Source organism: Lytechinus pictus, chromosome 3 (genome assembly GCF_037042905.1).
Source record: "Lytechinus pictus isolate F3 Inbred chromosome 3, Lp3.0, whole genome shotgun sequence".
Lineage (NCBI taxonomy): Eukaryota > Metazoa > Echinodermata > Echinoidea > Temnopleuroida > Toxopneustidae > Lytechinus > Lytechinus pictus.
In genome coordinates, this window is record NC_087247.1 from 81631033 (window position 1) to 81775211 (window position 144179).

General features: G+C 35.6%; 2 protein-coding genes across 3 annotated transcripts; both read left to right on the forward strand.

Annotated features, from left to right (window-relative positions):
• Window positions 1-23823: 23823 nt before the first annotated feature.
• LOC129257663 (TBC1 domain family member 22B-like) lies at window positions 23824-60057 on the forward strand. Of its 2 annotated transcripts, XR_010293224.1 has the most exons (12): window positions 23829-24163; window positions 31556-31887; window positions 32884-33090; window positions 35999-36069; window positions 38046-38174; window positions 42529-42594; window positions 44227-44341; window positions 50119-50316; window positions 53013-53140; window positions 54332-54427; window positions 56226-58211; window positions 58402-60057. XR_010293224.1 is itself a non-coding variant. In XM_064097808.1 (11 exons), exons 1-11 carry the CDS (start codon window positions 24036-24038, stop codon window positions 56364-56366), a joined length of 1611 nt encoding a protein of 536 aa, XP_063953878.1. In that variant the 5' UTR covers window positions 23824-24035; the 3' UTR covers window positions 56367-60057. The 2 variants fall into 2 exon arrangements, 1 of the variants encoding a protein (XP_063953878.1); XM_064097808.1 differs by having other exon boundaries at window positions 23824-24163; window positions 56226-60057.
• Window positions 60058-88311: 28254 nt separating this feature from the next.
• LOC129256615 (E3 ubiquitin-protein ligase ARIH2-like) lies at window positions 88312-114796 on the forward strand. The gene is made up of 13 exons (XM_064097809.1): window positions 88312-88649; window positions 90793-90860; window positions 93150-93234; window positions 95586-95736; window positions 98289-98410; window positions 98986-99095; window positions 100964-101081; window positions 102179-102229; window positions 103742-103787; window positions 104689-104816; window positions 111501-111644; window positions 112843-112995; window positions 113336-114796. The coding sequence occupies exons 1-13, from the start codon at window positions 88431-88433 to the stop codon at window positions 113405-113407; spliced, it is 1467 nt and encodes a 488-aa protein (XP_063953879.1). The 5' UTR covers window positions 88312-88430; the 3' UTR covers window positions 113408-114796.
• Window positions 114797-144179: the final 29383 nt, after the last annotated feature.

The window sequence follows — 144179 nt, forward strand, 5'->3', positions numbered from 1 at the left end:
AAAGAAAAGGAAGGGGAGAAAGAAAGAGAAAAGGAAGGGGATGAAGAGGGAAGGAAAGAGAGAGATGATTGATTGATTGATTGATTGATTGATTGATTGATTGATTGATTGATTGATTGATTGATTGATTAATTGATTGAATTGATTGATTGATTGATTGATTGATTGATTGATTGATTGATTGATTGATTGATTGATTGATTGATCATTTTCATAATGTGCTATCCACATACACTTCAAAATTTCCTACACAGTGCTTAAATTCACCCTTTTCATACCGAATATCAAATATTATCCGCTCGCGCTTCACGCTCGCATTATTGATTTTCATGATAAAAAATAAAATGTATTCAGAATGCCCAGATTCTGTCTAACTCTAAAACACGCGCACAAATGTTTATTGAGATATGAAACTTGATCTTTATTCAAAACGTGCTGAAATTATCGATTTTGCGCTCGCATTATTAATGTAGGAAAATACCGAATTACCCATACTTTTTCATGTTTTACAAAACATGCACAGACTGTCCCATTTTTAGATCTGAAATGTCATTTCTTTTTTTGCTCGCACTCGCATTTCGATTGTTTAGTTTTATACGTATACCGTTCATTTGAAAAATTGCTTAGAATGTCATTTTTTTAGGTCGGAAAGTAAAAAAAATTCAGCTCGCGCTTCGCGCTCGCATTATCTAAAAGTTGAAATGTATCGTCTTAATAGCTAACTGCAAATCGTCCTTAACAGGATCCTTTTCGATCAAGCCAGAACCCATATTAAAAAATTCTGCTCGCGCTTAGCGATCGCAGTAATTATCTAGTTACATTACGCATCTCGTTCAGGTTAATTCACAAACATTGCCCAGAATATTCAGTTTTCAGGACAAAATACATAAAATTTTAAAATTTTCAGCTCGCGCTTTACGCTCTCACTATTCAAATAGGGTTCATGAGATTATTACATTTTTTAAAAGTTGTTTTATGCATGACAATAAAGCTAAGAAATGACTGTTAGGACGTACAAATGTTTCATTACCAAGAAAATGGGGAGAAAAGGAAAGGGATAAGTGTGAAATATAGGCCTATAATTTTTCAAACTATGTTATGACAAAATCTACCACAAACTTTGATTTTTGTAATTGAAATGTCAAAATGTTTGCTCGCTCGCAACTTCTTATCAATTTTACGCAATATGCCGTACCAAGCCCCTTCAATTTTTTTGGCTCATTACGCGCCACTGAGACAACCCCTTCAAAGAAACAAACAAAAATTAACTTTGAGCGGCTGATCGGGGAAAATGTGTGAAAAAAAATTTCGGGACTCCCCTATTGGCGGGCCCGGGCCCTGGACTGCCCTTACAGAAAATCCTGGCTACGGCCCTGATGTTCCCCATAAAATAATTTATGGACTTTTTATTGCATAGTTGTTCGCAAACGACGTCACAAATTATAAACTTTGAAAATTCATAACTAATTTATTCTTAAATAGATTTTCATCAAACCTCCCCCGCAGTCAAATTCCTACACCAATATTTTTCTCTCACTTCTCTGCAGTGTAGGGCCCAAACAAAATATTATTATTATTATTATTTATTTGGCTATAAAAAAAACATACAAAAATTGTACGTATGTAAATACAAAGATACAATTTGAAATTGAATAATTAAATATGAAAAGTAGAAATGAAAGCAAAGAAGAAAAGAGTAAGAAAATGGTTTTTCCATGGGCCAGGGCTCGCAAAAGTAAAATTCAATACTATTGCCCAGAGGCATGCGAGCCCTCATAGAAAACCAATGAGAGAATATTGCACATTCCGGTATATAAAATGGGGGGGGGGGTCGCCGTAGTCTCGGACTCGAAGTTGAAATTTAGACCCGGATTTCGGGGAAACAGCGCCTTTATTTAAGATTTATAGATTTAAAAGTCGAATGAAATTAAAAATTTGAAATCTAACCTTGAACAATCATCGTTGATAAACATCAGCCCTGAAGCCATTGCACTTCAAATCAGACTAGGCAAATTAGACGTCACTGTCTATGTTGCTAGAAGATCTATGACGAGTCACCTGAAGCCCCAGCGCATCATCAACGTCACTAGCTAGCTACGCGACCGGCCCAGACTCGGCGCACCCAGGCCAGAAAAATGACCTCGATTATTACGGTGGTTGTCTATGCATTTATTAGTGGTGCAGCGAAATTCAGCAGAAGAAAATAAGAGATAAGAGGTATCCTCGTCATAGACTTAATATTCCAAAATGAGGAAAAATGTCAAAATTATTATTATTTAAGCTAAATATTTTCTTTAAAAATAAAAATAATATTAGTAATATTTATACCCAGAATACCCGCTCTAATATTTGTTCATTAAAAAATATTTGAAATTAACAAATGAAAAAAAATCAACTCGAAAAATTTCCCAAAACCCCACCTTATTTTTTTTAAAAGTGGTCACAAAATTCGAGCGGAGTTGACCTTAGGCTTAGAGCAACACGCTTGTGTGTTGCTGCCCTCTACGTTCGTTGCTCGCTACATACATTCGGCACAAGTGTAGTCTGCTATGCAGACTCTGAATGGCTCGCGAGGTGGGATCTGCTGGTTTGCGAAGCAAACCAGCCTGCAGCCTCAGTAGACATATAGTCCAGGATAGGCCCATATAGTCCAGGATAGGCCCCATAGAAAATTGACCAAACCTTGTTTTTTTATATATACAATATTTTATTATGGTTTCTTGTCAATTCGAGGGTGCTGATTACGAGTCTGGATGATGCCACTCGTGTAACCTTGAGCATTTTCCGCAAATTGGCAAAATCCAATATGGCCGCCAAATTACCCATGAAAATCATAAAATTGTCCGCACATTGGCTGTGAAATGCATGAAATTGTGTGGCAGGAGTGAAACACAATCTTAAAACATAATTTTTGACAAAATATTTATTTTCCTGATATTCAAAATGGCCGCCATAGGCCATTGTATACTTTACTATGTACAATATGAATAGGTAAAACTAATTTTCACAAAAATGAGCACTAAACTGCAATAAATCGCGATGTATGAACGAAGTAATATATGCAAATCATCATTACTAACGAGATATATCATTTATTATGTCATATATGGGAACATTGCTGTATTTTGATATCTAAAATAGCCGCCACTGGCCCAAAGAGTATTATGTACAATGGCAATGGCCGGGCCCAAAAAAAATGACAAGATTGAGCACTAAAATGCATATCATATAGATAAACAAGTGGAATACTGACTAAAACATAATTGTTAATATGCCATTTATGTGATAAATGCTGTATTTTGAAATTCAAAATGGCCGCCATAGCCCCTATATTCATCATGTACAATGCAAATGGATAAACTAATTTTCACACGAGTAAGAAACATAAAATGCATGTAACTGTGATCTACGAGTAAAATATTGTCTGACAACATGTTTTATAGCAAGACATAACATTTATTTTGTCATGCATGAAATAAATAATGTATTATGAAATTCAAAATGGCCCCTATAGGCCCTAACAGTATTATCTACAATGTGAATTGGGACATATTTTGTAAGAATTTGGATTTGCTTGACTATGACATCCATAATTGTAATCCTGTTGTATGAGTAAAACGTTATTTGAAAACGTTTTTTTTTTAAGTTATCGCATTCCTTCTTCAATATAGGTGATAAATACTGTATTTTGACATTCAAAAAAACCTCTACAAGCCCTAACTAAATTATGTAACATGCGAACAGAGAAACTAATTTTCACAAGAGTGAGAATCATAAAATGCATATAACTGTGATGTACGAGTAAAGATATTGTCTTAAACATTATTTCTATCTATATAATCACATATTGGTCGTGGACATGGTGGAGGTAATAAATGCTGTACTTTGAAATCCAAAATGACTGCCATAGGTCCTAAAAGTATTATGTACATTGTAACATGGGACATATCATTTTGACAGAATTCGGCTTTGCTTGACTCTAAATATTGCATATAATTGTGAATTGTGATGTAAGGGTGAATTATTGTCTAAAATAATGGTTTCTAACGAGATATATCATAATGTTGTGTAATTGAGGTGATAAATGCTGCATATTTGAATTATAAATGGCCACCAGAGGCACTTATCCTATAATATACAATTTGGGTGGAGACAAATAATGTTCACAAAAAGGGCATATGGCAGCCATTTTGAATGTTGAAATGCAGTATTTATCACCTAAATTACATAAGATATGATATATTTTGTTATAAATCATGCTTTCAGACAATATTCCACTCATACATCACCATTTGACCAGGCAAAGCCAAATTCCGTTGAAATGGTTTGTTCCCATTCATATTGTGCATAATACCGTAAGGGCCTGTAGCGGCCATTTTGACTTTAAAATAGCGGTATTTACCACCTAACTGGCAGAATAAATGATATATCTTAATAGAAATTATGCTTTCAGACAATATTTTACTCATAGATCAATATTACGTGCATTTATGGTGCTCACTCCTGTGAATATTGGTTTCCCACTTTGCATTGTACATAATACAGTTAATGTCGATGGCGGCCATTTTGAAAGTCAAAATACAGTATTTAACACAAACTTGAAACCTGAATGATATATTTCGTTTGAAAATACGTTTTTAGACAGTATCCAATTAATTTATCACATATATATATGCATTTTAGTGCTCACTCTTGTGATTTCTTTTCTCCCATTTCTCATTGTGCATAATACTTTTAGGGCCTTTGGCAGCCATTTTGAATATCAAAATACAACATTCATCATATACATGGCATATTAATAATATATTTCGTTAACAATTATGTTTTAGTCAGTAATCCACTCGTTTAATCTTCATAATAAGCATTTTTAGTAATCACTGTTGTGAATTTTTGGGCCCCATTGCCATTGTACGCAATACTGTTTGTGCCAGTGGCGGCTATTTTAGATATAAAAATACAGCAATGTTCCCATATATGACATAATAAATGATATATCTCGTTAGTAATGATGATTTGCATATATTACTTCGTTCATACATCGCGATTTATTGCAGTTTAGTGCTCATTTTTGTGAAAATTAGTTTTCCCTATTCATATTGTACATAATAGAGTATACAAAGGCCTATGGCGGCCATTTTGAATATCGGGAAAATAAATATTTTGTCAAAAATTATTTTTTCAGAGAGTATTTCACTCCTGCCACACAATTTAATGCATTTGATAGCCAATGTGCGGACAATTTTATGATTTTCATGGGTAATTTGCATATTTTGGCGGCCATATTGGATTTTGCCAATTTGCGGAAAATGCTCAAGGTTACACGAGTGGCATCATTCAGATTCGAATTGACAAGAAACCATAACAAAATATTGTATATATAAAAAAACAAGGTTGTGGCTCTTTTATCCTGGACTAATAGTCTGCTATGCAGACTCGTTGAATCAGCTGAGGTACACACACGGCAGATGTAGGTCTACATTTGTAGACTAGCACAAGTGCGTGCACCAGCCACGGCTGAGATGGACAGCACGATCGGCACCATCATGATAAATCGGCACACCCCCTAGGGTATGCTACCTTTGCATTTAGGCTCTGTTTCTGGTACAGGTATCCTATATCTCTTTAGATGATTTTTATTTTAGAGATGATATATACTCTAATGTTTCGTAGCACATTTCTTCCAAATACCGCTCTTTATTTCTTTATATACTTGGAGAGAGAGAGGAAACAGAAGGAGATGGTATGGTGAAGCTCAAAATCAAGAGTGATGTGAAAGTTAAAAAGAAAGAGTAGGAACGGAATATGAATATGAATAAAAGACTGAGTAGGAGAATATAAATAAACAATGGTTAATTAGGTACCGTAAACATTATTTTATCAAATGAGAATGCATTAAACTTCAAATGAATGGTCTGAAGTGCAAAGGACTCTTCTTACCTTTTAAGGGGGGGGGGGCATTTTCTGCTCAAAAAATATATCAGCCCCCTATTTTTTTTGGGGGGGGGGTTCAGTTCCTAGTCATAATCCTTTAACTTTTAACTTTTATGAGGTCATTTTCTAAAGACCCCCCCCCCAAAAAAAAAAAAAAAAAAAAAAAAAAAAAAAATCAAAGACACCTGAGGGGCAAAGGTGATTGGTGATTGGTGGTGATTTTTTACCTGATTGCTAAGAAAGCATGAATGCTTGTAAGCAAGCAACCAGAGGACCGACGGCTTAACGTCCTCTCCGAAGGACCTGGTACTGAGGATTAATGCCTTACCAAAGGGCACTAGCGCACCAAGTGGGACTCGAACCCGGGTCACCGGAATACGAATCCCCCGCTCTACCGACTGAGCTATTGCGCCTCCTTACTGAGCTTTTGCGCCTCCTTACTGAGCTATTGCGCCACCTGAGGGGCAAAGGTGTAGGTAGACTGGTTTGAGCATGGGGAGGTAGAACTAAAAGTGGTATGGGGAGGGGTGCACATCTTAGGGAGGTGGAACTAAGGTTTGGAAAATCAGCTGTTGAAAGTAGAAGGGGTACACATTTTGTTTTGCTTGCCAGTGTTGGAACTCCTCTGCCTCAGCGGAAGGTTTCACATTCACCCAGTGTACCTCCAGCCTATGCCCTTGAGGGGATGCATATTTTAAGAGTGTTTATCATGTTTATGTTTCTAATGGCCACCGCCTTTAACCTTTAACCTTCTTTATTTTGATGTCAGATTTTAAGGACCAATCCCGCCCCCTCCCCCCAAAACCTAGAAATATTAATGAAGGTGATTAGTACCCCAACACTCTGGCGTGAACATTTTAATGCAGAGAAGACATTTAGAATTTAAAGGAGAATGAAACCCTTGAAACCAGCTGAATCCATATCAAAGAGAAAAATCAAAGAAACATATTGTTGAAAGTTTGAGGAAGATTGAATGAATAATAAGAAAGTTATGAGCATTTGAATATTGAGATCACTAGTGCCATGTAGATCCTCCCATCGGCAATGCGACCAAGATCTGTGATATCACACACGTACAACTCCCTGATTACTTTAGTACTTATTTCACTTATATTCTCACTTTTATAGAGTCTATCACAAGGTGAGGTGTTCTCTTTATGAGATGACAAGTACAGAGGTTTCACAACATTATATCATTGATGAATCGTTTGTCATATGATTAGAATGAGCAAAAAGAGATGTTTTGGGGTATATTTTCAGTGTCCAAATGGGAGAGTTGTACGTGTGTGACATCACAGATCTTGGTCGCATTGCCAATGGGAGGATCTCCATAGCATTAGTGATCTCGACATTCAAATGCTCATAACTCTTTTATTGCTCATCCTATTTTACTCAAACTTTTGTTGATCTTATTCTTTGATTTTTATGCTTTCACAAAAGCTAACTTGCTCCAAGAGTTTCATTCTCCTTTAATATTCATCTTTACCCCAAGATGAATATTTCTTCCAACTTTTATGAGCACTGACTAAAAACAGGGGAAGTAGTTTGATCCACAATGAGTTCTCCTGCATTTCTGGCAATCATATGTGGCTACCCTGGCAATGCACTCTCTGACAAATGCAAAAAAAAAGGTTCTTGCACATCTTTACCCCAAGGCATATGTGTGAGCCAAATTTTCACGAGAATTGGTTCAAAACTGATGAAGTAGTTCAAATTGCAAGTTTTTTACCTAAATTTTGCCATATGATATGTTGTTACCATGGCAACACAATTTCTGAAACACACACAAAAAGTGCCTTGTACATCTTTACTTCAATACCAATGTGTATGCCAAATTTCATGAGAATTGATTGAAAACTGATGAAGCAGTTTGAATTGTAAGTTTTTTTTCCAAATTTTCACCATATAATGTGTTGTTACCATGGCAACAAGATTTCTGAAAGACACACAAATATGTGCTTTAGACATCTTCACCTCAAGACCAATGTGTGTGCCACATTTCATGAGAATCGGTTAAAAACAGAGGAAGTAGTTCTAACTGCAAGATTTTTAACCTTTTTTGCCATAATACACTGTTACCATGGCAACACCATTTCCAACACATGCAAAAAATGTGTTTTGCACATCTTTACCCCAAGACCAAAATATGTACATACACACCAACATTCAACCCCCTCCACTGCCACCCTTGGGATTGGTTAGCATCTGCATTCAGATATTTGGTGCATTGAGATGCGAGGACAAACAGAAGATCTGTTCAAAAAGGGTCTGAATTCAAGAACTAATCCAATGCAAAATAATGCACTGCTATTGAGTTTTGCACTAGCGCTAGTCTATATATCAGACCAATCTAAACTCATAAATTCTGACATTTTCACCCATTTTTTCTCTGTTCCTGCAGCCAGATTTTTTGGAGCATACCCCATTCTTAATTCTTATACATAAACAAAGGTCTGGAGAAAAAATCACGCTTTTGTCCACCGTGTCCACATAATTTCGCTAACAGACCAGACTATAGTCTATAATCTCCATCGGTGAGAGTGAGCCAGCGCAGTTCAGCAGAACAACCAAAAGAGACTGAAGCTTTAGGTCTATCGATCAACATGATCAAGATCTAAGTTAGATGTAGACTTCACTTATTACTGATTGGAATGTAAGTTTTTGGGAAAATGGTGAAAAGAAATAACATGCTACAGATAGATGTACATGAATAAGTTTGTTTAATACCCATTGGCATTGCTGCCGGTTCTAATAAATAAATGAGTCACGGCCTATGCATATGGGCTGCAGATAAATGCTTAGCAGAACAAGCATTTATCACATAAATGGCATATTAACAATTATGTTTTAGTCAGTATTCCACTTGATTTTTGATTTGATTTATTGTTTTCTTCTGCATCCATAACATTCGTATAATACATTCTTCATAACATAATAAACATAATATGCTAGCATTTTTGGCATGAATCATAAATAAAGAGTATTAAAAAGATAATTTCAGACAAAAATGATTAACTATATGATATTCACAATTTGCAGGAGAAGGATTGTCATCATAAGCAGATTGCTTGAAAAAAATGACAATCCCAAACTTATACTAATTGAATTAATTAATACATTTATAAAGCAGAATGGGCATACATTTTCAAATACGAAACATGAATTCATGCAATATTATAGTATGAAGATGAAGATGATAAAGCTGAGGGTGACGGTGATATGATGATGTTGATGGTGATGATGATGATGATGAAGGCCATGGAGATGATGGTGGTCATGATGAAGATATTGGTAATGACTAAATCGAAGGAGGAATAAATTCACGATAAAAAGGATACGACACAGAAATTTTACTTCAAATATTCTGATAATAACATAGATTTAACGTTTGCCTTAAATGAGTGAAGAGACGAAGATTGTTTTACAGGCTCTGGTAGAGAGTTCCACAAATCTGGACCATGGTGTCTTATGGATCTCTGCGCAATAAGCAATTTAGGGTTGATTAGATGGAAATTTGAAGAGTTACGGGTAGGGTAAGAATGAATAGATGTATTCAGAGTATAAACATTGTGGAATGAAGGTGGGAGCATGTTATTTACGTACTTAAACATAAGTAGTAAACTTTGAAGAGTATTTATGTCAAATACTGTTAGAGTCTTTAGTTTATGGAATAATGGATTTGTGTGTGATAAATATTGGGAATCAGTACAGATTCGAATTGCTTTTTTCTGTAATAAGTATATTGTATTAATTTTAGTTTTTGCACATGTTGCCCAAACTATGTTGCAATATGATATATAAGGCAATATTAATGAATTGTAGAGTATGACAAGAGTTGTATGTGGAATTATGTTTTTCATTTTGTAAAGTATACCAACGTTTCTAGAAATACTAGTAGTTATACAACGTACATGTTCATTCCAATTTAAATTTTCATCTATTGTGACACCTAAAAACTTTGTTTCTCTTTTCCTGTTGAGAGGAGTATTGTCTATGTTTATATTGTAAGGAAATTCGTTATCATGTGAGTGTGTATGCTTGAAATATATAAAGTTTGTTTTATCTATATTGAGTGAAAGCTTATTACACTTAAACCACAAAGATAGTTTTGGTAATTCACGGTTAATTATATCTACTAAAGTTTCTAAGCTATTATGTGAACAAAAAATGTTGGTGTCATCTGCAAATAATACATATGATAATAAAGGTGTTACAGAAGTCAAATCATTGATATATATTAAAAAAAGCAAGGGGCCTAGGATTGATCCTTGTGGAACTCCGCATTGTATTAACTGAAAATCAGAAGGAATATTATTGTGAATTACATATTGTTTTCTATTGGACAAATAACTCTTAAACCAAGATAGTGTAATTCCGCGAATTCCAAAATTTTCAAGTTTTTTAAGTAATATCTGGTGGTCAAGAGTGTCAAAGGCTTTGCTTAAGTCCATGAATACGCCTATTATATGTTCTTTTTTTGCCATTGCATTTGTAATTTTATCGTATATTTGTATTAACGCCTGATCAGTCGAATGTCCTTTCCTGAATCCATATTGGTTAGAATTTAGAAAATGAAAAGTATCTAGAAACTTATAAAGTCTATTGTAAATAATCTTCTCTAATATTTTGGAAATGCTGGGAAGAATAGAAATAGGCCTGTAATTTGTTATCTCATGCGGATTGTCTTTTTTTAAAACAGGATTTACCTTTGCAATTTTTAGGGAATCAGGACATATTCCGGTGCTAATCGACAGATTAAAAATATGACACAAAGGAGAGGCAATATAGTGTATTATCTGCTTAAGAAGGAAAGTACTAATTCTATCAATTCCCTGTGATTTGCTTGATTTGAGATTTTTTGTTATTTCAATTAATTCCTGAACATTTGTTGGGTTAAAGAATAAAGAAGAGTTAATGGGTGTGGGAAGAAATTTTCCAAAATTTTCATCAGTTCTGTCAAGTTTTTTGCCAATGAGGGTCCTAAGTTAACAAAAAAGGAATTAAAGGTATCAGCTACATCTTCTGAATTTATCGCAACCTCATGAGCTGTGAAATTATCTTTGGGTAATATTTTGGGTTTCTTGCCAATCAAATCATTTATAATCTCCCATGTTGCTTTCATGTTTGATTTGACTTTGTAAAGCTTCTCGGAATAAAATAATTTGCGAGAAGCTCGAATTGTATTGGTTAGTCTATTTCTATAAGTTTTGTATTTATTTTTGTTTTGAATAGAAGGGTTCTTCAAAAATGCCTTGTAAAGTTTATTTCGGGTACGTATGGATCTTAAAATTGCTTTAGAAATCCATGGCATTTTTGCCTTCTTTCTTTTGACCAGTGGTATCAGAGGAAAATTTTTCTCGTATAATGTCTGCAATTTATTGTTAAAATTTGTGTATGCAATGTTTGAATTAGACTCATGAAATACATCTAACCATTCTTCAATAGCAAGATCCCTTTTAAACGATTCAATGTTATTTTGAGATTCTTTTCTATACATTGTCGATTTGAGTATATTTTCTTTTGGAATATCATTATCGCAAAATGAAAAAACCGGCAAATGATCCGATATATCAGATATTAACAATCCGCTGGTCATATCTCTGTTTAATATATTTGAAAAAATGTTGTCGATAAGTGTTGATGAATGGCTATCAATTCTAGTCGGTTTATCTATATGGGGATAATAGCCAAATGAATGCATTGTGTGTAGGAATAAATCATGTTCATTATTTTGGGACAACAGGTTGATGTTAAAATCACCCATTAAATATATTTGTTTCTCTTCTTTTCTAATAGTATGAAGGCACGTTTCAAGGTCTTCACAAAATAAATTAACTTTATCATGAGGGGGTCTATAAATCAATCCAATAATTATATTTTTGCTTTTTGGCTTCGTGATTTCTATGAATAAAGTTTCACTCTGTTTTAATGATATTTCTTTCCTTACTTTGAATTGTAAATGTTCACTGATGTAAAATGCTACACCTCCTCCTCTTTGATCTTCCCGGTCACGCCTAATGAGATTATAGTTTTCCAAACTGAATATGTTAGGTGAAGTATTGTGAAGCCATGTTTCCGTGACACCAATAATGGAAAATTTGAAATTGTTTAAAGTGAAAAGTAATGATTCCAATAACTCAAAATTTTTGTTCAAACTACGAGCATTAATATGAAGCAAACTGAATTTATGTTCCATGTCTCTAAATCTAGAAGTAAAATCTTCGGTTGAGTAATAGTTATTATCAGATGATATATTGTTTGTATTGAAAATAGAAAAAATATCCATGTCATTACTCAGGAGGATAATTTGATATTACCAAAAACTTAAGATTATTGGTATGATATGTGATTTGTGTGTAAATTTTCTGTGTCATAACAGCAAGATGGTGGTAGTAATGGTGATGAGATGAAGAGAGGATGAAGTTTAAAAAAACTAATAAAGGATGAATGTGAAATCGAATTTGCTGTTGGTGATTATGATGATGATGATGATGATGAAAATGATGAAAATGATGACAATGATGATGGAGGTGATGATTGGAGAATTGAAATCCTACAACCGGAACCTGATAATGAATATACATAATCGAAATGTAATGAACACTCTTATTTCTGAGTGTCTCAGCCATGATTTGTATGCGAAGGAACCTTTTAAACACGAAGTATCAGTGGCACTGTAATAATAAAGATACAAAATAAAGGTTTCGATCCTATCAAATAAAAATATACATTTATATATATATTGATATAATTGGTCATCGACATCACGAAGTGTCTCAGAGGTCAGAGTCAATACAGACTCAAAAAATAATTTTAATTTGTTAATTTCTAATGAGATGTCAATTGTTGAATATCTCGTAAAATTTCAGTCTTTTATTTTTCTTGATCGATCACTTGTGTTGGTATTCAAAATAAAAAAAGTAAATTCTAAAAGCTAGAAATTAAACACAAGTTTCTCAAAATTGGTTCATGACCTCTGAAAACATAAGGATGGTTCGTGAAAAGGATGATAAATTAGCACATAATGCCATGTACAACCAAAGGGTGGTGCCATAATGGATATACTGCATGCATGCTGGTATAATCACATAATGCATGGTTGCATAGGGCCTATACACATAATGGCTGCATACAGGTTGATTCAGCAAAAGCTGGTGGATGTAAGAAAGGGAAAATTTCACAATGTCCAATAAATTTGCTACTATTGTCAATAAATGTCTGGACGATCAAATGATTATTATAAAACCTGCCCTGACCTGGCAACGGGTAATACATGGACAACGTGATGAGTTTATTCACCGATTAATAACAATGGAACACCCCGTCACGTCACATGGCCACCGAGATAACAAGAAACATGTATAAAGGTACGGTCCAGTAAACCGCAATAGGCACAGTTGATATTATCCGGGGACAAAGCAATGAGGTGTCCCTAAACTCACTCATATAGTGAATTGCAGCAATCAGGAAGTTGATTACATAAAACATTTTTTTTTTTTTGTATTTCCCTTCCCTTTGTTTATCGATTTAGTCTAATTTTTCACTTGAGGCGCCAAAAACAAGATAAAATAAAATGTAACAATTCGAGCCTTCCAATTTAGAGTTCACTTTTTCCGTAAAAGATTGATATCAGCTCACGGTGAATAAACTACATCCGCGTGTGCACCTTCACATTCTAGTTCTACAGCAATAAAAAAAAAAAAAAAAAAACGAGATCCACAAAATACATCCACATGTCTTCATATTAGAGTCTCACAATATGTGATGAAATATGAAGTATACTAATCATGCTAATGGTAGTCACTTCTTTAACAATTTCTGCAGAAATTTCGCATCTCCAGTATGAAAAAACACAGATTCACAGAGAGCTAGATTTAGCGTACACTTTCATAACTAGCTAAATGAATCTCATGATATATTGAAATTGAAATTTAATTGTGGTGTTTACAAAGACAATATAATATATTCAATATTTTCCTTCTAGATAATCTAGAAATTATCGCATTTAACTGAAGCTCTATAAAGACTTACAGGTAGTTGTTTTCCCTCGAACAAAACACAACCACATATTTTCATATTTTGTTGATTAAATCTAATAATGTATATTGAAACATAATTTGTATATTGAGGATAATCTTATATGTTTAATAAAAAATATCTGCAGAAAATGACAAATTTCAAATATTAGTTCCACATAGAATTAGATATGTTTGGATAAAATATTACCTCATATCTTCACATTTGGCAAATGCATCTCACTGTATATATGGTTTGTATACTAATGATAGTTCAATGTTTAACAACTTTTGCGGAAATTGTCGGATCACATATAAATAAAAGATTTAACTGGAGCTAGATATATTTGATACAAAAAATGACATATTTTTTTTTTTTTAGTTATGATTGAAAAAAGTGTCTACAGAGTCGTTACATTCCAAGTAAAAGATTGATAATGAATCGAATGTATTTTAATAAAATGCAACCGCGTGTAAACATTCACATCTATGAGTCTCACGATATATTGTCAAATTATTCAGATTTGGTTGTTTACAAAAATAATTTATTTAATTATTCCTCGAACAAAACACAACCAAATATTTTCAACTTTTGGCTGAATGGATCTGATAATATACAGTGAGATATGATTTATATACTAATGATAATCTTATGCTTTGATGACAATATCTGCAGTAATTGTCACATTTGAAACAGAAGTTCCACATTGAATTAGATGTATTTTAGGATTATATATATTTCACATTTAGTGAAGGATTTATATACCTATAATAGTCTTGTGTTTAACATCTGCATAAATCGTCACTATTTAAGTTAAAGATAGATCCCGACTCGGATTATTTGAGCAAGCTATACAACCGCGTGCAAATTCATATGTAGTTAGATGAAATACACACTGTATCTTCAATTCATTCAAATTGATTTGTTTACAAAATGTTTTTTCTCCATGTTCTTCCATTATACTATCTATATGAATTGTGACATTTATAGTTTTTCTTTTCCCCAAACAACAAAACCACATAAGATCTGCACATCTGGCTGAATGGATATCATAATAAGTGCATAGTAAGGTATGAAGATAATATTATGTTTAGCAATCTCTGTAGAAATTGACAGATTTCAAATAAAAGATTCACATACTAGTACAAGTCCTCACATTTTGGCGAATGCATCTCACAATATATATTTTTTGTTTACTAATCATTGCAGAGATTTTTTTTTTTTATTTACTTTAGGTGAAGGACTTATGAAGATTTGGATGTTGTTGTTTTGGTTTGTTTGGGGGATAAATTACAACCTTTACATTATAGCTGTATGAATATTAAAATGTGTTTCGTTTACTAATCGATTTGGAAACAACGTTTATGTCAAAATATGGATTATACACTACCAGGCCTATAAGAATTTGATATTACAGATATTTGGTAGAGACACTAACACAAGGTTAGCTTCTTTTAAGCAATTCAAACAGCATGCACCTGTGTATAAAGTCTGTAGGCCTATGACCGTGTTGGTGAGCTTTGATCCAACTAAGGAGCTTTGATCCAACTAAGGCGTTTTGATTTTTACATAGGATATGAGTTACTAGAATTTGAAGAACATTCCGGAAAAATTGTTTGTGCTTATCATTATATTATTATTTTAAGACAACTTTGCTCTAGTATTAGGGCAACAAGAATAATCGTGGGTTCTTACTCTTTTATTCTTGGTAACGCTTCCATTCTGTTGATTCTTTTGATTTGGTGTACAGGATAACTTTTGTGCCGGCAACAACTATTTTGGTTGAAAGGTTGTCTTCTTTCCTGAATTTGTACGCTTTTGCAGCCAGAATTCCTCTCTCAGCCTTCAACACTGGGGGTAAGTCGGTGCGAACACTGATTCTTGCTTTGCTGGGTTGCTCATTTCCTGGACGTTGTGGCCTCCTTTCAAATGCAGATAGCAACCGATTCCTTTGGGCCATGTAAACAAACTTGGCGATGATAGGCTCTGGTGCGTTGGTGTTGGTGGCTCTACGAGTTGATGGGAGACGGTGAGCATTGATCAAGGCTACGGACTGTGCTTCCTCGTCACTCAAACCAAGCGAAATAAATACATCACGAAGAACATTCATAACATTTTCATTTTCTTTTCTTTCCAACCCATAAAACAAGAGATTTGATTTCCTTTGATATATTTCGGATAGTAGTAGCTTTTCCTTTAGAGAGTCGATCTCATCTTGTAACTTTTTTTCCAATTGAGGCAGTTTTTCTTTCTCCAGATTCAGCATTCGTACAGAATTATCCTCAGCAGCCGCTTCTAGATCCGATACTTTTTTCTTTATTGAAGACAGGTCTGTGTGAATGATATCAAGTTTAGCACATACCCGACTAGAGAACTCGGAGAATGATTTTTGAAGATCCGCGATCGATGCCTCCATAGCTGGCATGTTGTCGGCATTCATGTGCTTACGTGGCGCCGTTGGGTCTACCTGAAGTGGGCGTTGGCTCGATGCACTAGCACGCGCACTGGTATTGGTATTGCGTTGATGTTGACCGGGTCTGGATTTACTTCTCAGATCGTATCCTTTCTTCATGAGGAGAAAATTCCCCAAAATACGTCAGATGATACACCGAATGTTATATTGATATAATAAACCGGTCTTTACCTCAAATAATGGTTCCTGACGATAAAAGTCATATTATGAAAATTTCATGACTAGAACTCAAAAATGGCGCTCCTACTCCATTCCGCTGCGCATGCGTAGCAACCTTGTTTATCTATCGACGCCTAGCAGAACAAGTACCAGTGCTAGACTCCGGGGGGGGGGGCACTCGACCAAAAAAGTAGTGGGTATGTGCCGCGGGCGAGACAAAAAACGGGGGCCTTGGAGCGGGCTTATTGTAAAAAGGATAAGATGGCAAATATAGCGATCTTCAACGCTTATATATAAGCGTCGAAATTTGTAGCCATCTCCTTGTATTATATTCCCGGGGGGGCCACTTCCATTGACGAGTGGATACCATGCGCGACCACGAGGTCTTGAAAAGCACCCTAAACACGTATTTTCCATATTCTGAAAATGGACCCCTTAACAAGTATTGGCGTGTGAAACCCTACCCTTAACAAGTATTGGAAACATATACTATTGGCAAGTACTCCCAGAACTGAGCCCCTAAACAAGTACAGCAATGTATTTTCCATATTCTGAAAATGCACCCCTTAACAAGTATTGGAAACAAAACGATACTCTTAGCAAGTATCCCTGAAATGAACCCCTAAACAAGTACAGAGATATTTTATTATGTCACGGGTCCGTCGGTCGTCGATCGGTTTTACCTTTAGACACCATTATTTTGGTTTAGTACGGCCCCAGTCCACACCTCGCGCAAATCGGACTCTAAACACGTAGTGTTGGGGCAAAAAGACATCCTTTATATAAAACACTTTGATTTTGTTTTATCATCCCCGCATATTTGACCCTAAACACGTATATTTCCGAGCGAAATAAATACCCTTTTTTCAATATTTTTGTGTTTTTGACACCCTTATCACGTTACGTACGTAACGTACGTGCCCTATCTTGAAAAAGACATCCTTTTACGTGTTTTTTTGGTCGCGCATGGTATCCACTCGTCAATGTAAGTGGCCCCCCCCCCCCGGATTATATTAGTCTATAATATACGACGTGTCAAATTGTAGCGAACTAGTTCGCTATTTCCAGATCTCCTCTATATATATAATATATACGAGGGGGAATTGTAGCGAACTAGTTCGCTATTTTCCAGATCTCCTCTATATACAAACGACGGGAAATCGTAGCGAACTAGTTCGCTATTTTTCGGATCTCTTCTATATATATATACGGTACGACGGGAAATTGTAGCGAACTACATGTAGTTCGCTATTTTTCGGATCTCCTCGATATGTACACGAGGGGGAATTGTAGCGAACTAGTTCGCTATTTTCCAGATCTCCTCTATATACAAACGACTGGAAATTGTAGCGAACTAGTTCGCTATTTTCGAGAGGGAGCTCAGGGGCGGATCCAGCTTTTTATAAAGGGGGGGTTGGGGTGGTATGCGAGGGAGCGTAGCGACCGAGTCCAAGCGAGCGGAGCGAGCGAGGGGGGAGGGTGTGGGAGGGGGGTGTCCCCCCTCCCACAGTAGGGAAACATTTTGAAAATCTGTGTGTGAAAATGGCGTTTTCTTGCATATAATAAATGAAATAAATACATAGAAATAGAATAAAATAAAATTACAAGTTAAAAAAAAAAGATAAGATTTAAAAAAATGGTCCCCGGATTTTTTTTTGGGGGGGGGTTGCAACCCCCCAACCCCCCCTCTAGATCCGCTTCTGGAGCTCCTCTATATACATACGGGAAATTGTAGTTCGCTATTTTTCGGATCTCCTCGATATATATACACGAGGGGGGAAAATAGCGAACTACTTCGCTATTTTTCGGATCTCCTCGATGTATACACGAGGGGGAATTGTAGCGAACTAGTTCGCTATTTTTCAGATCTCCTCGTTATATACACCAGGGGGAATTGTAGCAAACTAGTTCGCTATTTTTCGGATCTCCTCTATGTATATACGAAGGGGCATTGTAGCGAACTAGTTCGCTATTTTTTTTGATCTCCTCTACATATACACGACCGGAAATTGTTGCAAACTAGTTCGCTATTTTTCGGATCTCCTCTATATATACGAAGGGGCATTATAGCGAACTAATTCCACTGAACTAGAAATACGTATCTCTAGTTCAGTGACTAATTCGCTATTTTTCGGATCTCCTCTTCATATACACGACCGGAAATTGTTGCAAACTAGTTCGCTATTTTTCGGATCTCCTCTATATATACGAAGGGGCATTGTAGCGAACTAGTTCGCTATTTTTTTGATCTCCTCTACATATACACGACCGGAAATTGTTGCAAACTAGTTCGCTATTTTTTGATCTCATACTATGCAATGTAGCAAACTGTAGCGAACTAGTTAGCATTTTTTCCAAAGCTTACATTATTGTGAACAGGCGCGTCCCCAAAAAGAAAAAAAGAAGGGAAAAAAGAGAGGAGAAAAGGAATAGGGAAGGGAGGAAAGGGAAGAAAGGTAGCTTTGTGGTTTTTTTTTCTTTTTATTCTTTTTTTTTCTCAAAAGAGAAACTCCTTCACTCTTGCTCTAAATTTATATATGAATTTTGCTTCCGCGCTGCGCGCGGTTAAATGATAATATTGAAGTTCTCCATTGTTTCCCCCACCCTTTCTCTAACCCTGTTTTTCCACCTCAGCTATATGTGTTTCTTGCCAGTTAAAGTTCGAATGTATATATTTAGGGCATGGAATTAGAGTAAGGTTAGGCCGAAGTATATGAAGTTATCTTTTTTTTTTATTGATTGCGGAACTTCTGGACGGGTCGGCCCTGGGCGGGTAAAATCTTTATATCAATTTCTGCCGTCACCTCCATAAAGTCAACCTCTCCTGCTTTTCAGCTCATCACTAAACAACCATAATTTTGGGGCAAACAGGTTCCTAATTTAAAAAGAGGAAGGTATAAAATTCGTGTCGTATTAGATAGAAAAGTACAAAATTTATTATCAAATTCTATTAAACCTCATGTCATTTCCCTGCACATTCATCTCCTGTCCTGTTTTGCACACTCAGTTTGAAATTTTGAATGACACTTAGGGTTCTTTATAATTCAAAATGAAGCGCTTCAGGATAAGTAAAAGAAATTAGGCATCCTTTTTTATATAATTTCAATGAATCACAGAAGTTTCAAATTTTTGCGCACTATTTTCCTTGTAATGAAGTTCAATAATCTTAGAAAATCAATTGAATTAGACCCGATGGGATATTAGAGATATCTGCATTTGATGAAACGTCCGCCCTTTGAAACTTCAGAGGATCATTGCTCTGCGCGGGGAGGAATATCTCCCTCCCGGCATATACACTTCTTCTCCTCTGTTTTGCGAGTTATGCACTGTCGCTAAATTGTTTGTAATCAAATCTGATCTTTCCAAGGGAAGTATTCAATCTATCTTTGAGAATACCCTTTTATCGGGACCCTTTTCATGGCAAAAAAAAAAATTGAAAAAACGCTTTAGCCTCCGCGCTTCGCGCGGGGTTATTATTATTTTAATTTCCTCCATTGTATTCCTTTTTTATGCGTTCGCTCACAATCACTGTTGAACTGAACAAGGTTCATGAAAAAAGGTTAAAAATCACAATATTGTCAACTGAATTGGAGCTGATATAGATACTAGAGACGAGAGAGACGGCTCCTTTTCATTTTAATTTATGAAACACCAAAATCTTCGCGCGGGAGGGGGAAACTCCCCCTCCCTGGACCCAACCCCTAGGGAGCGCGCTTCGCGCGCTCTGTAAGTGTTGGCACGCTTCGCGTGCGATTGCCGCCCCCTCCAAAATGAAATCCTGGCTACGCGGTTGATTGTGAAGGCTTCAAAGTGAAAATCTGCAGGTTTTGGCTGTATATATTGGTGCCATATTGTCAAATTTTAGGGAACTAGTTCGCTATTTTCCAGATCTCCTCTATATACATACGACGGGAAATTGTAGCGAACTAGTTCACTATTTTTCGGATCTCCTCTATATATTATACGAAGGGGCATTGTATTTGTAGCGAACTATAGTTCGCTATTTTTTTGATCTCCTCTACATCTACACGACCGGAAATTGTTGCAAACTAGTTCGCTATTTTTTTGATCTCATACTATGCAATGTGGCGAACTAGTTGGCATTTTTTCCAAAGCTTACATTATTGTGAAGGCTTCAAAGTGAAAATCTGCAGGTTTTGGCTGTATATATTGATGCCATATTGTCAAATTGTAGCGGACTAGTTCGCTATTTTCCAGATCTCCTCTATATATATATAGGGGGAATTGTAGCGAACTAGTTCGCTATTTTCCAGATCTCCTCTATATACATACAACGGGAAACTGTATTTTTCGGATCTCCTCGATCTCCTCTATGTATATATAGGGGGAATTGTAGCGAACTAGTTCGCTATTTTCCAGATCTCCTCTATATACATACGACGGGAAACTGTAGCGAACTAGTTCGCTATTTTTTGGATCTCATGATCATACACCAGGCCAGGGGGAATTGTAGCAAACTAGTTCGCTATTTTTCGGATCTATATATATATAGAAGAGATCCGAAAAATAGCGAACTAGTTCGCTACAATTCCCCCTCGTGTATATAATTTTATATATAGAGGAGATCTGGAAAATAGCGAACTAGTTCGCTACAATATTATTTCCCGTCGTATATATATATATATATATAGAGGAGATCCGAAAAATAGCGAACTAGTTCGCTACAATTCCCCCTCATCATCATCATCATCCGTTTAAGTACAGTCCACCAGGTTGGTGTATTATCGTACTTGTAAATAAAAAAAAATAATAATTAAAAAAAAAAAATATATATATATATATATATATATAAGACATCAGAAATGCGAAACAAATTCACGAGTAATGCACGAGTAAATGCACGAGTAATGCACGAGTAATGCACGAGTAATGCACGAGTAATGCATATATATATATATATATATGCGCAGTCTTAGCGCAATTGGATTTTCTGCACCTCAGCCTTGAAGCTGGCTACTGAAGTGCAGTTAACTGTAATGGCATGGAGAATATTCCACAGTCTAATGGCATCAGGAATAAAAGTTTTCTGATAAGTAACAGTGCGAGCATGTGTACATATAGAGGAGATCTGGAAAATAGCGAACTAGTTCGCTACAATTTCCCGTCGTATATATATATATAGAGGAGATCCGAAAAATAGCGAACTAGTTCGCTACAATTCCCCCTCGTGTATATATAGAGGAGATCTGAAAAATTGCGAACTAGTTCGCTACAGATTGACACGTCGTATAATATAGACTAATACAAGGAGATGGCTACAAATTTCGACGCTTATATATAAGCGTTGAAGATCGCTATATTTGCCATCTATAAAATACCGGTAAAAAGGAGGATCCTCGGAACGGGCTTCGGAACGACAAATGTTTGTGAAAACGGGGGTCCTTGGAACGGGTCGCTTGCGTGTGCATCCCTATGGAATGGGCATACGTGTATATGCAGCTAGCCCTAGCCCATGCAGCGGCACGGGCGCTGGGTGCGCTCGCGCAGAGGCGATGGTCGAACAGCGCTCAGCGGCCGCTTTTCACCAAAATTGCAGCTCATTGTGGCGGATCAATGCGACCGGAACGGCGTACCGAAAAATATGCGAAGCTTTGGAGCGGATTTCTGTCTTCTTTTCTCTCGATAAGAAGAAAATGCTATGCTTCGGAGCGGCTTTCTTAGTTCTTTTTCTTAATAAGATGAAAATGCTATGCCTAGCTGGAACGGAAATTTGAGTGTAAAAATGGGGGTCCCCTCCGCGGCACATACCCACTATGCATTATATACTGAGTGCCCCCCCCCCGGGGGGCTAGACTAGGGGTTGAGATCTAAGCAGACGACGGAGCATAATGTCAGCGAAGAGCTCAGAGAAAATAAGGTGGTTATATTCAATCCCGAAATGCTTTGCGAGTGGTCACAAAATCGTCTCGGCGCAAATCACCTAATACAGCCGTCTGGTGAAATCGCTGATAACAACAATCACCGATTTGGTAATGATTTTAGTTTCCTGAAACTTATATTTGTAAAGTTTTAAATATCAAAGTATGTTTTTCTATGTATGTATATTCCTCAACATATTTTTTAATGTTATCTTTGATATTGTAGCATAATGAGTTATACCTTTAAGATGTATTTCATAGTTTAATCGTAGAGGGCGATATTTTAGTTGTGATATGCTTTGCGATTATTGGCCTTTTTTGGAGAAGTACGTCAGTTCGCTGGGAGCTGCGGTCCCGTGCGGTTGTAAGATGTAAGCTCCGAATAAATCAAGTTGAACGGTATACTGAATATCTCCCAAGTTGCTTCATTTGCATGATCGAGGGTGAGTGAGCGGGTGAGAGAGTGTACCACGTTGCACAATATACTTTTGTGAGCGAACCTGGCATGAACAATAAAATATGCGCGCAGCTCAGCTGCATATGCGCGTATCGAGTTGACCTTCCTAGAGCAACACGCTTGTGTGTTGCTGCCCTCTACGTTCGTTGGTAGCGAGCCTAGCTGTACTGTGCCTGCGCATATATATATATCCAAAGGCCATGGGCATCCTCATCTAAAGGAAGACATTTATTTAGCATCCAACCCAACGTGGCAGAAACAATTAGTTATCAAGGTCTCATTCGATTTGAAGAGACTATGATTCACCGGCTAAGACTTGGAAAATGTAAATTGAATTATTATCAGTATAAATGTAATCAACATGAAAATGGTCTATGTTCACATTGTCAGGTTCCTGAGACAATAGAACATTTTTTACTACATTGTAATAAATATGAAAGAGAAAGAAGAACTATGCAAAGAAGCCTGAAATTAAATACGCCAATATCAGACCTAGCAACATTATTGGGAAGAAATGCAGATTATAAAGTAATCCTGAATTATGTGAAAAAAACAAAGAGATTCGAATAAGAATATTCCACTGATCTCTCTCCATCTCTCCCTCTCGCTTCCTTTTGTTCTGAGGATTATATTTAGTGATGTTAATTCTTATAGACTACTAAAATTGTGTTTCGACATAGCTTCTTATAAAAGTTTGCATACTATGAAGTACAAAAATGCACAATTTAATGGTGGAGGTAACTAATCTTAATTATATTGCACCTCGCTGTATGACAGGTCAGACTAGTCTAACGCCGGCCGAGGACATTGAAGCGGGAATTAAGCAACATGGAAACGACCTGGCGCAGATAATCTACCAGATTGAAGAGCGCCAACTAAACTCCAACACCAACCAACCAAGCTTCGCTAGTACACACATACCGGCGGTACAGTCGCTACACTATTTTCACTCCGATCCGGCCAGCTGAACGCTAGAGACGTCGCGAGAAGCAGATAACAGACACGGCACAGTTACGATAGATATTCTTCCATATTATGATGTTATTCTGATCGACTTAACAGTTCAATCATATGCAATTAGCCATTCAGATTTTGCATTTATGCGTGAAGATCGGTTAATATGGCAGCAACAGGAGGCAAACCTGGTGTAGCGACTGCTGTCAGTGCTGGATACGTGTCAAAATCTGAAGCAGGGCCAGGGAAAAGAACATCTTATTGGAAGACAAACACAAGCAAAGTTCCCGGAAGGTACTTCATTTCACTCAGTGCCGTGTCGATCATGTCGATAAGATTTAGGAGTTAACCTTAGACATGTCAGAGGGAAAACTTCTTTTTTCTAGCTGATTATTTATAATATAATAAATAATGTCACTCTAGTTTAAACTAAAGGCCATGGCCATTAGTTGGTAATGGTATGATGGTGGTCCCCAAGTCTGCGCCCATTCACTTTGCACACGATTCAGGGATTTTGATGAAAAAGGCTGCATTTTGAGGCCGTTACATGAAATGCCATTATTTTTCCACCATTTTCAGTAGAGGCGCACGGCCAATATTGGAGACTGTCTCCAATGTGGGAGATTATCTCCAATATCAGAGACTTTTGTAAAGAATTTGGGTATCCAATTTCACTTTTCAGAGACAGTCTCCAGTTTTGGAGTCCAATTTCCTTTGTTTACATTTGCTGCAAAAGGATTACCTTGGCGGCAAATAAAAATGTGATAAGCAGATTCCTCATGAAAAATTACCCCTTTTCACCGTCTACTTTAAATATTCACCACTTTAAATATTCACCGTCTACTTTTGTTTTGATAAGGATTTTTGTTGTCAATCACACACAAAACAAATGGGCTTCTGACCTCAGTGAGACAAAATTTTGGGTGGAAAAAATCATGCTTTTGTTGGTGTTGTTTCTTTTGTCCTTTTGCAAAGCAAGTCTCCAATGTGGGAGATTGTCTCCCCTATTGGAGAGAGTCTCCCATATTGGCCGTGCGCCTCTACTGATTTTGAGTTGGATTTTTTAATGATTATCTGTCTATGTATTGCATGTGTAAAGTCTGTGTTCGTTGCGCCTCTTTTAGTTTTACTCGTCTAGAATCGCGCAGATATGCGTGTGCGCAGACTTGGGGGAACTTGTCATATATACCCAGTTGTTGTGTGTCCGGACAGGTTGTGTGTCCGGACGATCGATTTTAGAAAGTCATTTCGAAGAATTTACAGGTGAAGTTTCATCAATTTTTAGTACAAACTGTTAGGAAATATTATAGAGAACAAAATAGAAGATGATTACAACTATTGAATTAATATTTTTAGTGTAATCCAAAGACAAAAAAAGAAGGCTTCAAAAATATTAAGTGTCCGGACACCCGACCCCCCATCCTACTGTCTTGGTAGGTCTGTAGTATGGCAAGTTCCCCCAAGTCTGTGCAGTCCCCCTTGTCTGCGCACACGCGTATCTGCGCGATTCTAGTAAAAGAAGATACGCAACGAGCACAAACTTTACATATTGCAATACATAGACAGGTATTCATTAAAAAATCTTACTTAAAATGGTGGAAAAATAATGAGTTTAGGGCACATTTCATGTGACAGCCTCAAAATGCAGCCTTTCTCATCAAAATCCCTGAATCGTGTGCAAAGTGAATGAGTGCGCAGACATGCCACATGGGGTACCAATTTTTTTTTCCTTCTGAAAATGACTGCCCGAGGTTCTTTCAAGAAAATCCTATATTTTCTTTCATTTTTTAATGAGAAATTTGGTACACTTACTCTTTATATTATTAGGAACATTATTAACTGAAAGATTTTGTGAAATAAGAAATTGATGTTAAATCTGAACTCAAATTGTTAGGTGCGCAGACTTGGGGCCCACATCATATATCTTAGTATTCATGGTATTTTAGTATTTATTAAACTGTCTAGGTCTGTACGTGTAAACATGTAAGGACTGTATGATGGGTAGACAGGAATAACCATCGTTTCTGGGGACTTATTTAACAATTTCTGATGTTTTACTAGCATCCCCATTCTCTGACGGTGTGTGTAATTATTTCATCCTATTCAGGCCTAGGGGGGCCTATAGTGTTTTGTCTAGATTTTTAATTTTCTTTTAGGGCTATTGACATCATATTATCTTGAATGATGGCCTACTATTTTTGTTAGACTCTAATCTTCCTTTTGATACTGCGCATATTCCAAGAAAATATATGTTACCAATGATTTATTCCTTATTTTTTAAAATGTATTGCCCGTGAGGAAAAACTGGCCGCCATGTGTTGCTGCCCTCTATGTTTGTTGAGTTAGGCTTTTATGAAGGCTTTCCGATTAGAATTTTTGATATCCTGGCCAATCAATGCGGAACGAATCGCGATATATGGCAACCGGTGAAGACGTCTGTAATTATGATGAGGTCATCCAAGATGACAACTTATGATGACCAGCAATTGGATCAAGGATGACTATGTTTTGATCATCATTTGAAAGAAATTAGTGGTAACTGCGGTCTAAGGTATGATATTTCTGAATTTTATATATTTTCTTGTCAAGTTGGATGTCATTTCTTTTTTATAATGTGATATTTTTATTAAAAAAAATATCTGAAAATCAGGTTTCCGGTGAATGTTAGATCTAACGTTACTGCTAATACGTTGTCATTACGTGGGGCCAACAACTCTTCAGTCTATGTATTGATTAGTGGAGCCAAAGCTGTTTGAGTGGAACAACCAAATACAGAGACTGCAGCTTTTGGTCTATATGATGGGGTGACCATAATATGCGCACATATTAAAAATTATCACGAAGTTGATTTTCAATCAAAAATTTTTCACAGTTCACACAAAATTGATAAAAATCATAAATACCAGACGGAAGGCAAGATCCCAAAGTCAAATTCGCTTGACAGAATTAAAAAGTAGGTCAAAGGTTTCACTGGTAATAGCGATCTCAAAATTCCATGGCGATTGACTAGTGCGCGCTCGGCTGAAAAAGTGTCATTAAAAAGTGTGACCTTAATTTGCGCAAGAACGTTTTGCAAAGCATTAGAAACAAAATCAAGCAGACGAAGGTAAGATAATTATACCAGATGGAGACCTAAAATACCATAAATTTAGTTGGTATCACATTTCACTTTTTACTTATTTGGAGACCTCTGCTTGCAGAGATCTTGATGCTTGTCGAAAACTTTTCTCGGAGTGGACGCAAAAGATAACAAAATTTGCTGATGTTTTGCCAATATTTTCACAAATTGAGTCCTTACCTTCAAGAAAATTACCATAGGCTACTGATTAATTTTGGGTTGCTTATTCTGTTGGTGATATAAGTTTTTCAAAATATAATATAGTCTAGAGATATTTGACCATTCGCAAAATTAGGTAATGCACGAATTAAGCTCACACCACCATATCATATGATTGATGGGAAGACCATAAATTTGCAATTGTGCACACTTAACAAATTATCATGAACATGATGAAGTTGATTATGGTAAGGTGCCCCAACATGTCTGTGCAGAGCCCTTGTCTGTGCACATGCGTATCTGCGCGATTCTAATAAAAGATTGGACGTTCACAGTAAATCTTTTAGCAGGAGAGTGATAGATGATAGCCTACCTGAAAGTATAGTCGTCTTGCCAACAACAGAATCATTTGAGAGGCATGTAGAAGTCTAGATAAATATCGGTGGGATCATCGCTTTGATCTACCATAACTTCCACTCCTCTGCATGCGTACAGTAATAAATTAAACAAGACTAAAGCAACAAATGGAGTGACCGGGAATTACAGGCCACCGCCTTCTTCCTGTATCTGATGATGATGATGAAAAGAAGATATGCAACAACTTCAAACTTTACACCCAAAATATATCTCCATAGGTCCAGACAGATAAATCTATTTATTAAAAAATCTGACCAAAAATGGTGGCAAAAATATTGAATTTTGGGCATTTCATGTGATGGCCTTAAAATGCAGCCTTTCTTATCAAAATCCTTGAATCGTGTGTAAAGTGAATAGGTGCGCAGACAAGGGGCACCATTCTTTTGTTCAAAATGAAAATGACTTTTGGATTGTTTTTTTTTTTCCAAGAATAGATCTATTTCTTTCTATTCAAATTTTCACAAGATTTTTCGCACTCTTAGCCTACTCATAAGAGTATAAGGAACATCATCAACTGAAAACTTTTGTGGAATAACAATGATTTCACGTTTCATCTGAAGTCACACTTTTAGGTGCGTAGATATGGGGCTTCCCTTCATACAAAATATTCTCACAATTCATTAGGGTTGTTATCGTTGAGAAAATTCTTTGTCAATATGTAGCTAAAAATATCTTACCGATATCGATAACTATCGACAAAAGTATATAATACGTTTTCCACGATTTTCCGTTTGAAAAGCCACTTTCTATAGGCCATTCCGTGAATTCCATTAAAATGATGAATTATCAAGTTTTCAAGTAGAGTCATTTCACTGGAATTCCCAGCTACAAAATCAAAACACTGTTACCAATTTCAATATCTGCAAAACATTACTTACATAGTCTTAAATAAGACATTTTGATTTGGAAAGCAACTTCAAAATTCTTTTGTGGACACAAAAACTCTGGTCAGTCGCATTTCGGTCAGTCACATTACAATTTGTCCAGCACCACAAACTTGACCATTGCCTTTTCATATGATGTAAAACTATGACCTTCAGATTATCCAACTAAAAATTTTGCAAAACAAACAATAGTTTTCTGCTTAATTGAAATTTAGTGCAACAAAATATACGCAGATCCATGTATATAATTTTTTGTATGGATTGGATTCTCCTATAAAGAGGTGCGTAAGAAAAAAAAACCCAGGCTAATTATGTAGCTGGATGTAAAGAACTATTAAAAATTAATCAGTCACTTGTTTTCCATGTCATTTTTGTGTACCCCCCCCCCTTGGTAATGCGACTGACCGATTTTGGGGACGTCATGGCATCCACAATATACAGCACACAACCATTCTCTATGTATTGCTTGAAAGCCTCAGTTGTCAAGATAAATTGACAGTATAAACTTGACAGAAAGACTTATCCCTGTAAAACTGACAGCACCAAGTATTAGAAAAGGCATGTAAAAGTGTAATGCGAGTATGCGACTGACCGTGGAATCGCCCAAAAGATTTGCCAAGATTTTTCTTTTTTACAATATCAGATCAGCTTCTGATCACACCTCTTCGCACTTGGAAATAGATTTTAGAAAAAATAAATACTACATGCAGGGGGAGGGGCCTCTGAAAATATGCTTTTTGACTTTTTGACCCCTTTAATCCTGTTCATTCTTTACATTCAAATTCCCTTTGGAAGGATGTTGCAAATTTCCAAACATTTGCAATTATTTTCTGATGTGTAAATATGTTAGGTAATAGAGCCTGGCATGATACTTTCTCCATGGCTTGATTGAGGTCTGCTCACTCCCGATCATTGTAAAAGTACAACTTGACTTCCAGAACAGAATGTTGTGAAAAAAGTGGTGTTTAATTGATTAAAGTAATGATGAGTTTATCACAAGGTGTCTTAGTGTTCCATTGATCAGGCTACATGTACTTCTGTGGTTAGAATTCCTGTCGCCCTTTGATGTATTAAATACAATACATGATCTTTACTTAAGGACGTTCCACAGTTAAAGTGAAATCCATGTCATTTTCACCAAACTTTGCACATAGATACTTTAGAACCTTAATATTCGAAATATGCAAAAATTAACATAGGTCCATGTGCTTGATTTTTTGCTATAGAGCTTCAAAGTTCACCCATATTGATGTTCTTAAGAATTGCGCATTCAAAAGAATTTGACATTTTTAGACCGCCCAAGATTACTAAAATGAGTTTAAACCTATATTACTCAGTCAAAATACATGAAAAAGTCATCAAATTTCGCAAGAGAGTTAATAATTGTATCGTTAGAATGGAGAATCTATTTATAGTGCTATCTGTTTGCAATTTTAAGTTTAACAGCACTGTCAGTTCTTAAAAATGGCGTAAAAGATAACAAAATCCCAATCTAAAAAATGTAAAATTTCAGTAACAAACTACAAACGTACAATAAATGCTGCACTTTATTCAAAATCCATGTCATTTTCACCAACATTTGCAGAGCTGTAGACGAAGGTATACCTAAGCGGTACAAACATTAAAAAATAGGGGTTCATGTGCTTGGTTTTAAACTATCAGCATTTTTATTAGAGCAAATGTGCTTTTTAAAACACCAAAAATGCGCCGAATGCTAAGTATCTATGTGAAGAAAAAATCAAAACCACTCTACCATTTATTCAAACTCGGGGTAATATTCGTGATTCTTGGCAGCACTGCAGAGTAAAGTATTTTGAAATTGTAGAGAATATTTTTTTGAATGGTCCATGGAATAATTTTTATTTTTTAGCTTCATGAAATAACGCATCGGATCTGCAGTTTAAGTGCAGAAGATGAGAAAAATCAGCTCATACCCGCAGCTAATTAATCACCTGTTCATCCATTGTGACGTCAGCGCGCAGAGTGTAAACTATGCGCAGATCATAATGCGCACAAACATAACTGTGGAACGTCCTTAAATTACAGACACCTGACATAAATTGCCTCCCACTTTATAGTACCAGTCAATCGTACATCTACTTCAAAATCCAAACAGGGCGACAGTTTTTGCAATAAAAACTATGTAAGACCCATTTTTTGTTTCATATTGATCTGCTGTACGTGTACATTTTATTTTTTTATCAATTACTGGAGTACATGTACAATGCACACTAAGCCCTTGCTCTGTTACATGTCTTCAAGGTTCTTGCAGGGCTGCACGATATGACATTGATATCATGACATTGAACCCAGGCCTAATTGAAACTTCAGTGAACATATGGTACCGGGACACATTGTTAATGCATTGCAGAAAAAAAAAACCTGCTTTGAAATGCTGTAAAACCTCATACATTTATCCTGTTTTGCCCAAACAACTGATGAGGGTTCCAGGAATCCAGGGGAATGTGGAAATGGAACTTTCTATCATTCTAAAGCAATATTTTATTTCTCTTTCTGTGTAATAAGTCAGACCAATCTAAAAATGATAATATTGATATTATGTATAATATTACTACATGTAGGGATTGTAGGCTACACCGTAGGAACATTTCTTGATAATCATTCATTGGTGACAATATAAAGTTTTTACAGGTGTTAATAATCAAATACTTACATTGTACAGCCTGATAGAACCATTGCAACTCATTGTGGAATAGAATTAAAATATAGAAGCAGCTTGATCATTGGAGCACAGATAATATATATTGATCATTGTCTTGATGTATTGAAGACTGCATTCGTCATTCAATCATTAATATTTAGTTTTCGGATTACTATACTAATAGTGATTATACATTGTAGGTTATATTAAGAGAGCAATAATTAGCAACACAAGACATTTTGTTTGGGATGATGAGCTGATGAGCTCCCTCTCTTATTGCAAACTACACCTTTATGGCCTTAAAGCAGCAATTCTGATCTACATTGTGCTATTCTATTACTCACAAAATCATGTCTATAAATTTGACTTCCTGATTTTTTTCTCCACAGATTCAGTCGGTCGTATTCAATAATATTCTTGAATGTTTTGTCTTCCCTTATCTACAGCATCAAACCTGTACACACTACACACATGTCAACAGATGTAATACAACATCAACCTAAAGGTAGGAGCTCTCCAAACAAATCCAAGAATAAGAAAGACTCGTTTGCTGATTTTGATGACAGTACTTCAGATGCATGGGAAGTGAATGATGATGAACTAATATTAATGACTTCAAGAAAGTTGTCTGTTGAGGTACATGGTACTACAGTCTCAGGATTAGTACATGTTAGATCTCATAGATCAGATAGACATATAGTGGACAATGTAGATGAGAAGACCCAGTCAGGACAGGATAGTAGTAATCCATCAAGTGTGCCTTCATTGCAGAAAACAGGTGTGTACTCTTTGACTCTATTGAGTAGTGTTGTCTTACCAGCAAAATATATAGGGCTTAGGCTATTTGCATGCAGATTTTGCCATTTCCAAAATTGCAATAAATTTTGAATAAACTTGGTACACATTGATTTAGAGAAGTCAGTAGCATGGGGCAGTTTGGGCTGCTGCAACTTGCACCTTGCTTCCACACTGTCTTCCAGCTATTTCTGTTCATGGCAAATAAATGTACAACTAGTATTTCTTTATATAGATACCAACATCACTGTATTAGCTGATGCTTCAGCTGATCCTTGAAGAACTGTTTGGTTCCTCTATTGTAAGTGCACGCTTGGATTACCACTATCAACAATAAGAATGGATGTTGGTGAAACCGCGACATCGTGCATAATGCATAGCGCAATCCTCCATTCATGCAGCTACGTCTATGTTGAAATTCTGTGAGTTTAAACTACCATTATTTGAAACATTTACACAATATATCATGTTTCAATATTCTACATATTCCATAATACAATAGAAAAGAATAGTTGATATTTCTTCTCTCCGAATATAAAACAACATTATCCATGACATTTTGAGCAATCTTCATTGGAATTAAAATAATTAGATTTAGGTTTTTGTCTAAAAGATCAAAACACATGCAAAGACATTTGTTCCCAATAGGCTCTGCTCCAGTTTGTCTAATTCATGCAGGGAATTCCCTTTTTCATGGATCACATGCATCATGCGTGTATATGGGCTGTGGGTAGTCGGAAGTTGTTTCTCAACAACGGCACTTATGATGACAGCACAAATAAAAGTATAACTTATTATATTCCGCATACTAAGTATCTTGCTATAGGATTGGTCAGAAGTCGGTCATGTGATAAAGGGTAGTTTCATCAGATCATGAAATGAAATTTGAAGTCAGTACTGCTAGTACTGCTGCATGCAAGACTGCTAAATGTATTGGACTTGTTTGTATTATATTTCTTTATCCTTGTTGATATGATAGAGAAAACAGAGTCAGATGTGTCATTACCAAACCAGACTAAAGTTGAAGCCAATACAAGTAGTGAATTACAAAGAGATGAACAGTCATCAATGAAAGCACCACGTCCATCCTCACCTATTAGAATATCAACCATCCCATTTTCAAATAAAACAGATGAAAAAGCAGAAAAATTCTGGGTTGTACTCTCTACACCAAACATGGAAATGGGTAAGTACATTGAATAGACAATGTAGAAAAAATGTGTTGATGCTGTGCTAGAATACAAATTTACAGTATATGAGGAGATATGAATGCATCAAATATAGCATATTTTCAGTGAAAATCTGTATAAACTGTATAAACTAGCTATGCTCTTTATTCTCGCTAGTAGACAGCAGCAATAAATGTGTTTCTATTGCGTCGTTGTTCTCTGATACATGTTTGTATGTGTATTCAGGTGTGGTTTTTGTCTCACGTGCATAGCAGGTCAGTATCACTGACAAGATTTAGGTCACATGATCAACGTCAAATGTCAATGAATATAGTATTGTATCATTATATGAATGGTGTTTTTTGTGAATAATTATTTCATAGTAGTTTTTAAAGTCAGCACTGCTGCTATATTGAATCGCATGATGCAGGTGAGACTGCCAGAGGCGTTTCATTTGTTTGCCAAAATGGTCGGTCACTTAGTCACATCATGATTTCATTGGTTGCTGGGTACCTTGATTTGAAAGCAACATTAGTCTTCAATTTGAAAAGTGATTACTTTATTGCTCAAATCAACTTTCAATTTTTTCTCCCAGCATTATCAAGTGCTTGTCTTTGAATTATGCTTGTAATACATTGTAAGGTGTAAGAATTTTACCTGTAGAAAACATGTTTAGGAATTTGAAATTCTTTCCATTTTTTAATTGATATATGTATACTAAGGTTGAAGTCTGTTGATGTTATTGAAGTCCTAACATATTTCAGTTCTGAGCACAAGACTAAGTCATAAGCATCCCTATTCTTCTGATGAAAATAGCCTTTCCTGTTTCTGAAAAACCTGTAATTCCATTTCAAATTTTATTGTCTCACCTGCATAGCAGAGTGAGACTATAGGCGCCGCTTTTCCGACGGCGGTGGCGGAAGTGGCGTCAACACCAAATCTTAACCAAAGGTTAAGTTTTTGTCTCACCTGCATAGCAGAGTGAGACTATAGGCGCCGCTTTTCCGACGGCGGCGGCGGCATCAACACCAAATCTTAACCTGAGGTTAAGTTTTTGAAATGACAGCATAACTTAGAAAGTATATGGACCTAGTTCATGAAACTTGGCCATAAGGTTAATCAAGTATCACTGAACATCCTGTTTGAGTTTCACATCACATGACCAAGGTCAAAGGTCATTTAGGGTCAATGAACTTTGGCCGAATTGGGGGTATCTGTTGAATTACCATCATAACTTTGAAAGTTTATGGATCTGATTCATGAAACTTGGACATAATAGTAATCAAGTATTACTGAACATCCTGTGCAAGTTTCAGGTCACATGATCAAGGTCAAAGGTCATTTAGGGTCAATGAACTTTGGCCAAATTGGGGTATTTGTTGAATTACAGCCATAAATTTGAAAGTGTGTTGGTCTAGTTCATAAAACTTGGACATAATAGTAATCAAGTATCACTGAACATCCTGTGCGAGTTTCAGGTCACATGATCCAGGTCAAAGGTCATGTTAAGGTCAAAGAACTTTGGCCACGTTGGGGGTATTTGTTGAATTGCCATCATATCTCTATAAGTGTATTGGTCTAGTTCATAAAACGTGGAAATAAGAGTAACCAAGTATCACTGAACATCTTGTGCGAGTTATAGTAGTTTTCAAAATCAGCACTGCTGGATATTGAATCGCGTGATGCAGGTGAGACGGCCAGAGGCATTCCACTTGTTTAAATGACAGCATAACTTAGAAAGTATATGGATCTAGTTCATGAAACTTAATCATAAGGTTAATCAAGTATGACTGAACATCCTGCCTGAGTTTCATGTCACATGAACAAGGTCAAAGGTCATTTAGAGTCAATGAACTTAGACCATGTTGGGGAAATCAACATCAAAATCTTAACCTAAGGTTAAGTTTTTGAAATGTCATCATAACTTAGAAAGTATATGGACCTAGTTCATGAAACTTGGACATAAGGTTAATCAAGTATCACTGAACATCCTGCATTAGTTTCACGTCACATGACCAAGGTCAAAAGTCATTCGGGGTCAATGAACTTTGGCCGAATTGGGGGTATCTGTTGAATTACCAACATAACTTTGAAAGTTTATTGATCTGATTCATGGAACTTGGACATAATAGTAATCAAGTATTACTGAACATCCTGTGCAAGTTTCAGGTCACATGATGAAGGTCAAAGGTCATTTAGGGTCAATGAACTTTGGCCAAATTGGGGGTATTTGTTGAATTACCATCATAACTTTGAAAGTATGTTGGTCTAGTTCATAAAACTTGGACATAAGAGTAAACAAGTATCACTGAACATCCTGTGTGCATTTTAGGTCACATGACCAAGGTCAAAGGTCAATGAACTTTGGTCATAATGGGGGTATCTGTTGAATTACCATCATAACTTTGAAGGTTTATGGATCTGACTCGTGAAACTTGGACATAAGAGTTTTCAAGTATCACTGAACATCCTGTGCAAGTTTCAGGTCACATGATCAAGGTCAAAGGTCATGTAAGGTCAATGAACTTTGGTCACGTTGGGGTATTTGTTGAATTACCATCATATCTCTGTAAGTGTATTGGTCTAGTTCATAAAACATGGAAATAAGAGTAACCAAGTATCACTGAACATCTTGTGCGAGTTATAGTAGTTTTGAAAGTCAGCACTGCTTCTATATTGAATCGTGTGATGCAGGTGAGACTGCCAGAGGCATTCCACTTGTTTGAAATGGAAATTCTGTTTTATCATAATAAATGTATAGCGAAAGCATGAATTCCATTTTGCAAAGATATATTCAATGACTTTTCACATGAAAAGCAAAATACCAAAATGGATTTTTCATTTTTATTTTAATACTGGTAAACAGAAAATCACTGACCCTACTGTTCATGCCATTCAAAGCATTTTCAATTTATTTACCAACAGAGACGTTACGAAAGCATAGCTGGGCTGGAATACCTAATACAGTACGTCCCATTGCATGGAAAATCTTGTCAGTAAGTATAACTTTCACTGTTTATGTTAACTCCTGTAGGAACTCGGCAGGACAGTGTTTTGTTGGTAAACCCCAAGCTGGTATATAACCAATTACCTAATAATAATAATAATAATACCAACATGCTTATATAGCGCTTATCACTGCCAAATGCGTCCCTATGCGCTTAATTGGATATCATTACCCTGGCTTTAGCCTCGTAGCCTTTTACAGCGCGATGGCATTTCAGGGAATAAATTCCTGCAAGGTACCCATTTACCTCACCTGGGTCAAGTGCAGCACAATGTGGATGAATTTCTTGCCGAAGGAAATTACGCCATGGCTGGGATTCGAACCCGCGACCCTCTGTTTCAAAGTCCGAAGACTAATCCACTGGGCCACAACGCTCCACATTACCTAGAAAACATTTTACGTGTAGGTTAATCAGTCAGAGTGGCTGACCTTATAGAAGACAGATGTTACTCTCGGGGCCTTTTTATCAAAAGTGGAGACAATGGCAGAGTGAGGATTTGAACTCACAACTTTGCGATTATGAGTTCAATGCTCTAACCACTGGACCACATGATCCTGAAACACTGTGCGTTGTATTGACTTTATCTCTTGCAAGTATATAAATGTCTGCATGAGAATGTGTTACAGATAATCAGTACACATAGTTTGTGCTGAGTAAATGTCCTCCAGAACAGCTGGATTCTCAGTGGAGGTCCTTCTGCCAGCCATTTTGGCCTATTATCCTTGATGTAGCTCTGTGACAGGAAGCAGGCCAGCAGCATCGGGACAAGATGCCACCTCCATCTGCACATTTGGTCAATTAGCTTTATATCTGTTCCATATCCATGCTAAGGATCTTGTAGCACTATCCCATCAAGTTCCATGATAGCTCTTTTCTGTTGGTTATTCACATCCTTCAGTGGAACATATGGAGATATTTAAAGCACATAATCACCGTTGGTGAAGGTGATGGGCAAACTAATACGAGTCACGCTGGATGTAGAGCTCTATCTTTCTGAAGCGAAGCTGAGGTAAGGAGGAAAAGTCATTTAGGGTCAATGAACTTAGATCATGTTGGGGAATCAACATCAAAATCTTAACCAAAGGTTATTTTTTTGAAATGTCATCATAACTTAGAAAGTATATGGACCTAGTTTATAAAACTAGGACGTACATGTAATAGTAATCAATTTAATCAAGTATTATTAAACACCCCGCCTGAGTTTCAGGGTGACATGACCAAGGTCAAAGGTCAATAAACTATGGCCATTAATCTTAACTTTGAAAGTTTATGGATCTGGTTCTTGAAACTTGGACAAGTATTACTGAACATCTTTTGTGAGTTTCAGGTCACATGACCGAGGTCTACGGTCATTTAGGGTCAATGAACTCAGACCATGTTGGGGGAGTCAATATCAAAATCTTAATCTAAGGTTAAGTTTTTGAAATGTCATAACTTTGAAATTATATGGATCCAGTTAATGAAACTTAGATATAAGAATAATCAAGCATCATTGAACATCCCGTGTGAGTTTTTGGTCACATGACCAAGGTCAATGAACTTTGGCTGTGTTGGGGGTCTTTGTTGAATTGCCATTTTAACTTTGAAAGTTTATGGATCTGTTTTTTGAAATGTGGACATAAGGGTAATAAAGTATCACTAGTGGTCTTGCACAAGTCTTTAGTCACAAGATCAAGGTCTAATGTCATTTAGGGTCAATGAACATAGTATTTTATCATCATATGAATGGTATTTTTGTGAATAATTATTCTGGAGCCATTTTCAAAGTCAGCATTGCCGCAGCAGGCGAGACTGCCAGAGGCACTTTACTTGTTTAAAATAAAAGTGTCATAAGTGAATGCGCAGTGAAAGTGAGAGATTAAAACAAATATTAATGTCCCCTGTTTAAAGTTTCATGGATTTTCGCATGTCTATTTGATTGATCTTATGTTTTTTTTTCTGATTCTGTCTTTGTCTCAATGTAGGGCTATCTGCCAGCTAATTTAGAGAGAAGACAAGCAACATTAGACAGGAAACGAGAAGAGTATTTTGGGTTTGTAGATCAGTACTATGAAACAAGAAATGATGCCCAACACAAGAACATGTTCCATCAGGTAAGGTCACCTCATATGATTGCAAAGGTTTTTATTTATGCTTTTAAATAATCATCTTCACAATTTAGATTGGCAAGAGCATAGTTATTGACAAACTCAAAGTCAATAATACTGAATTTTTGTCTCACCTGCATAGCAGAGTGAGACTATAGGCGCCGCTTTTCCGATGGCGACTGCGGCGGCGGTGTCAACACCAAATCTTAACCGAAGGTTAAGTTTTTGAAATGACAGCATAACTTAAGTATATAGACCGAGTTCATGAAACTTGGCCATAAGGTTAAAGGGGAATCCAACCCAATAAAAAATTGTTTTTATAAGGAAAAGAAAAATCAGACAAATTGATAGATGAAAGTTTGAACAATATTGGACAATCAACAAGAAAGTTATGAATTTTTAAAAGTTGTAAATATTGGTAATCACTATACCCATGGAGACTTTAAATTGGCCGCATATGGGATGTCATAGTGATGTAAGGCAAGGACTGCTCTTCCATGTACTCCAATACATATTATGGCTAAAATGTCATTTTTCCCAAAAGTTTTATTTCAAATTATATTTTTCTTTCATGAGGACATAAAACAATATACTACCTGGGTTATATTTAGATTACTGCCCCAGGGGAATGGGTACTTAGGAGAAAACCACAAATCCCTGATAATAAAGTACATGGCCTATGGAAAAGTTGTCCTTGCCCCTTGTCGTAATTTTCTTACCCAGTTGCCAATTTGAAATCTACATAGTATTAGTGATCTCAAGTTTAAAGCAGCTATAACTTTCTTATTGCTTGTCCGATTTCTTTCAAACTTTCACCATTCTGTTTAATTTATTTTTTTTCTTCCCAACACAACATTTTATGGCCAAGGCTGGATTCCCCTTTAAGCAAGTATTACTGAACATCCTGCTTGAGTTTCACATCACATGACCTTGGTCAAAGGTCATTTAGGGTCAATAAACTTTGGCCAAATTGGGGGTATCTGTTGAATTACCATCGTAACTTTAAAGGAAACCAAAACCCAAGAAGAGAAGTAATCTTATTGGAAAGAGTAAAATGAGAGGAACAATTTAAAAACGTTTCATCAAAATCAGTTATGAAATAAGCAAGTTATGGGAGTTTGAAAACTCTTGTTTTACTTTCTGTGGGCGTCCTCAAATTGGCAAACGTGCTTCAAAATGGCTGATTTTGTGGACAACTCTCCATTTGTTTTGTACACAAATTTTCAGATTTTCCTCATTATCTTTCAAATTGCATCTTGCCTCCTTCTGAGCACAACATATGTCATGGGAAAATATAATCCACACCATATATGTCAAGGTCAGGAGGAGATAATGTGAAATATGTAAAGTAAAGGGGAAAATCTGAAAATATGTGTACAAAACGAATGGAGAGTTGTCCACAAAATCAGCCATTTTGAAGCACGTTTGCCAATTTGAGGATCCACATAGTAACAAGACTACAACAAGACTTTTTAATCGTCCATAACTTGCTTATTTCATAACCGAGTTTGATGAAACTTTGTTTAAATTGTTCCTCTCATTTTACTCTTTCCAATAAGATTGCTTCTCTTCTTGGGTTTTGGTTTCCTTTAAGAGTTTATGGATCTGATTAATGAAACTTGAACATAAGAGTAATCAAGTATCATTGAACATCCTGTGCGAGTTTCAGGTCACATGATCAATGTCAAAGGTCATGTAAGGTCAATGAACTTTGGCCAAGTTGGGGGTATTTGTTGAATTACCATCATAACTTTGAAAGTTTATTGGTCTAGTTCATAAAACTTGGACATAAGAGTAATCAAGTATCACTGAAAATCCTATATGAGCTTCAGGTCACATGACAAAGGTCAAGATCATTTAAGGTCAATGAACTTTGACCTTGTTGGGGGTATTTGTCGAATTACCATCATAACTTTGAAAGTTTATGGATCTAATTCATAAAACTTGGACATAAGAGTAATCAAGTATCACTGACAAGTCTTAGGTCATTTGATCAAGGTCAAATATCATTTATGGTCAATGAACGTAGTATTGTATCATTATATGAATGGTGTTTTCTGTGAATAATTATTTCATAGTAGTTTACAAAGTCAGCACTGCTGCTATATTGAATCACATAACGCAGGTGAGACTGCCAGAGGGCTCACTTGTTAGTTTCTTTTTCACAAGATAACGCTGCTTTTCCTTTCATAATTTCTAGTCATAGAACAGACAATCCTCTTCAACGTGTTTCAGTATACAAGGAGTTCAGGGTGAGATTCAAATCAGCAAAGGGAATTAACATTGTTGAAATTTGAGATCATTCAAGCCTCTATACTCTAAAGCCCCTTTTACACATTCAAGGATGCAGCATGGGTCATCACAGATCTCAATCCGTGGTGATCCGGGGTGCCAAATTTATATTTTCCTAGCATTTCTAGAATGAGTATGGACACTAATCGAGTATTTACATGGAAATGTATGGAATAGCGTAGTGTCTACAAGGATAGACAAGGTAGCAACAGGGATCTTGCTTGACAAGCTCCCAGGGGCCAATACAGTATACACAGAGAAGCTGGGTCCTTACACGGACCTTTACGGTGAATACATGTACGTCTTTTTTGCAATATCTGAAGCATACACGTACATGGCCATGAAGACGGACTATTGTTCATGTCCAAATTTCTTTCTCTTATCATAATTATGCCATCTAGGTTGTAGACATTATTTTTGTGTGCATTTTGATATGTGTTGTGAAATTGGCTTCCCATCGGTCGGTGCAAATTATACACTCTATTTGAGGTTCAGGCCATCATGATTTAGAGTTTTTTCTTCTCATTTTTAGCCTTTTTGACACTATTCGAGTTCCGCACCTACCCGTGAAAGACACACTGTTTTCCGTGTTTTTTTTGTTGTTGCGCATGTTGTCCACTCTTTAATGGCAGTGACCACCTCCCCCAGCTGTAATGTACATGGACTGTACACAGATGACCCCGGATAGAAGTCCAGGATGATCTGCGTTGTATCTGTGACAGTGTTAAAGTGGCTTAACCCTAAGAAGAGAGGGGGGTGCTTATTCAGCCCCCATTTAAATTTTTTGCGATATCCGCTGCTCGAAATTTTTTGACTGCGTCGCTCGCTGACTTTTTACTTTCAAGTCTCGCGCAACTTTTGAGACCAAAATTGTGACCCCCGGGTACGCGGTTACGAAATTATGCAACATTTCGTATGTGCATACAGACCCAAAATTACTCAAAAATGTCAATTTGTGTACAAATCCAATGCAAATAGTGTTTTTAGCTAAAATTCATAATTGTATCATTATTTTTCCTTTTACTGCTCAAAATCAATTAATTTTATCTTCTTTATGATCAAAATAAAGTCCTCAATAATTTCCATTGAAAAAACAATAAAAAACAAAAAGTCAAAAAACAAAAAAATACATAAGAAATTTAGAAAACAATAGAATAAATAAGAAAATAAATGTTGATGTTGAAATTTCTGATGTGATGTTGAAATTTTTGAAAAATAGATTTGATCAGATGCCTATCTAGAGTATGTGAAACAAAAATGAGCATTTTAGGGGCATCATTTTATTAATTAGAGCAAACTTATGATTTTATGCATAAATTAGCATAATTAATGAGCAATGAGATTTTTCGCAGAAATCAATATTATAGTTTTGTAGATAATGCCATGGGTAACGCGCGTGCCAATTTTCGTCGCTATCGCGTGATCAATGGCTGAGATCATAAGGGAGGTCTGAATCAGCCCCCCCCCCCCCCCGTCTTCTTAGGCGTTGAAATAGCCCAGTCTATTTAGGGTTAAGCAGTGTAAAGGCGACTGCACACTTTATGATTGGTCTGCAACCCGATTTCAGAATAAAATGTAGTAGAATTTGATGCTTATATTGAGACTTGGAATATCTTACTGTGTAATGTCCTAAATCACCGTACAAATACCTATGTTCAAATCTGTGATTATGCTATCATCCTTCTTAGAATAAAAGCAAATTTAATATCTATTCATAATGAAGTCATAGCAGTCGTACGATTGGCTATGATTTGAGACTAATTTAGCCTTTAATCCAAAATAAATCTTTGAAATCTTTCAAAATGGTTATATTAGTATTCTTTCAATTGATTTTAACCCCAAATAAAATGATATGTTCCATTCACATTTTCAGAAAATGAGCAAAGTGCGATTTTTTTTTCTCCAAAATCGGTTCGCGAACAGTCGTAAGGTGTGCGGTGGCCTTAACGAATATGGTCCTAAACTGTGAGTGGTAGATTTTTGAATAGATAAAATAATTCAATGTGTAGGTATGTATCAATATTTTTACGTACGTACTTTATTCTCTTTTCAAATTTTATCTTTTCAGATTCACATTGACATTCCACGTACCAATCCCTTAATTCCTTTATTCCAAGAACCAGTTGTCCAAGAGGTAATACATTTGTAGCCGCTTAATCTACCAGAAGATTTTCCAACACCATAATGGCTAAACCCAATCTAATTCAGATTATTACTATTATTATTAATTACCATTTACTGTTTGCCCACGCGGTTCGACCAGATTGCTGTTTACTAGGGTCCAGGAGGTGGGAGAGAAATTTTTCGTTGCAAAATTGCTGTCATAACTTTAAAAGTTTATGGATATAGTTTATGAAATGTGGACATAGGTGTAATCAAGTATCACTGACAAGTCTTAAGTGACATGATCAAGGTCAAATATTAGGGTCAGTGAACGTATTGTATCATATGAATGGTGTTTTTTTTTTTAATAATTATTTTATAGTAGTTTTCAGCCATGCTGCTATATCGCTTAATGCAGGTGAGACTGCCAGAGGCTCTCCACTTGTTTAACTTGTTCCCTTGCCCAAAACACTACCTAAAGCACCATTCTGCCCCCCCCCCTCCCACTGAGGCCATTGTGGTGATATCTGCTTACACGGAACTGTGATTCACGTGAAATGGCCTAGGCTTGATTTTCATTTTGTTAATCATTGTCAAGCTTGGAAAGAGTGTGGAGAAACAAGTATTAAATAAAATATGAAATGTGGTCCCACTTTAAATGCTAAAAACTTTGTGAAAGAATTTGTCTGAAATAAACTTTTGTTTACATTCATCTACATCCTGTTGCTATTAAAAAAACGTAAAGGTTATGCTTACCTGAGGGTAAAATGTTAAATTGGGTGGCAAAGTTGTTAGAAAATGTTGAAATTTATCTGTTTCATTTTGTTTTGCTAAAAATGAAAAAGAAATGAATGAGAAATTTACTGCGTGGTCAGTTTGTTTTAGTTTTTTTCATTGACACTGGGGGAAAATGAGCATTTCTACACAGACCGATTCCTGCGAGCTTAAAAAAGTGGTCATTGCTCACTCAAGTGTCAAAATTTTTACTTTCATTTTATAGATGAGACCTAAACCCAAGAATATATGTGAAAAAATAATCCCCATATTGTGTATTTTTCAATTCCCAGGACTTTTTCGAAGTGTAAACTTTTTATCGATACACAATGTATAATGACTTGTTTTACTGAATATTCTCTCATTTCAACATGTTAATTCAAAATGGTAGAGGCTGAGCTTGCATTTACTCAGGGTGAGGTCTATGGTAAATGCATCTTAGAACAATCAGCTAGTCTTCAACAGATTTGGGTTTGTGTAAAACCATTTGGATGTCATGCCATGTATTTCATTGAAATAACCTAATAAAAGTGTTTTGGAATGTTTGCAAGCTACCATCAGGCAGATAATACTTACTATTTCCCTTGATAATGTGAATTATTTGCTAACAAACTAAATTCTGTCTGCCTTTTTACAGGTGAACATGTATTCTATTTAACTGTAATGGGAAGTATTTCCCTTCAAAGATTAATCAATTTGAAATGTTCTAGCTACTGCTCTCTTTGTTTGTGCTTTGATATACATTTGATATCTTCAGTTTATGTGTATGAATTGCAGATATTCTCAATTGATTTCTCCTTGAAGCATTACCTGAATGTTGCCTTTAGCTGATGGAGACAAAGAACCAAATATTGTAATTTTTGAAATATATTGCTTTCTCTATTTACAGATCTTTGAAAGGATATTGTACATCTGGGCCTTAAAGCATCCAGCTAGTGGTTATGTTCAAGGAATTAATGATCTTGTTACTCCATTTTTCGTAGTTTTCCTGTCGCAACACATTGGTAAGTTTTAACCTTAATAATATTACAGATTGAATGTCCTAATTGGTTAAGCAGGCTTTTACACCCATGTTTTATTTGTGACAAGTGAGTGTTTTTTCATAGTGTAAACACAAAGGCCCGAATTCACAAAGGTGTTTTGAAAACCCACGGTTGAGTCCATGGTTTATGCAGATTTCCTGTATGAATTACGCTTAATTTATCTCGTATCGGCCGCGTGTATAAAAAATTCCAATGCTGATGCGCGCTTTTGTGACAGTGCGCCAAATTGATGCCTGTTACCATGGTTAGATACGCTATTTTATTCATAAGTCCACTGTTTGAAGAGTGGACTCACAAAACGCGCATCAGCATTGGACATTTTTTACACACGCGCCCAATACGCGCTAAATTACATGTAAGCGTAATTTATACAGGAAATCTGCATAAACCATGGACTCAACCGTGGGTTTTCAAAACCACCTTTGTGAATTCGGGCCATAGATTTCAAAACGGTGCTAAACAAATATATGCTCGAAAATGGTTCAATATTATAAAGCGACTGGCACTAATCAGAGCTCAGAATGTTGGCACTGTTTTTTCGTTTTAGCTTCCATATCATTTTATGTGCTGTAGCTTTCTGTCATTCTTGTACTGATAAGTGCAACATATTTTTTTTTAGCATACTTTCATTTTTGTCTCACCTGAAAAGCAGAGTAAGACTATTAGTCGATTTGACATTTTCCGAACCTAGAAATGTTCTTTCCGATGAAGTTTTTTTCTTGATTCATGTTCGTATGGGGTCCTAGAACAAATTTAGCTTGGTTGCCCAAACGGCAACTTTGGGCAATTTTGCTAATTTGCATAAATCCAAAATGGCCGCCACATGCCATCTTGAAAACCTAAGTTTTGAACCCCTTGCCCCAAAATGATGAGCAATAACTCATTTTAGGGGTTAAGGGTTGTGTAGAATCCATTTCTATTATTATTTTTGCATTATAAGGTCATCTTCAGGTCAAATCCAAGATGGCCACCAGATGCCATCTTGAAAAATTAAATTTGAACCCCTTGCCCCAGAATAAAAAATAATACCTTTGTTTTGGGGGTTTGGGGTGTGTAGAATCCATTTCTGCTATCTATTTTGCAATATAATGTTATCTTCAAGTCAAATCCAAGATGGCCGCCATATGACGCCATCTTGAAATATTAACTTTTGTACCCTTTGCCCCAGAATCATGAACATTAACTCTATTGGTGAGTCATTTGGTATGTTGCTTCAATTTATGTTGTAATTTTGCATAAAGGATAATCTTCAGATCAAATCCAAGATGGCCGCCAAAAGCCATCTTGAAAAAAACTACTTTCCGATGCCTATGCGTGTGATAGCTAATGTAAAGGGATTTCAGTAAGAATACTCATTTCTTTTATTAATTCTCAAGTTTTAGGTCAAGGTTAAGTCACATCTGAGATGTCAGATTTCGACATTAACTGCTCACCTTAGAATTAATCCTCGGGTTAATCCTTTTAGGTTTTGGCTATGATCCATTTCGTGTGTATTTTTATTTGTTTTAATGTCCATCCATACTTTTGTACTGAATAGGCTTTTGGAGTCTTATTTGAATTCGAAAGTGTTTTCTCCATATTTTTCCTATATCAATGTGTCCAATGATTGGTAGGCATCAGTTTGTTTTAAAAGACGATGTAGCGCTAGGTCTTACATTTTCGAGAGTGGCTGTAGAACTCAGCTCTAGAGTGGCAGTCTGTAGAGCAAATTTGTACAGGTGAAGGAGGATGGCGCTGAGACAGGTATATATAGAAATGCTGCCCTAGCCTTCCTCCTAGGTCTTTGGTCTGCCAATTTAGCATTCCTATTATTTTCTGACATCTTGACCCCTTTACTTATTAGCTCTCCATAGAATGGCGACTATCATTATACATCTTCATAAGTGTTAGTGTCTATGCCGGCAAGTTTTATGTCACGTTTGCAGGTGTCTTTATAACGAAGGTGTGATCTACAAATGGGGTGAGACCAAGCACACAGCTCACCTTATCTTGGCGAATCCCTTCTGTGATTCGCCAAGGTTTCATGCGGCGAACATGCCCCAACCACTTGAGGCGCCTTTGACTATAAGAAGGAGCGAGAATAAGCTGGGGATGCCAGCACGTACGCTGAAGGGCCTCTGTATTTTCACTTTGTCCTGCCATTTAACGTGCATGATACGTCTGAGGCAGCTGATATGGAAGGTGTTTAGCCGCTTTTCTTTGTTGGCGTACGTTTTCCAGGACTTACTTCCGTACAGGAGCTTTGCCATGACTGTGGCAGATTTTCCTATCCTGGTGCTTATCTCCTTGTCCAGTGAAAGGGAGCTAGAGACAGATAGGTGATCCAAGGTATAGGTGAGGAGTCCACCACAACCAGACGAGTGCGTGCTGTTGATAGAGATATCTGGAGGACAGTCAGTACTTGTCTTGAGTCGGATCAGGATTTCTGTTTCACAGGCTGATGGTGATCCAAACTCCTTACATGCACAGGACATGCGGCTGTATGACTAGGTCTTGTACTCCTGCTTCTTGAGAGGCAGGGGCGACATCGTTTCCGTGCAATATCTCACGAATGAGAACCATCCTGACCATTGTTTTGGCAGGAAGTCGGTCGATGTTCAGTTCCCCATTTGCATTGGTACAGATATAGAAGCCCTCTGTCCATTTGCCAAATGCATACTGGGGAAGCTTGGAGAAGGAGATCCCAAAGAGTGTCAGGGCCAGGCGCAGCCTTGCTTCACGCCACTGCTCACAGGAACTGAGGAAAGGTACCAGGTGTTCCAGTGTTGTAGCAAACTGTGCTCATGGAATGATATGACCAGGGAACAGTCTTGGGGGAACATATCTTCTGCAGGAGGCTAAATAGTGCACTCCTGCTGACCAAGTCAATGGCTCTTGTCAGGACAAAAGGTCCAATGATAGTTATAAAGGAAGGTAATAACTTAACTATTTTTCTGAAAATACGGAGAAATCACTTTTTAATTCAATAATAGAAGTCCTTTCACTAGAAAAGTATGATTAGACATAAACAAGAATTAGATCTCCCGAAATAGATCATAACCAAAACCTTGAATAGTTTCATTCTTAAGTGAGCGGTTAATGACGAAATCTATCAACCATCTGACCATCTTAGACATGACTTGACCTCGAACTAAAAATGGAGTGATTAAAAGAAATGAATCATTCTTACTGAAATTCCCTAACATGATCTCCTACACATAATACTAACCTCTTCAGGACAGCGTGTACGCTTTTAGGGAGAGTACTTCAAGGTTCAATAGTCACGGGAAGTAGTTTTTTTTTAATATTGCGTTTAGCGGCCATCTTGGACATGTTAGATTTGATCTGAAGATGATCTAATACTGCAAAATTATTAACCGAAATGGAAATAACATACCAAATAACTCACGGAAATGGGTATTAATCATGATTCTGGGACAAAAGGTTCAGAAGTTTATTTTTCAAAATGGCATCTTCTGGCGGCCATCTTGGATTTGACCTGAAGATGACATTATATTGCAAAATAGATAGCAGAAAGAGATTCTACACACCCCAAAACCCATAAACAGAGGTATAACTCGTCATTCTGGGGCAAGAGGATCAAAAGTCAATTTTTCAGAATGGCATCTGGCGGCCATCTTGGATTTGACCTGAAGATGGCCTTATATTGAAAAAATGAGAATAGAAATCTGTTCTACACACCCCTAAACCCCTAAAATGAGTCATTACTCATCATTTTGGGTCAAGGGGTTCAAAAGTTAGGTTTTCAAGATGTCATCTGGCGGCCATTTTGGATTTATGCAAATTAGCAAAATTGCCCAAACGGCAACTTTGGGCAACCAAGCTGAATTTGTTCTAGGACCCCATAGGAACACGAATCAAGAAAAAAACTTCATCGGAAAGAACATTTCTAGGTTGGTGTATTGAGCATATGGGACTGTCAAATCGACTATATAGGCGTTGCTTGTCTGATTGCTGTAGCAACAGAGGCGTCGTCAACATTAAAATCGTAACCAAGTTAAGTTTTTGAAATGCCATTATAACTTAAAAAGTATATGGACCTATTTCATGAAACTTGGACTCAAGACCTTGAGAGATGGACATCCATTGGTTAGTTAATGAATTCACCAACATGTGAATGTCATTGTAATCTGAATAACATTCTCATCATATTTATCTTTTGTGGTCATATCATGGTCGCTGTCAATAAGGACATGACTTAACAAAAGCATTCTGTGATATTGCACAAATTGTAAGTGCAGAAGATAATAAATCACTTATTTCCTGGAAAATCAGTTGCAATATTTGAGATAGAGGCTGAATAGTGATTGATTGGTTAAAATTTACTATCCCATTTTTTAGGTTTCCTTAATATATTCCAGAGAAACATTACACATAGCTTGCAGTGGACATCTCTCTTTGTTATTAAGGCCATTATTTGTGTGCAGAAGTGTGCAAATAGATTATAGCAAATTTTATATCACAAACATCATCTGCTCTTAATTTTTCTGCTCCAAATCTGAAGCATGTTAATATACTATGATACAGGACATCAGCCAACATGGCCAACAAACACAATAGACTACGAAAAAAGGTTCCTTTGTTAGTGATCAGATATGCCTTGGTAGTCACTATTGTCAAAACACCTGTATGTTCTCATTAAGATGCACATGATCGCCTTGCATGAGTTTCAGGTTATATATCCAAGGTCAAAGGTCAGTTACAGTCAATGAACTTAATATTTCTATTTATATGAAAGGTGTTTTTTGCGAATGATTACTTCATTTTGTTTTCAGAGTCAGCACTGCTGCTATATTGAATCATGTAATGCAGGCATGATTGTCAGAAGCATTCTGATTTTCTTTTTTAAATAATTTCTTTTCAGATTTTTTTTTTCTTATTCTTTTCTTTTATTTTTTTATAGTGTGAAATCCTTTGCCCAAGAACATTCTCATGCTGTTTTTTTTTATAAAGTCAAATGATAAGCTATCATGCAGGAAAATCACTTTTGATTTCTTTACTATGCAAGAGCTTGTAACCCCGACCGGGGTGTCTCGGACTTTGGTGGGGACTTAGCCACCCTTGGCTACTTTTCTTTTTTTTTTTCAGAGGGGAATATCTTGCCTATTGGTTTTTTTTTTTTTTTTTTTTTTTTTGGGGTGGGGGGGTCAGAAGTAATAATCTCATAAAAGAGAAAAAAATAAAGAGTTGTTTATAGAGTAGGTTTATACAGTAGTTGAATATGGGGGTGAAGCTAAGAGAGGCAGATGACTTCTCTGTGATTTTCCATGTTGTGAAAAAAAGGGCAAAGGAAAGGCTGAAATAATGAAATCAGAGCACAAACGGATAAGTATATTTTATGTAACTCTTTGTTTTTCAATATTATTTCAAATTCAGAAAAAATGTTATCTTTTGGTCATCTCGTCCCTATCTCCCCTTTCAAAATCATTTGCACTGCCCCTGAATGGAAGTATTTTCCTTTTGCCTGAGATTTGATCTCTTACATGAGTATGACTTGCATGCAGTTTTAATGAAAAAAAATACACAGTCTGTATAAAGAAGCAGCAAAGTCCGCTTATATATAATTGCATGCAGAACTATGATTAATGTGTACAGGAAAGAGAGATTACATTATTGACCCTTTACCAAAGCCCTTTAATATTGATAGTAATAGAATAATTTCTTTGATATTGATAGTAATGGAATTATTTCTTTAATATTGATAGTAATAGAATTATTTCTTTACCATTTGTTATTAGGTGGAGAGGATATTGAGAAAGTAGAGAAGTACAAGGGCATTAACAAACTGTCAAAACAGATTCTTCGTGAGATCGAGGCTGATAGTTTCTGGTGTATGAGTAAGCTGTTAGATGGTATACAGGATAATTACACCTTTGCTCAACCTGGTATACAGCTCAAAGTTGCACAACTGAAAGAACTTATACAGAGGATAAATGGTAATGATCACTGACATTTTCTAATAAGTACCCGGTGTATTCATATATATATATATGCCTACATCCTACGTAAGGGCGAAGTCTATGAATGGGTTTATTCTGTCACAATGCACATTTCGACGTATAGGCGAATGTAGAGGGCGTTTAGGCGAATTGTGAACAATGAAAAAGACAAAAGAATTTGCCTTTCCGGCGGATCTATATGCTGCTTGCGAATTACAAAGCTATAATTTTACTCTGTCATCTGAACAAATACAAGGAACAGAAACAATGGAGAGAGAGAGAGTTGGAGAGAGGGATACAAGAAAGACAGAGATAGAAAGAGAAAGGAAGATAGAGAGAGGGAGATACCGGTAAATCAGAATTTAGAGCATTATCAAAACAGATGTACATGTACAATTGAAAGGAATTTATCTGCACTTTTTTTAAGAAAAAAATGAATGAAGCAAAAATGTACTAATAATAATGTATAGAACCAGTGGCAATCACATGCTGAATGGTGACTGTTGCAGCTATCCATATTAGACCTTTCATCAATCCAGTACAAGCATATTAGACATCATCATCTTTTTAAGTAGGATCGTGACAATAATACCAAAATATGATGACCAAAAAAAACGTAGAGGGCAGCAACACACGGTAGTGTTGCTAATCTCTCAGATTTTATGACCATTTTCTCTCAGAGCACTTTTGGTAGATTGTAGAGTTGCTTTTTTTTTGTTTCTTCAATTTTACTTTTTTTTATGGATAATAAAACCTCCAAGGAGATATGTTAAATAATATTATTCAAATATTTTTTTTTTAATGTAAGACAAAAGGTAATCTTGATTCTTGTAGTTTCATAGCAATACAAATACATAGACTGATGACATTGTGTTACCGTCTACTTTCATTCTATAATTTTACACAAACTTGTGTTAGCATACATGCAACTATGCAGCCACTGTAACCTACATGTACCTCAGCACCGACCAGGCCGGGGCACCAGCGTGGTCATGCCATGGCGCTTGTACCATGGCTTGTACTCAAGTGGTGGTGCTGGATTGTGTACCGCATTAAAATGTAGTGCAGCGAAATATAGATAAAGAATGTATCAAACTCACGTATCCTTTTTATATTGATATGCAAAGTCATAAAACCTTTGTCGCCACCACGTGATATTTTAGGAAAGATACAGGGATAAATATTTCAGATTTTTAAGCATGATATGTGATGTAAAAATGTTACAAGCAAAAATATTGAAAATTAGGAAATGAAAAAAAAAATGAACTCTACAATCTACTAAAAAAGTGCTCTGAGAGGATTTTGTTGGTCACAAAATGAGCTTGACTAAATTCTCAGACTGGATTGAAAAAACTTAAGACAATAACTAAGTGATGATTTTATTTCTAAAATGTGGTTTGTTATTATTCTGATATTTGCATATTTTTATATTTCTATTATCTGAATCTAGTTTTGTCATAATCTGTTATTTTACCTCTTTTTACTATTACTCCGTGAGTGTATTGTATCGATTCATGGTTTCGTTGGCATGCCTACCAAATTGTGCACGTACTTCAATTGTATGCGCGTATCGAGTGGACCTTCCCAATAGCAACACTGCTGTGTGTTGCTGCCCTCTACATTCGTTGATGACCTTCAAAGTTTAATGAATAATCAAATTATTTAGATATGAGGAATAATAATATAAATTAAATTATTTGATGAATTTGAGCGCTGGATACAATATCTTGTAAATCATGTTCTAGCTGAGTTGTAGCCACTTTTTATGCCTCCACCCACCGTAAGTGGGGGTCATAGGATTTATAGGTTGTTTCTCTGTCTGTCCCGGTTTTGTTCTCACGATAATTGTGAGAACTGTTTGACTGATCTACTTTATATTTGGACTATATACATTTGGTAGTGACAAAGAAGTGAATAGTTTCTTGGATGTGGAGATTAAAGGGTCACAGAGTATATTATTCACCTACAAACAAACTGTTCTTGCGATAACTCAAGAACAATATCAAGTATAAAATGACCTCTCGGACTTTGAACCATTGAACATGTGACCTGATGAACTAATCAGATCACCATCACTCCAATATACAGGACTCAAGTTTGAAGTATGTCTTACGGTTCTTGAGTTATCACGAACAAGGCATTTAAGGTATACAGTGCCCTCTGTTACCACTTACTTAACTTAATTCCAATAAGTTTTATTATCACACCTTTTTTTTTCCTGACACTAAATTTACTAATGCTAGAACTGGAATGCTGTCTATAAAACCTCATCTTTAAATCATATTTGCATAAAGAGTGACATGATCTCATTAGTTAATGATGTCAATGTTATAGATCAATCTCACAGATCCCATGAAAGGCCTCTTCTTATTCTATGAATAATAATATACATTAAATTATTTCCTTTAATGATAATGAAATTAACAATATGATTAGATTGATTATATGATTTTCACAAAATCAGAATGAAGTATGGAATAATGTTTTGATAATGCAATAATGGAGTCATACATTTTGCTTGTATGCAGTGGAGAATACATCTACTTTTAAAATGAATTGAAAGTAATTGTTTCAGTGTTGATGGATACTTTTATATATCCCTCTATGGTGTGTGTGTATTTATATATCAGAAAATAGAAGGAAAGGAAAATGTTTATAAATCAAGTCAATCTCACTCAATATTTCGTCTGCAGCTCCACTACACAAGTATCTCATGGACAACCAGTTAGATTATCTTCAATTTGCCTTCCGTTGGATGAATAATCTACTAATGAGAGAGTTCCCTCTCACATGTACTGTACGACTCTGGGATACATATATGGTGAGTATGAAAGAACACTAGTTAGCTCATGGAAACGCAGGGCTTGGAATCATATGTTGTGGAAGAATTGATGGATCAGCCACATGTTGAGGAGAGAAGATCATGAACCTGTGAAAAGAGCATTCTAGGAATTTTATTTAGTGAATTAGAGCAAAAAAAAAAAAAAAATGATTTCAAGAATAAATTAGCATAATTATTCATATATAATAAAATACATGTATATGAATTTAGTGAAATTTACCTATGCTACGTGTATGCCCTCCAAATGTGTCAATATTTTCGACTGCTGTTAAATTTGCAGCCGTTCAGAAATTCACATAATTCTTGAAGAAAAAAAACCCTTAGGAATAACATCTTATAGAGTACATGTATTTTGAATGAACTTGGCTCATATAGGAGTGACAATGATCTGATTAGATTTTGAGGTCACAAGGTCAAAGATGAAAGATCCGTTGTACATTCATTCTCGTGTTAACTGAAGAACCGTTTTAGGGATCCTCTTCAATCTTGATTCATGTATACATATTGGGGGAACAATTATCTGATTAGATATTGGTTCACAAGTTCATTATAGTCATATACCCGAAATATTTTTATGTGAGAAATAAAGGACAATTTGAGAGATTAATTTCAAAGAAGATGAACAGATTAGATGTTGGGGTCACCAGGTTAAAGGTTACAGAATAATTTTAATATTGTAATATATTCTTGATCTGACATAGCACAGGCATAAACTGCAACTCTTTGCAGTTAAGAATCCATCTAGTTCTTTTCTTTATTTAAAGAGAAATTCCAGTAGTTGCAGTAAACACTGATTTCATGAGAGAGTCTGTAAAACCAGGCTTAATTGTCAGTATATCATCGAGGATCTAGACCTGGTACAGTTACATAAACTGAACTTTGTGAAATCTTGAAATCTACGCTGAAAAATGTTCAGACTGAACTTCCCCAACACAGATAAGCGCACGTGGGACAGTGTATAATTATTGCTTTGAGCGTCGGGCCCGACGCTCTACCCGAATCCTGTGCTTATTTGCTGATTTCATAGCAATTACACAATTTCTTCCAGAATCCTTTGGCACATGCGTTTTATTTATACAAACAGACACTTTGGTGGTCATTTCATTGGATTCTGTACGAACTCATTTTGATATCGTTACCAAAACTAGCATTTACCTTTAATATCTTTAGAGTGAACCAGAAGGCTTTGCAGTATTCCATCTTTATGTGTGTGCTGCTCTTCTGGAAATGTTCTCATCCAGGATTATGAATGAAAAAGATTTCCAGGTAAGATATTGGGCATTAAAGGATAACTCATTGGATATAGCTCCATTGTAAAAATCCCTTATAGCATACTATCCTGAGGGCTGCAGGGAGAGAATTTTGTCAATGATTTTATCTGTCATAAAGCTACTGCAAATTCTTGATTGGCTGAGAGTAATTAAGGCAGTGAAAATCATTGACAAAACAAAACAATACCTAGGATTATAAAGACATTTCCTATTGTCCCTAAGGGAATTGTTTTAGAAAAACATTTAGTCAGTGCAACAAGAATAACCATGGAGAAGGTTTACAGTTCACCATGTGTAATAGGAAGAAGGGAAAGGAAATACAGGCAGAAAAAAATTGAAATGGAAAGACGAGGAAAGATGAAAAGAGGAATTGGAGGTATTCTTTTCTTGAAAGTGAATGAAGTCCTGAAAAGGACTGTAAACTAGATGAGATGAGCTGAATATGACTTGGGTAGTGATGGTTTGAGTAGAAGCAGGCTGAAGTGAAGAGAGTTACTCGACATTTTGGACAGGTTGACTGTCCGTCTTCAGGAGTTAAGGAGGCTAAACGAGCGTGGGGTACTTATGTAGAGAATGCGGACGTCGGCACCACCACCGACATCCCTGCCGCCGACTCGGCCTGCCACCAATTCCTCCGATGTCCGCATTCTCGACATAAGTACCCCGCGCTCGTTTAGCATCCTTCACTCCTGACTGAAGACGGACAGTCAACCTGTCCGAAACGTCAAGTAACCTCTCTTCACTTCAGCCTGCTACTACTCACACCATCTCTACTCAAGCCATATTCAGCTCATCTCATCTGGTTTTCACTCACTTTCAAGAAAAGAATACCTCTAATTTCCTCTTTTCATCCTTTCTTGTCTTTCCGTTTCAATTTTTTCTGCCTGTATTTCCTTTCCCTTCTTCATATTACACATGGTGAACCGTAAACCTTCTCCACGTTATTAACTCCACCATGCAAACCTACAAAGATGAAGAATAACCATGAAAGAAAATTGCAAGTGATGGTGTCCTAGAACTGCCTTTGAATATTACTTGTCAAGTGGATGGAGAGAGTAAATGATGATCCCTTTGGTTTTCATCCACATATCAAAGGGTTTTGGCTTAAACTAGCTAATTTAAAAAAAATGATATTAATTTCATTATGCTTTGCAAGTTGATTGAATCCTGCAATGAAATGTGTAAGGAACATCAAATATTTTTGAATATTTATAGCAATGACTACATATCAGAAAGGGCAAATAAAACTTAAAGTTTTCATGAGAATAAAAAGTGTGATATGAGATTTCTTCTTTGTCTAAGCTAGTCCTTACTCAACAATGTATTGGTGTGATAAGATAAGATAAGCCAATATTGTGCACTTCTTTCTTTCATATATGTATGACATGTGTAATTGTTGAAAAATTCAACACAATTTACATATCTTTACAGCATGGTACAAATCAAGAAACAGGAGAATTGTACAAAATCACCTTGATCAATCGTCTCAACTATTTGAAGATGCTCCTCATTGATCACTATTTTTTAAATTATTAGCTATTTCAAAGGAAATTGACTTGTCTTTAATTTTTTTATCTGTTCCTACAGATCTATATCTATACATTTTTTTTTTTTCAAATTCAGTTTTGTGAGCTTTTTCTAAGTGATATCTGTTTGATATTTTAAGCTTTGATTACATGCTGAAAGAGTGTATGTAATATCATTTGGATATTTTTATTATAAAGTAGTATATATTTAAATGTACTTTTACAACTGTTAAAATCCTGCATTGTGGTATGGTTGTCTTCTTACAGGGCACAATGCTTTTTCTTCAGAACCTACCAACCCATAACTGGGGTAATAAGGACATTAGTCTACTGGTAGCAGAGGCATACAAGCTGAAGTACATGTTTGCAGATGCACCAAGACATCTCAATCAACAAACTAAGCGATGAGAACTTGCCAATAGATTTATATCTTTTGATGTTTAAATTAATCATGAATATTTTTATGACATAAAATTATTTGATTAATGAAGTTGAAATTTGTGAGGTATTATGGTGCTGCTTGTACAGGTCTCACATGGTTTATTAACATCTCATACAGGTAAAAATATATGAAAAGTAAAATTGGTCATGTCTGCCATAGATGAAAATCAGTGATGAAACCCTTCTTGGAACAATACTTAGGATTATAAAAACAATTTCTATTATCCCGAGGAGAGTCAGTTGTTAATGTTTGCTTGAGGACCAAAATTGTATTTTGCCATCAGAATAAAGGTTTCCTCTGTGAATGTATCTTTGCATTACACTACCCTACGCTTTTCAACAATTACATCATAGAGTGTGTTTATACAGAGAATAAAATTCAAGCTCATGCTGGCTCATTCAAGAGTTTCCTATGCATAAGATGGTGGGGGAAAATGGTGAATGCCAGCATATGCCCTGTTTGTACAGATGTAAAATATGTCAGGTCCTCTCACATTCTCTTGAATCCGCTGGAATAAACTTGTATTTTCATTCTTTTTATAAACACAAAAGCATGTTGATGTGTAACCAGAAATATAGAACATAAATATTTGTCTCATATGAAAGAATAATAGAACAACTTTACAGTCATTAAGATATACCACTTTATTTTAAATTTGTTTATATGTCAGATATAAAGGAATATGTATCAATGATAAACCTGTAAAATAATTTTGATAATGATAATTGCTTTTAAATAGTTATTAATACATCATAAAAATGTCTAAGCACATTGATACTCCTGTCACTTGATTCTGGCTTGCACACACACAATGTATGCACTTTTTACACTCCCTGGGGAGCATACAAGCAAGAGTTTCCAATATCTATGCAAATTGCATTGCTGGTTTATGCATCCTACCAGGCAGAGGCGTCTATCGGGGGGGGGGGGGGGGGTGGAGTAAATTCTATCATGCAGATTAAGCTGTTTTGGTTGGATTGGAGATTGGAGTAGTGCCTGTCTGGACAGAGTTACTCTGACCTTCCTTTAGCCAAGATACTCTTACTGGTTTCTAGGAGTATCTTGGTTTGAGGAAGGTCGGACTAACTCTGTCCACAAGGGCACTACTCCTACCTTTCTTCTGACTTCCTCTGACCAAAACTGTCTCCTTCTGGGTCGTTATAAGATAAATATCTTTGGAATTTTAATCCATTCATAATAGAATTTTACTCCAAATGTGAGCTGACATCTAAACTAGGCTACTGATTACAATGGAGATTTAGTACATACTTTCAATGGAAACGTGTGTTGTGAGAATATTGGGTTTCCTGTTGTTTCACTAATTTCTATCTTTTGCCAATTCTTGACTAATACTTAAAGTATATGTTTTGTTGTCTCACCTGCATAGCAGAGTGAGACTATAGGCGCCGCTTTTCCGACGGCGGCGGCGGCGTCAACACCAAATCTTAACCTGAGGTTAAGTTATTGAAATGACAGCATAACTTAGAAAGTATATGGACCTAGTTCATGAAACTTGGCCATAAGGTTAATCAAGTATTACTGAACATCCTGCCTGAGTTTCATGTCACATGACCAAGGTCAAAGGTCATTTAGGGTCAATGAACTTAGACCATGTTGGGGGAATCAACATCAAAATCTTAACCTAAGGTTAAGTTTTTGAAATGTCATCATAACTTAGAAAATATATGGACCTAGTTCATGAAACTTATACATAAGGTTAATCAAGTATCACTGAACATCCTGCATGAGTTTCACATCACATGACCAAGGTCAAAGGTCATTTAGGGTCAATGAACTTTGGCCGAATTGGGGTATTTGTTGAATTACAGCCATAAATTTGAAAGTGTGTTGGTCTAGTTCATAAAACTTGGACATAATAGTAATCAAGTATCACTGAACATCCTGCCTGAGTTTCATGTCACATGACCAAGGTCAAAGGTCATTTAGGGTCAATGAACTTAGACCATGTTGGGGGAATCAACATCAAAATCTTAACCTAAGGTTAAGTTTTTAAATTACCATCATAACTTTGAAAGTTTATGGATCTGATTCATGAAACTTGGACATAATAGTAATCAAGTATTACTGAACATCCTGTGCAAGTTTCAGGTCACATGATCAAGGTCAAAGGTCATTTAGGGTCAATGAACTTTGGCCAAATTGGGGTATTTGTTGAATTACAGCCATAAATTTGAAAGTGTGTTGGTCTAGTTCATAAAACTTGGACATAATAGTAATCAAGTATCACTGAACATCCTGTGCGAGTTTCAGGTCACATGATCAAGGTCAAAGGTCATGTAAGGTCAAAGAACTTTGGCCACGTTGGGGGTATTTGTTGAATTGCCATCATATCTCTATAAGTGTATTGGTCTAGTTCATAAAACGTGGAAATAAGAGTAACCAAGTATCACTGAACATCTTGTGCGAGTTATAGTAGTTTTCAAAATCAGCACTGCTGCTATATTGAATCGCGTGATGCAGGTGAGACGGCCAGAGGCATTCCACTTGTTTAAGATAGGGTCTCTCAAGCCTAAATTATAAATGTGCAAATCAATTTTCACCAAGCTAAGCAGCTGCTCTACAAATTTGATGCACATACTATTCTTCCATAAATCAGCATGAAGAGTCTGTCATTCAGCATATAGAGTATTCCAATATTGTTGAATAAAGGTCGGCTTCACAACACCCACCAGCCTGGTATACATTATTTGTGGGGTAGAGTTCTGTTTAATGTACCTGGTCATGTCTATGGACTGAATTATCTTGAAATGACTAGGTATTGAGTAAAAAAAAAATACAAACAGATGGGCAAGATCCAAGCCATGGTGGAGATCATTCACTATGTTTGTCCAATCTTTATGAAATGGTTGGTCTTTTAATATTTTGGGTAGCTTTGAGACTACCGGTAGTACAGAGAAATTATAAAACATCATAACTTGTATTCATTCTTGTTTGTAAGATTTTACCCAATTTGTTGTTACTATTTTAAGTATTACTGAAATCAGAATGTGCAAGTTAAGAGGTTTCATTTGAGAGTTGCTCTCATGGTTAGAAAATTGAGCATTCACAAACAAATCCAACTGTTACCAAATTTGAGAAAAATTATATTTTTCTATAAACTCTGCATCTGATATCATGAACATTCATTTAGAAATGGAACCTGAAAGTGGAAGAAACAAGCGGGAAACAGAATATTTTTGTCAAATGTATATTGATCAGCTTTTGTTTACTGTGTATTATAATCTTTTTATGACGGTCTGGTTACATCTGTAATCCATCAGGTCAACTTATATTATCTAGAGTGCTATAGTACTACATGTTGGGGGCACTTGATTAGTTTCAAATATTGGAATATTACTGTTTTATCCCTTTCTTTTAACAGAGCAAAGTTCAGTCTTTATGTTCAGTGTCTATGTTAGCAGCTGTTAAGCTGGAAGTGCATCTGGCTCCACTGGCAGCAGAACAGACATGGCTGGTATTTTTAACTATTTTGTTTTCTTCATTATTGAAATTGATAATTTTGAAGGCACTCTTGTGGTTAGTTAATGGGTAAATTATATCACATTTTGGCCCTTAGACCATCATGCAAGTAAAAAATATATGATGTTAAGCCAATGGAGTACCTTATTACTATGACAATAAAAATAAGAGAAAATATATCATTGTACTGTTCCATAATTTTCATTTGAATTCTGTACTTACAATTTGTTTCACCTTTGTGCAATTTTTTTTATGAATCATTTTCAAATTCTGATCCAGCTTTTGACAGAAATTTTATGACAGATAACTACTTTGTGCAGTGTGTTATAACACTTGTCCGCTCTATTTTAGAGAAATGTAATGTGTAAAACATAAATTTGTATATTTTATTTTTGTATTCTATTCATAAGTTACATTTAACCAACTGTCAATTACATGTCATAGATGGTAATATTATATACATTAAATGTTTTAATGGAAAGGGCCATGAAATAGAAAGGAACAGGGAAAAGATGCAGAGCAAATAATTCATTAGTGTTGAAGCGCTTTTGAACTGTTCAATGATAACTTCTTGAATTTGAATGAGGCTTTATTTTACTCTACAATATATTTTGACTGCATATAGTTTGTACTTTGTATAATGAAGAAATAAAAACAATTTGGCATACATTCCTAGGATGGTCACTACCATTATAAGGTAGACACCATTCTGGTACAATAAGTAATGGATCTAGAGTACCCTAAATAAGCATTTTTATATGTTTTCCTATCATGATAAAAATACTCAATTAGTTTAAAAGGGTTTTCTAGGCTGAAAATTATGTGACTTGAACAGATAAATTAAACTCAGACAAACAAAACCCTGAAAATTTGATCAAAATCAGACGAGTATCAAAGTTATATCAGAGTTTTGATATTCCTAAGTTTTTAATTAAATTGATGTTCTTTACTTGTCTTCATGAATTATTTGAGCAAGCTGATGATTTGTAGTATGTTTGATTTTATTTCCTCGTTCAAAGTAACAAATTGTTCGATTTTATTTCCTCATTAAACATAATGAAATACATAAATATAAGAACATGTTTACATAATAAAATATAACACAGTAAGCCCCCATCGTGAGTGGTTAAGTTAGAAATTGATGATGGCCTCATATCCCCACTTATTCTTTTGTATTGTATGAAATTATATTTATTCAAATTTTGAAGAAAAAAAATAGATTGACAACTGCTCAAATGTGTAAGATAATCATTGCTGCATGCAACCTGTTTGTTACAAGGGATGGAGACGTACATGTACACATGTATGAAATATGAAATAAATATGATTTCATGTAATAGCATGAGAAAAAAAAGGAAAGGTGGGACATGACATTATCAGCCCACCTAATAAATATTCTCGAAGATTTGTAGATAACTGGTTTCACAAAATATGACTTTGTTATTTGTTATCAGATTTTTATGAATTCTTCACATTTTTCTCAATGAGTTTTACTCATTTGATTTAGATACAATTACATGACATCATTAACCCTTCTATATTATTGACGATGTGCATATAACCATGGGCCTGTGGGAGATGGAAATTCATTGGTTAGTTAATGAATTCACTAACATCTGATTGTCATTGTCCTCTGAATAACATTCTAATTTATCTACTTTGATCCTATCATGTCTGCTGTCAGTTAGGCCACGAGTTGAAAGAAGCAGTTCTTGATTAGACATTGATTATTTTTTGCACAAATTTTTTGCACAGAAAATGATGATAAATCAATCAAAGTGTTGTTCTTATTTACCTTTGGTAATCTTTCAGAGTTCCAAGTGTTTTATTGGCAAAATGTATTATATTTTAAGATAGAAGCAATATTGTGATTGGTTCTTTATCTTTAATATTCACATTTTTTTCTTCTAAATCCTAATATTAGAGATACATGGCATATACATTAGTGTGTAGAGATTGTGTACTTTATCTCTCATTGATATTGAGGTTATGTGTGTGTGGATGTTTGCGTATCAAATAACACAATTTATATCACAAAAACCGTCTGCTTCTCAATTTTGCTTCTCCAAAATTGAAACATATGATAATTGAAAGGCACTGTCTGATATAGGACAATGTAAATCAAAACCAGGAAAACTATTCCTATGCAAATGATCAGAAGTATCTTGGTAGTTGCTACAGTCAAAGAAAGAATGGTGTTGAATGTCCATACTGTGTGTGCCTCAATGGCGACTGGATAGAATACTCCACAGCTAGGGAATGCAGGATGTGCATACATTGTTTGTAGGAATGAATCTGATGACGGGGGTAATCTTTAAGTGCATAGATACGTACAATGTAAGTATTAAGCATATTATAGATAGGCATATTATTATACAGTGTGTCCCACAAAAAAACAAACCAGGGTGTCAAGTGAGTCTGAGTGCTCACCTGTAAAACCTCTTCATTTCATGAAATTATTGAAATTCAAGCCTTATTTCACATAAACAGACCTTTGTTATTTCTTGACCATTTTCTGTGATTGAGGTATCAAATTAAAGAGCAGATATTGAACATGTTAAGAACATGATTTTTTTTCAAACCCAGATACTCCCCACCAAGTGACTTTTTGGTATCCTTTCTTTAACCCTAAATCTGCCGGGGTATTTTGATTCTTGTCATTCCCCCGGGGGGGGGGGGGCATTATGGCCCCCTTAAGATCTCCGCCGCGGATTGCGCGATCACAACGAAAATTTGCATGATGGTAGAGAATTACATAATCTACGCAGTTGCATTGGTAAATTTCACTGAATTATATATTTTTATTTTATATGAATTAATTATGCTAATTTATTCATGAAATCATACTTTTTGCTCTGATTCACTAAATAAAGCTCCTAGAAAAGTGCTATTTTTTGTGAAAATATTCTCTATAGCATTCCTAACAATTGTGAATGAAAAAAATTCTGGTACCAAGACCAATTTCTTATTTTATTGTTTTTTTTTAATTTCTTATGTATTATGTTTTTTTTACTTTTTGTTTTCCTATTGTTTTTTTCGATGGAAATTGTTCCAGACTTAATCCTGATCATAAACAAGGCAAAATTAATTAAGTTTAATTAGTAAAGTAGAAATAATGATACGTTTATGAATTTTGGCTAAATACACAATTTGCATTGAATTTGTACATGAAATCACGTTTATGACCAATTTTGGGTCAGACATGCACTAACATAATGTTGCGTAATGTCGCAACCGCGTACCCGGGTGTCACAAATTTGGTCTCAAAATTTGCGCGAGACTTGAAAGTAAAAAGTCAGGGAGCGGCGAGGTCAAAAAAATTTGCGCAGCAGATATATCGCGAAAATTCTCGAGGGGGGGGGGCCATTATGGCCCCCCCCCCCCCCCCCCCGGGAGAATTAGGGTTAAATTGTATTGCTCACTCATGCATCAATGAGGAATAATCTATGTTATTTTAGATGAAAGAGGAGATTCTATGCTTTACAATGATAGGTCATTTGTCAATTTTATTTGTGATTAAGTTTTGAAAAATCATAAATAAATCTCAGTTTCGTTTTTTTGTGGGACACTCTGTATATAGGTCAATGGTATAACTGACTTCATAGAATATTGCTGACCTTTGAAATTTAATAACTTTATTTTTTAACTGATTTTGTAATCTTCACTTACGGTGCATACATGGCCTGAATGAGCAAAACATCCCTTTTCTCATTTTGTATATGAGCATGAGGTCCACCTTATAATGGAAGTGCCCACCCTCCCCCCCCCCTCTTTTAGACATACATTCTGTATATTTCTTGAAGGCTTATTAGTATTAACCTAATTTTGATGAGATTGAATGCTCTGTCCAGGTAATTAATGTGACATTATTGGGTTCTCTTTTACTCATTGTTGTTCTTGAAATTTTTTTGAATAACATCACCATATGAGATGTATCTCTACAAGATGTTGGTATTATTTGAAATAAAGCTTCCTCTTGTTTTTAAATCTGAATATGATTCCGTATAATTGTACAAAGTGCTCTCAACAATTTTTCAATTTTACAAATGAGATTATGTAGTTTAGGTCCTGGGAATTATTCTATATAATCCATGTCTGTTTGGATTTAAGAAAATACTTCATAAGTATGATTTAGATACTACTAGACCTAGATGAATAGTTTGGCTTTTATTCTCAAACATCTGTATTTGTCTAGCTTGTTAGTTTCATTGGTTTGGACTATTTACAGGCCGCCATATTTACATTTTCTCACTGATTGATTAAAGTGATAAATTTATTGCTTGTACAAAAGTGCTTTGCTATCTTCAATGTGTTGCTTTGTGTATATACTTCCCAAAGAGTGTGTATAGGTAGTTTGTGTTCATTACTCTTTTTCAGTGACTGTGAATGATTTCAAAGAAGTAGAGTTCAAATCGCTGTTGTCAAGTGACCTGTTGGTTGGTTGTTAAAGGAGAATGAAACTCTTGGAGCAAGTTAGCTTTTGTGAAAGCAGAAAAATCAAAGAATAAGATCAACAAAAGTTTGAGTAAAATAGGACTAGCAATAGAAGAGTTATGAGCATTTGAATGTCGAGATCACTAATGCTATGGAGATCCTCCTATTGGCAATGCGACCAAGATCTATGATGTCACAGATGAACAACTCTCCCCTTTTGGACACTGAAAATATAACCCAAAACATCTCTTTTTGCTCATTCTAATCATATATGACAAACGATTCATCAATGATATAATGTTGTGAATCCTCTGTACTTGTCCTCTCATAAAGAGAACACCTCACCTTGTGATAGACTCTATAAAAGTGAGAATATAAGTGAAATAAGTACTAAAGTAATGAGGGAGTTGTACGTGTGTGACATCACAGATCTTGGTCGCATTGCCAATGGGGATCTACATGGCATTAGTGATCTCAATATTCAAATGCTCATAACTTTCTTATTATTTATTCAATCTTCCTCAAACTTTCAACAATATGTTTCTTTGATTTTTCTCTTTGATATGGATTCAGCTGGTTTCAAGGGTTTCATTCTCCTTTAAAGTAAGTAGGGGGTTTTTGCAACTGTGATGCAGAACAATTTGGGAACATAGAAAATGTGTTGTCAGATGCCCTTCAAGACACTAACCCTTTTAGAGACTTCATTGTCTTGAACGGTTGGTGAATCAAATTTCTTGACAAAGACCTCCCAGCTTTTCATTGTGATTTGACTTGCATTCAATGAATTTGCTGTGTTATACCGTACTAGGATCTGTTGTGCATTGCAGTGCAAAAGAAGAAAAGATCAAGAAAAAAAGAAATGATGGAGAATAAAAGGGGGGCCCGTTGTCTGCACACCTAATAATTTCACTTAATGCTAAAATGGGGGGGTGGATGATTCAACAACCCCCCCCCCCCCCCGGTTGTTCCACAACCATTTCACTGCAATTTTTTTTCCGACAACGCCTATCGCTGACTTTTTACATTAAAGTCTTGCGCATCTTTTTAGACCAAATTTACGATGCCTGAGTATGCAGTTAAAAAATTACGCAACTTTACGTAATCCCGTCTCAGATCCAAAATTGCTGAAAAACGTGATTCTGTGTACAAAGCATGGTCCTGGGAAGCAAGAGTGCTGCATGTTTTATTTTCCATAGGCAGCACCCCCCCCCCCCAAGGTATCCTTGTAGGTGTGTTAAAATGTAATTGTTAGCAGTGGTATAAAGAATATTAACACCAAAAATTCGCATTGTAGGAGAATTTGTAGTGAATTTCAGCAAAAAGTATGATTTACGCATAGATTAGCATAATCAATTCACATTTTAAAAAATATCTCATTATTTCGGAAAAATTAACCATACAGCCTTGTAAATTATATTTGGCTGTTATGCCAATTTTCATGGCGTTTGCGTGATCGGCAGCCGAAATCTCAAGGGGGATTCTCACCCCCCCCCCCCTGGCTAACTAACACTTGCCCCCCAAAAGCCCAGCCTGCAGGGTTAAAATTGAACATGAATTTCTTTTTATTTCACAAATTCCTCCAATGAGCCAGTAAGTGCCAAAAATCTCGTAAAAATTTGAGAGAAATATATGATTTTCAGATCGATTGAACTAAAAGGTGCCCCATTTCTGTGCACCCATTGGGTGATTTCAAGTCTGGTGTTGGTGTTTGAATTTGGATTACTTCCCTAGCTCCAAAACCTATTCAGAGTTTGTAAAACTGAACCAGATCACATTATTGAATTGACATCTCAACAACTAGGAGTGACTTTTCAGGACCATCTTCATTTATGTTTGGTGTTATACTCGTGTAAAAATTGGCCTAACACCAACACCAAAAGGTCAATGACATTGAACATGAAATCACCCATTGACTTTACACACAATTGAAGAGATGAGAATAATTAATAATGATGATGATAATTATGCAGGGGCCGCGGGGGAGGGGGGGGGGGGAGCGGGGGGCTTCAGCCCCCCCTCCCCCACTTTGAAAACCGTTCTGCAGCCCGTTATGTGAACTGGTGATGATGATTAGTAATATATTAGTAATGATGATGGGTGATGATGATGGAGTTAGTTGATGATATCGTGGATCTATAAAACCTTAATAGCAAGAATAAATGAAAGCATTAAAAATAGTATAGTATTTAAAAGGTGAAATATATATGTAAAATAAATTTCACGCATGTAAAATAACGAGGCGAAAGCATAGTAGAATGGGCGAAAAACGATTAAAAGATATTAGAATCGAACAAACGTAAACGCAAGCGCAGTAAGCTAGCGCAACTACCGTAGCTAGCCATTTTGGTACCGGTACCGGTACATATCAGAAATAACTTAGTTCCTAATCCTATTTCGCTTGAGATCGGCTACATGTGAGTAGGATTTTTTAATTTTTTGTTATTTTTACTTAAACATGTCATTGTTATATATTTTTTTGCTGGATGCTTCCCTGATATTTATTTCGTGTATATACTTGTTGATGTGTTATGAAAAGAAGATCTTAACTGTCAAAGTCAAGACCTACACATACAGACACAGGGACCCATTTGTTTTTACGGTATCTGTATTATCGACGTGTGCGATTCTTATTGACACATATGCAATGGTAATTTCACAATTACGTGATACAGTCGTTCAAATAGTACAGGTGCTAAATCCCCAGCCAGAGGCACTTGTGAATATGATGGTGGTCCCTGAGTCTGCGCACTAAACGATTTGAGTTAGGATTTAACATGAATTTCTTTTTATTCCACAAATCTTTAAGTTGATAATGTTCCTTATATTATGAGTGAGTGTGCCAAATTAAATATGATTTTCTTGGAAAAAACCTCGGGCTTGAATTGATGCCTCCAAAGGCAAAGCATTTGATAGAGTCAATCATGGAAAACTCTTCCAAAAAATGTATGATAGGGGGATACCAAGTTATTTGATCAGGATATTAATAATATATTGGTATGGTAACCAAACTATGATGATTAGATGGGGTAGCTGCCTATCCGACTCGTTTACTGTTGTTAATGGTGTTCGACAAGGAGGTATATTGTCTCCATACCTTTTTAACTTGTTGAACTTGTATGATGGGGTGTCCAAACTTCACGCACTTTTCAAAAATATTCATCAGGCTTAATTTTGTTCACAAAATATTCATAATTTATACAAAACCAATTCAAGAAATAGTTACCATATTGACGGCAAGATCGTAAACTATAAAATCATGGACGAAAATGTAAAGTAGGTCAAGGGGTTTCGCCGGTATCGCGATCTAAAAATTCTATTCCGATCAGCGAATGCGGGCTGTGCTGGAAAACCGTTCAGAAAAAGTGTGACCTAACTTTGCGCACCAAAGCTTTTGTGGAGATTTAAACAGAAACTCAAGCTCAAAAAGTGAAATATTTATATCAGATTGATGGCAAAATGCTATGGAATCGGTTAGTACCACATTTAACTCACATTTCAATGATTTCTGCTTGCAAGATGGTGATATCGTGATGCTTGTTGATTTCTTCAAAAAGGGCGCTAGCGGTGGCAAATTTGCCGATCTTTTGCCAATATTTTCATGAATACTGAACTCATCCTAAAGAAACTTTCACTAAAGGGTAATTTTAGGTTGCTTTTCACGTTGATGATGTCATATTTGAAGGATATTGGCTGGTTTTTGAGATAATGACCGTCCGCGAAGTATGGACACGCGCGAAGTTTGGACTCACTGCCATACATGGATGACTTATCTGTGAAATTGAATGATTGTAGTACTGGCTGTTTAGTTGGTTGTACCAAGATTAATCACTTGATGTATGCTGATGATCTTGTAATTTTTAGTCCGTCAACTGCCGGGCTGCAGAGTTTGTTAAATGTTTGCACTCAGTTTGGTATGGATAATGATGTCAAATTTAATGCAAAAAAAAGTCATGCTATGTTTGTTACTTGTAAAGATCATAATAGATTAGTGTTTCCAGATTTCTATCTGTGTGGCACCAAACTTGAAGTTTGTAAGGAGACCCGATATCTTGGTCATTTTTTCACAGAGGACCTATGTGATGATACAGATAGAGATATTTATAGACAGTGTCGCAAACTTTATGCACAAGGAAACACACTGTGCAGGAAGTTCCATATGTGCTCCCATGGAGTAAAGATTGCATTATTTCGAGCATATTGTACACCGTTGTATACTGCACATTTATGGTGCAGATATAAAAAGAGCAGTTTAAGGAAACTTATGGCAGCCTATAACGATGCTATGAGAATGCTTCTTCAGTTACCTAGGCACTCTAGTGCTAGTAGAATGTTCGCTGACGCTCATGTACCTTCATGTCAAGCCGTTCTTAGAAACCTATCTTTTAAGTTTATTGAGAGAATTGACATTTCTGAAAATGCTAATTGTAAATATATTGGTTAACCCCTTACAGAGCTGTACGAGGTACACCTCGGAACTGTGGAAGCGTTGGTATGACAATTTGTTAGCAGAGTCATAAGTAATTAGTGGTCTACTAATATTAGTCTGTATCTTTGTCTTTTTATGCCTGGGATCGCAAAAGGGGCCATTAGCTAGTTCTGCGCACGCGCACTGCGGACTGTCCGCTAGTGCGCGTGTGCAGCCCCTTTTGCGATCCCATAATGCATTGCGGTTCTGATTAGCGATATACCTTATTAGTTACTTGCCGCCGTGCAAAAAATCCAATGCGTGACGCATGCAACTCTTAATGAGCTGATCCTTCCACTTCTTTGGAGATTTCTGGAGTCCAGATAAAACACTTCCATGCAATTGCATGAAATAAATTGTATCTAAAATGTAACCAAATTGTTCCACTTCACTTACCGACCGCTATAAAATCCATTTGCACAACGAGCAATTGTCCATAGACTGTGTACAACGGATAGATCATCTCCGCACACCGATTCGAAGACCGCTGATTGGTCAATCGCGCAGATCACGTCATCACCACATGGTCCCAAAAATAATTCCTTCGGACTGCATGCGGAAGTATCGATAGCGATAACGATATCCGGTCATGTTGTGTACGCGGGAAACGGACTTGGTCCGTGATCGGATCGCTCCGGTATCGATCGAAAATTATCAAAACTCTGCAATATCATGCATATTCACGCGACGCTCCGAAACCCGGAAGCCAATTGACTTTGTGTACGTTGCGATAGACTCTACAAATTCCAACGAACACGATGACATACAGACGCTAATTCGTAAGATTTTGACGGAAAAGCAAGAAGTAATCGAAATTCGCTTACCTGTGTGGTATCGGTAAGAAAATAGATCCTCCGAGAATACCTTTCATAATTCATATAAAATATAGGAAAGTGAAATTCTAGGTCGATTTTGGTACGAGGTGATAGAAAATTGCACACTTGTTTTGGTGGAATACTGTGTGGGGAAAATGGAAGGCTTGCACTGCGCATGCTTACTATATTTTCATTCATAAATTGGCTCTCGGCGGTGGCTTGATGACGTCATGTAATAAGCAAAAATGTACACGACCGCTACGTTCACGCTCTGCTATCCGTTGTACACAATTGTTCGCTGTGATTTGGTGACTTCTTTTACTATTAGCACTCTGTTCCCCTGGGGGGGGGGGGCACTCAGTATATAATGCATAGTGGGTATTATCTCTAGCGAATTTCGTGCAGGCTCCACTCCACCTCACTACCGCTACACTACGCTCCACCTACCCAAACTTCGAGACGGTTAACTCGATTGGATATTCCGAGTGACAAAGGTGGGATTTTATGGGGGGAATATATAAAATCCATGCAACATCACAATCTTTAAAAACAAAACTAATATTCTTACTTTACACAAAGTTTCACTTCATTTCCATGCTTCTATCAGTCTCAAAATTGGTGATTTAGAGCCAACATGAAGTTCCTCACACGCTGCCGATTTCAAAACATCGCGTGCGTGTGGATGCGATATGCACGAGGTACCGGGTCCGGTCCAAGCTCGGACCCGCGCGCATGCGATGTTTGAAATCATTCCATAGGGATGCATGCACACTCACATGCAGGCGACCCGTTCCAAGGACCCCCGTTTTCTCAAACATTGTAGTTCCGAAGCCTGTTCTGAGGACCCTCCTTTTTACAATAAGCCCGCTCCAAGGCCCCCGTTTTTTTTGTCTCGCCCGCGGCATTTATTGGTGCTCATATTTATGGAAGCGTTGTGGTGTAGCGGTTCTGACTCTCGCCTTATAATCAGAGGGTCGTGTGTTCGAATCCCACCATGGCCTAGCGTCCTTTGGCAAGGCGTTAATCCACATTTTGCCACTCTCCAGTCTCCACCCAGGTGTTAAATGGGTACCCGGTAGGATGTGAAAGCCCATATGTAGTATGCCTAGCAATTGAGTCTTGGAACTCTTGTTGGAATGCTCCCCAGGGAGTGGAGAAGGTGCATACATTGTATGCGGGCATGCAAGGATCCGATGACCAGGGTAATAATATGTCTGTAAAGCGCTTAGAGACGTCATTTCGATGTATTAAGCGCTATATAAATGCGGAATATTATTATTTAATAAAGTAATCATAAGAATTGCTCATTCAAAGAATTTAGACACAGTTATAAAATTACCGAGGAGCTGAATCAAGGTTGTGAAATTCATTAGCGCCACTTTGGGGCTTCCTTTTATTTCCGTAAATGAAACATGCGAAGTCACTTTCCAGGCCGAATTAAACAAAAAAATGTTTCTTTGTATAATTTTGATTTATAAATTTAAAACTAAGATTATGATCGTATGGCTACTCACCGGAAAGAGCCCCGGTGAGTAGCGATAATGAGTTTTAGCAAATATTACTTCTGCAATGAAGCAATGTTTGCCGACTACTTAGAAATCCAAGGCCAAACGCGGTTTGCTGTACGAGGTTAGTATATACTAACCTCGTACTAGTGTGAGTGGGCTTGAGCGAAGTTGGCTCAGGCAGTCATTTTCAATTTCAGATTGAACAAAAAAATGAAATGTTGCCCATGACATGTCTGCGCACCTGTTCACTTTGCAAGCAATCAGGGGATTTTGATGAGAAAGGCTGCATTTTTAGGCCATCGCATAAAATGCCCCAAATTCATTATTTTTCCACCAGTTTGAGTCAGATTTTTTAATGAATATCAGTCTATGTATTTGATTGATTTGATTTAATAGCATTTATTCAATTCATCAAGAATGGAATTAGGGATTGCAGGGACTCGGTTTTATAATTATGAGGGGAGCAATAAAAAGCTCTCCTAAAACTTTTAAGGACAATGATAATACTGTCCATTTAAATTCCCAATCCGTCAGATTGTTTAACCATCTTTTATGATGTTCATAATGGGTATTTGTTACTTGACTTACTTAGATAGAGTTCATTACCTCTTCGTAAACGTTTTGAACCTGCTTATAGGTCATCCTATTATCTCATGATGTTCAACATGCATGACGATATCTCTGTTCTATACAGTCTTATTCTGGAATGACAAAGAGTGTGACTTTTCCACTGTAATTTGGGATAATGGTACTGCTGTCTATTTTAAAGTCCATATGAGATTGTTTCGATTTTTGAACTGATAGGTCATCCTTTTTGCCAGGTTTAACATGCATGACGGTATTTATTTGTTGCATGTACTTATATTCTATTGAGTTACAATCCCATGGATGACTTTTGTCTTTTACTCTCATTGGACAATGATAATACTGTCCATCTAAATTCCAAAACAGATTGTTTAACCATCTTTTATGATGTTCTTAATGGGTATTTGTTCCTTGACTTAGATAGAGTTCATTACATCTTCGTAAACGTTTTTGAACCTGCTTATGGGTCATCCTATTATCTCATGATGTTCAACATGCATGACGATATCTCGTCAAGAATTTTAAACCATCTTTTGATGTTCAGAATGTTCATTGGTTTTTGACAATGTTTGATCAGAAGTTATAGACCTCTAAATTCGTTTTGAACTGATATAGGTCATCCTTTTGCCATGTTTAACATGCATGGCAGTATTTATTATTATGTTCCACGTAGTTATAATCTATTGAGGTACAGTCGTATGGAGGACTTTTGTCTTTTACTCTCATTGGACAATGATAATACCGTCCATCTAGATTCCAAATCAGATTGTTTAACCATCTATATGATGTTCATAATGGGTATTTGTTACTTGACCTACTTTAATAGATAGAGTTCATTACCTCTTCGTAAACGTTTTGAACATGCTTATAGGTCATCCTATTATCTGATGATGTTCAACATGCATGACGATATCTCTGTTCTATTCAGTCTTATTATGTAATGGCAAAGAGTATCTATTGAGATACAGTCTTATGGAGGACTTTTGTCTTTTACTCTCATTGGACAATGATAACAACTTTTAATAAGAAATATTTTTATACTACACTTGGCAAGGGTAGGGGAAAAAAAACGACATTTCGCTTACCAAGATACTTTTATTTTAAGTTTCATTCAATCCCTTCATTATTATTACTATTGTATTTTATGTAATTGTAGTCTGGGGATTCTTGAGGTTTCTTTTAGTGTTTTTTTTTTTTTTTTTTTTTTTTTTTTTCTTTTCTTTGTTTTCTTCTATATCATTGTAAATGAATAGGCGTTTTCCTTGTGCTATATGTAACAACAGCGTGAAAAATAACCAAAAGGGGCTACTTTGTACATCTTGCAATTTATGGGTTCATATTTCTTGTGTCAACATTGCTTTGAGGATTTATAATGATGATTCAGAACTTTTCTTAGATTGGAAATGTCCAAAATGTATAATGAAAGAATTACCTTTTTATAATGATACTTCTGATACTTTAAACCTACTGATTTATAGTGAACCATTTGTTGGACATGACGAAAGAAATTGTAAATATCGGGAGTTATCATTAAAGGGATTACGTTTTGCGCAGTTAAATGTTGTAAGCTTATTGAGGAATATTGATGAAATACGTTCAATTCTCATTGACAATCAAATTCATATATTTGCACTTAATGAAACGAGATTAGATGATAGCATCAATGATGGTGAGGTACTTATACCAAATTATGAAATAATCCGTAAAGATAGAAATAGAGTAGGAGGTGGAGTTGCAATTTACATCCACGAAACTTTGAAATTTATGCTATTAGAGCATGATTCTTTGTCCTCGATAGAAGCAATAGCGATTGTTACTCATTTAAAAAACACTCAACCTATTATATTTGTTAATTGGTACAGACCTCCTAATTCCCATAGTGCGGTTCTCGATTACTATTAACAAATGTTATCTTTTGTTAGTGGATTTAACTATTCAATAATAATAATGGGAGATGCAAATTTTGATCTAAAACGCCCGAGTAATTCACAGACTTTGAAATACAATCAAATCAATAGTATTTATTCGCTAGAACAAATTAATACTTCTAAATATACACGAATAGGGGGCGGTTCCGCAACACTAATTGATCATATGCTTACAAATTCTATAAATAAAGTGAGGTCTTTTGGTGTAATCGATAATGGGCTTAGTGATCATGCTATGAGTTTTCTCATTTGGAAATCCCATTCAATAGGTACCCATGAAAAATATATTACTTTCAGGAAGTGTAGAAATATTGATATCAATCGTTTTAAGTCTGATGTTAAAAATCAAAATTGGAATGAGATAGAAAATTTTGATGATATAAATCAGGGGTTCTCAAACTTTTTCTTTGAAGGGCCAGATGAGACTCCAAGTAAACCTGAAAGGGCCAGGGTAAAGTGGATACTTAAAAAAAGTGTGCGCGAAGCGCAAAGACACTTGCGTCGGGGTCTTAGATGTTCTCTTGTGCAATCTGGCCCTTATTTTGGGAGCATTTAATCCAACAAATTTCTAACAGTTTCATATGGAACGCAGGCAAAATTAGAAAAGATTTCAAAATACAGCGAGAGTCAATATTAATAAAACTGTAGTACTTTCTAGATTGTACCTATACATACCTGGTATTGGGGAGACAGATAATGTCTTGAAATATCAATATTTTTTTTAGTCAAAGAAGAATGAATAATGGAGCATGTCTGTAGTAGACTCTAACAAGGATGTCAGTCTCCTAGTCACTTTCAATATGGGAAAAGTGACAGTCTGTCAGCAACAAGTTGCTTGAACTTTGGCACAAAAGATGTAATTGCCAGACGAAGGCAATGTTCACCGGTCAAGCAAAACCATGTACAAAAACGTAAAAATGACGATATGATTGTGATTTTTTGCATGGCCAGCCTCCCCCCTCCCACTTTGAAAACCGTTCCGTGGCCCCTGTTAAGGCACTTCGGTATGAGTTAGTTCTTTAAAATGTTCATTGTGGAAAATGCACTTTCGCACCTGTGTATTAATAGTATAATTATGGAGATCCAAACATGGTGAGAACAGCGCCGGTCATCTAAAAAGTAGATCGAACAGACAGAAAAGACTCCACTAAACTTCGTTTAAAAGTCAAATTAATTTGACTGCCATTGCTTTTATTACGGTTTCATGGATACACAATGTAATCATATTGAGCTATGTTTCATATTGTGACTTAAAAGTGATAAAAAAAACCCCAGCAGAGTCTCGCGGGCCGGATTGAGAAGCTCTGCGGGCCGGATCCGGCCCGCGGGCCGTAGTTTGAGAACCCCTGATATAAATGATGCGGTAAAAAGGTGGGAAGAACTTTTGCTAGAGGTTGTGGATAAACATATGCCATTTAAAACTAAACGTGTAAAGAATAAACACTCTCCCTGGCTTAATGAACATCTCTTCAACTTAATGAAACAGAGAGATCGAATTAAACGTAAAGCTAAATCTAAACAAGAGGAAAGGTTATGGGTAGAGTATAGGCGCTTAAGAAATAAAGTCACCTATGAAATTAAAAAAGAAAAAAAGAAATATTATTATGAAAAATTATGTCAAAATCAAACTAGAAATGAGTCTTGGAAAGTATTAAAATCATTTATATCAAATTGTAATGTATCATCTGCTAACCATTCATGCACTGGTGACGCTTTCGATACTGCTAACAAATTTAATCTACATTTTGCAAGTGTTGCTAACAACGTATCTATTGATGAAACGCAAGGTTTAACAGATTTTCCTCAAGTACTTGATATTGATGATATATTTACTTTAAACAAGATACAAGAAAGTGATATTTTGAAAGAAATCAATACACTTAAAAACAAAAAGTCTGTTGGCGTTGATGGTATATCTACATTTATTCTAAAGACTTGTGCAAATGAATTAGTCCCCTCAATAACCTATTTAATAAATAAATCTATTGTAGAAGGAAAAGTACCAGGTAAATGGAAAGTTGCCAAGATAATACCTTTACACAAAAAGGGGGACAAATCGAATCCTGATAATTTTAGACCAATTTCATTACTCCCATGTGTTTCTAAGTTACTTGAAAGGGTCATTCAAAAACAGCTATTGCATTATCTGAATAAAAACCAATTCCTCATTTCTGAACAATCAGGATTTAGACCTAAACACTCAACTACGACAGCACTATCAAAGGTTACTGATGAATGGCTTCTTGCCATGGATAATGGGGATTATACGGGAGCCGTCTTTTTAGACTTACAAAAAGCCTTTGACCTAGTCAATCACCAAATTCTTTTATCTAAACTCTCTCTTCTTGGAGTTACTGGTAAATCACTCGATTGGTTCTTAAGCTATCTTTCCGATCGCAAAATTAAAACTTGTTTGAATAATGTCTTTTCTTATGAATATGTAATTTCAAATGGTGTACCCCAGGGGTCTATATTGGGTCCGCTTCTTTTTGTCATATTCATAAATGATTTGTCATGCTCTCTTCATAGATGTTCTTTTCATTTATATGCCGATGACTCTGTTTTATATTTCTCGGACGAAAATCCACTTGTAGTTGAAAGAACACTTAATAATGAACTGAAAAATGTTGCAAATTGGATGAGCAAAAATCGATTAAAACTTAACTGTAATAAAACCGTAAGTATGTTTTTAGGTACTCGGCATATGTTGGCAAAACATAAAAATCTTCACTTACGCATTCGCGAAACAGATATTCAAATAGTAGAAAGTGTTAAATATCTTGGAGTTTTTATAGATAGGGAACTTAAATGGAATGTTCATTTTGATCACATGTGTTCAAAAATCGGTAAAATGATTGGTTTCCTTGGCAGACTTAGGCGATTTGTTAATGAATCTAGTTTAAATTTAATATATTCTTCGGTTATCCTTCCACACTTTGATTATGCTGATATTGTTTGGCAATCTGCATCGAAAAAGTATTTGGATTTATTGCAAAAGCTACAAAATCGTGCAGGAAGAATTATTCTAAAAATCGATCCATATTTGCATACTTCATCCTCATACATCCATGATATCTTGAAATGGAAGACTTTAAATACCCGGCAAAAGGAACATATGTACGTAATGATGTTTAAAGTTTTGAATAATTTTGCACCTGATTATATGAAAACACAATTTTCTCGTAAAACATACCCTTACTCTCTGCGTACTGAAAATCATCTCAGTCTCCCAAAACCAAATTCAAACAGCTGTAAACGGACATTTTTGTATAGGGGGGCTACACTTTATAACAAATTACCAATTAATTTATCGTCTAGTTCAACGATTCAGTCCTTTAAATCAAATCTTCAATTGTATCTCGGTTTTCCATAATCATTTTGCCTGTTGTTGCTTTCTTTGTAGTGAAGTTTCTTTCTTTTCATGCATTAAATTAAGTTTTGAAGTTTTGTGTATATTTGCTTTATATGCATGTATTTATGTTTTAAAGGACCCCATGGAAGAACAGCGGTATTTTATTAATACCGCTGAAATGGGCCATCCTCCATATGATCTGTATGTTATGTTAAATTGAGCATGTATATATTTTATCTTTTTATGGATATAAATACAAACAAACAAACAAAGGAGAGCGGTAGAGGAGCACTGCAAAAGCTCTTCTTCAACATACAAGGGGAGCTTTTTGCTTAATTAACAAAATGGATGGAGGAAATGTATGTACTATGAAATTACAATCAACAACCAAAAGAAGTATTTATAATTGTTTTACAATGTATTGTAATTAGATTGTGTGTTATAAAACCTGTTTGAGTTAGGTTTTGACTTTGGCTAAAAGTTAAGTCACTGATAATTTTTTTTTTTTTTTTTCGGGGGCTCCATTTTAAATTTTTTGTCAAATTTTGGGGGCTACTTTTTGCATTTCGGGGGCTCTTTTTAAATGCTACTTTTTTGTATTTTGAGGAATACCTTTTCACTTAATAATGAATTATTACTTTTTGTTAAATATTGTATGATTTTTAAAGTTATTTATCATGTTTAGAATCTTGGATGTGGGTGTGTGTGGATGGGTGGGTGTGTGTGCGTGTGTGTGTGTGACTGTGAGTTGGACTTGGATATAAATGAATTCAATATCTAATTTCTACTCCATCTATTCCAGTACAATACCCTAGTCAGCCATGTACATGTAATAAAGGCCCACATACCCTAACTTTTCCTGAAGTTCTTTGAAAATGCAGATCTCCATGAAAATTTCATTTCTCTATGGGGAGTCTAAATTTGGTGAGAATGTATTCATTAAGAGCTTAAATATACATGACAATGAAGAAATCATCAAACTTTATTGGCAGTTTTGAATAATATTCCTGAAATGTAAACTCTGTAACAGAAAATCACCATCATTGAGGCCTTTACTGAGCGAATTGTCCCCCAGAGCTCTGGCAGAGAGACAGAGCTCCAACTGGCTAGCTAGTAAAAGCGCCAATGCGTGAGCCTGCCGCCGGCCTTGTAAAAAAGATGGAGCTTTGTTTGATGATTTATTGTCTGATATAATACCTCATTCCCAAGAAAAAGAAAACAAATGATTTTTTAGTTATAATTAATAAATAACATTATAACTTATTTTGGAAGTTAATAAGCCGTTTTGAAAAGCAAAGCCGAATGACAACTCACCAATGCTAGGTTACTAGACTCTGGAATTTATTTCCTGTGTAATTCGAATTATTCTATCACAGAATTGTGATATCTGTAGGGGAAACGTGCATTCGAAATTGCACATGGTGGTAGTCATAATGGACCCCTATACATGCAACTCTTTCCCGACCGTTGCGTTGATTTTTTTTTCCATACCTGGTACCATGTGTATGGAAATACGTGGTACAGAAAAAATAACGTAACTTCGGAATTTGAAACTCATAACTCGCTACTTTTAAGGCTTATTCATGATTTTGAGTGTGGATTTTGGATGACTTTTTAATGGTAAAGCGGAGCTCGAGCATATGGCACTAGTGGGCCGTTGAGTTGTTATCACTCGGCAATAATTTCGGGGCGACATTCAGATTTTATGTCGCCCCCGAAAGCATGATTTTGGGTGATTTCGAGGGCGACTGTAGGCATTTTCGCGCAGGTCAGCTATCGCGAGGCGCGCTATTAATCGCGCTACCAAAAATGGATTAAGGCGCACATGTAGCGCGCAATCGCTCTCGCGTGCCTTAAAATCGAGTCCCTGGATTGGGAACTCTTCTATACAAAATTTTTACCCTTTTCGATAGTTATAGTTCCAATGATTACAAATTTTAACTCTTAATGCTTTAAGTTAAACCTCAATCTATCTATCCTGACAGTCAATCTATGTGTTTCGGATGAGGGCCTGGACAAAAGTGAAAAAAAAAAAAAATTGCCTGATCTCTCTACGCAAAGAATTTTGCTTGCGGAGCACACCGAAAAACTACAAATTTGTATGTTTGATATTTCTACATGTATGTCAGGTTTTATTTTTTTTAAGTGCTGTTCATGCTTTTTAAATATTGCATTGCATATTAATTTTTTGGAAGTTCTCAAAATTATTAAGGGCATATAGATAATTATGCTTGCCCCCCATAATTTAGGGGTGATAGTCCCCTGCCCTCTCCACAATCAATTGAGGCCTCTGTCTCCTGTTGTAATTTTGTACCCATGCTGTCTTAAATTAATGGGTAATTGCCACAATCACCCCCCCCCCCCACATCTAGCATCTAGCTCTAACATTTATTTAGCTGTATGCGCTTACAAAATGACGTCACAATGCAGGCTTCTTTTCCCTGAAAATTTTGTGTAATCCTATCTTTAACAGTGCATTTGATTGGATTAAATAGATGCAGAGTAGGAGGACCTGAATAACACGCAGATAACACGGTTTTCAGAATACCGATTTGGGGTATGCTAGGGGCGTGTTAAATCAGAGAGATAACGCAATACTTAACACCAAAGTTAAAACGATTTGCAGAATACCGCCCCTGGAAATTATCAAAAGAGCCCCAGAAAATCTTCATTCACTGCCAAGAGGAAGTGAACTGTGTAGGGGAAGGCGGGGTAAGTTGTGACACTTGTTGCATTTTGCATGTTAGAATCGATATGACCAATAATATTGTAGAAATAAGTACCTTGCCTTTAAATTTGATTCTTGGGAAATATTTTTCACCTATATTTAACTTTCTACCCCCCACACTTAAAGTCAATGTGACCTTCTAAAAAACACGATGTCAAATGGCTCAACTTGCCCCATATATGGGGTAAGTTGTGCCCCCATCTGGCGTAAGTTGAGCCACAAAAACTATATACAAAATCTATGCGGGAAGAACCAGCATGTCATTTTTTATTTAAAGTCTTTTCACTTGCTAATTCGCTGTAAATACTAACATCCTCTATAAATAAAAGAACTGTCATGTGAATTTGCTCCTTTCTGCCTGCATATCAATGGCTTTTTAAGGTTTGTTTGTTTTTCTTATTATACATTATCATAAGGATTACCATGGCTCAACTTGCCCCATGTTGGTTGGTTCAACTTACCCCATTCCGAACTTCATGCAATATTTTCACATTCACACATTTTTTATGCATCCATCTTGTAAAAGTCCATGACAAGAATGAGCATCTTTACCTGGACTAACAATATTGTTCTTATTTCTTTATTATATTTAAAGACGTGTGTGTGTAAAAAGCGATGATCAATTTCACACCGTTTTTTACTTTTTGGGCTGAAATTTGTATTTTCCCCTCTAAAAAGGTACTTTTTGTTTGAAAGTTGAAAACAATGCGGTGGGGTTAAGGGTTATGCAATGGGTCATCAATACATGACACCACCATAATGTCTGACTCATTCATTATTGGCCTGGGGGTGGTGGCTCAACTTGCCCCTATGCTCAACTTATCCCGCCTTCCCCTATGGTCTCTCATTGATTGTGTCATTGTGTGTTATAAAATACATTGTCATACATGTTTTCAGATATCTACAATACAGGGAAAAAGAAACTTGGCATTCGGGATCGTGAAACACGCTAGCAAATGTGCGGGATGGTCTAACGGGATTTGAACGGAATTGTAGCGGGAAACTCAAAACTGAGACGCAAATTCTCGCATGCTCGGTCCGTGATTTCATCGTGCGCGGTCGTGATTTTCATCCCGCTTCTAACGTGATTTCCATGCTTCTATCGAGATCCCGTTGGTTTGACGCGCGTTTTTGCACGATAGATTTATGCGCAAGCTAGTTTCAGGACGTGCGCGCGCACCTTTTAAAAGGCGAGACAACAACAGGAAATGATTTTAAAGGGAATGATCACCCTTGCGCGAAACTGAACAAAAAGGATTGAAGTGGAAATATAACTGTATTGACGACTTTCATTGCTAATTCATTTTTACTCTGACATGAATATTGCATATTTCGTTCACAGATCATTCACATCCGAAATGTGTTTTTTTTTTTTCAAGAGGAAACCCTTCTTATTCATGATTATAAGGCGGGACATGTTTTAAGATTGTCTTGAGGCTTTAACCATTTCAGATAATGTTCATTTACATTTTGGAAAGAATTTGTGTTCTCTGATAAGAAATATAAAAGACGCATTTTAGGAACAATAGAGACATCCCGGTGTGACACAAATGGGTTTAAAATGATAAAATGGTTGAAGTTCCTTAACATAAATTATTTGTAAAGAGTTATGAAATGGAAATCATCGAATTGAGTTATTTCAAGTCCGGTGTTGGCCCTGATGGTGTTGGTGTTGAAATTTGGATTGCTTCCCCTAGCTCCAAAACTTTTTCAGAGTTCATGCATAACTGATTCAGATCACATTATTTTCATCTCAACAACTAGAGAGTGACTTTTCGGGACCATCTTCATTTTATGTTTGGTGTTATAACGGTGTAAAATTTGACCTTACACCAACACCAAAAGGCCAACACCGAACTTGAAATCATTCATTTACGACTTGAAATTAATGATAAAAAAATAATTGTTGTAGGTTCTTAACAAATTCGTAAAGAGTTTTGAGGTGAAAATATAATCATATCGATATGATTTATGACGTAAAATCACTCAAATTTACTTCCGAAATATACGAGTTTCGCTTCGATCTTGGAGCACAGACCCTGATAAAAAGGTACGAAAATAATAATCTAGAAATTGTTGATGGTTCCTTATTCCTAAAGAGTTGTGAGGTAATCATGTCAGTTATGATTTATGACGTGACATTATCATACTCGCATTTTCAAAGATACGAGTTGCGCTTGGATATTGGAGCTCCTTGGTCGGATTAAAGCGTATGAAAATGATTGATAATCTATAAACTTTTTGAAGGTTCTTGACATAATTATTCGTATAAAGTTTTGAGGAAGAAAGTAATCATATCCATGTGATCTATGACGTGAAATCGTTTTTCTTAAGGTTCTTAACATGTTCGTAAAGAATTTGGAGTTACAAAATCATTATACTAAGCTTTCGAAAGATACGAGTTTCGCTTGGATATTGGAGCGCCCTGGCTTGATAAAAAAGTATGAATAATCTAGATATATTGTTGAAGGTTTTCAACATATGAATTCTTTAAAAGTAATGAAGTATAAATCATATCATATCGATATGATTTATAACGTAAAATCGGATACTTCACTTTCGAAATAATACGAGATTCGCTTGGATCTTGGAGCACACGGTATGATAACCATGATAAAGGGGTAGTGAAATGATAATCGAAGATTTGTTGAAGGTTCGTAAAGAGTTGTGAGGTAAAAATATAATCATATCAATATGACATACGACGTGAAATCATCCCTATCATTTAAAAGATACGAGTGATACTTTCATTTTCTAAAATATTTTTTTCAAATAAGTTTCGTTACGACTTGAGATCTTGAAGTTAAAAGGCACCAAAATAAAATTGTTCGGAAACAAACGCATTTACCACGTTTACTGCAATAAAGGAGACGTTCATTATGATTGAGATCATTGCACAGTGCAAAATATTTTCTTCCTCTTCTCTTCCTCCTCCTTTGTAGTTTATTCCTTGTCTATTTTCCTTATAATATCTTCGACTTCTTAGCCATGTCCTGAACCTGGTCCTTTCTCATTTCCCTTCCTTTTGGGCAATTCCATAAATATCAACCTTTTTGTACGTCCGATTCCCCTTTTTCTCAAGTTTTACTTCATGTTCATAAACTGACCACACTGCAAAAACTGCGGTGTTTATTGAACAACAGTCTGAAATATATGACCACACGAGAGAAGTGTTGAAACAACACCGGCTTTAAATTAAATCGATGATGTATTAATAATAATTGGTGTTGTATAAATGCATATTTGGAATTAGTCGAAAACCAAACCGATGTTGTTATTAACACTTCTCTAGTGTGGTCATTAGATTCCGGACTGGTGTTGAATTAACACCGCAGTTTTTGAAGTGCACAGACTGTCAAAAGTAAAAGAAATCAAGGACAGAAAATTTCATTAATGTCCCGGTCGCATATGGAAAATGGAGTTGTCCTTTTCGTCATCTTCTCCGTGTCCTGCCCACGATTCTGTATTTTATTTCCCATTATCCCCAATATTCTTCTCTCTCATGCAGCATTCGATCCGCAGTTGTTAGAAAAACATACAAAACTTTATAACAAGTTGTACACATGTAGTCCACTCACTATACATTAGTTGGGTGGATGAAAGATTTATTCGCACAAAATATGATAATGTTTTGAAGGGCGGTTGGGGTCTGTATCGCAACATTAAGCAGGATGATAATGATCAGTTTATATATGCCAGTAGATATGACTTAACTGTCTTAACACTCATCATATCAAACACAATATTTTTAAAATTTATCAGACTTCCACCAGAAAATACAAATACCTACACCAAAATAAGGATAGGCCTATTACAATTTTTTTTTACGATACGACACCAGCTTTGGAATATCGCACCCCTCTTTCCATAAAAATGTTTGGTCTCTTGAAAATGATATCTTCTGAAAGTGTGTTTTATATGTTGGGAAAATTTGGAACTATAGGAAATTACTTATCAGTTATTTTTGAACGATTTATTATTTTCAGAAAATGAAGGCTTTGAAAATTTGTTTTGATCATTTCCATTATCTTACTATTCAAATCCCCTTAAGAAGTGCTGCAAGGTATAGTTACAATGTTTGTCTTGATGAACAGAAAAATTATGGAAAGTAAAACTACTCGTTCTTTGAATGAACGACGGATACAACTGATTTAAAAAAAAACAGAATTGATGAACAGAAAATGATGGTAGGCAAATCTACATGCTCTTTGAATGAAAGAAGTAGCTGAAAAGACAACAGCGTAACTGATTAAATAAAGAAAAACAGTTGATGAACAGAAAAATGATGGAAAGCGAATCTATCCGTTCTTTGAATGTACGACGTAACTGATTAAAAAATATAATTGATGAAGAGAAAAATTATGGAAAAGAGATCTATTGGTTTTTTGAATGAACGATGTAACTGATAAAATAAAAATACAGAATTGTTGAACAGAAAAATGGTGGAAAGCGTTTCTTTGAATAAAAGACGTAACTGATGAAACAATGAAAACAAAACACAGAATTGATGGGACTAAAAAAATTATGGAAAGGGAATAAACTTGTTCTTGCAATGAACGATGTAACTGATTAAATAAAAATACAGAATTGAACAGAAAAATGATTCAGAGTGAATCTTCTTTGATTAAAGTCATAAGTGATGAAAATAAACACAGAATTGATAAACAAAAAAATAGTGTTTAGCAAATATGGTCATCTCTGTTCAATTCTTAATGGATTTCGGATCTCAAAGGTTGTGTTTTTTATTTAAATGTTTATATAACTATATGATTAATTCTGTTACAATAACTTGATTCTAAATCTCTATTTCATAACTCCATAATAAAACTCAAATCTGAATTATACTCGTCCTTTGAATGAACGTCGTAACCGATTAAATGGGGAAAAAAATGAATGATCAGAAAAATGATGGTAAGCAAATCTACTCGCTCTTCAAATGAACGACGTAACTGATAAAATAAGAAATACAGAATTTATGAACAGAAAATGGCGGAAAGCGAATCTTTTAATAAAAGACGTAAGTGATGAAATTTAAAAAAAAAAAAAAACAGAATTGATGAACAGAAAATGATGGTTAGCAAATCTTCTCGTCCTTTCAATGAACGACGTATTACTGATTAAAAAAAAAAAACCAATGAACAGAAAATGATGGAAAGCGAATCAGGCTTTGAATAAAAGACGTATAAGTGATGAAACTAAAAAACACACATAATTGATGAACAGAAAATTATGGGAGAAGAATCTACTCGTCCTTGAATGAACGACGTATTACAGACGTAACTGATAAAATAAAAAAAATACAGAATTAATGAACAGAAAATATTGGAATTATGGAAAGTGAATCTTCTTTGATTAAGAGTCGTAAGTGATGAAAATAAACAACACAGAATTGATGAACAAAAAATGATGGTTAGCAAATATAGTCATCTCTGTTTCATTAATGGATTTCGTATTTCAAAGGTTGTTTTTTTTATTTAAATTTTCTATTATAACTATGATTAATTCTGTTAAAATCTCTATTTCATAACTCCATATAAATAAAACTCAAATCTGAATTATACTCGTCCTTGAATGAACGTCGTAACCGATTAAATGGGAAAAAAAGAATGAAGAGAAAAATGATGTTAAGCAAATCTACTCGTTCTTTAAATGAACAATGTAACTGATCAAAAAAGAAATACAGAATTTATGAACAGAAAATGGCGGAAAGCGAATCTTTTAATAAAAGACGTAAGTGATGAAATAAAAAAACAACAACACAGAATTGATGAACAGAAAATGATGAAAAGCGAATCTTCTTTGAATAAAAGACGTAAGTGATGAAACTAAAAAACACACATAATTGATGAACAGAAAATTATGGGAGACGATTCTACTCGTCCTTTGGATGAATGACGTATTACAGACGTAATGATAAAATAAAAAAATACAGAATTAATGAACAGAAAATAATGGAATTATGGAAAGTGAATCTTTGATTAAAAGTCGTAAGTGATGAAAATAAACAACACAGAATTTATGAACAAATAATGATGGTTAGCAAATATAGTCATCTCTGTTCCATTCTTAATGGATTTCGTATCTCAAAGGTTGTGTTTTTATTTAAATTTTCTATAACTATGATTAATTCTGTTACAATCTCTATTTCATAACTCCATAATAAAACTCAAATATGAATTATACTCGTAACCGATTAAATGGGGAAAAAAAGAATGAACAGAAAAATGATGGTAAGCAAATCTACTCGTTCTTTAAATGAACGACGTAACTGATAAAATAAGAAGTACAGAATTTATGAACAGAAAATGGCGGAAAGCGAATCTTTTAATAAAAGACGTAAGTGATGAAACTAAAAAACACACATAATTGATGAACAGAAAATTATGGGAGACGAATCTACTCGTCCTTTGGATGAACGACGTATTACGGACGTAATGATAAAATAAAAAAATACAGAATTAATGAACAGAAAATAATGGAATTATGGAAAGTGAATCTTTGATTAAAAGTCGTAAGTGATGAAAATAAACAACACAGAATTGATGAACAAATAATGATGGTTAGCAAATATAGTCATCTCTGTTCCATTCTTAATGGATTTCGTATCTCAAAGGTTGTGTTTTTATTTAAATTTTCTATAACTATGATTAATTCTGTTACAATCTCTATTTCATAACTCCATAATAAAACTCAAATATGAATTATACTCGTAACCGATTAAATGGGGAAAAAAAGAATGAACAGAAAAATGATGGTAAGCAAATCTACTCGTTCTTTAAATGAACGACGTAACTGATAAAATAAGAAGTACAGAATTTATGAACAGAAAATAGCGGAAAGCGAATCTTTTAATAAAAGACGTAAGTGATGAAATTAAAAAAAAAAAAACACAGAATTGATGAACAAAAAATGATGGTTAGCAAATCTCCTCGTCCTTTAAATGAACGACAAATTACTGATTAAAAAACAACAATGAACAGAAAATGATGGAAAGCGAATCTTCTTTTAATAAAAGACATAACTGATGAAATTTAAAAAACCCCACATAATTGATGAACAGAAAATGATGAAAATACTTGTTCTTTGAATGAAATACATACCTGATTAAAGTTTTATAAAATTACAGAATTGGAGAACAAAAGATAAAAATGAAAGATAAAAAAGGATTATTAAATCGTCCTTTAAACGGAAGACGTCATTGATAACGTAAACACTAAAAAATAAACCATGGAGCTAGCTCCGTAAATAAACATTGGAAAGAGAATCTACCCGTCGTTTAAGCCAAAGACGTAACTATAACTATAACTGGATCACTCGGTCAAGAGCTGCGCACATGGATTTTTATCGGGGACGCGTCTGATGCGCGCGCTCGAAGCAGTTTTTCAACCCGCTGTCTATCGGGATTTAAAGATTTTCAACCCGCTGTCTATCGGGTTGATATGCGTGTATATGCTCATTCTAGCGGGTTGACAATCCCCGTTAGCCATTTTGAAGTGTCCAAGAAATGACAGGATTGCATCGTGATTGCTTCGAGATTGCATCGTGTTTTGACCAAAAAGTGCCTAACGGGAAAATGCGCATCCCGCAAAATCATGCCAAGTTTCTTTTTCCCTGCATTGTACTAATACTACAGAGAATAAATTAACCTAATTTTATTTGAAAAGAGAAACTAAAATGTTTTGAGAAGAAATGTAATCATTGTGCTACTTGGTAAAATAATTTTTGAGGTGTAAATTATGTTTTGAGTAGTTAATTAGTATTTTATCATTCAAGTGGGTCTATATTAGACTACACTGGCATTATGGGTCAGGAAACTGGCCAGGTACACGTATGAGTAGATGAGAACTCGAGATGGCACTCTGGGTTGGGTATCTGCCTTAAAGCGTAGATTCATGTAGCGTGCATATAGTATAGCATTTAGTGTGCATACATGCATAAGCATTTTTAATAGTTGTGAAAGGTACCCCCCCCCCCTTTCAAAAAAAAAAAATATTATTAATAATAATAAATAGATAAATAAATAAAATAAAATTTTCCTGTCAGTTACATTACCCAGAATACATTATATGACCCATATTAGGTCTGAAGAATCTAGGCCTTTGTCTTTATAGGCATATTAATGCGTCTGGCATTTTACAAAAAATGAAGATGTCACTGTCATTTTAGATATCTTGTTGTTATTGAAGGTACATTTACGTGCCACCTAATGAAGGTGAAAGTATTCACACTGGCATGAATTCATTAACTTTTCATACATTTTTGTATGTGTGTGTGAAAGAGAAGGATGGGGGAGAGAAAAAGGTAGAGAAGAGAGAAGGGGGGAGGGGGAGGTCTCTTAGCTGCATATCCTCTCATACTCTGATTTTCTAATTCCCATTTAGTCTGGTTGGGTTGTTTTTCCTCTTCTCGAAAGTCGGTCTCTTTTCCATTTCAGTCTCACTCTTGAAAACTTGTTTATCTTGTTTAATTTTAATCTGCCTTTTTTGTATTTCTTAATCTTGAAAATCATTAGTAAATATTGTAATTTGATTTTTTATGATTTATTTTTCTAAAAAACATAAATATATAAAGCACTTTAAAATGTTTTCTGTTTTATTTTTTTTATTTTTTTTTTGTTACAGGTAGGTGTATCCACTTGGAACCAAGATCCTACGAAGTCTTCTAGCATACAGCATTGGGCTACATATTGATTGAACAAACTATTAATCTTCAACCAGTACTTTCATTTCATTATCATGGCAGAGGCTAATGATAGTTATGATGATGACTATGAAGAGGATGATGATGATGAGATGTATGATGATTATTATGACCATCAAGGTATGATTGATGATCCTGTTTTCAGTGAGATGAGAGAACCTGACCCAGAGGCTTTTGAATATAAATGTGTTGACATCGATGGAGCAAAGAATCTACTCAAAGAAGAAGTAGAATTTGCTTGTCAAAGTTTGAAGGTGAGGTTATCTTTACTTGTAAGTATTTTTTAAATTGAATACATGATGTATATTCAGTATTAAACCAGATTAAACACAATCTAAATGCAATGGAGGGAGGGACCTCTTATGATGTATGTATATCAACTGTAGTTTTGGGCTTAGTTGCACATTGCTGGCGTATATTATGCTTTTCAATAATCCTAATTAGTCATGAAGGGGGGCGGGATTTATGGCCCTTCCCCTCATTATGTTTTGCATAAAATCCACCGTGCAAAATTGTTTGACCACACCCCTTGTTGACTTTTTACTTCCAAGTCTCTTGCAACTTTTGAGATGCCCAGGTAACAGTTAAAAAATAACACATTATAATGTACATGTAAGTTCATGTTACAGTATACCCAAAATTCAAAATTACCCCAAATTGTTCAAAATGTGATTTCATTTACAAATCAAAACAGAATGTGTTTTCAGCGAAAATTAATACATGAGTCATTTTTTCTTGCTTTTATTGACAACAGTAATTTGATGCTAATATCACCGATGAATTAACAAACCATTAACAAAATACATGAAAATTTTTTGAAATATATATATATATATATATATATAAATCGATTTTGGTATTGGAATTTTTTTCATTTAAAGGTATTACGAGTGCTATATTTAATAAGAGATTAGCTTTCTATGAGTTTTATTTAATAAATTAGAGCAAAAAATAAGATTTCATGAATCATGATTTCAATTAATAAATTAGCATTTTTATTACATCAGATAGATTTGAATAGTTTTAATTTGCCTGTACAACTGGGTAGATTATGTCTATCTTTGTGCAAATTTGTGCTATCTGCAACAGAGATCTTAGGAAGTTAAGCTCATAAAATAGCCCAGGTAAATTAAGTCACCATCTACACTTGGGATAACTAAAATTATTATCTTTATAGAGGCCCGTATTCTGAAGTCAGGTTTAAATGAAACTCTGGTTATAAGTTGTATTTTAACTATGGATAGCCAATTGTGGCATACATCTCTAATGTTAAAGGTTCAATGTATCGGCTCATTTGGCTTTAAAATCATTCTTAACTCTCTGGGAAGGCTAAATAAGATAGTGTCTTCCCCATTCAAGAATTAAAAAAAAACCACAGTGAACATACGAAAGATACAATTTCAACAAAATTCTGACATTTTTGGATTCCCATAATTTTAGCACAGAGTTAGACCACGGTCTACATGTAAGTCAAACCCGACTTCAGAATAAGGGCCAGTGTTTTAGCGATGCATCAAATATGCATATTTTGGTCTGCATCAATTGCCTTTTAAATACGAGGGCTTTTTCTAAAAGGATCGAAATCCGACGATTATCCCTTAGGCTCCTGTACAGAACCATTTCATATCTGTGTTGTATATTTCAGCAGTAATTGTAGATGAATTTGCACCAAATTTTTTAATGAAAATAAAAGAAAATTATGAAATCATTGACATTAATAGTCAAATATTATTCCTGTAGATTAAGGAAACATTTCAAAAGACTTTTTTCCACTAATATTGTCTTTGATTTAGGCATGAAATGATGTGTTATTGACATTTCTCAAAGAAATCCCTATAAAATGGGCTAGCGTATAATGTAAGTACATTTAAATTTAATAAATTGATGCAATATCACTCCTTAACCCACCTCCCAGCAGAAAGGATTTTCATTGGTTGAATTAAATGAAAGTGCTATAGGGTGAGGGTATTTCATCTTACAAAGATAATTTTTTCAATATTTTATCTCAAATAAAATGGATTTCAGAATACCACTCCTGGACTCCCCTAGAGATCTCTGTCGGACCAGGCATATGTAATACTGTAGTTTGAGTCAGAGTAAAACATCACGTTTGCGTGTTGGATTCATGAATAATTAATTCATCTTTGATTTGTTGATATATCATAGAAAAAAGTGCACTTCAGGAAAAGTTAACATGGTAGTATTTTTTGTAATGGCAATACTGAGAATATCCTTGGCTTGAATATATGTTGATATATTGAAATATCACAAGAGCTAATACTGGGGCATATACTTTTCTTTTAAATTAGATAGTCTCTGATAGTGTTTAGAAGTATTGATGGTAATCAGTGTTTTAGAATCAAATGCTATTAGTTTGATCGATACTTATTCATGTAGGTTCAGCCTAGGGTTGCAAGAGCACTTCTTATGGCACATCACTGGGATCTAAAAGAAGTCCAGAAAAGGTAATGTATAACCAACTTTTGACAAATATCCAATTGTAACAAATCTACTACAATGCATGCTACTGGTCATGATGAAATGTAACAATGCATCAATCTACTACAATGCATGCTACTGGTCATGATGAAATGTAACAATGCATCAATCTACTACAATGCATGCTACTGGTCATGATGAAATGTAACAATGCATCAATCTACTACAATGCATGCTACTGGTCATGATGAAATGTAACAATGCATCAATATACAAATGATGCATGGGTTAGAGTGGGTCAGTAGGAACTGTGTGCACAAGGTAACTTTGGCATGGTTTAACCCACGAGGCGCAGCCGAGTGGGTTTAGACCATAATGCCAAAGTTACCGCGTGCACACAGTTCCACTGACCCACGAAAGAAACCCATGCATCATCTGTTTTATAGAATGGAAAAAAATTATTGAATAAACCACAAAAATTAATGATTTACCGGATGCATGATAATTTCATGCGTCCGGTAAATTCAATTTACTGGACGCATGAAAATATTTACTGGACGCATGATTTTTTTTTACTGGACGCATGATTTTTTTTACTGGACGCATGATTTATTACCGGATGCATGAAAATACCAAAATGTAATGCAGACCCTTTGATAACCCTGGACAACATAAATATGTATGCCTAAATTGATAATATGTTGGCACAAAGGCATTATTATACCCAAAATGCCAGATACAGCTTTGCATTGACTAGTCTAGATCTATGAGTACCGGTATGAGGCAGCCTCGGACCTCCAAATCCAATAGCTGTGTGTGGTATGCCCGGGCCGCGCCGGGGGCCAGTGCCTACGGCTGCCTGGGCCTGCAGTGGAGATTTGGCTGTGCACAGCCAGCGCCAGCCCAGCTGAAACGTTAGATCGTATGTCTGGACTTTTCAACTAACGAGTTTGCAGGCAGTTTTAATCCCTATGACAATTACGGTACCGTATTTATACTTACAGATCATTTTGCATCCTTTATTTGATTCATTCTGCCTTGATCGAAAATTCAAAATTTTGACGTAAACAAGCGTAACAGTACATGCGCGATGACATCACAATGACCTTTTCGGACGATAGCTTGTTTACAGTGGATATCGTTTTGATTATCGGGATATCGTTCATGCAGCCCAGTAAAAATTCTTGCATTGCTCTCAACCAATCAGATTGCAGGGATTTTCCCATCCATTCTATAATCTACTACAATGCATGCTACTGGTCATGATGAAATGTAACAATGCATCAATCTACTACAATGCATGCTACTGGTCATGATGAAATGTAACAATGCATCAATCTACTACAATGCATGCTACTGGTCATGATGAAATGTAACAATGCATCAATCTACTACAATGCATGCTACTGGTCATGATGAAATGTAACAATGCATCAATCTACTACAATGCATGCTACTGGTCATGATGAAATGTAACAATGCATCAATCTACTACAATGCATGCTACTGGTCATGATGAAAAAATATTGAAAGAAATGATGATAAAAATTAAATTATATAAGCACAAAAATGGAGCTGAGTACATTTATGAAGTGAGAATTATTGGCCTGGTTCTTGAAATTTAAACTAGGCCAATAATACATTGACTTCAATGGGGCTATTTATGTATTAATGAGGCCATATGTAAGGCCCACATAGACCGATTACCACCAAATTTGGGTTGTGTAGGTATGTAATCATGCTCTACCAAAATATAATATCAAAAACGCTGAAATTCAAAAAATGAAAATTGATGACGTCACAACTTGATAGTCTATTGGGAGTACACCTTTAATCGCAGACAAAATCATTTGATATGTGGGAAATACTACATGTACTTGCAAATCTATTGATGGAAACGCAGATCTCAGCTGTGGATCCAATGTCATTATTTTTAGAGTATCACTCTTGATCTAAGAACAATTTTGCTATTAAAGATTATTGAGAATTTGATTAGTAAAAAATATAAAAAATTGTGCTTAAATAGTTTTATTATCTCAAAATTGCCTTGTTGTACGTACATGTATGTGTGCAGTGAAAGTAAACAACCTGCTACTTTGCACTAATTGTTTTTTTAAAACATCAATTGATGTTCAGTGATAAATTGCCATTTCGTTCAGCTTACAAAAAATAATGTCTTGTGAAAAACTCAAAATTTTCATAAAGAGAGGATGAATTTGTTTTCTTTGAAACCCAATAGATGTTAGATGTCTGGCCTTAATAATAGAGCATATACCTAGCATTTTCATATTGTTATAATGTTGATTTTCTTGCAGAACTGACCAGGACATTGCCAATATTCTAGTTGAGACAGGCATTCTTCCAAGAGCTGATAAAAGTTTCACCGTGCCTCTACCTCAGGTAGTTTTTGCTTTAAGCAATATTTTTAAATTGTTATATTTCGCACATAAATCAGAAAGGAGTTATCCAGATATCATTAAAAAGTCATGACCTAGGTTGTGAATGGAGATTTTTTCCTATTACTGAATGAATGTCATTTTAATTGTAAGTGAGATATTTGTGTAACACTTCTTTATTGCAGGCTGTTTGTATGAAATGAAAATTATTCCTTTTTCCTATCCATTTCCTAGTATGGCACCTCTATAATAAGACAAAACCATTACTTCCTGTTGTCAGTAGGATGTCACTTTTTTGGATCATGAGGTGATATGGTACAGTGTGTTTCTAAAAAAGGGTAACCAGATTTCAAAGGTCAGATTTATCAAGAATACATGGTTTATTCTTGTGATTTTTATTCATCACTCTGTCTAGTTGCAATCTTCATTGAGCACATCATTTGTCCTTACCTTTTGCACCAAATTTGACGTGTCCACCTCCCTGTTGGCGCTACATGTCTTGCTTTTTTCTTCTAACCATTGCAAGATTAAGATGATCAGCATCAATCTCATGACAAACATGTAATTTCAAGATATATTAAGGATGTGCTCAGCCACGATTGCAGCTATGTAACGTTACATCCACTCAAAAGGATAGTAGAGGGGATGCCAAAGACTTAAAGTTTATTTTGTACAGGTACATTACAAACCAAAACTTATTGTACCCTTCACCTTTGAAGGACGTTAACTCTGTGATTGTGACAATTTTTTACACAAGCAAGTTGTCAAAAACAATTTTTTTTTAATTTAAGTTCTTATTAAAATGAATCACGAAAAATCACAATATTTACAAAAGATTTCCAAGATTTAAACAGAATCGTGGAACATACAAGAAAAAAAAAGCAGATTAAAAAAAAAAACTATCAGGGATGAGCCTTGAGATTGGAGAGAGACCAACATTCTAAAAGAGGAAAAAAAACCCTCAACCGGACCAAATGGGCTTAAGAAAATTGGAGTAGGGGAGGACAAGCAACCCTTCCTCTCTCTCCATCTCTCCCTCTTCCCTCTCTTACACACACACAAACAAAACCCAACCCCTTCCCCCCATGTATACACACATCCAACCATCCCTATTAAACACATACCTATGCTCACACACCAAATTAAAGTTGATGAGATACATAGTATTGTAGAATACATGTAGAAATTACAAGAATAAACCATGTATTCTATAAAAAAGATGACCTTTGAGCTTCAGTTGCATTTTTTTAACACCTTGTATTAATCCAGGGCCCCTTTGTAAATCAGTTTTATATTAATCTGAAAGGGCCCTTGTAAATGAAAATGAAATGAATTAAATAAATGAATGAGATGTATTATAAGTTAAGGAAATGAATCGTTTACATGTACAAGGAAATGATAATTTCATCCAGGTTTAAAACCAAGTGGAAAGGCCGGTGCTCTACGTGTAAATCATTCATAGATCCATCAAAATTGAACTAAAGCTAATAATAATAATAATAACAATTTTATATACCGCAAAATCGCAAAATTGCCTCTAAGTGGTTAAGAGAAAGGAAAATGAAGTATAAAGGAAATAGAAATAGAAATACTTTGCACAACAAAATGTATCAAAACTAATATTACAATTTACAACTTTCTCACCAGATCATGAATAAAGAAATACCATCAAATGGGCCAATAAACATATGATATGATCAATTCAAGATTTAAAAAGATGAGTTTTAAGCATAACTTTAAATGTATTAACACTGTTAGCATTGCGAATTTGTAGGGGGAGATTGTTCCAAAGAAATGAAGCTGCATATTAAAAAGAAAAGCTGTCAGTCTCCAGCTTTCCTACATGCAGGTACAAGTGAATCCTTTCTATGAAGTTCTATAAACCAAACACCAGTCCTCTGAAAAAAAATGAAATAAAAAGAAAGTGAAATCCTGCAAAAATATTCTTGTGTGCTTGATCTATGCAATTCATCTGGCATTGTTTACTGAGATGATTTTCTGAAATGCGAATGATCAACAAACTTCCAAAGATGAACAACCCACATGCAACAAATAAATTCATACTCCTACTCATATCTGACAATATTAGAAGTAAGTGCTGTTCAATGTTGATATGTGATGATTGATATTGCCAGTTTCAGGGGGAAACTGAGAAGTGAATATTTGGATGCATGTTCATCTAAATGAATAACATGAACATTGACCACATGATGAAAAATGTGAATATCGTTAAGAATTGATAGCAATTTCTGAAAAATAGTTCAGAATTGATCTAAAGACTTAAAGTTGAACAAAATTATGTAGTAGTAATCCTCGTGATTCATTTTCAAATGCTGGATTTTTTTATTATCATAGGAATTGGTGTTACCAGCCAGAACAACCTGTCCAGTTTGCACATTTGTTAAAACTAAGGATGAACTAAGGGCTTTATCATGTGGACATTTCTTCTGTTGTGATTGCTGGATAGCTCATCTCAACTTTCGCATTACTGATGGAACAGCAATAGGTATGGACTTATTCTATGTGGCTACGCAACACATTTTACTTCACTTTTACATTCCGTTTTATTGAAATATTTTAGCCTGGCCTGGCAATAGTACTCTTCAGAATATTGCCAGTCCATCCAAGGATGAATTATCCCCACTATACTTTTGAAAGAAACATCCATTATATTTGATGTTTATCCTTTCTAAAAGTCAATATGAAAGATCTGAAGCTAGCTCTAGTTATCCATTGCATAATGTGGACTATATCTGATATTGCCCACACATGTTCATTATAACAACTTACATGCCTGTAGAAAAAAAAGGATTATTTTCAATTGAAATGAATTTACAGCAATGTAATTATGCAAATTTATGCATTATATCAATTTGGAAATTAAACAGCTAGTGTCGCTTGCGATTTAATTTTTGTTGTCAGATAGTATCTTGATAATACTTTCCTAATAAATTTTTAATATGAATAATTGTGAAATTAATTGAATTTTATTTGTTTTGAAGATGTAACCTCAGTTTTTGTCTCACCTGCATAGCAGAGTGAGGTCATTTAGGGTCAATGAACTTTGGCCAATTTTGTGGTATCTGTTGAATTATCATCATAACTTTTAAAGTTTATGGATCTGATTCATGAAACTTGGACATAAGAGTAATCAAGTATCACTGAAGATCCTGTGCGAGTTTCAGGTCACATGATCAAGGTCAATGAACTTTGGCCAAGTTGGGGGTATTTGTTGAATTACCATCATAACTTTGAAAGTTTATGGATCTGATTCATAAAACTTGGACATAAGAGTAATCAAGTATCACTGAACATCCGGTGCAAGTTTCAGTTCACATGACCAAAGTCAAAGGTCATTTAAGGTCAATGAGTTTTGGCCATTTTGGAGGTAATTATTAGATTGCTGTCATAACTTTCAAAGTTTATAGATATAGTTGTATCCCCCGAACAGAGTTCGGAGGATACTATGGATTTGGCCTCGTCGCGCCGCCGCGTCCGCCGCAGAGATTTCCTTGTGAGCGCTCTATCAGCTGCATTTCTTCTCCGATCGTCTTCAAATTTGGCATGAAGGTTGAGTATGGTAAAGCGAAGAAGCCTATCAATTTTGGTGTGGGCGGAGGTCACATGGTAAGGTCAAAGGTCATTTTCAGGTCAACATTAAAGTTTACATGCAAGACTCTCTTATGACACCTAACTCTGCAACCGTAAGTCACTTTTAAACCAAACTTGGATGGTAGATGGATTTGGGGTACCTGCATGTTATGCTGCAGTCAGAGGTCACATGGTAAGGTCAAAGGTCATTTTCAGGTCAACGTTGAAGTTTACATGCATGACTCTCTTTTTCCGCAACCATAAGTGACTTTTCAACCACACTTGGATGGTAGATGGACTTGGGGGACCTGCATGCTAGGGTCATTGTCGCCATGATAATTCAAATTGTCAAATTTCTGTGTGAGCTCTATATATCGCAATGACGGATGACGCGGTGGGTTCGGGGGATACATGTGCTTGGCTGCGCGACCCTGCGAGCATCTCTAGTTTATAAAATGTGGATATAGGGGTAATCAAGTGTCACTGACAAGTCTTAGGTCGCATGATCAGATGTCATTTATTTTTAATGAACATAGTATTGTATCATTATATGAATGGTGTTTTTTGTGAATAATTATTTAATAGTACAGTCCGACCTCTCTTATCCGGACATGTTGGGACCAGCACCAATCCGGATAAGGGATTTATCCAGATCTGGGAGACCCAATATTAAATACACGCAGCTGTGCTGCTGGCTGCCTCCCGGCCCCAGGCCCATGGCAGTAGCTACACGTTACCTATTGTAGTGGGCGTACAGACAATATTCACTGCAGTGTCAGTGCAAATTATAGGCAGTATATTTACGGAAAAGAAATCGATCGATGGCCAAACTGTTGGATAATTTACCTGCTAAAATGGTTGAGGTATACATCGAGCATACCTCGAAAGAAAGAGAATGACTCGATGAAACTAATTTTTACAATTAGATCATCGCGGCGGGTATTGCAGCATCGCAATGTCGGCCATTGTTACACTGACTATAGGCTCAAACATGATAGATGACGCTGTCCGTATTGAGGCCTTACGTTAGCTAGCGAGACATGCGTTGTTTTTCCGGGGAAGCAAAAAGAAAAACGTAATGAAATGTTTGCGCTCTGCGCCCTGATTTACTGGAAATTATCATACCTAAGTTCTTTCGGTGATTTGGGTGAGATATTTTCATGACAAATAATTTTGTTGTAGTAGACTATATTGGAAAATATATGTAATCAAAGTGAGTTTGCATATACGATTGAGTTTAGATTGAAATATCATTTCCTCCCGTACTAGATTGAATTAAAAATAAATAAAAAAATAGAGAGATCCGGATAAGGGGAGGCCGGATAAGAGAGGTCGGACTGTAGTTTTCAAAGTCAGCACTGCTGCTATATTGAATCATGTGATGCAGGTGAGACTGTCAGAGGTGCTCCACTTGTTATTAAATGTGTAGTGTTCATCCTTTTGAACCACTTTCTTTTCTTCCTCCAGAAATTCGTTGTATGGCTAATGAGTGCCACATGAGAACACCTGAAGAGTTTGTTCTTTCCCTTCTCAAGTCTGACATCATGAAGAAGAAATATGAACAATTTGCTTTTAGAGATTATATCAAGGTTAGTTTAACTCCATAGAGATAGAGATAGTTGATGTTTATAGTGGTTTCAAGAAGGATGCTGGCAAAAAGCCATTAGTCAGTAAATTTCCTGAAATATGTTATAAGCTTCTTGGATCACTACATATAACCAAGGATTCTTTAACATATTGTGTTAGAGATTGCAAAGACTCATACATACTTTACAAGTTTTTTTATCAAATATTCCCCTCTCAGCTGGAATGAAGTCGAAGTTAGCTATAAAGTTTTTCTTGTCTTTCCATGATTTCTTTTTTTTATAATGTTGATTAGTGACTTCTACTGCAGATAAATCGGGAGGAGATGCCAGAAAAAAAATAATACAGAGTGCATCCCAATATTCAGTTTCTTAACTTTCAATTCCTTTGAAATCAATTTCATCAATGTTGCCATGATCAGTGCTCTAGTTTTATCCTGAAAACCAAAATTTCCAAACATATTTAGCATCGATAAATTTACTGTAGTCACATACATGTAATTCTTGGGAATTAATCCTTCAAATATTATTGAAGCAGGAAGGAAATGAAAATAGCATTGTTTCAACATTCTTTTCTATAGAGTCACTGGAAATTTCGATTCTGTCCTGGTGCTGACTGTACTATGGTTGTACATGCTGATGAGGTCAAAAGGAAGAGAGTTGATTGTCAAAGATGCAAAACTTCTTGGTGGTACGTTCCATATTATCAGTTAACAACCCTTAAAGGATAATGACCGTAAGTAAGGCTTAAAAGCTTTAGATGCTAAGGCAATTACACAGATGAAGTGAAAGAGTAATCAAATATACCCATACCTGTACCATGCCCATGTACCATTCACCATTCACCATACCCATACCTGTACCATGCCTATGTACCATTCACCTACCATTCACCATTCACCATACCCATACCTGTACCATGCCCATGTACCATTCACCATACCTGTACCATGCCCATGTACCATTCACCATGCACCATACACCTACCATTCACCATACACCATGCACCTACCATTCACCGTACACCATTCACCATACACCATACCTGCACCATGCCCATGTACCATTCACCGTACACCATTCACCTATCATTCACCATACATTATACCCATACCTGTACCATGCCTATGTACCATTCACCATACACCATTCACCATACCCATACCTGTACCATGCCCATGTACCATACACCATACCTGTACCATTCACCATGCACCATACACCTACCATTCACCATACACCTACCATTCACCGTACACCATTCACCTATCATTCACCATACACCATACCTGTACCATGCCCATGTACCATACACCTACCATTCACCATACACCATGCACCTACCATTCACCGTACACCATTCACCTACCATTCACCTATCATTCACCATACACCATACCTGTACCATGCCCATGTACCATTCACCGTACACCATTCACCTATCATTCACCATACATTATACCCATACCTGTACCATGCCTATGTACCATTCACCATACACCATACCCATACCTGTACCATGCCCATGTACCATTCACCATACACCATACCTGTACCATGCCCATGTACCATTCACCATGCACCATACACCTACCATTCACCATACACCTACCATTCACCGTACACCATTCACCTATCATTCACCATACACCATACCTGTACCATGCCCATGTACCATACACCTACCATTCACCGTACACCATTCACCTATCATTCACCATACACCATACCTGTACCATGCCCATGTACCATACACCTACCGTACACCATTCACCTATCATTCACCATACATTATACCCATATATGTACCATGCCCAAGTATCAGTCTTTAGAGTTTGATGCTGAAAGTTAAAAGGACACATTCCTAAATTTTCAGTGGGTTTGAACCATCATCATATTTCTAACCAAAATGTCAAAATTTTAATTTCTAAACATTCTTAACCAATTTCAATTTATTTCATACAACAACGTAAGAACCATACCGGTGTTTTTAATTGAACAATAACAAAATAGAAATGATCACAAGATTGCCTGGGTTGAACATGAATGTTGCATACATCATTCAAAATAAGTGAACTTTATTTTCCAGTCTGATCACCTACTTTCCCTATTACTAGTGTTTTATTCATAGCATTGAAAGATATTTGAATTCATTTCTTGTCTCTTTAGTATCAGTTTAAGAGGACAATGTAAATCACATTATCTATCACTTTGATATCATATTTTACAAAACATCCCACATCTTTGCACAGGAAGTAAAATTAGTTGTAGTTTAGTGTTAAAAAAAAAAGGTAAAACAAATATAGAAAAAAAAGGCCTTTTAAAAAAGTGTACAGATATAGTTCCAAAGATGTTATGTAGTCCTTTTTTCATTGCAAGACAGGTTTTACCTTTACATAACTTGGTCAATGTTCATTAGTTGTACACATGAACACCTACGCTAAACTTTCAATTGCAATTATTGATATTTACTGGTGCAACAGGTGATTGCTGAAATTTCTTGCTCGGTGTTCAACCTAATTTTTGTGTGACTGATTTTGTGTATTTTTGTTTACAAAGTTTTAAGTGCAGTGAGTCTTACCATGCTCCTGCTGGATGTGAGACTATTAAGTTGTGGTTGACAAAATGTGCTGATGATTCAGAAACAGCAAACTACATCAGTGCACACACCAAAGATGTAAGTTCTTCAATATTATGTATGTTTTTATTACTTAATAGCTATTTAAATATAAATTGCACAAAAAATATGTATAATGCTTCTGCCCACTGTTGGTTGTTGCTGGAAGCTTTATTTTCATTTGAAAGAAGTTAAGTTCTGTAATCCACTTTCCAATTATTTTTCCAAACTTATATTTTTTTTTGATGGAGCTATTTATTGTTTGATTCAATTAAATGTTACTTCAAGAGGTGAGAGTCAGTCTTTATGCAAATGTTCTGTTAGCATACAAGTATTAATGATAATAATGATAATATACTGCTTTCATATATAGCGACTAATGATACATCCCAACATGTCTATACATATTATTACCCCTGTCTAACTAATACTACAAACTATTTCTCACCTTGATTGTCTGTGTTTTTATACTCCTGAAATTTCAGAAATTTGAGGTTAATATTGCCATTCATTCTCTGCAGAACAAGCATTGTTTTTTGGGTGACCATTATCACCTTTGACAGGCATACCTTGAAGCATCTAACCTCCACTCTTACAATGTAATATGTGGGTGGATTATAATCAGAATCATGCTTATCCATTCTTACTTCACTCAATGAACTCCCAAAGTCATGATAATTTGAAATCTTTACAACCTTTCATGAAAACTAGAGAGGTATTATATCAGGACGACCCCATTTGTAGGAGGTTGGGATGTACTTTATTGAATTAGAACATTTATCACCTACCAATTCCTGTAGTTTTCTTGAAAAAAAAGTGTTGAAAATCAAGCTTATTTGTCACCATATCATTGCAGATCTAGTTCATTTACATAAATCTAACTCCATGAAATCATGAGAAAATTGTGTACAAAAATAATTACACTGAAACAGATGTAAGGCAGTGTATTAGTGCTTAAAAAAAAGCTGTGCATCTGGATGGAATACCATGCTTATTTTGTCAATTTCTCATCCATTACAGTTTCTACAAGAATCATGTGTTATATTTTTTATTTGTAAAACAAGCACTTGCATGGTCTTTTTATTTCATTCTCGTCATACTCATTTTGTGATTGTTTCCTCAACTGCTAGTTCTCTTAATATCTCATTTTATTCTAGTGTCCAAAGTGCAACATCTGCATTGAGAAAAATGGAGGCTGTAATCATATGGTAATTATATTTCTTTCTTCCTTCCTGAAGAAGCCTGGTGCTGTGTAATATTTGTGAACTCGGTTTGTTTCAAGTTAAATCTGAGTAATTGTGTTGAGCAACTTTGTGAGAGAATAGACATGAACACAAGGTAGATTTTGTAGAACATTTCTCTGCATATGGAATTGTGCACATGACTGACAATATTTTGCCAGTTTATTTGCCTGCTGATGGCATACGTACGTCTTCTGCCATTTTAATACACGTGTATATATGCACTTTTTGCCATAGATGCTGATATTTTGTATATTGCATTCATAACCTTAGGGTATTGTTAACTCTTTATTGGAAATTTATGTTACTCATTTCTTTCATATCTATGATGTAGCTTTTCAGAAAAGTAAAAACTTAAGTTCTTGATATATAATTAAAGTATATTTAAAAAAAAAGGAAAATGGGAAAAGGGCACTTCCTTGCTAAAGTTTTAAAATTTTGTCCATCTCGACTATATTTCCAAAAATTCTAAACCATAAATTTGATACTCTAAATTTTATATTACCTACCGTGGCACCAATTTTAGGGTGTTTTGAAAATAATTTCTGCATTTTTCTTTAATTTTTCTTCAATTTTTGGTCTCACCTGCATAGCAGAGTGAGACTAAAGGCGCTGCTTTTCCGATAGCAAGGATGATGTCATCAATATTGAAATCTTTAATAACCAAAGTTAAGTTTTTGAAATGTCATCATATGAGAAAGTATAAAGACCTAGTTTATGAAACTTGGACATAAGGGTAATCAAGTATTACTGATCATCTTTCATGAGTTTCAGGTCACATGACCAAGTTTAAAGATAAATTCCAGTTCTGGTAACGATCTCAAAATGACTTTTTACAGAATCTAATATAATGACCACCCAAGTGTCTGTTTGTATGAATAAAAAATATGTGCCAAAGGATTCTGGAAGAAATTGTGTAATTGCTGAGAAATAAGCAAAATAAGCGCGGATTCGGTCACTTCCGTCGGGTCTTTATTCCAGCAATAATAATACACTGTCCCACGTGTGCCTATCTGTGTTGGTGATCTTCAGTGTGAACATTTTTCAGCGTAGATTTTAAGATTTCACAAAGTTCAGTTTATGTAACTGTACCAGATCTAGATCCTTGATGATATACTGACAATTAAGCCTGGTTTTACAGACTTTCTCATGAAATCAGTGTTTACTGCAACTACTGGTATTTCTCTTTAAAGGTCAGTTAGTGTCAATGATTTTGACCATGTTTTGGTTATCAAGATTGAAATTTTAATCAAGGTTAAGTTTTTGATTTGGTCACTAGGTGAATGTCAAAAGGTCATTCAGGGGTCAACAAACTAAATAACCACATGTTGAGATTTTGAATAATTTTGACATTTTCAGTCAGTTTGGTATTAAACACAGATATAATGGTTAACAGGTATCAGAAATTCTATGAGTATGTTTTTCGAAATGGTGTGCATGTGAAAAGTATTTTTATGATTATTTATATTTGTTTTTTAGCAATGTTCAAGATGTAAGCATGATTTCTGTTGGATGTGCCTTCAAGGTAAGTCACTTTGTACTGTTTTTACTTTATTTCTTAATTTTACTGCAAGAAAACAACCATGTCATGGCATTAATTCATGTTGAATGTCACCTCCTTTTTGGTCAATGTTTCCCATTTGAAATTTGAAATTAATTATTTCCACATATAATGGGGAGGTACAAGCTAAAGCTAACAAAAAGAACACGAGAATTTAAACAGGTTAGTGGTTATGAGATTGGATCAATTGCTTGCCAGATGTTTACTAACTGTTAAACTGGAGTCAATTATTTATCTCATAGTTTAGCCTGGATAATTAAAACAATTAGAGAGTCTGCATTAATAAATCTGATATCTTTTCAAAGGATTATGTTTATTTTCCTTCTTTTGCTCTGTTATTTGATTGATTAAGTTCAGGAGATATGAGCCAGCCGCCTAAGTAGTACCGCTTTGGGCCATAACAACTCAACCTTGGCCTTACCCATAATGCAACATTCTTTGAAAGCAGTATAGTCTTGTGATATAGGCCTATACAATATACTAATCCATCACCACTCAGTGTATTCATACCACATTAATCATGTTACCAAGTACTTTCCTCTCAAAAACATTCCAGTTTCTCTATGCAAATACAGGTATAGGCTAATTCATTTTGGTATTATTAATAGTTTTTTCAAAAGGTATGTTTTTCAGGTCTTGCTTTGTATAACATTCAGTCAATGAGAAACCACAAAGTGTTGGTCAGTTCTGTTTCCATTGCTTTCTAAAGATCTAAATTTTTAATTCACAATCATGATTTCCAATGTAATTGTACTTGTTATTCTGAAATGTGTCACTATCAAATCTCTTTAGCTTCAGCCCATGTTTGGTACAGAGCAAGGAAACGCTGATGGTTTATATTTTATTTCTCTATATCGGTATCTAGATTGGAAATCACATGGAAGTGAATTCTATGAGTGCAGTAGGTATAAGGAGAATCCTAATATTGCCAATGAATCAGCTAATGTAAAAGCAAGGGAAGCTCTTAAGAAATACCTCTTCTACTTTGAGAGAGTAAGTATTATTAAGCAGTTTATATTGTTTAGCATAAGCTTCCATTCCTCTTGGCTGATGCAATATAGAAAGTTCAGGGGATATGTAAATGGTGGGTTGCTATGTTGTCAATAATGAAATCCATTTCATTATGAAATAAAAATAGATAGATTTAGAGGTTTTGCATCTTACAGTACTCTCTTATTTTATCGTCCACTTATTAGCCGAGCATGCTTTCAATGTTTGTGACCCAAAAGTCTGGTCCTAAGTGTATTTGCTTGGGGTCTCCTGGGGAGTGTTTCATCAACATTTTCTTCCAACAACTTGTAAGATCTGACAACTCTCCTTGATTTTGATTGGCTGAGAAGCACTTTTACAATGGTAACTGTTTGATAAAACATTACTTGTTTGATAAATTATTCCTTTCATGAAACACTCCCCTTGTCAAAGAACATAGAGGTCATACATGAAATGGCTTGGCCTTCATATAGCTTTGATGATACAATACAAATTAAACTTGACCTATATATCCAAACAATAGAAGTGGTGACAAGATTTGTGGAAAATTAATATATTTCATATCTGGTAATGATGTATTTTTTGTAGTGATTTAAATGATTTTAATTCTTGGCAGTCCAGGAGGAGGGGGGGGGGGGGCATTATCTATATTTGCAGGATACAAGAAGATGATTTAATCTATGAGGTTGAACATTTAAATTTCACTAAATTGGCCCCCAATGCGCTACAAAAAACTGCATGATGCAAGATTTTTATGTATCTATGGGTTTGCATAAATGAAATTCATTAAATCTATGTATTTGTATTTGTGCATGGAATTAGAAGTCACCTGTAAATATTTATATGTGGCACTTCAACACCTTTGGAACACTCTCCCTTCTTTGCTCTGTGATATTGACAACATTTAACTCTTCAAATCATCTCTCAAAACTCACTTATTTCAGTAAATGTGTAATAATTAACTTATTGGATGAGCCTGTGCCTATGAATGTTTTTCACACCTGGTATTTTCATTTTGGGATAATGGATTCATTTAATAGGGTGGATAACAGATATGACTCTGGACCATCAAAAAAGATAGAGAATGAACAGCATTGATGACAAGTAAGTTTGTCAAAATGCAAGCTCCCGGCCCAGCAGGTAACTTGGGGATGTGCCTGGGGCTGCTGATGACCGCGCTGCTGCACTGGCACTCCAGGCCGCGGCAGCGTTGAGCATAAATGAGTCTAGCTACGCCGGGTATTTCGTTCACTTGTGTTCTTATTTTTGTTTTATTTGATTGAAAATGAGAATGAAAACAAAAAAAGGATGGAGTGCTCTGATGATGTGAAACATGATTTCAATGAACATACTTAGACTTAATTACTTTAAGACGTAAGGCTAAGTTATTTGTTAGTATCTGAACAATTTTCACAAATCTTAATTGAGTTTTTGAAATGTCATAACTTCGAAAGTATATGGATCTGGTTTATGACACTTGGACATTTGAGTAATCAAGTATCACTGATAATTTTGCATGAGTTTCAGGCCACCTGATTAAGGTCAAAGGTTATATTTAAGGTTAATGAACTTATTGTTTTTATCATGATTTTTTTATTGACATTTGAGGAGAAAATGACAAAAAACAATGAAAAAAATATGCAGGAAATTTCCCCCTTTTCAGCTTAATTTTTGTTTAAATCCCTACTGTGGGAGGGGGGGGTGACAACCACCCCTAGCGTTGCACGGTCAACTTCAAATCATTTAACCACAGTATTACCTAGTGTTTTTCATTTAAATTCATTCACAGGACTTTTTTTACACCGACCGCATGTTTATCATAAAAGAAATATCGTTGCAAGAGCATTTTACAGAGAAAAATACTGAAACAGGAAAATCCTTTTTTTGACCTAAAAATATGTTTTTTCAAGCTGAAAAATACTTGTTTTGAAAGTGACAGGTTGGCAGCTCTGCTCCATGTATAGGCTTGCAATATAACTGTGCACAAGCTGATAGGACATGCGCTAACGATCCTCTAGCCATCCTACAGACCTTGCAACTGTCATCCACAGCCCCACTTCTTCACATTCACTGGCGTTGGCAGGACATCAAAGGTGGAACTGACCATAAAGCGTACAGCTCCAGACGACATCATCCTGAGTTAGTCCCAGGAGACGTTCCTCTGCTCCACCTCTTCCCAATGAGTCCATGCACCCTGCACACCCTGCTGTGCAGCTTTTGCCAACTGACATTCCTCCTCTTTCTCCTTGACCGCCTCAACCACCAAATCCCTCCTGCCCTCCCTGCCTTGCTTGCTATACTATCTCATGCAAGGACAATACCCTACCCCACTCCTACCCACTTGGACATGCATCTCCTTCCACTTTGCTATTGCCATGGCTTCATCCACAGCATCTTCTGCCTTCCACTTTCTTTCTGTTTGGTTTGGTTTATTCATGATAAAACTATAAAAATATTAACAAAATATACATTGTAAGATCAAATTATTATAGGGTGATTCCATACGTGTCGTACGGGACATTTAGAGAAAATTTGACAGTTTTTTTACAAGAAAAACAAAAAATATTCCAGTTACTAAAGGTGATCATCAAGTTCTACCAGAGTGTTAGAAAAACCAAGACTTAACATGACTTGAATTCACATCCTGTATAATACAGATTTAAAATAGTAATGTGTCGTACGGACGCAGAAAAGGTGGCTTTATTAGAAACCTCAAGTTTGTACTCTAAAGTCTGTGAGTTGGACAGATAATTTTCATAGAAACTGTACTCAAATTGATATTCAATTACCCAAGAACAAACACATCTATGAAAGAAAGCAAAATAAACATTCATGAATAAATAAGCAAATTGCAATTTTCGAGAACATTGTGGCGTACGGGACACTCAAAATGTGTCGTACGGGACATCTCTAAATTGAAGCCAAACTTTCTTACTTTATGTCTCTTTGACTTCTTCAATCACTTTATTTGGCTGATGATAATGATAATCCTATCAAACTTAAGACATTCATTATGTTAGAAACAGCTATTGGCTGAATATTTCTGTCAATTATCATAAACAAAATAATGTGTCGTACGGGACACTTGTGTGTCGTACAGGACACTTGTGTGTCGTATGGGACACTTGTGTGTTGTACAGGACATTTGTGTGTTGTACAGGCACTTGCGTGTTGTACTCGGCAGCCTGAATAAAACAATGAACTTTTTATCAATCAGAAGGGGAGCATTGCCCCTAATTTAAAGGACAAGTCCACCCCGACAAAAAGTTGATTTGAATAAAAAGAGAAAAATCCAACAAGCATAACACTGAAAATTTCATCAAAATCGGATGTAAAATAAGAAAGTTATGACATTTTAAAGTTTCGCTTAATTTCACAAAACAGTTATATGCACATCCTGGCTGGTATGTAAATGAGGAGACTATGACGTCATCCACTCACTATTTCTTTTGTATTTTATTACATGAAATATGAAATATTCTAATTTTCTCCTCATTGTCAATTGATACAATGATTAATTCCTCCCTGAACATGTGGCATTAGCATTGTTTAATACTATATGTTTCAGTCAAGTTGGTCCTTATTGTCAAATCTATAAAAAATGAAATATTGTATAATTCAAACAATAAAAAACAAAAGAAATAGTGAGTGATGGACATCATCAACTGACTCACCTAGTTGTGCATATCACTGTTTTGTGAAAAATAAGCGAAACTTTAAAATGTCATAACTTTCTTATTTTACATCCGATTTTGATGAAATTTTCAGCACTATGCTAGTTTGATTTTTCTCTATTTATTCAAGTCAGCATTTTCCTGGGGTGGACTTGACCTTTAATGAAAAGTCTTTTAATAAGTAGTCATTCAGGACAATATAATTAAGTAACCTCAATATATACAATCGGGAGCAATATGTTTTAATTTTTTTCATAATGGGAAATGTACAAGGGTTCACAGCATTGGAGAGTTTTAGGAGCAGTGAACGTGAACGACGTAGCAGTCCTCTGATCCTTCGAGTCAACGTCATCGTCTGCCCTTGTTCACTACAGATGCGAATACTTTAGATTTCACTCGACTTGTACGTGTACGTACGTCCACATGAAACAGCGCGATAACCAGCGGGTCATGACACGCTGCCCTACCCGGAAGATCTGGCGCACCATCGCCTGGCGACCCGGTCGGGTGATGCGAAGGTGCAACTTGTGCACATGTGCCCTTTCACTTGCTTTGATTCCTTTTTACGCGAGTTAGGATATATTTCGATGTATATTTTGGAGATCAGAAAGCAATTTCAAATATGATAAACATAATGCATCGTACAACTTAAATTAATTTTGTGAAAAGTCACTGAAAACTGTGTTTTAAAAGGGAAAGATTGATCTTCATGCTGGGCTTGAACGGTTAAAATGACGTCACTCACGTGCACGTCGTCTATGATTTAGGAGAACCGCAAAATGGATGTGGCGAGGTTCTCGATTTTGAGAGTGGACGTGTGTGAGGACGTGAGGCATATGGCAGGCCAAAAAATGACGTCATCTCGTACCAGTTCACTATGTGGACGTACATTTCTAAAAGTGCTCATTTTTAGGAGCTGAAAAACTTGAGGTTTTTATGATTTTCAATACACTATTTAAACAACGAATGAATGAAACTGTTTGTGTAAATTATGGGGTTAAAATGTTATAATTTTTCATATAAAATGTATATATACATGATATATGTCACAACTGTCACTTGTAATTCCACAAAATATTTTTTTCTAAAGAAATGTGGTTCTACTTTTTCAAACCTTTCTGCATTTCATGAAACCATATGGTTTGTCTTATTTTCCAGATTTTGTTTTGAACAACATGGTTTGTCTTATTTTCCAGATTTTTTTTTTTACAACTTGAAAAAAGTAAGGAGTTTCAATACTGTATATAAAAAATTGTGATCATCCAGGGAAGACCAAATAGTTGATTGATATGTAATTCTTTTTGCATCTTATAATAATTCCACATTAGCATGCAAGAGGAAGTCATCTTCCAGGCTAGGGTGAATCAATTATATAGGTTTTCTTTTCATGCTCAATGACAAAGAAATTAACCTGCTCTGACCAGTGAAAATCACCAGTTTAGCTGGAGGGATTCACAAAAGAAAAAGCCTACTTGAAATCAATTAAAATGGTTAGAATCACCTATTTCATGTTCTATGGAGATTAAAAAAATGTACTTTTTCAGTTCACTTTATGTCAAATCAATTACTTGAATTAAAATAGGTCTACTATTTATAGTTTCTGAATCAGAATCCTGTAATTTAATGCATTATATATTGTGTGTCGTACGGGACATATCCCGTACGACACAGTGTGTGTCATACGGGACAACTATTAATAGGACAATTATTAAAAAATGAAGGGCAGTAATTAGATCCTTATGGGATAATCGATCACCCATGGGTCAAAGATAGAGAAACTGATTTTGTGAAATTGCATCATCAAAAATAAAATTGTAGGAAAAACTTTTGCACTTGTGTCATACGGGACATTGCCAAAAATAGGTTCGGAAAAATCAGGGCTGCCCCTATTATGGATCATGAAAATGTTGTAGATATTATTTGGAATATTCAATGATACATTATTCCATTGGCCTGCAATATTTTCAATCTTCTCGTGCTTTGCCAATAATTGTTTCAGGCAGTGTTTGTACTTGACTATTTAATTAGCAAAATTATTGAAAATTGAAAATTCCATTGTTCCCCCCAAAAAACTATATCTGACTTCACTTTTGGTCAAAACTCATTATTTTCATAAAATTTAGGTATCATAGTAAAATATTACACTACTTATGACTTATTGAAAGCATGTTGAAATTTATGAAATTTTTGAAGTTCTAGTGTGGAATCGCCCATAACAGAATCATAACATAAATAATGAGTATAATACAACATATAAAACTTATACATATCGTAGGGATGACTCGTTTCAGATGAGCTATTAATATAGCCCATCTGTTCTTCCCCGAGGTCCCTGGAAATAAATTGTTTAAATTTATATGGATATTTAAATCTGTACGGATTGGTGGCCTAGAATCTGCTATTGTCTGATCCTCTGACTCTCTCTGACCAACCTAACCTTCCCACCCTTGTACTCTTCTACCACTGATGCCATAGGAAGCCTTAGCTTTCCAGATATACAAATGAATGCCAAATCTGTCAACATTCATTGAACACTTAAACACTTCCGGTAGAACGAGTTCATCTTTTGCTGCATCCTCTCATATTTGGTAAACGAACTTAGTATTATATTATTCTACAAATGGTATTTGTTGTGAACTATTGTTTTATCATAGTCGGCACTGCTGCTATATCGAATCACATAATGCAGGCGATAGCCTACTGCCAGAGGCGCTCCACTTGTTGGTTTAACATGCACCTACAAAATATTGCATAAATTTGGAACCGCATACCCGGGTGCTGTAAATGTCTCAAAAGTTCTGCAAGAAAGAAGATGTAGTGTGAAACTTTAGTCTTTCAGATTTTACGCAAAAAAATGTTGGGGGGCCATAATGCTCCCACCTTCCCCCTACATCAGGTAAAAATATAGTAAGCTTGCTAAATACACTCAATGTTGTTTTTTAAAGTGAAATATAACTCTATATAACCCTATCAATGATAATATACTACTATTTTGTCTGCTCTTTGATATTAGTGGGAGAATCATTCCAAAAGTCTTCGTCTTGAGGCTCAGACCCTGAAGAAACTGAATGAAAGGATTCAAGAAAAGGTAATGAACAACATGGGTACATGGATTGATTGGCAATACCTTCTTGATGCAGCATCACTTCTGGCAAAGGTTAGTTTTTCATCAGTTCTTAACAATATTCTAAGAACCGTGGCTTATATACAGTGCATATCAATAAAAAGTTTACACTTAGAAAAAATCCTGTAAAATCATACATTTGTAATATCCTGAGCATTTTTTCACATTTTAACATTGGTACAGATCCATTTAAGCAAATGACGATATAACTGTCGAAAAATATTTCCGCTTGAGTGAGCACCACCTACTTTTGAAAAGTTAGTAAAAAAAATTATTTGCACAGAACTTTGAAATAGTTATGTGAATAAAAGTAGACCTTTATAATCATAAAGAACACATTGAATTTAGCTAGTAAAACTAATTTGAAGATATCTCTGTGATCTCTTACCTTTTTTAACTTGTTTCTTTGCCCAAAACACTTCGAAGAGTGTATTGCGCCCCACCCCACTCCCCCACACACCGAGGCCATCGTGACGATATTTTGCTTTACACTGAGCTGTGATTTACATGAAATGGCTTAGTCTCGACTTTCATTTTGTCAAGCTTGGGAAAAGTGTGGATAAACAAGTATTAATGAAAAATGAAATGTAAACCCACTTTCAATGATAAAAACTTAGTGGAAAAAAAGTGCTGAAGATGTCTGACATAAACTTTTGTTCAGATTCAGTTTTATCCTCTGATCCAGCTGGCACAAAAAGGGTAAAGGTTGTGCTGAAATTTCAATTTGGGAGGCAAAATCGTTACAAAATGCTTGAATGTATCCCTTTTATTTCAACTGACCAAAATTGCAAGGGAAATGCATGAGAAATGTTTCGCAGGGTAAGTTTGATTTTGCCCTTTAAAAAAATGGACAGTGCTCACTCAAGTGTAACATTCTGTCAAAACTTTTACTTTCATTGGATGGATGAGACCCAACCCAAGATTATATGTGAGAAAAAATTACCCACATGTTTTATATTTTTTAATTCCCAGGGCTTTTTCAAATTGTAAACTTTTTATTTATGCAGCTCTCTTTCAATCTTAAGCTTGTTTAAAGTGAAATTAATTTGCCTTTGCCAAATAGATGAAAATTACATTGAGTTACTTTTTTTTTCTAATATAAATCTGTAGTCACCAATAGCAAACAATCATAAATATGATTATGAAGTAGGGAAAATATAACCTTGATTACAATAACAATGTGGAAAGACATGTTTGACTTTTAAAAATTTATTGTGATTGTTTTATACAGTGTCGATACACTCTTCAGTATACCTACCCGTATGCCTATTTCATGGAAGCTGGTCCCCGTAAGAAGCTCTTTGAATATCAACAAGCTCAACTTGAAGCCGAGATTGAAAACCTTTCATGGAAGGTAGAGAGGGCTGAAACATACGACAGAGGGGTAAGTCAAATTAAAATAACTTCCCAAACATTATTTTTCAAATATTTAGAGGGCAGAGATTTATGACCAGGAAAGAGAAGATTAAAGGAGAAAAATATTTTGAAAATTCCTTTCATGAACATTAATGAAATATCAGTAAAAGTAAATTTTAAGCTTGAAATTCTTGCATTTTATGTTATGCAAACATTAATGTGGGGTCACCAGGAGTCTGTAATGACTCGATGGCACTTAACAACAACAAGAAGAGAATGAATTTAATGAGAATTTTTTCTTATCTACCCACTCCTGTATTTTTATAATTTCCTGAAAAGTCATCACTGCTAATTTTGTATTGTTTCAGGATTTGGAAAACCAAATGGATGTTGCAGAGAAAAGACGTCAAACACTACTGAAAGATTTCCATACTTTATGAAGGACATCAAGATTATACTGTAGCTCTGAATGTACAAAAAATATCCTATAACTCTTTATTATTTCCTTAGTTGAGAATGAATACCAGGGATTAAAGCTCATAACTGAGAGATTTGCCATATTTTATTACATCTTTGAAAGACTTCCCTTCTTCATGAATCTTCTCTTGATTAAGAAATCATTTATGAGATGAAAATTTGAATCTGTAAATGGTGTTTTGGTGTATGTAGCAAACAAGGGGCTTATTTTCACTCCTTTATTTTGGTTGCTGAGGATTGCTTCATCACAGAATATGGGATTGAATTCTTCAAGACTAAACCAAACATGAAAGCTGGATGAACTTGCTATTATAACATAATACGTGTTTGACAAGTTTGCAGATATTTACAATATTGTATCCACCCTAATCTATATCATCAACATGCTTCCTCATTGGCTGTCTGTACTACTGTGCCTCTTTATACTAAAGAAAACCTACTATGGTATGCTCTATGGTGGCTCTGTTATTCAAGCAATTGCTGCCTTGCCATGTATAATTAGATCATTGTTACCGGCCACCCTTGGAGGGTCCATTTATACTTTTCTCAGTAATGCACCTATTACTGATAATCATCTCAGTATCAAGGCACTTTACTACAGCATTCATCTTTATAGTGAAGAGATGCTCAAATGTTTGTCTTGCACTTATCAAGAACCTATTCTATTCAGATTAAAAGAGTTTGTGCTTTGATATATGATTTTATTGAGTTTCTGATATAAGATTCTAGCCCTTGGCTAGGCTTACCATATACTTCCAGATGCATGGCTAGTCTAAAGTTATGTAGAGATCCTTTGAGAGAAAGTGGAACCATGGATTAATCATATTTATAGCAAGTACATGTATACCATCCTTCATAACTTGAGAGCATTTGCCTTACTACACTCATTTTGCATACACACTTAGTGAGGCCTAGGGGTGCTAGAGCCTAGCCTTGTCTGCCAGGCGCAGAAGCCTGTGTGCAATGCCATTTGCTGGCTAGCTGTGTATGTATATATGGTTGCATGCAGTGCCTGTCACCTTTTAACTGGAACTTAATGATCAAAGTAGTAGTCTTGGTCTAATCACAATGGGACAAGCAATAAAGGTGTTATCAAAGGGGTCTGCAGAGTATGGGTCCCCACAAATTTGAGATTCTACAATTTACGTTGCGAATACTATGCATCACTTTTCATGCGTAATGATATCTCAATGACGTACTGACCCAATAGCATATTTACAATTGCTATCGTCAATAAATGTGTGGAATCGATCATCAGCCCAGTAAAATTGAATGTATAACGATTGACCAATCAGATAGCAGGGATTTTGATACCCATTCCATAATATCGTCTGATAGCCAATCAGAATTCAAAACATTTTCTCACTGTTTCTTCATTGTAGTATATGTTTTGCTTACATATATTTGCTTGCTACATTTTGTTACATTGCTCTTGATAAGTGCAATGTAACTTATTTTGGGCTTTTCTTACATGTAATTGTCATTTTCAGATTTTGTAGTAACCAAATATCTTTTCAGTTCTTTTAGTCTGAATATATTATTATTATTATTATTATTGTTATTATTATTATTATTATTATTATTATTATTATTATTATTATTATTATTATTATTATTATTATTATAAGTATCAGTATTATTGTTATTATTATTAAATATACTTTCATACATCAGGTTAAAAAAACATTATTTCAATATTTTCTATTGCCGTATAACTTTATAGGAAAGATAAAGAAAGTATGAAAGGTATTATTTAGAAAATAAAATTGAATAAAAGATATTTTTGAAAATGTGATTATTTGGTGTGCAATATTAGGAGACTTGAAATCTTCTGCTCTTCTAGTCATTTACGTAGGGGTTAATGACTGATTTCTTGTATCTATTGGTTTATTGATATAAAATGAAATAAGACTATCTGCACCAGAAATCTCCCAAACAAAATGAAAAGTGCATCCCCTAAAAGTTCTATTAAGGGTTAAGTGAAGAAAGTTAGATGGTATTTGTAGGACAATCTTTCAAGTCCTTTGAAAAATTCCAAACCACTTTACCATTTATTCCTACTCGGGGTCATTCGTCATACTTTGCAGCACTGTAGAGAAAAGTATTTTGAATTTGTAGAGGTATTTTAAAAAATGGTCCATGGAATAATTTCAGTTTATTAGCTTCATAAAAGAACACATTGGATTTGCAGTTAGAGTGCAGATATTGAGAAAAATCAGCTCATACATATAAATCACCTGTTCATCCACTGTGACGTCAGTGTGCGGAGTGTAAAATATGCGCAGATCATGATGCGCACAAACAACTTGAACGTCCTTAAATAGACATGATATAAACGCAACTTCATAAGTAACTTCCCCTCTAAAGGACCCCATCAAGTCGTCCAGTACAACGATTTATTTAAGTTAAAACCAAGCATGGGATATTCACATAGCTAGAGTTGTTAGAAAGCATAATCTTAAAAATTAGTAGCATCCATGACTTAAACACAACTCCTTTTTTCCAGGAGCTACCCCGTTTTTGTCTCACCTGCATAGCAGAGTGAGACTATAGGCGCCGCTTTTCCGACGGCGACGGCGGCGGCGGCGTCAACACCAAATCTTAACCTGAGGTTAAGTTTTTGAAATGACAGCAAAGTATATGGACCTAGTTCATGAATCTTGGCCATAAGGTTAATCAAGTATTACTGAACATCCTGCCTGAGTTTCATGTCACATGACCAAGGTCAAAGGTCATTTAGGGTCAATGAACTTGGACCATGTTGGGGGAATCAACATCAAAATCTTAACCTAAGGTTAAGTTTTTGAAATGTCATCATAACTTAGAAAATATATGGACCTAGTTCATGAAACTTATACATAAGGTTAATCAAGTATCACTGAACATCCTGCATGAGTTTCACGTCACATGACCAAGGTCAAAGGTCATTTAGGGTCAATGAACTTTGGCCGAATTGGGGGTATCTGTTGAATTACCATCATAACTTTAAAAGTTTATGGATCTGATTCATGAAACTTGGACATAATAGTAATCAAGTATTACTGAACATCCTGTGCAAGTTTCAGGTCACATGATCAAGGTCAAAGGTCATTTAGGGTCAATGAACTTTGGCCAAATTGGGGTATTTGTTGAATTACAGCCATAAATTTGAAAGTGTGTTGGTCTAGTTCATAAAACTTGGACATAATAGTAATCAAGTATCACTGAACATCCTGTGCGAGTTTCAGGTCACATGATCAAGGTCAAAGGTCATGTAAGGTCAAAGAACTTTGGCCACGTTGGGGGTATTTGTTGAATTGCCATCATATCTCTATAAGTGTATTGGTCTAGTTCATAAAACGTGGAAATAAGAGTAACCAAGTATCACTGAACATCTTGTGCGAGTTATAGTAGTTTTCAAAATCAGCACTGCTGCTATATTGAATCGCGTGATGCAGGTGAGACGGCCAGAGGCATTCCACTTGTTAAGATTTTTTATCAACCAAAAGAGGAACACAATTTTTCCATTTATTTAAGATAAAAATGAATCAGCCCATATGTATTGTGTGGTGGGGTATAGGTGTAAGAGTTATATAGTTTTTCAACACTTTTAATTTCTCAATGTTTAAGAATTTTAAACCTGTATAATTTAAAAAATGGTGAGGGTGACATGCCAGACATCCAAAAGAAAAATTTGCACCTCACAATTTTTTTTTTTCATTTTCAAATGTTGGCAAGCCTGACAGCTGAATGAGCACAATATAAACGAAAAAGGATATTTTTCAAAACCAGCAAGATTTGTGCTTTCAATTTTTTTTCTTTAAAACTTGCGGAAATGCTTGCCTTAATTGGTGACTATAAGCACAAATTAAAGACAATATGAGTAATTTTCACTAACAAGAGGGAATTCATGTTCATTTGCAATATGATAACACATGTAGTGTAAAACGGTTTTGTCAAAATTTGCATCATATGCCATTTTGTCACATCCTGTTTCATATTAATGTGTAGGATTCCATTCATTGGATGTTAGGAGGCAATCTAGGATAATGAATAATTCATACATGTACATTCATACAAAATTATGGTAGCAATATTGAAATGTAGGTTTTTGTCTCACCTGCATAGCAGAGTGAGACTATGAACTTTGGCCAAATTGGGGGTATCTGTTGAATTACCATCATAACTTTGAAAGTTTATGGATCTGATTCATGAAACTTGGACATAATAGTAATCAAGTATTACTAAACATCCTGTGCAAGTTTCAGGTCACATGTCAAAGATTATTTATGGTCAATGAACTTTGGCCAAATTGGGGGTATTTGTTGAATTACCATCATAACTTTGCAAGTATGTTGGTCTAGTTCGTAAAACTTGGACATAAGAGTAATCAAGTATCACTGAACATCCTGTGCGCATGTTAGGTCACATGACCAAGGTCAAAGGTCAATGAACTTTGGCCGTAATGGGGGTATATGTTGAATTACCATCATAACTTTGAAAGTTTATGGATCTGACTTGTGAAACTTGGACATAAGAGTAATCAAGTATCACTGAACATCCTGTGCGAGTTTCAGGTCACATGATCAAGGTCAAAGGTCATGTAAGGTCAATGAACTTTGGCCACGTTGGGGGTAATTGCTGAATTACCATCATATCTCTGTAAGTGTATTGGTCTAGTTCATAAAACATGGAAATAAGAGTAACCAAGTATCACTGAACATCTTGTGCGAGTTATAGTAGTTTTCAAAGTCAGCACTGCTGCTATATTGAATCGCGTGATGCAGGTGAGACCGCCAGAGGCATTCCACTTGTTTTTAATTATTTTTGCTTCTCATCCTGTTGGGCAAGAATTTCTTTAATTTTCACAAAACGGGTCATTTTAACACATTTGCTGTTTTTGAAAAAGCATCATTTTTGGTTCATGTTGTGCTCAGCCTTTAGTCACAGATGTCTCTAATTTCTTTAATCTGCTTCCTAACAACCCAAGCTATACCCCAAGCTTGGTTTAAACTTGAATAATTCATTATAGTGGAAGATATGATTGGGTTCTTGGGGGGGGGGGCGAACTTGCATTTGATATTGTGTTTATGTGCCTAGCCAACCCCAAACCAACACTAAGTCACAAGCACTGAACTAGAGATACGTGGAATACGTGTCCCTATTCTCAACGTACACAAAGCCGTGCGGCAACGAAGAGCATCGGACTTCACGCTCGACTGAGCGCGCCGCCATTTTGCTAGGTCAATACTGGCTATAGTCGACAAATGCTGCGTGTAGGCAGATGGGAGAAAGGAACGCAAAGAAAGTGTTTCTTGTGCTGTTTAAAGTTTTAGTTTGCTTTGTTACATCATGAATTATATGTTATTGAATACTTTCATAACTGAAAGTGTTGATTTAGTCACATTTTTGTATTAAAGGGGAGTAAACATACAGACATGAAATCATAAAAACTCGACCTTTTTCACGCGAAGAAAGGCCCAACAACAAATTTGCTTTCTGAGTATAGGCCTACAATTTGTCTGAACAATAAAGGCCTACAAGCTGGTTGCATTTAAAAAAAAAATCTGATAACGATTAGAAATCATGTCCCTTTTCTCTAGCTTTTTTTTAAAACCTCCCTTCTCATTCAACTATTCATCTCATCTCATTTTCTCTGATTTTCCTCTTCTGTCCATCTCTCTTATCCTCCCTTTTCTCCATCCCCTTCTATTTCTTCCATTTCTACTTTCATGCCCCTCTCTCTCTTATTTCTCCCCTTTATATCATCTCGATCTCCCTCTTTATTATTTTTCCTTTCTCTTTGGCTTCTTTCTCTCTGATTTTCCTCTTCTTTCTCATCTCTCTCTCTCTCTCTTACCTTCCCTTTCTATATATCCCCCTTATATCTCTCTTTTATTTCCCCATCTCCCTTATATGAAGCCCTCTTATCTCCCTCTCGTCTCGCCTTTCTCTCCTCACCTCTTTCTCATTCCTCGTAATTTCCCCCTTTCTCTCCCTCTCTCTCTCTTTCTCTTTGATTTTTCTCTTCTTTCCATCTCTTCTCGTTGATCGTCTGTTTCTTGTTTTCTCTCCGGCTGCATCTTTACCATTTTGCCTTTCTCATTTCAACTTTCTCTATATAAATTTTGAGTAAATATTCCTTTCCCTCCCTCTCGTACTGTTCAATCACACATTCAGGGTGAAAAATTGAATAGAAGTTTGAGGACAAGAAGGTTGTTACTTTTAATGAGCCTTCAAAGTTGGACCTTAATTCGTGTGCTCAGCCATGAAATATCTACTTAGTACAGTGTATATAAAAATGGGCACAATATAATTTGAATTCTTATGAAATTTAATTTGGAAGAGCATGGATGTTGCACGACATGTGCTTATACATCAATACACATTTACATAAAGGAAGGGGTGATGGATAAACAAATTCAACTCTAACAAGTTTACTAATTAGAGCACAGATCAGAAAAGCATAGCAATGGTAATTCCATTTAAAAAGTTGTGGCACTAAATTTCGCTTATTTTCACATACCAGATAATTATATACATATCCTGGTCAGTATATATGAAATATTCCACATGTAAAAAATTGCACAAAAAGACCACTACCTCTTGTCAAATATTTCCAGGGTGACCAGACATCCCGTATTTCCCGGGATCGTCCCGTATTTTGCTCCTTTGTCCCGGCGTCCCGACAAACCCTTCCCGGGACACCTATCTGTCCCGTATTTTTAGAATATTGAACAAAATGTAGTTAACTTGATACATTTAAAAGTGACGAATTTTCATCAAATAACCTAACAGATGACGAAACAGAGACAACAATAAATCGATAACTAAACTTTTGCAAAGTTTTGCGGGTGATTTTAACCTAACCCAATAGGCCTACATTGCAAACGAGCTGGCTTCCTGCCTGTGTGTGGCAGGCTCTATGCATGTAGGATCGGAGCAGATTCTCAATGGTACGTGCAAACAATCTCACATGATAAACAGTTTTTCCACCAAAATAATCGCAAAATCGGCGGGAATTTTTTATGATCATATATTATAGATTCTCAGATTACTGATTTAATAGGAGGAACAAGTTTTTTTAGTTTTCATAACTGGATCTACATGTAGTTGTTTTAGCTTTCGTTTTGAGTCTTGTTGTGTATGATGCCGGCGCTGTTTCCTCTAATTTGTAAGTTGACAATGTTTCACTTTGAAATTTAATTCATTTCTAAACCACTTAGTTTTTCAAAATTTTAAAGATAAAAAACACCAAATATATCATTGTTATTTCTGTTAGATGATTGGATTGCTTTTGTTTGCTTGAAGTTTGAACTTTTTCCTCTTTCATTTTTATTCTTCATCCTTCTATCCTTCCTGCTTGCTTTTTTTGTTCCATCTATCTTTTAATATTTCCTACCTTTCTTTCCTGATCCAGTCTGTGTGTTAATTTTCTTTCTTTCCTTCTTTCTCTTATCTGCCCTTTTTATCTACTTCCTTCTCCCTTCCTCACCTTTAATTTCTTTTCGTTTTTTCTCTCCTTCCATTATTTTTTTTTCATTCTCTCATCCCTCCAATCTTTTCTCCCTCTCTTTCATTCTTTATTCTATTTTTCCTTCTAATTCTTTCTTTCTTTCCCTCCCTCCCTTCCTTCCTTCCCCCTTCATGTTTTCTTCTTTCTTCGTTTCTTTCTTTCAAAGAATGAAAACATTTTTCTTTCCTTCATTCTTTGTTTCCCTTCTTTTTCTTTCTCACCTTTATTTTGTCTGTCACACATCTTCCCTTTCTTTCTTTTTCTTTCTTTCTATATTCAATGAATTCAACGAATGACGGAAACCTTTTTTTATCTTTTATTCTTTCTTTCATCGTCTTTTTAATTATTCTAACTTTCTTTCATTTTTCCCCTTCATTTTCCCCTTCATTTTTTCTTTCTTCTTTCTCATTTCATTTCTTTTCTTTCTCTCCTTCATTCTTTCGTTCACCCTCCCTTCCAATTCTTTATATATTTTTCACAAGTATAATACTGTGTAGCCTTCTTTGATGATCTTTTTTTTATCGATTGTCCCGTATTTCATTTTTTGAAATCTGGTCACCCTGATTTAAACCCTTTTTTAAAACTACATGAATTACCAGGTCCCAGTACATTGTGCATATAGAAATATGTTTGTACATGATTGGCTTAATGACATTAAAATACACTTTGCCACACTAAGTACATCAGTATTAATCTTATATTTATAGAGAAAACATATTGCATCTTGCACATACTTTCAATTGCCTTCTACGGGCGCGTTCTCGAACAATTGACCTAGCAAAATGGCGGCGGTCACGTGATTTATCGAGTTCGCCGGCGATGTTTTGCTTGGTAGAACACGACTTCCACGTATCTCTAGTTCAGTGGTCACAAGGAGCATCTTGCATTCAAGAAAAACTGGGGGGGGGGGGTTGCCAGAGTTTATCAATGTGTTAAGTGTCAATGGCATGATTTTGTTTGTCAGAATTTTTTTTATTTACCAGTTTAATGGCAAATGTTATATGCAACAGGTCCTATGAAAGGTTGTCTGTAATATTTGTGCTCTTTATATGCCCAGCCAACCCCAAACCAACAATAACTCTCCAGGGCCTTGTTGCATAAAGGTTACTATTATGGTAACTTTGCTATTCAATAGTAACTACCATGGCAACAATGCTCAACAGCCAATCAAAATCAAGGATTCCATGAAAGATACTGTTGGATGGCAAAGTATGCAACAGGGCCCAGGGAGGGATATCTGTAGTAGCTAAAATAGTAACATGAGGGGGTTTTTTATGGCACTGTTTTCCTGGATTGCTCGGAAGTTTCACCAAGATTACAATCCCAGGACCAAAATCCAGTTGAAACCAATTAGAGCAAAACCAATTGAAACCAGTTGGCCAACTGGTTTCAATTGGGAAATTGGAACAACTGGAACCAATTGAAACCAGTTGCCAACTGGTTCCAGTTAAAACCAATTGGGCAACTGGAACCAGTTGGCAATTGGTTTCAATTGGTTCCAGTTGAAACCAATTAAGCAACCAGTTGGCAACTGGTTTCAATTGGTTCCAGTTGTTCCAATTTCCCTATTAAAACCAGTTGAATCCAATTGGAGGCAACTGGTTTCAATTGGTTCCAGTTGAAACCAATTGGAGGCAACTGGTTTCAACTGGAACCAGTTGAAACTAATTGGTTTCCAACTGGATCCAATTGGAAATTCCAGTTAGAATGACTTAATTAGTTACAAATTAATTAGAATTTGCACTAATTATATTGCTCATGCCAACAAAGAAGCAGTGCTATATGTTTATTAATACCAATGTAAAGTGCATTGATAAAATAGACTTTCGTAAAATATATATATTTAAATGAATGATCTTCAAATATATGTATTTGTATTTGATGTAATTTGGTAACAGTTAGTGGTGTACTAATTATCTTATAATCTGTTTTAATTATAATCTATAACATTTATGAACATGGTTTTCACTGCTAAGCATTCTAAACACTTATCTGAAACAAGTATGGTACTTGAATTAGAAAAGAATTAAATAGATACATTTTAAATGATGATAAATCACATAAAACATTAATCTGTGCACACTGGCAGATAATATGCAAATTAACTGGTTTCAACTGGAACCAGTTGGGTAACTGGAAAATTTCCGATTGGAAACCAATTGGAAACCAATTGGAAGTCATTTCCAGTTACCCAACTGGATCCAGTTAGGATTTCCAGTTACCCAACAGGTTCCAATTATAATTAATTTGCAGTTAATCACCTTTCCAGTTAGAAGTCATCTCCAGTTACCCAATTGGTTCCAGTTAGGATTTCCAGTTACCCAACTGGTTCCAGATAGAAACCATTTCCAGTTGGAAGTCATTTCCAGTTACCCAATTGGTTCCAGTTAGGATTTCCAGTTACCCAACTGGTTCCAGTTAGGATTTCCAGTTACCCAACAGGTTCCAATTAGAATTAATTTCCAGTTAATCACCTTTCCAGTTAGAAGACATCTCCAGTTACCCAATTGGTTCCAGTTAGGATTTCCAGTTACCCAACTGGTTCCAGATAGAAACCATTTCCAGTTGGAAGTCATTTCCAGTTACCCAACTGGTTCCAGTTAGGATTTCCAGTTACCCAACTGGTTCCAGTTAGAAATCATTTCCAGTTAGAAGTCATTTACAGTTACCCAACTGGTTCCAGTTAGGATTTCCAGTTACCCAACTGGTTCCAGTTATAAATCATTTCCAGTTGGAAGTCATTTCCAGTTACCCAACTGGTTCCAGTTAGGATTTCCAGTTACCCAACTGGTTCCAGTTAGAAATCATTTCCAGTTAGAAGTCATTTCCAGTTAGGATTTCCAGTTACCCAACTGGTTCCAGCTAGAAATCATTTCCAGTTGGAAGTCATTTCCAGTTACCCAACTGGTTCCAGTTAGAAATCATTCCCAGTTAGAAGTCATTTCCAGTTACCCAACTGGTTCCAGTTAGGATTTCCAGTTACCCAACTGGTTCCAGTTAGAAATCATTTCCAGTTGGAAGTAATTTCCAGTTACCCAACTGGTTCCAGTTGCCCAACTGGTTTCAATTGGTTTCAACTGGAAATTGTTATATTCCAGTTAAAACCAATTGAAACCAGTTGAAACCAATTGAAACCAATTGAAACCAGTTGGAAATCCAACTGGTTTCAATTGGATTTTGGTCCTGGGATGTATGTACTTCTCATGCTGGAGTGAACACTAAACTTTGTTTTTTTCTGTGGAGTATTTGCTGAGTTTATTCTACATTTGATTAAGTACCTGAGTGGGTAATTATTGATTTGGTTTGACAACTCATACCTCAGTTTTAAACTTAGGATGTGCTTTTTCAAGTTCAATAAAAATCTCAATTTATTTTGGGGACTTATTGTTGGTTTAGGATGGCTATATGACTAAGTGTTCAAGTCTTAAAAGGGAATGTTCCTTCGTCTCCTCTTACAAAGAGTTGCGATCGATCCAGTTGACCACAGCTATGCAAAACGAGCGATGTCAACATCTAAAATACATGCTTGTTAAAAATGTTTTAATAGGTATGATGTATGTTTTCGTCATCAGTTTTTGTCTCGCCTGCATAGCAGAGGCTAGTCTAGTTCTAGACGATTTCAATTCATCATATTCTCTGTTGTATTGTACTATGGCGTGCGTACGCCCAAGCTGAGTGAGCTCGCAAATCGGGCGGACAGGTTCTCGGATTTGCACAGATCACTCTGCTTGCGTTGTTACGCAACAGAGAATATGATTGAATTGAAATCGTCTAGAACTATATTTAGACTAAGCAGAGGCAGACTACATGTATAGGCACAGCTTTTCTGACAGTGGTGGCATATTATTGAAATCTTCACCAAGGTTAAGTTTCTTAAAATGTCATCATAACTTATGAAAGCTGGATATCTGGATATAAGGGCATTCAATTATCAGTTATCATGCAGAGACTCCAACCTGAAGAACCTTCTGATCTGGAGATTTTCTCGCCTGGATCCCCAAGCAAACTGGAGACTCCAACTTGAAATGCGCGAAAAGCGCAGATCACGAGCGCGAAGTCCCTTGTGGCCGAGGTCCAGCTAATCTCGCTAAAAGGACCCAGGAAGCTCTAAGGTTCTAGGTGCTCTCTCATGCTATCTCAGGCTAGTTTTTCAATATATAATGGCCAGTGGTGTAATGAGCCAAAAATTATGAGGGGGCGAGATATATGGCGTATCGCATAAAATTAATAAAATTTTTGTGATAGACTTTGACAATCATCATTAAAAAATGTTATCATATTTCACCCTTATCTGTTTTTTTCTTGTCAGTTTTTTTTTTTTTGGGGGGGGGGGTGTACGTCTTAGGATGGTACTAAATAATTAACTTTTCAATGAATCAAATCATACACGAAGGCCACAGGAGGGCCTAAGGAGGGATGATGATAACTAGCTAGCTCGCGCCCACTAAATTTCGGAGTACAAGATCGCGTTGAGCGTTGACGCTCTACTTAAGTTTTAACTTGATATTGGCTTGAATATGAAAATTTGAGTTAGTTTGAAAATGTGTTTGGGCGGGAGAAAGATAATTTTAAGCAGGAGATAACACATCTTAAGCGGGAGACACAGGGCCTGGGCGGGACATATCAAATCTCGAGCAGGAGAACGGGAGATTTTGCGAAAATGGGCTTTCGGCGGGAGATCTCCCGCCAAAAGGGGGAGAGTTTGAGTCTCTGATCATATTACATGAGTTTCAGGTCACATGACCTTAGTCAAAGGTCATATAGGGTCAATAAATTTTGACCATGTTTTGGGTATCAACATTGAAATCTTAATGTTAAATTTTTAAAATGTCCTTATAAACTAGAAAGTATATGGACCTAGTTCATAAAGCTTTGACATAAGGGTAATCAATTATCACTTATCGTCTTGCAAGTTTTAATTCACAAAGATTAAGGTCAAAGGTCATTAAGGGTCAATGAACTTTGATGATGATAGGGGTATTTTCTGAAATGTCATAACTTTTAAAGTTTATGGATCTAGCTCACAAATCTTGAACATAGGGGTAATGAAGTATCACTGATTGTCTCGTACGAGTTCCAAGTCACATGATCAAGGTCTAAGGTCATTTAGGGTCAATGAAATGTGACTACGCTGTGGGATCAACATTTAAATCTTAGCGAAGATTAAATTTTGAAATAGTAACTAACTTTGGAATTAAATGGGTCTATTGCATGAAACTTGGCCAGAAGGGTAATCAGATATCACTGATCGTTTTGTACAAGAGTCAAGTCACATGATCAAGGTCAAAGGTCATTTAGGGTCAGTGAACTTGGTATTGTTTTCAACGTCAGCACTGCTGCTATATTGAATGGCGTAATTCAGGAGAGACTGGCAGAGGTTCCACATGTTCTTTTTTCACAGTGTAATGTGCTCCTGTTTGTTTACAGAAGGACATGTTGAAAATTTGCTGTAAAAATGGCTTTGATGGATTTCCTTCAGTTCAGGTTGATCGGGTCAATTGTAACTCTTTCTAAGACATGTATTATTGGAACATAATAACAATCAGCATTTAGTGAAATGTTATTGAAAATTACAAAATCTACATGAAGTCAACAGGCATGATTATCTCAGCGGACCTGCAAATTTCTGCTGATAGCCAAATGTACATAGATGAGTATGATGGTACAGTGCACACCACAAATATGATACTTGATTTTTAAAAGCAGATTATTTAGACTTCCATAGGGTTGCACATAATTACTTATTAAAAGGCAATTTCCTCCTCTCTTTTTTTATTGTAAATAATGATAATGATAATAATGATAATTATATGGCCCATTTATATAGCGCAGTTACTATATTTGGTTTCATAATATTATTACCCCGGCTGTAGCCGAGTTGCCATATAGGCATACATAAATGAATGTACATGTACATGTATGAACTATTCTCAAAGTTGCCTACATATGTAGCTATACATATTTTTATATTGTGAAATTCATATATTTATTTATTTGGTCCAAAGTGTTATTATGTTGCCATGGTTTTCTTCTAAAATAATGGACCTTGTAAAATTCCATGTGTATGGATATTGTAAGTAAGATGGCAAATGTAAGATTGTAACCTTTCATGTCTGTCACAGGAGCAGATTTTGCATGTAATGTCTCATCCATGAGCACGTTGGTCACTCTATATGTAACCAGCCAAACAGATTTTTGTTTGTGTTGAATTAATGAGGTTGAAATAATGAGGTAATTATTTCATTCATTGTTACTTTAAAACAAGACTTTGGCCCTATCGCGTATTTTTTTTATTCATCAAATAATAATGCATTTTACAATTATGTATACTCTATACTCCACACACACACTTACTTTTACATTTCATATTTTCTGTTATTAATTTGTTTACTTGATCTAAAGTTTAGTTAGGGTGCCTTGTTTTTCCCCTAAAAATAATGAAGGACTTTAATACTGAATGTCATGTATTGGATATTGTAAGTCTCTATAATCATAACTAAACAGACAAACAGTTTGTAATCTTTCATGTTTGTCACAGGAGCAGACTTGGGATGTTTAGAATGTCTCAGAATCTGGTGGAAAAAGAAGTATGAATGAATGTAAATGGTCCTATATTTTCATGATGTTTTTATGATCTCGAACAGACAAGAAATTTTTATACAATTTTCTAGGATGCTACATTTGATCTATAACAACAGAATTGTCTATTAGCCCAAGTATCAATTTTAGTCACATGTAAGAAATTACTATTCACCACGCTGTTGGTTTGTTCTTTGTGTATTACTAGTATTGTATGGTATATGCTGGGCTGACAAGTCTCCTTGATTATCAGGGAATTGCCCTTAAAATTTGGCTGTTTATTTAACAAACAAACTGCAGGTTTTCCATATCTCCCTGATTTATACATTGATTTCTTTCATAGGATGATGTGTATTCAAGAAGGCTGTTCCTCCAGTATTTTCTGTGTGAAAGGTGAATATTAAAGTTGGCAACTGTCTATCAGGATAACAATTGGATTTCTTCCTGTTAGTTCTTTATTGGTTTTGAAAGTAGTATGAATAGCAACCATTATGGGTGCAGAATACGTAGTGACTGACCAGTTCAAAACCCACGAGAAGGTAATGATATCTCTATATAGTGTGTATCAAAAAAAGTTTACACTTTGAAATTATCCTATAAAGTTTAAAGTTATGTATATCCTGAGGCTATTTGCACATTCATATGTATTGGTACAGGTCTCTTAAAGTGAATTGTGACTGTTGACTAATATTTCAGCTTGAGATTTATATGTGAAAACTGATTTGCGCAAAACTTGGAAACAATTATGAGGATAAAAGTAGACATTAATCATTAGGAGCACATGGACTTCAGCTGTGTAGATTGATTAAAAGTAGCTTTTCCTTTCTAACTTTAATGTCGCCCAAAATACTCCCCTGAAAACCAGTCCCCCACCCCCTGCTTTAGATGTAGAAGTGATTCAATATGAAATGGTTTTGGCATGGTTTTTTCTGCACTATTCCTTTTCATGCCTGAGGGGAACAAAAGTAGAGAAACAAGTTTGAGATGAAGTATGAAATGTAATTCCCCTTCAGTTAAAAGACAAATTCAATGAAAACAAATGCTGGAGAAGTTTGAAATCAAATATTGTTAACACTCATTTGTTTCATTTTATGTCCTCTGATCTTGCTGGCACAAACAACCTGAAAGTTTAAAATGTTCATTTGGTTAGTAAAGTTGCAATGCATTTTTTCTATTTCCATTGACTAAAAATAGCAAAAAATATGTAAGGCATGGGAACTAGTTGGTGAAGCATCTGCCTGTTAGATCAAAGTTTGTGGGGTTTTGATTACTGAAGACTGCTTTGTAAATGGGTCATACCCTGTCCCATAGATGCACGGGGAAAACCCCGCTGTAGTGGTTCAGCTGCATTCCCTCTATTAGTTGTATCACGAGGAGAGACCTGCTTATTGAAGTGATTCACTTCACTCTTTGCCTCCCAGGCACAGGTGACGCCAAACATATAATGATAATAAGGGTCCAACACTTTGTTTTTTCAACTGTGCTCATTCATGCATAGCATTCTGTCAAAAATTATATCTTCATCTGATTAGACTCAAGCTTAAGAATATACATGTACAGTATGTGAAACAGAGACAGACTATAAGTGCCGCTTGTTTGATGGTCGTAGGTGGCGTCAGCATCGTCAACATTGCAATCTTAACAAAGGTTGTTTTTGAAATATCACCATAACATAGAAAGTATATCAGTTTGGGAGAGTTCAGCTTTTTAGCTGATTTTTTTTTTTTTTGGGGGGGTTGTTGATTTTCAGCTTAATTTCAGCTTATTTTAGTTTTCCTCTACAAAAACTGTGAGAGATATTTCTGTTTCGGCTTTTTCAACACTCATCAGCTTTTTTCAGATCTTTTTATCTGTGACCACTCACACCCCTGGTATATGAGGGTAACCAAGTATCTCCGAACATCCTGCCTGAGTTTCAGGTCACATGACCAAGGTCAAAGGTCATTTGGGTTCAATGAACTTAGATCATGTTTGGGGAATTAACATTGAAATATTAACCAGTGAACTTTGACCCTTTTATTTGTTGACATGCCTACATAACTTTGAAAGTTTATTAATCTAGTACATGAAGCTTAGACGTAAGGGTAATCAAATATCACTGATCATATTGCACGAGTCCTAGATCACATGATCAAGTCTAAAAATAAAATGAAAAATGGAAATCCAATTTATTGTTTGAAATATACATGAAATGAAATACTCTGTCATTTATGGTCAATAAACACAGTATTTTGTTATCATATGAATTTTTTTGGTGAAATTATTATAGTTTTCAAAATCAATGCTGCTGCTATATTGTGAATTGCATAATGCAGGCGAGACTGCAACTGGCATTCTACTTGTTTTTCATTAGTTTCCACAACTTTTTCAAAGTGTAAACTTGTATTAATATGTACTGTTTATATATTATATGTATCATTTTCCATATTTACCACTGGTTGTAATCATTGTTAGGTATTTATTATTGGATTCACGTTTTTTTTTAGTGTGGAAAATCTAATATATGTTTTCATATTTGTGCATTATATGATAAAAATTCTTAACCTTGCATATACCGGTATATATATATATTTTGTATTTGGTAAGTTGAGAGTATACTGGTATGCAAGAAGCTGTACTCAGAGTAATGGCTGGATGTAACTTGCTATTAATTAAAAACAAAATCAAGATTTTAGAAATAAAGATTTGATTTTAAGTTGCATCTAACCAGCTATGAATAGTTGTGTATAATTCACAAGTACAAATTCAGTCAGTTAAATGTATTGTAAATGCTTAGTGATAAAACTACCTGTATACGGTCATATGTTTGATATATACTTTTTATGAATAAATTTTTGATCTTCAACATTTAAGTTACATCATGGTTTCTAGTATATGCTTTGTGAGGACTTTTAACCATTCTGTAGGAAAGAATGTGAATCTTTTACCATTCAAAACTCTTGTTTCAATATGATTTTCGTCTTTCTCTTGATAACTTTACTTCACAAGCTTATAAAATACTGTTTCTCTTTATTTAAGGACAAATTCATCTTTATTTTCCATTTACATAGGGGGGGGGGATTAAATATGGTGTGTATGAATAAAATGGAAATTCGACTGCAATAGAAATCTAACTTATTTATGAAACAAGCCACATTAATTTGTATTGAAAAATCATGGATTTTCTTTTTTATTTTAAGAAAATATGCAAAAGATATGCTTGGTGTGAATGTCTGGAAATTAATCCACAGACACAATACAAGAAGCACTGTTGTTTTGCAAAACCAGTACTTCCATCATTAAAGAGAAGAAGAATTGTTATAATTGTAAAGATAGTATGTACAATTGCATGAAAATGTGTCCATGGGAAGCACGCTAAGGGAAAGTGATCATTAGGTCTCTGCCAAACTTTGTTCATGCGAGACAAAAACAAACACCCCAAATCTAAAACCCAGACTTGAAACTCCTCACTAGGTTCTTCAAGCAGAATCTTCATCACTAGCCTACAGAGAAGGGCCTGTGCCAGTGGTTTGGCTCCTAATTCAGATAGTATTCATAATGCTAAGCCATATTTTTAAATTGTTAATGTGCCATGGACACATTTTCGTGTAATTGTACAATTCAATCGTAATTATCCTTCTTCTCTTTAGCCCTAAAACGAAGGGCATCATGCCCCCCCCCCCTTCGATGCTTTGCGCGATATTTCCAAAACGCAAAAAGATAGTGCCGAGATGAAATTCATAAAAGGGTGATTATTTTTCGTTCTAATTGGTCTGCTTAATTAATTTAGGGTTTAATTTAGTTGTTTAATGATCTGTAATAATTTCCATTGAAAAAAAATAATGAAAAACAAAAGATAATAAACAAAGAAATACATAAATTCTAAAACCAATAGATAGGGACAAAAAATTGGCTTTCGCAATTTTTCTTTGTGAAAAACTTTTAATTAGATTACAAAGATGATATCTGCTAAAAAGAAAATTTGAAGTGAAATTTGGTGTTAAATATGCTAATAAAGTTTTTCATGAAGAGATTTGCATATTTTATTCATAATAAATAGAAAATGATTATTTTCAGAATTTTTTTTGTACTAGCTTTTAGAACTATTAGCGTGCCAAATTTTGGCGCGAACGGCGGCCGAGATCAGAAGGGGGGGGCATCATGCCCCCCCCCCCAGTCCTCAATACACCTCAAATGGTTACACTTCGTAATTCCGAAGGTTCGTAATTCCGAAACACGTAAATTGCCTATACCTCGATGTTCGTTAATCCGAAAACATAAACGGGTTCGTTAATCCAAACATTCGTGGCGTTATTTCGAAGGTTTGTTATTCCGAAGGTTCGATAATCCGAAAACGAAATAAGGTTCGATGTGCCGAAGGTTCGTTAATCCGAAATGAAAGAAGGTTCGTTGTTCCGAAGGTTCGTTAATCCGAAAACGAAATAAGGTTCGTTGTTCCGAAGGTTCGTTAGTCTGAAAACGAAATAAGGTTCGTTTATCATCTCGTTTTCGGATTAACGAACCTTCGGAATTACGAACCTCTCTTCGTTTTCGGACTCACGAACCTTCGGAATTATGAACCTTCGGAAATACGAACCTTCGGAAATACGAACCTTCGGTATTACGACTCTTCCGAATATCCGAACCTTCGGAATTACGAATGGATGCGACCTCAAATAGCCCAGTCCTTTTATGCATTACAGGTTTTGGAAAACAACACTGCTTCTTGTATTGTGTCTGTGGATTAATTTCCAGTCATTCACACCAAGCATGGCTTTTGCATATTTTCTTAAAATCTAAAAAGAAAATCCATTGCAAAAATGTTAGTTTTTGTTCAACTTGCTCTAATTTCTTTATTTCTGCATCTATTATGTTCACGTTTGGTACATAAATTATGATCCTTGGGTTATACCACATGTGTGTTCATGATGATGATGGGGTCAAAGGTAATCTAGAGGTCAGAAGGTCAAATGATATGACGTCATGTCCATCCTTTTTGAATTTTTGTTCTATGGTTCAACTTGCTCTCATTTCTTTATTTCTGCATCAATTTTGATGAAGCTTGGTTCAAACATAGAGCTATTTTTAGCTCCATGGTTCAAATGAGTAATACCACATGTGTGTCTATGCGAATTATGGGGTCAAAGGCCATCTAAGATCAAAAGATAATAAAAATATTGCAAATTCAAAGGTCAAGTCTACCCCGGAAAAATCATTGATTTGAATAAAAAGAGACAAATCAAACTAGCATAATGCTGAAAATTTCATCAAAATCGGATGTGAAATAAGAAAGTTACGACATTTTAAAGTAATTTCGCTTATTTTTTCACAAAACAGTGATGTGCACAACTCGGTGACATGCAAATGAAACAGTCGATGTCCCTCACTCACTATTTCTTTTGTTTTTTTTTATTGTTTGAATTATACAATATTTCACTTTTTTACAGATTTGACAGTAATTAAGAACCAACTTGACTGAAACGTATATTATTACTATATACTTACTGCCCATTATGCCGGATGGGCACGTAGGGCAGTAACAAAAGTCCTCCACTCCACTCTGTCCAAAGCAAGGCGCCGTAGTGTCCCCCAATGCTAATTCCACATGTTCAGGGAGGAATTAATCATTGTTTCATTTGACGTTGAGGAGAAAATTAGAATATTTCACCTTTCAAGTTATAACATGCAAAAGAAATAGTGAGTGGATGACGTCATAAGTCTCCTCATTTGCATACCGACCAGGATGTGCATGTAACTGTTTTGAGAAATTAAGCGAAACTTAAAAAGTCATATCTTTCTTAATTGGGGTCCGATTTTTTTTTCAGTGTTATGCTTGTTGGATTTTTCTCTTTTTTATCCAAGTCAACTTTTTGTTGGGGTAGACTTGTCCTTTAAAGCAGATACGAACCATTAGCGCCATCTTGAGTCCTAAACTACTCATACCTGGCCAGTTTCCTGACCCATAATGCTGTGTAGTCTAGTAATTTAGAACCACGTGAATGATAAAATGCTAATTAACTAGTCAATACATTTATACCGCAATAATTATGTTACCAAGGAGCAAAACAATTACTTTTCCTCTCAAAACATTTTAGTTTCCCTATAGAAATACAATTACAGGTCAATTTATTCTCTGTAGTATTAGTAGATGTCTGAAAAAAAAGGTCCAGTCTTGTCCTAAATCACACTCCTCTTGGAGTGGGACCAGTCCTTTTTGAGTGAGATTTACATCTTTTTAAAATTTATTTTAAATATCGTTTTGGAGTGAAAATGCCTGGACAGATGTACAGTTCAGTCCAGAAGGCACTCGGTAAGGATGTACAGTTCACTCCAAAGGGATATCTAGCATCACTCCTATGGTTGGAATTAGGTAATTTGATGTCTGATGTCAATCATGCATACGCGGATCCAGGGGGACGAGGGGCCCGCTCCCCCCCCCCCCCCCCCCCCCCCCTTATTGACGGAGCAAAAAAAAGGGGGACAGAAAGGGAAAAAAGAAAAAGAAGGGGAAAGAAAGGAGGAGAGAAAAATAAGAGGAGGAAGACGAGTAAATAAAAAAGGCATGGGGAAGAAAAAAAAATTTCATGTGACTATATAAAATGTTGATATGGAGCTTACGCAGTTTTGAAGTCATAAACAAAACATACAGTATTTCAGCTCGGACATCGAGCTTTCATTATTTTGTTTGATTTACAATTTTTTTTTCAAGTGCTCTTGTAAAATGTTCGTTTTTTGGTGTGAATATCAACATTTTTACAATTTTTTTTTTTTTATTTGCTAAGTACCTATTGTCTTTGTGTGTATTCAATAAAGTTCTCAAAATATCCCTTTTCAGGTGTGTGATTGCCAAAACGTATATAGGCCTATCATATACTGAGCTAGTGCTGTGCGCTCGCACTTTGATTGGTGAGCTATGTATACCTCTATATTAAAGGGATGCTCTGGGCTGGTTATAATATGATTTAAACAGATTAAGAAAAATCAGGCAAACACAACACTGAAAATTTGATCAAAATCAGACAACGAATAACAAAGTTTTGACATTTTGAAGATTTGCAATATTCCGGTAAAACAGTTCCAGGCATGTCTTCATTAATATTTAATGAGAAAATTGATGATGTCATATCCTAACTTGCTCTTTTGTATATATGACATTTTTTTCTACCAAGAACTGAAAAATTTGGATTGAAAACTGATTTAGTGCATTAGATATTCATTGCTGCAACTTATTTCATTATACAGTGCGTATCAAAAATAGCTTACACTTTGAAAAAGCCCTGGGATTAAAAAAATGTACGACATGTGGGTAATTTTTTTACATATTATATTCTTGGGTTTGGGTCTCATAAATCAAATGAAAATAAAAGTTTTGACAGAATGTTACACTTGAGTGAGCATTGTCCATTTTTGTAAAGCTCGCAGAAATCTGTTTGCACAGAAATGCTCGTTTTCACGCTGTGTCAAGGGGAAAGGGCGAAATAAAATTTACCCTGCGAAACATTTCCCTTGCACTTTTAGTCAATTGAAATAAAACGGATACATTCAAGCATTAATTTTGCCACTCAAATTGAAATTTCAACACTTAGTAAGCACAACCTTTACCCTATTTGTGCCAGCTGGATCTGAGGACATAACTGAATCTGAAAAAAATATCAGACATCTCCAGCATTTTTTTACTATTTTTTTATCATTTAAAGTGGTTTACATTCCATTTAATACTTGTTTCTCCACACCAAGCTTGACAATGATTAACAAAATGAAAATCAAGCCTAAGCCATTTCATTTAAATCAAAGCTCAGTGTAAAGCAAATACCGTCACGATGGCCTTGGTGTGTGGGGGAGTGGGGTGGGGCGCAATGCACTCTTCGAAGTGTTTTGGGAAAGGAAACAAGTTAAAAATTGTAAAAGATATCTTCAAATCAATTTTACTAGCTAGATTCCACACGTTCTTCATGATTAAGGTCTACTTTTAATCGCATAACTATTTCAAAGTTCTGCGCAAATCATTTTTCTCTAACTTTTCAAAAGCAAGTGATGCTCACTCCAGTGGGAATATTTTTCGACAGTTATTATCGTCATTTGCTTAAATGGATGTTTACCAATGTTAAAATGTGGAAAAATCTTCAGGATATTCAAATGTATTATTTTACAGGATGTTTTTAAGTGTAAACTTTTTTTGATACGCACTGTAGAGGAGACCCATTATTCACACATGTATGAATTAATGAAACAATTATGATTTCATGTACATTAATAACATAAGAAAAAGGAAAGTTGGGATGTGACATCATCAGCCCACCTAATGAATATTCATGATGACGTGTATATACCTATTTTTACAACCAAATAATGCTAAACTTTAAAATCTGTTGTTTGTTATCAGATTTTGATGAAATTTTAAGCATTTTGCTTTGTGAATTTTACTCTATTTATTTAAATATAAATATTTTCAGCCCGGAGTACCCCTTAATTCTTAAATCCCCCTTTTTATGACAGTTTATCAAAAAAAACTTCGGCTCCCAATTTGCGCTCATATTAATTGTTACAAATATATTAACCCATGCATCCTATTCATAATGAAAAAAGTGCTTGAAATGTCCAGTTTTCACAATTTCAATCAATTTCACGCTCTCCTTAGACTTATTAAAAATGAGATAATAACATTTTCATAGATTCCTAATAACTAAATTGTTCCTTTTCAGAATGGAATATCGCCAAGTTTCATCTCGCACTTAGCAAGAGGAAAAGGGAGATACTCATCATTTTCATAATTATGGTGACAAAATGTCCTCCGAATGTCCCCGTCCTAGGTCAAAATAATAATTAAAAGATATCAGCTCGCGCTTCGTGCTTGCATAAATGATTAAGAGCAATCCACATCCACTTCACAATTTTCTTACACAATGCTTGAAATAGGGTATAAATTGACCATTTCAGATCAAAATATCAAATATTTTCAGCTCGCGCTTCGCACTCGCGTTATTGATTTTCATGATTAAGATAAATTTATTCGGAATGCCCAGATTCTGTCTAACTCTAAAACACGCGTACGCATGTTTATTGAGATACATAGCTTGTTCCTTATTTAAAACGTGCTTAAATTATCCCGTTTCAGATCAGAATATGAAAAAATTCTGCTTGCGCTTTGCGCTCACATTATTAATGTAAAAAGATACGAAACTACCCATCCTTTTTTTTCTACTCGCGCTTAGCGCTCGCATCACTTGTTTAGTTATAGACCTGTCCCGTTCATGATTATAGAAAAAGTGCTTAGAATGTCCATTTTTGGGGGACGGAATGTCAAAGAATTTCAGATCGCGCTCGCATTATTCATTTTTTTAAATATGTATCTTCTTTAAAAAGTCCTCAACATGTCCCTTTTCTCCGGGCCACTTTGATCAGACCAGAACGTATATAACAAATATTCTGCTCCCGCTTCGCGCTCGCAGTAATTATCTACTTACATGCGCATCTTGTTCAGGATCACAAACATTGCCCAAAATGTTCAATTATCAGGACAAAATGCATGAAAAAAAAAAAATAGCTCGCGCTTCGCACTCGCACTTTATAGATTGGGCTTATGAGGTACACAATAATGTTGCTTTATAAGAATAAATATAAGAAGTGACTTTTAGGACTACCCCTTCAAAGAAACAAACAAAAATTAACTAAGCGGCCGATCGGGGAAAGAATGGGTGAAAAAAAATTCGCCCCCCCCCCCCCCCCCATATTAGCAGAAGCTGGATCCGCCCCTGATCATGTGCATGCGAAGGCCAGAGGTATCCCATTGGTTAAGGTTTTTAATCATGACTTCTCATTTTTGTAATTGATCCAGTGGCTTTGGGCATTCCAGTCGGCAACAGGTTAATTCAAGGTGAAGGACTCAAGTTCTAGACTAAGCCTTGATCAAAGGATGCTCAGGATCTAAACATCGTTAAAACCCCCGACTATATTTCTTGGTGACGGGTTCAAGAATCGGGGATCGAGTGCGATAGAAGCGAGTTCCTGTTTTTAAAGGCTCTTGACAGATGCTCTGCTGAATGAACATAATAATATTTGGAAGTGTGGACAATGTGGTTATTATTATTATTGCTTTATTGGAGGGTATGCAGCTGCGTGTGTGGGGGGGGGGGAGGGGTCCCATTAATATAAAGTCTTCATGATCGATTTTACACACCTGATATAGCTCTTTTTCACTTAATGCACTATAATTAATATCAATCACAACTACGTGCTTCATTGTCGTGAATTATTCTTGGAATTAACACCAAATCAGTCAGGTGGATTCAAAACAAATCCATGCAAGGTGACCTGCATTATCCTCGCATGCAGGCTGAACAGAAGATGATAAAAGGCTTGATTTAAAATCTTGAAATGAAATTTTTCACAAAGTCATGAGAATGTGAATATTTGATCAACCCCGCCCATTCTCTCCTTACCGTCCCTGGCTGTATCGGGCTGTATACATTATAACCGCGGATAGGAATCAAGATATAAGGGACTCCGGGAAGGGACGGTGATTCCAGAAATACCTTTGGGTAAATGTCAGGAAATGTGACGCACAGAGAGAGAGTGTATGACACACAGATCCGTACCGTAGTGATACATCCACGTGAGAATTATCATAGGGTACCTTAATCATTAAGAGTCTGCCCTAAACATTTGTCAACTCATCATCCTTACACTCCAGAAGGGGTGGGGGCTTAGGGGGCATGATCCCCAAAATAATATTCACGACCAAGAAAAAAAAACAGGGAGAATAGGGATGAGAATTAATTCAAAAGGAGTGAAATCTGATATTATTTTTGTAACATGTCATAATCTATCACAAATTAGATTTCTAAATTGAAATTGTAAAAAAAAAAAAGCGCTCTCACAGCTTTTAAGAAATTTCGTTACATAATGATAATATGTCTGGCCCAATCAAATTGCCTGTAGCTCCTTGCGCCACTGTTTGATTCTAGCGGCAGAAATCATCCCTCCCCTAATTAGAGTTGTCATGAAAGTTGCAAATGTATTCCGAAATTTGAAACATATTTTACACTCATTCCTTTGATTTCTTGTGGGATGGGGTGGGGGTAGGGGACGATTTCTGTTCTCTAACGTGTTTGAAACTCATTAAGCCTTCATCCACTACACTTCAAGTCGATTGATAGAGTGATTGATGCAAGCTTGTAAAGGTCTATACCTGCTGTCCCTAGATGACTGGACGGAAGCTAGATCCTACAGATAGACAGGATGTATCCATAAAGGTGTTTCATAAAGCTGTTCTGTGTTAAATGGTATACAACAAAAGACAGATTTCGCATTCATATTCAGATTTATTTATTGGTCCATATTAATAACGTATAAAAATCCTCTACTGGCAGTTCATAAACAGTGATATGAATATGAATGAACACCGGAGACGTGTAAATTGGAAAATATTTAAACCTCGGTTAAATGAAATATACATGTATTGCAATATAACATGAAAAATAATTGGCAAACAATTTAACCCATAAAGACAAAGAGACAAAATTGACAAACTGGTGATATGAAATATACAACTGAAAGCTGCTTTGCAATACCCGCTATCTGTGTTATAGGACAGGAAAAAGGAGGATCAAAGAAAATGAATTGAAATTGACATGCAATTGAAAACTTTCATCAAAATCGGACAAGGGATAACAAGTTGATGATATGTTAAAGTTTCTTGGTGAAACAGTTCTATGCAGTATTTAACAAGCTGGTGACGTCTTATTCTCACTTATTCTTTTATATTTTGATATATGAAATTATATTGATTCCAAATTTGTCCACCAAGAATAACACACAAAAAATGGATTGTAAACTTATTTGATACGCAAGATAATTGTTTCTGGCTTCACTGCAGCTTGTAACAAGGGAGACATAATCATCAAACATAAATGAAAATATGAAATAATTATGCTTTCATGTATTAATATAACAAAAACGAAAGCGGGGACATGATATTCATCAATTCACCTATTTATTATAACTGTTTCCAAAAAATAGTGCTAATGTTTATAATCCAACAGCGTTAATTTTCATCGGATTTTAAATGAAATTTGCTGCATTTTGCTAGTTGAATTTTGCTTTATTCAGATACAATTAATTTCAGCCCGGAGTACCCCTTTTAGAAGACCATATGAAAGTATTGATCTCACTTAACCCTAAAATGACTGGGGGATGATGTCCACCTCGACGCTTCGCGTGATATTTCCGAAACGCAAAAAGATAGCGCCACAAAGTTTAATGACTTCTTTTCTTTGAAGTCTCTCGCAATTTTTTTTTAGATCAAATTCGCTACATACGGGTATAGCATCGCGACGCCACAAGACTTTTTACGAGACAATGTCATGCCGAAAATGGCTCATTTTTGTCTCACCTGCATAGCAGAGTGAGACTATAAGCGCCGCTTTTCCGACGACGGCGGCGGCGTCAACATCGAATCTTAAACGAAGGTTAAGTTTTTTTAAATTACAGAATAACTTAGAAAGTATATGGACCTATAGTTCATGAAACTTGGACATAAGGTTAATCAAGCATACTGAATATCCTGCCTGAGTTTCAGGTCACATGACCAAGGTCAAAGGGACAATGAGCATGTTGGGGGAATCAACATTAAATCTTAACCTGAGGTTAAGTCCCGGGGGGGGGGGGGGCACTTCCATTCACGAGTGGATACCATGCGCGACCATGGGGTCTCGAAAATCACCCTAAACACGTAATTTCCATATTCTGAAAATGCACCCCTTAACAAGTATTGGCATGTCAAACCCTACCCTTAACAAGTATTGGAAACAAAACGATACTCTTAGCACATATTCCCTGAAATGAACCCCTAAACAAGTACTACAGGAATGTTTTATTATTACGGGTCCTTCGGTCTTCGGCTTTACCTTATTTGGTTTAGTACGACCCCACCTTCTACACCTCGCGCAAATCGAAATCGGACTCTAAACACGAAGTGTTGGGGCAAAATGGAAATCATTTATAAAACATTTATTTTGTTTTATCATCCCCGCAAATTTTTTTTTGACACCCTTATCACGTTACGTACGTACGTAACGTGCCCTATCGTGAAAAGGACATCCTTTTTACGTGTTTTTTTGGTCGCGCATGGTATCCACTCGTCAATGTAAGTGCCCCCCCCCCCCCCGGGGGTTAAGTTTTTGAAATTTCGTCATAACTTCGGAAGTATAAGGACCTAGTTCATTTGACTTGGCCATAATGGTAATCAAGTATAAGATCAATGAACTTTGGCCAAATTGGGGGTATTTGTTGGATTACCATCATAACTTCGAAACTTTATAGATCTGATTCATAAAACTTGGACATAAGAGTAATCAAATATCATTAAACGTCCTGTGAAAGTTTCAGGTCACTTGACCAAGGTCAAAGGTCATCATTAAGGTCAATGAACTTTGGCCTAGTTCATAAGACTTGGACATAAGAGTAATCAAGTATCACTGAAGATCCTGTGCGAGTTTTAGGTGACATGACCAAGGGTAAAGGTCAATGAACGTTGACCATGTTGGGGGTATTTGCTTAATTACTATCATAACTTTGAAAGTTTGTCAAAGGTCATTTAAGGTCAATGAACTTTGGCCATTTTGGAGGTATTAATTAGATTGCTGTCATAACTTTCAAAGTTTATAGATATAGTTTATAAAATTTTGATATAAGGGTAATCAAGAATCACTGACAAGTCTTAGGTCGCACGATCAAGGTCAAATGTCATTTATTGTCAATGAAAATAGTATTGTATCATTATTGTGAATAATTATGTTATAGTAGTTTTCAAAGTCAGCACTGCTGCTATATTGAATCGCGTGATGCAGGTGAGACTGCCAGAGGCGCTCCACTTGTTATACTTTGTGTACAAAGTCTGTATGGGGGTGCATGAAATTCATAAAAGGGTGATTAATTTTCGCTCTAATGCTTGATTAATTTAGGGTTTAATTTAGTTGTTAAATGGTCAGTAATACTTTCCATTAAAAAAAAAAAAAAAACGATAAAAAACAAAGAAATACATAAGAAATTATAAAAACAAAGAAATACAAAAGTTTTAAAAAAATGGGCTTTCGCAATTTTTCTTTGTTGAAACCTTCAAATTAGATTACAAAGATGACATCTGGAAAAAAAGGAAATTTGAAGTGAAATTGGGTGTTGTATTTGAAATAATGTTTTTCACGAATAAATTTGCATATTTTATTCATCATAAATAAGCAATACTTATTTTCAGAATTTTTTTTCTACTGGCTTGTGGCAAAGAACGTGTGTGCCAAATATAGCACAGCGCGATTGCGCGAGCGGCGGCCGAGATCATAAGGGGGGGGGGCATCCTGCCCCCCCCCCCGCCCCCTCCCCCCGTCCTGAATACATCTCAAATAGCCCAGTCCTTTAAGGGTTAACTCGGGATGTCAAACTTCCATTTTTTACAGTGATGGTTCCAGATGATGCAAAAGGACGCTCCCTCTCTGTGTTGTTAGAATATCCCATTAAACATACATATTAAATATAATTCTAAGAAAAATGTCATCTTCGCGGCCCTCCTCCATATTCAATTTCGCTCTTTGCGCCCTATCTATTTCGAAATGTTAGATCTGCCACAACCAGTGTCCTCACCCAAATGATCTTAAGCTTACAGGATAGATAGATAGACAGACAGATAGATAGATGGATGGATGGATGGATGGATGGATGGATGGATGGATGGATGGATGGATGGATGGATGGATGGATGGATGGATGGATGGATGGATGGATGGATAGATAGATAGATAGATATATTGATAGATAGATAGATAGATAGGGGGTTACATGTCTTTTACCAAACGAATAGGTTAGAATCCTACATTCGCCCCTATAAGAGTTGGCTTGTCTATGATTCGTCATATTATGACCGAAAGCGAGGATACTATAGTCAGATAATTTCTATCGACACATAGTACACTCCCTTTCCTTTCCTATACTCTGTTGCCCCCTATCAGTTGACTTGTGTGAATAACGTGTATCCTATGGTTGCTCTTCAATCAAACGAGTCTGGGTGAATAGTTGTACAAATTTGCTGATTGTGAATGTATCAAGTTTATTGGATTGTTACCCCAAAACTTCCATAGCGCACTGTTATCATGTTGATATTTATATTTTTATGGGATCAATTATGGGCATCGAATATTTCATACCTGCATGGATAGCTGCATACGAGACCGATATATCTGGAACTTTGAATCATTGGCAATGATGTGGCATGTAACATCTCAGAACATGTTTAAAAAACATGATTTTTCTATTAATTTTGTAATAATAATGCTGCTGACCTTATCATTGATAGACAATCAAGTTATCGGACAAAATGAGATTGATCCAGCTGGTCAAGGAGTATGTACTCATTTGGTCAGGTAAGTCACAATTCTTTCTAGCCTCTGGTATTGGGAAAGAATCTGGGTTGTCCAACTTAATAAATCTTTCATACATTTTCAAGATAATCTATGACGAATTGAATCAAAGTGATTTAGTAAAAATTCCACATCAACACTGGGCGTCTGATGGGTTGTTTGGTGTGTTTTTCGTGTAAATATTGCGCTCTCTTAAAACAATTTTAATTCATCAATAATGATAATAAATATGTACGTATGATGTGAGGGTTTGCATCACGGTGTGAATAATTCATTTTTATTTCAAATTCAGTGAAAGATAGAAAGAGGGAGAGATCAAGAGAAAGAGAGGGGGTGAAAGAGAGAGGATGACAGAAAGAGAGAGAGAGAGAGAGGGAGAGATAGATAGATAGAGGGGGGTGGGGGCAGCTTAGGCCTGTGTAATCCTTACAGGCCTCTAGAATTGGCATGAATGTTTAACATTGTCAAGGTTTGAATATAATCGGTTAAAATCGTTAATTAAGAATAATGAATCCTGCCAGTCATCCTTTCGCATGTAGTATATATCTATAAATAAAATTGTTCAAATGTTTTTTTTTATATAAATGTGTTGATGAATATAGGCCTATTAACTGAATAATGAGACATTTGGGGGGGGGGGGGGGAAGCATCAACATTACATTTTATGCTCTAAAGAAAGTTGGAAAAGTAAGGAGTGAAGTTTAAACTGTACATTCTTATGCAAGTTTATTTCCTCTACATTAGGTAGCGGGAATCTAAGGTCTTGGTACAATAATGCATTTGCCAAGTACTAAATACAGTCAGACATAATACAGAGCCAAATGGAGAGTCTGTTGAGTAGGGTTTGCTATTATCGGTGAACAACTCCTTCCACACTTCCTAATTCAATATCCCTTCTCATTGGATTTCAACCTCTATTTAGTTTTCACTTGGATGGTAATGATACTTTAGTTATTTTAGGCTTTGCAAAATTACGTGGATAAAGCTTAACATTCCAATAAAAAATATGTATTACGTTTTGATCTGGCGTCATATTACTCAGTATTTGTGTCAAAGTTTCTCTTGCGAAATTCATTTAAGCTTTATTTAGAGTAAATCAAGATATTTCATTTTCTTGCATTCTTTCACCGAGTTCTTTGATATTAGTAAGTTATCTTAAGTGGTGACAAAATACCGTTTTACGAATCTATCTATAAAAACATTATTTATTTCTTTTATTTTGGAGGAGGGGAGTAGGCCCTTTTGCAACAAACATTAATGCTCAATAGACACACA

What these genes read in the sequence shown, in the direction of transcription:
- LOC129257663 (XM_064097808.1), top strand. Translation starts at nt 24,036, where the DNA reads ATGGCAGCAACAGGAGGCAAACCTGGTGTAGCGACTGCTGTCAGTGCT. An exon ending in ACAAGCAAAGTTCCCGGAAG is followed by an intron (nt 24,164 to 31,555) that starts GTACTTCATTTC and finishes CCTTATCTACAG; the next exon opens with CATCAAACCTGTACACACTA. An exon ending in TACACCAAACATGGAAATGG is followed by an intron (nt 33,091 to 35,998) that starts GTAAGTACATTG and finishes ATTTACCAACAG; the next exon opens with AGACGTTACGAAAGCATAGC.
- LOC129256615 (XM_064097809.1), top strand. Translation starts at nt 88,431, where the DNA reads ATGGCAGAGGCTAATGATAGTTATGATGATGACTATGAAGAGGATGAT. An exon ending in TCAGTGCACACACCAAAGAT is followed by an intron (nt 101,082 to 102,178) that starts GTAAGTTCTTCA and finishes ATTTTATTCTAG; the next exon opens with TGTCCAAAGTGCAACATCTG. An exon ending in ACCTCTTCTACTTTGAGAGA is followed by an intron (nt 104,817 to 111,500) that starts GTAAGTATTATT and finishes CTTTGATATTAG; the next exon opens with TGGGAGAATCATTCCAAAAG.